The sequence below is a fragment of the Muscardinus avellanarius genome (genome assembly GCF_963383645.1).
Source record: "Muscardinus avellanarius genome assembly, chromosome: 3".
Lineage (NCBI taxonomy): Eukaryota > Metazoa > Chordata > Mammalia > Rodentia > Gliridae > Muscardinus > Muscardinus avellanarius.
In genome coordinates, this window is record NC_137788.1 from 117,457,734 (window position 1) to 117,599,395 (window position 141,662).

General features: G+C 48.1%; 7 protein-coding genes across 14 annotated transcripts in view; 3 read left to right on the top strand and 4 right to left on the bottom strand.

The window, feature by feature from the left end:
- Positions 1–13,261: 13,261 nt before the first annotated feature.
- On the bottom strand, positions 13,262–22,943 carry PSMD4 (proteasome 26S subunit ubiquitin receptor, non-ATPase 4; the record flags this gene model as incomplete). Of its 8 annotated transcripts, none has more annotated exons than XM_080693420.1 (10): positions 13,262–13,432; positions 15,269–15,336; positions 15,413–15,544; positions 15,648–15,756; positions 16,807–17,022; positions 17,101–17,169; positions 17,271–17,357; positions 18,313–18,418; positions 19,922–20,062; positions 22,918–22,943. In XM_080693420.1, 10 exons carry the CDS (start codon positions 22,941–22,943, stop codon positions 13,262–13,264), a joined length of 1,125 nt encoding a protein of 374 aa, XP_080549546.1. The 8 variants fall into 8 exon arrangements, with proteins under 8 accessions (XP_080549546.1, XP_080549545.1, XP_080549544.1 ...); XM_080693419.1 differs by having other exon boundaries at positions 18,304–18,418; XM_080693418.1 differs by having other exon boundaries at positions 15,639–15,756; positions 18,304–18,418.
- Positions 22,944–27,159: 4,216 nt separating this feature from the next.
- Positions 27,160–59,430, bottom strand: PIP5K1A (phosphatidylinositol-4-phosphate 5-kinase type 1 alpha; the record flags this gene model as incomplete). The annotated part of the gene is made up of 12 exons (XM_080692057.1): positions 59,359–59,430; positions 52,133–52,263; positions 51,662–51,779; positions 51,321–51,473; positions 50,324–50,623; positions 43,047–43,252; positions 42,299–42,382; positions 40,699–40,747; positions 40,432–40,516; positions 37,784–37,930; positions 37,458–37,587; positions 27,160–27,247 (listed from the first exon to the last, which is right to left on the bottom strand). The coding sequence occupies exons 2-12, from the start codon at positions 52,171–52,173 to the stop codon at positions 27,160–27,162; spliced, it is 1,401 nt and encodes a 466-aa protein (XP_080548183.1). The 5' UTR covers positions 52,174–52,263; positions 59,359–59,430.
- Positions 59,431–97,980: 38,550 nt separating this feature from the next.
- VPS72 (vacuolar protein sorting 72 homolog) lies at positions 97,981–113,142 on the top strand (the record flags this gene model as incomplete). Its single annotated transcript, XM_080690487.1, has 6 exons — positions 97,981–98,097; positions 106,538–106,690; positions 106,869–106,983; positions 108,215–108,391; positions 110,865–111,009; positions 112,755–113,142. The coding sequence occupies 6 exons, from the start codon at positions 97,981–97,983 to the stop codon at positions 113,140–113,142; spliced, it is 1,095 nt and encodes a 364-aa protein (XP_080546613.1).
- Positions 113,143–117,671: 4,529 nt separating this feature from the next.
- On the top strand, positions 117,672–125,037 carry TMOD4 (tropomodulin 4; the record flags this gene model as incomplete). Its single annotated transcript, XM_080691605.1, has 8 exons — positions 117,672–117,822; positions 118,016–118,172; positions 118,471–118,587; positions 121,748–121,837; positions 121,923–122,053; positions 122,139–122,246; positions 123,056–123,199; positions 124,885–125,037. The coding sequence occupies exons 1-8, from the start codon at positions 117,700–117,702 to the stop codon at positions 125,035–125,037; spliced, it is 1,023 nt and encodes a 340-aa protein (XP_080547731.1). The 5' UTR covers positions 117,672–117,699.
- A 1,975-nt stretch (positions 125,038–127,012) lies between these two features.
- Positions 127,013–132,338, bottom strand: LOC308259464 (sodium channel modifier 1; the record flags this gene model as incomplete). Its single annotated transcript, XM_080690485.1, has 7 exons — positions 127,013–127,112; positions 130,103–130,297; positions 131,064–131,152; positions 131,258–131,355; positions 131,459–131,547; positions 131,966–132,036; positions 132,288–132,338. 7 exons carry the CDS (start codon positions 132,336–132,338, stop codon positions 127,013–127,015), a joined length of 693 nt encoding a protein of 230 aa, XP_080546611.1.
- An 858-nt stretch (positions 132,339–133,196) lies between these two features.
- LYSMD1 (LysM domain containing 1) lies at positions 133,197–140,048 on the top strand (the record flags this gene model as incomplete). Its single annotated transcript, XM_080693008.1, has 3 exons — positions 133,197–133,376; positions 139,161–139,525; positions 139,848–140,048. The coding sequence occupies 3 exons, from the start codon at positions 133,197–133,199 to the stop codon at positions 139,984–139,986; spliced, it is 684 nt and encodes a 227-aa protein (XP_080549134.1). The 3' UTR covers positions 139,987–140,048.
- A 1,289-nt stretch (positions 140,049–141,337) lies between these two features.
- The window catches only part of TNFAIP8L2 (TNF alpha induced protein 8 like 2), a gene marked incomplete at both ends in the record, with an annotated part of 555 nt that continues 230 nt past the window's right edge, over positions 141,338–141,662 (bottom strand). The window contains one exon of the mRNA XM_080691194.1: positions 141,338–141,662. This exon is cut by the window's right edge and continues 230 nt beyond it. Within this exon, the coding sequence (XP_080547320.1) occupies positions 141,338–141,662 (325 nt within the window).

The window sequence follows — 141,662 nt, forward strand, 5'->3', positions numbered from 1 at the left end:
GACGAGGGGCCGACGCCCGGCTGGGGGCGATTAGGTTGCGGCCAAGCTGGGCAGCGGGCGGAATTAAGTCTGTGCCATCTGCCGAAAGCTGGCGCGGGGAGCAAGTTGAGGATGCGGCATGAGGGCAGGGTGTACAGAAGAGGGGCTAGAGGGGAAACTGAGCGAGCGGCTCTTCCTTCGCTCGCACAGGCCCGGCCTCGGCCAGGCCAGGCCCTTTGGGAGCTGCGGCGCCGCACCTCGGGGCCCGAACTCCGCGGGAGGAAGGGGGGCGCCAGGCAGCGCGGGGAGGGGGCGGTCCCCCAGGACTCTGGGCTCCAAGCGGGGTCGGTCCCAGCTCATCCCCGTCCTCTCCCCTGCGCGAGCGGCGCAGCCTCCCCCCGCCAGGGCGCCCGGGCTCGCGGGGCCGGGGGCGGCGCGGAGGCGCGCGGCGGGTGCTGCGGGGCCCCGGGCGCTGACCGGCGCCCAGGCGGAATGCGGGCTCCGCTCGGCCCGGCCCAGCTCCCCCGCCCCCACCCCGGGCACGGACACCATTTTAGGTCGCGACATCCTGCAGCCTCCAGTCCCCGGGCCGCACTTGGGTCGCCTCTCGGGCTGGGGGCGCCAAGACTTGGGGGTCCCCGACCCTCCTTCCACCTTTACCCGGCTAGGGGCTGTGCTTTCAACAGGCTGGGAGTTTCGCCCATCCGCCCCTGGAGATGGAGGCGGTGTCCGGGCCTCGCTAGAAGCCGCCCCAGGGGGCGGCGCGGAGAAGGGGGTAGTTGACCAAGTGGGGGAGGGGCGGGGGCATCTACCCGCCCCCCCGGGGGGCGGAGCCAAGGGCGGGTATTTACCCCCGGGCACGCTTACTTGTTCCGTTCTCAGCGCGGGTCGAGACCCGACGGTCTCCAACCTGCTCCAGGCGCCGCCGCCGCCGCCCTCCCCGCGGCCGCCGCTACTTCCTGCTTCTCCCCGGTTTGGCCTCCCCCTCCCTCTGCTCCCTCCGCGCTCCTGGGCTAGGCTGCCCGCTTTCACACTCGCCATTGGCCCGGCCCCCCGTCGATCATGCCAGCGCTCCTCCCAACTCCGCACGGGGTTGGCCTTAAGTACTGCCGCTCGCGTCTAGCCCCGCACAGGCCCCTTATTTTCATTGGACGAGGAGCCTAGGCCCGGCGAAGGAGCCTCTCCCCATTGGCTGCCTTCGAGTCCACCTGCCCCATCAGCGCATCTCAAACACGATTGGCCGCCGCTACCGTCGCTTAGGAGGAGCCCAGCTCCATTCCCGGCTCTCGGGTCGGAGCGGCGAACGTCCCAGGTGCGTCCGCGCCCTCTCACTCCCTATTGGCCGTGGAAGCTGGGAACTGCGGCTCCCTCTGCACACTGAAGGCGCTCGGGCCTCGCGGGCCGCCGGCTCGCAGCGGGCCGGGCGGCTGGGTCCGAGCGCGCGGTCCCCCGGCTCAGCCGGCCGCACGAGCCGGGCGCGCGCCCGCTGACGTCAGCGGCCGGCCCCGCCCGCGCGCCTCGGGGTCGGCGGGAGGGGCCCGCGCGGCCACCCGGGGCGCGGCGTCACCCGCCGCCCCGCCCTCTGCGGGGGGCCTGGGCTGGACCCGGGACCCGAAACGGGGAAGGGGCCTGGGGCAGGCCCGGGCCGCGGACCGGAAGTGCGGGAGAGGTGACGTCGGGTGCCGGCGTGGCCGGGCCTTCCCCGAGGAGCCGGAGGGAGCGCCCCGTAGGGCCCCTGCGCGCGGAGGGAGGAGCCCGGAGCCATTTCCCACCGAGCGCTTCCCCGCCCCCGGCTCCGGCCCGGGTGGGAGCCAGGTTGAGTTTTCCCGCGCTTTTTCACCCCGCCCCGAGGAGGCGGGGAAGAGGGAGGAGTTGCTCCGAAAATGAACGCTCCGGCCCCCTCTAATAAACACTTGCCTGCAGGTCCGCCAGCCTCGTGCTCACCCTCGTGCCCGCCCGCATCCGCCGCCCACAGCGCGCCCCGCTGCTTCCGAGCGACGAGGTTTATGAGCGAGATTCGTTTGCCTACCCAGGGTAGCTAGACTATCGACCCCGGGCATGGAGGCGCACCCGGAGACAGGAGGATCGCATGGGTTCGAAGCCAGCCTCAGCTACATAGTGAGGCTCAGCAACTTAGTGAGACCCTGTTTCCAAATAAAATAGAAAATAGCTCTGGGAGTATAGCCCGGAGGTAGAAAGTCCCTGGGTTTCATTCCCAGTACCACAAAAAAGACTATATCGAAGTGTGAATCAGAGCTGGGTAGGAATTTGGGGGCCGCCACTTAGCGAGTGGTGGCCTCAGGCAAGTTGCTGAATCTCCCGGAGCCTGTGTTCTCATGGGTAAAATGGAGATTATAATAGTCACTTGACAAGATTATTTGTAAAATGATGGCCAGTGGGATTGGTGCTAACACACACAACACATCCCTCCCTGCTCTCTTCTTTCTCGGGCTGCCTGCGGTTGCTCCAGTTTACAGACCTTTTTGCTGATCTAATCCAGGCGTGGCAGCCTACACCGATTTGGAAGACTGAGAAGGAAGATCCCAGGTTCCAGGCTAGCTGCAGCAATTAGCAAGACTCAGCAACTTAGACGACCTTCCTTCCTTTCTTCCTTTCTATTATTATGCCCATTTTACTGAGGAGGAAACAGAGGCACAGACAGGATAGATGACTTATCCAAAGTCAAATAGAGTTAAAATTATAAGAATTTAGGCGTGGTGGCGCACTCTTGTAATTCCAGCATTTTGGAGGCTGAGACTATAGGATCATGGTTCACAGACAGCCTCAGCTACTTAGTGAGGCCCTTTGCAACTCAGTGAAACTCTGTTTCAAAATAAAGAAAAAAAGGGCTGGGTGTGGTGGCGTATGCTTGTAATCCTAGCATTTGAGAGGCTGAGACAGGAAGATCAGGGTTCAAGGACAGCCTCAGCTACTTAGGCCATTTACAACTCATTGAGACTGTTTCAAAGTAAGAATGAAAAAATAGAGCTAGAGGGTATATCTTGGAGGTAGAATGCCTCTGGGTTCAACCCCTAGTACCACAAAGTAAATAACTGCTAAGAATAAAACTGTTATAATCCCAGCATTCTGGAGGCTGAAACAGGAAGATCGTAGTTCGTGGCCAGCCTCAGCTACTTAAGGCCCTTTACAACTCAGACCCCGTTTCAAAATAAAGAATAAAAAAATAGGGATGGGGGTGTAGCTCAGAGGTAAAATGCCCCTGAGTTCCATCTGCAATACCGCACCAAAAAAAAAAAAAAAAAAAATAGCATAGGGCTATCAAGCCATAAAAAGTGACCCTAAGGCTAGGTGTGGTAGAGCAAGTTTATAATCCCAGTGCACTTGGGAGGCTGAGACAGGAGGATCACGCTGGTTAGAAGCCAGCCTTCCCTACCTAGTGAGGCTCTCAGCACCTTAGTGAGACCCTGTTTCCAAATAAAAATATAAAAAATAGATCTGGGAGTGTAGCCTGGAGGTGGTAGAAATCTCCTGGGGTTCCATCCCCAATTCAAAATAAAGAATAAAAAAATAGGGATGGGGGTTTAAGTAGGAGGTAAAATGCCCCTGGTTTCAATCCCTAGTACCGTTAAAAAAAAAAAAAAAAAAATTAAAAAAATAGGTCTGAAGTATAGCCAGGAGGTAGAAAAGCCTCTGGGTTCCACCTTAGTAACACACACACACACACACACACACACACACACAAAGCTGGGCGTGGTGGCCACACTTGAGCATTCAGGAGGCTGAGGATCGAGGTTCATGGTTCACGGACAGCCTCAGCTACTTAGTGAGGCCCTCTGCAACTCAGTGAGACCCTGTTTCAAAATAAAGAATAAAAATAGAGCAGGGGGTGTAGCTCAGAGGGTTCCATCCCCAGACACACACACACACACACACACACACACACACAAAGGGCAGGGTGTGTAGCCCAGAGGTAGAAGGCCCCTGGGTTCCATCCCCAGTACCACCAAAAAAAAAAAAATTTGCAGAAAGTAAAGATAATTCCAGTACATCCCCTTCCCTTAACATCTCTCCCAAATTTAATATACTTAATCAGTGTGGGATAATTGTTCCAACTTATAAACCAGGATGGGTATATTATTATTATTAAATAAAGCTCACAATTTATATTTGTCTCACTCTGTGTGGTGTGTGTGTCATTCTGTCTGAGCTACACCCCCAGCCCTAGTTTACTTTTATTTGGCAACAGTCTTGCTCAGTGATGAAAGTCTTATTACTTGCTGAGACTATCTTCCACCCTTCAAACCTCCTGTCTCAACCTCCCAAGTACTGGCTTCAAAAGTAAAATGTATTCATTAAAAAAATGTTTTAAAGGACTGAAGGAAGACAGGAAGTGTGGGAGAGTTGTAATTTTAGATAGGGTGGACAAGTGAAGGCCTTGCTGATAAAGTCTCATTAAGGCAAGGCCCCAAAGCGATGGGAGAGCCAGCCATGCAGCATTCTAGGTCAAGAACATTTCAGGGCACACGCTTGGAACCCTAGTACTTGGGAGGCTGAGACACAAGGATTGCAGGTTCGAGACTAGCTTCAATTTAGGCCCTCTAGAATTTAGTTGAGACCCTGTTTCTTCTTTTTTCTTTCTTTTTTTCCTCCTTTTTGTGAGTCGGAATTGAACCCAGGAGCATTCTACCTCCAAGCCACACCTCCAACTTAGACCCTGTTTTCAAATAAAAATATAAGTCAGGTGTGGTGGCGCACGCTTGTAATCCCCGTGCTTGGGAGGCGGAAACAGAATGATCGCGCAGGTTCAAAGTCAGCATCTCTAGTTTAAGAGACCCTGTTTCAGCCGGGCATGGTGGCGCACACTTGTAATCCCTGCTCTTGGGAGGCTGAGACAGGAGGATCGCACAGGTTCGAAGCCAGCCTCAGGTACTTAGTGAGGCTCTCAGCTACTTGGGAGACCATGTTTCCAAATAAAATAAAAAGAAAAGGTCTGGGAGTATAGCGCGGAGGTAGAAAAAGAGAGACCCTGTTTCTAAATAAAAATATAAAATAGGTTTGGGAGTGTTGCTCGGAAGTAGAAGGCCCCTGGGTTCCACCCCCAATACCACCAAAAAAAAAAAAAATAGGTCTGGGGTATAGCCCAGAGGTAGAAGGTCCCTGGGTTCCATCTTTAGTACTAAAGGAAACAAAAGAGCGGCTCATGTCTGTAGTCCCAGAAACTCTAGACACTGAGGTAGGAGGATTGCAGGTTCAAAGCAAGAACCTGTCTCAAAGTATGAGTCAGGCATAATCCCAGTATTTGGAAGGCTGAGACAATAGGAGGTTCGAGGATAGCCCCAACAATTCAGGGAGACCTGTTTCAAAATTAAAAAAATAAAGTAGGCCAGGCGTGGTGGCACATGCTTGTAATCCCCACACTTGGGAGGCTGAGACAGGAGGATCGCACGGGTTCAAAGCCAGCCTCAGCTACTTAGGCTCTCAGCAACGTAGTGAGACCCTGTTTCCAAATAAAAATATAAAATGGGTCTGGGAGTATAGTCTGGAGGTAGAAAGCCTCTGGATTCCACCCCTAGTACCACAAAAATAAATAAATAATAAAGTAGGGCTGAAGGTGTAGCTTAAAGGTAGAATGCCCGTGGGTTCAATCCCTGGCACCAAAAAATAAATAAACCGGGCATGGTTGTGCACACTTGTAATCCCAGCATTTGGGAGGCTGAGACAGGAGGATCCCAGTTCGCAGACAGCCTCAACTAAACTACCTAGTCAGGCCCTTTGCAACTTAGACCCTTTTTCAAATAAAGAACAAAAAAATAGGGCTAAGCTGGGCGTGGTGGCGCACGCTTGTAATCCTCATGTTTGGGAGGCTGAGACAGGAGGATCACACAAGTTCAAAGCCGGCCTCAGCTACTTAGGCTTTCGGCAACTTAGGAGACCCTGTTTCCAAATAAAGTATAAAATAGGTCTGGGAGTATAGCCCGGAGGTAGAAAGCCCCTGGGTTCCACCCTCAGTACCACCAAAAAAATTAAATAAATAAATAGGGCTAGGGTATAGCTCAAAGGTAGAATGGACCTGGGTTCCATCCCCAGTATTGGGGGGGGGGGAGCCATTCATGGTGGAGGCATGCTTATAATCCCAGTACTTGGGAGACTGAGACCTGAGGATCTCAGGTTGTGAAAAGCCTCAGCTATTCAGGCCCTTGCAACTTAGTGAGATACTGTTTCAAAAAAAAGAATAAAAAGTATACCTTTTATTAAAAATATGTTAAAATATTTATTAGGCGGGACTCTGGGCCCCGGGCCAGACTGCGAGTAGCACACAAGACCCCTGGAGAAACCAGGCGCAGTAAGACCCTGGGTCCCGGGCAGGGGTCGTGCAGGCCACTCCGGAACCCTGGAACAGCCCGGGCCCGGGTCGCGGGACTCTGGGCCCCGGGCCGGACCGCACATAGCATGCCAGAGCCCTGGAGAAACCGGGCCCAGTAAGACCCTGGGTCCTGGGCAGGGGTTGTGCGGGGCACGCCAGTCGGGGCCCAGGACTCTGGGCCCCGGGCGGAGTAATGCGGAGCACGCTGGACCCATGGGGAAACCGGGCCGGGTCACAGTGCTACTGAGTGCCTGATCCCACTACCTCCTCAAACCACACATACTGTCTTCTGTTATTGAAAAAAAAAAAAAGGAAAAGAAAACGAAAAAAAAAATATCAGAGAGGGGTTAAGAAGGCCGTGGCGGATACCAGAATACTGGAGATGCAGACAAAACTTATCCAAATGCACTGGAACTTATGGAAAAATTCCCCATGAAGGAGGACTGCTGTTTCTCTATATTGTTAAGAATCTTGGACATCACCTGTAAGGAGAGAGTTTAATGGAGACCAAGGAGAAAGGCGGTGTTGAAAGCAGTCTCCGCGATGGCGGTGGAGACTTGTATTCAGGAAAAGCAGAAATCATATCCTACCAACCTTATTTTTTTTGGAGAAATTACACCAAATGTCGAATGCTACCGTCACGCATGCTTAGGAACACTGGACAACATTCAGAATGGAAAAAGCTTGGGAAAGATTTGAAATGGTGGAGGCAGTGGCCAGTACTCAGGGGAGGCAGAGAACTGATGCATTATACCTGGAACCTTTGAAATAATAACCCCAGAGGCAGAATGCTACCACCACGCACCCTCTAGAACGTGGGACAACTGATTGGGCAAAGAGGGTGCTCGGATTGGAGCCTGATGAGGGGGTGAGGCCGGCAACGGACACAGCAAAGCTGGGATTGGAGCCTGCCTTGAGGCAAGGCCGGTGCTGGAGCCTCCGAGGCCAGGATCAGAGCCTGCCAAGGGGTTAGGCCGGTGCCGGGGCCAGCAAGGCCGGGATTGGAGCTCACCATGAGGCAAGGCCGGTGTTGGGGCCTCCGAGGCCGGGATAAGAGCCTGCTGAGGGGTTAGGCTGGTGCCGGAGCCAGCGGTCGGCATCGGAGCCTTCCGTGAGGCAAGGCCGCTACTGGGGCCTCTGAGGCCGAGATTGGAGCCTGCCGAGGGGTTAGGCTGGTGCCGGGGCCAGCCAGGCCGGGATCGGAGCTCACTGTGAGGCAAGGCCGGGGTTGGGGCCTCCAAGGCCAGGATAAAAGCCTGCTGAGGGGTTAGGCCGGTGCCGGGGCCAGCGGCCAGCATCGGAGCCTTCCGTGAGGCAAGGCCGCTACTGAGGCCTCCGAGGCCGGAATCGGAGCCTGCCGAAGGGTTAGGCCGATGCCAGGGCCAGCGAGGCCGGCATCAGAGCCTGCCATGAGGCAAGGCCGGTGCTGGGGCCTCCGAGGCCGGGATAAGAGCCTGCCGAGGGGTTAGGCTGGTGCCAGGGCCAATGGCCAGCATCAGAGCCTGCCGTGAGGCAAGGCCGCTACTGGGGCCCCCGAGGCTGGGATCAGAGCCTGCCAAGGGGTTAGACTGATGCTGGGGCCAGCGGCCGGCATCGGAGCCTGCCATGAGGCAAGGCCAGTGCATGGGCCTCCAAGGCCGGGATAAGAGCCTGCCGAGGGGTTAGGCCGGTGCCGGGGCCAATGGCCAGTGCCAGAGTTTGCCATGAGGCAAGGCTGCTACTGAGGCCTCCGAGGCCGGGACCGGAGCCTGCCGAGGGGTTTGACCGGTGCTGGGGCCAGCGAGGCCGGCATCGGAGCCTGCTGTGAGGCAAGGCCGGTGCTGGGGCCTCTGAGGCCGGGATCGGAGCCTGCCGAGGGGTTAGGCTGATGCCAGGGCCAGCGTGGCCGGGATCGGAGCTCACCATGAGGCAAGGCCAGTGCTGGGGCCTCCGAGGCCGGAATCAGAGACTTCCGTGAGGCAAGGCCGCTACTGAGGCCTCCGAGGCCGGGATTGGAGCCTGCCGAGGGGTTAGGCCGGTGCTGGGGCCAGCGAGGCCGGCATCGGAGCCTGCCGTGAGGCTAGGCCGGTGTTGGGGCCTCCGATGCTGGGATCGGAGCCTGCCGAGGGGTTAGGCCGGTGATGGGGCCAATGGCTGGCATCAGAGCCTGCCGTGAGGCAAGGCCACTACTGGGGCCTCCGAGGCCGGGATCAAAGCCAGCTGAGGGGTTAGGCTGGTGTCGGGGCCAGAGAGATCAGAATCGGGGCCTCCCATGAGGCAAGGCCGCTGCTTGAGCCAACGAGGTCTGGATCAGTCCACCAGGTAGCCAGGCCACTACTGGGGTCGTCAAGAGTGGGATCGGTACTTGCAACGTGGCATGCACAGAGAAATATCGCAGAAAATAAAAATCGGTTGCTTCCCCTAATCAGCAAAAACTAGGAGGAAAGGGGCAACAGGAAATGGTCAAGCTATAGAAAGGGTCCTATAGTGAAGCAACTAAGGTGATTAATCAGAGGGTATGGAATAGGGGAGGACGGAGCCTCTTTAAAACGCAGGAGGTACATAAACAAATGTGCCAAAGTTAATCACCAAACAAGCATGGGATCGAGGGAGGGGGAAGGAATGGGATGGGGCTGGATGAGGGCTGATTGGATGATGTGTTTTGTATATCCCCTGAAGTCTTGTATTCCAATGTGATACATGATTACAATGCACCAATAAAAAATATATATTTATTAAACGGTATAATAGCTCAGGGATAGAATTCCTTTGGGTTCTATCCCCAGTGCCATTAAATAAATAAATAAAATTGAGTTGTGGGTATAACTTGGAGGTAGAATGCCTCTGGGTTCCATCCCCAGTACCAAATATATATACATATAATTAAATAAATTAAAAATGAGCTGGGGTATAGCTTGGAGGTAAAATGCCGCCAAGTTCAATTCCCAGTGATAGAAAGGAAAAAAGCTGAGCGTGGCAGCGCATGCTTGTAATCCCACCATTCGGGAGGCTGAGGCAGGAGGATCTGGGTTCACGGACAGCCTCAGCTACTTAGGCCCTTTGCAACTCAGTGAGACCCTGTTTCAAAGTAAAGAAAAATAGAGCTGGGGGTGTAGCCGGGAGGTAGAATGCCCCTGGATTCCACCCCTAGTACCACAAAATAGAAAAATTGAGGTAGAAAACAGGGAACTGGTGTGGTGTGTTTACCTGTAATCCCAGTATTTGGGAGGCTGAGACAGGACAAGCGTGTACCACCCTGCCCGGCTTTTTTTTTTTTTTTTTTAAATGGGCCTGGGGATGGAACCCAGGGGCATTCTATCTCCTAGCTATACCACCTGTCCTATCTTCTGTCTCAGTCTCCCAAATGCTGGGATTACAAGCGTGTGCTATCACACCTGGCTGGTAATTATTATATGGAAGTATATTCTTTTGTTGTTGTCAATACTGGGGATTGAATTCAGGGGCATTCTACCTCTGAGTTATACCCCTAGCCTTATTAGTATTTTTTTATTCTTTACTTTTTTTGTGTGGTACTGGGGATGGAACCCAGGGACATTCTACAAATAAGCTACACTCTCAGGCCTATTTTTTATTCTTTATTTTGAAACATGGTCTCACTAAGTTTCAGAGGGTCTCACTAAACAGCTGAGGCTGGCCGCAAACCTGCGATCCTCCTGTCTCAGCCTCCTGAATACTAGGATTACAGGTATGCACCACCTCACCTGGTTGAGACCTTAATAATATCTGATACTCATCTGTTCCCTTTACCAGCTGGTGCCAAGAGCGGAGTCAGTGCCTCTCTGAAAACTGGTGCCCCAGCGCTGCAGCAGACTCTGGGTCACCTCCAACATGGCCAGTCCCATCCTGTCCCCTTCCACCCCAACTCCCTAGGTCTGGCCCTAACATTAACAGTACCTGGACAAACCATGACAGTGACTGCCACCACCTACCATGGAGCTGTCCCCTTAATATTTACTTTCAAACAGTCTTCCTGAAATTGTTGAGATTCTGGTTATATTGTTAAGGCTGAGCTGGGTGTGGTGGCACATGCTTGTAATCCCAGTACTTGGGAGGCTGAGACAGGAGGATCTTCAAGGACAGCCTTGACAATGTAGCTGAGATTCTCAGCAACCTAGTGAAACTGTTTCAAACTAAAAAATAAAATAGGTTCGCAGACAGCCTCAACTACTTAGTGAGGCCCTTTGCAATTCAGTGCGACCATTTCAAATAAAGAATAAAAACTAGGGCTGGAGGTTTAGCTCAGAAGTGGAACACCACTGGGTTCCATCCCCAGTACCTTAAAAAAATAATAATAAGCCAGGCGTGGTGGTGCACGCTTGTAATCCCAGCATTCGGGAGGCTAAGACGGGAGGATTGGGGTTCACGGACCACCTCAGCTACTTAGTGAGGCCTTCTGCAACTCAGTGAGACCCGGTTTCAAAATAAAGAATAAGAATAGGCCTGGAGGTCAGAAGTAGAATGCCCTTGGGTTCAATCTCCAATACCCTCCCCCCAAAAAACGTAAACTATGCCAGAAGTAGTGGCAAACACTTGTAATCCTAGTAGTTCAGAGGCTCAGATAGGAGGATTGCAGGTTTGAGGAGTCTCAGCAATGTAGTAAAGTTCTCATCAACCTAAAAAAAGTTTTCTTTTTTTTTGTACTGGGGATTCAGCCCAGGGGCATTCTCTGCCCTAAATTATACCCCCAGCCCTATTTTAGTTTTGAAACAGGGTCTTGCTAAGTTGATTGAAGTCTCACTACTTACTGAGACTGCCCTGGAACCTGAGATCCTCCTGGCTCAGCCTCCCAAATACTGGCTTTGCAAGTGTGCGCCACTATGCTACTCGGTTTACTTACTTTGAAACAAGGTTTCCCTAATTTTTCTTTTTCTGGTGGTAGTGGGGATTGGAGAGGAAGAAGGCTGAGGTTGAATAATGAAGGAGCTACATCCGAATTTGTGTAAAAATATAAATATAGCATGCTTAACCTGGACACTCAGTGTTGGCAGGGGGGAAGGGGAAAGGGGAAGGGTACTAAGCATAGTCCGAATGTATACCATTTTCAATATGTTCCACATAAAAAATAAATAAATAAAATAAAATAAAAAGCTGAGTGTGATGGTTCATGCCTATAATCCCAGTATTTGGGATGCTGAGACAAGGATTGCAGGTTCCAGGACAGCCCTCAGCAACATAGACTTGTGTCAACCTACCAAGACCCTGTTTCAAAATAAAAGAGCTGGGTATAGTGACACAGGCTTGTAATCCCAATACTTGAGAGGCTGATACAGGAGGATTATAGGTTCCAGGACAGTCTCAGCTAGCAGCGAGAGTCTCATCAACCTAGAGAGACCGTTTAAAAGTAAAAATAGAGCCAGGCATGGTGGCGCACGCTTGTAATCCCAGCATTTGGGAGGCTGAGACAGGAGGAGCACAGTCTGCAGACAGCCTCAGCTACTTAGGCCCTTTGCAAATTAGTGAGACCTGTTTAAAAATAATTAGGCGGGTGTGGTGGCGCACACTTGTAATCCCCGTGTTTGGGAGGCTGAGACAGAGCATCACACAGGTTTGAAGCCAGCCTCAGCTACTTAGTGAGGCTCTTAGCAACTTAGTGAGACCCTGTTTCCAAATAAAATACATAAAATAGGTCTGGGGGTGTAGACTAGAAGTATAAAGTCCCTGAGTTCCACCCCCAGTACCACCAAAAAAAAAAAAAAAGAGACTAAAGATTTAAAGCAACAGGGCTGGGGGTATCGTTGGGGTATCGTTGGGGTATAGCTGGGGTATAGTTGGGGTATCGTTGGGGATAGCTTGAAGGTAGCTTGAGTACAATTAACTACAGTTGACTGAGCAGGGCATTCTGTGAGTTAGGATTTTACCCCCAAGGTACAAACTGCTCTTTTTTTTGGGTACTGAGGATCAAACCCAAGGGCATTCTGCCACTGAGCTCTACCCCAGACCTGTTTTTTTGTTTTTGTTTTTTTTTTTTTGCATTCTGGGGATGGAACCCAGGGCATTCTACTTCTGAGCCACACTCCTAGCCCTATTTTTTATTCTTTATTTTGAAATAGGGTCTCGTTATCCAGAGAACCATGATCCCGATTCTGCTGTCTCAGCCTCCAAATACTGGGACAGGCCACACACCCAGCTCCTGTTTTCTTACTTTGATACAGGTGTGCTAATTTGCTGAGGCTGTCCTCGCAGGTGTAGGCCTCATCTCCACCACTCAAGGACTTGCAGATCTCACTGCTAGGCAGGGTTGGCCTGGCCTGCTTCTATTCATTATGTGGGCTCTCCGCAAGCTTTTTTTTGTTTTTTGGGGTAGGGGCATTATACCTTCGAGCTACACACCCAGTGCTACTTTTTATTTTTTTTTGGGGTGGTACTGGGGGTGGAACCCAGAGCCTTTTCTACCTCCGGGATATACTCCCAGACCTATTTTTTATATTTTATTTGGAAACAGGGTCTAAGTTGCTGAGAGCCTAAGTAGCTGAGGCTGGCTTTGAACCTGTGTGATCCTCTTGTCTCGGCCTCCCAAGTGTGGGGATTACAAATGTGTGCACCACGCCCGGCTCTTTATTTTGACACAGGGTTTCACTAAGTTGCAGAGGGCCTAAGTAGCTGAGGCTAGCCAAGAACCTGCGATCCTCCCACCTCGGCCCCCCAGGTGCTGGGATTACAAGCGTGCGCCACCACGCCCGGCTTCTCGATGAAGTGGAACTGCCCAGGGCAGCAGACCAGGCCACTGCAGGACGACGGAGGTGAAGACAGAGAGCAGGAAGTGGAGACAGAGACCTGACAGGGCAGGAGCCTCAGGCCCCTGAGCCTCCGCCTCAGCTCTTCTCCTCACATGCAAAGGCCTCCACCATTTGATGCAAAAAAGCAAAAAACTTTGCCAAGCTTTATTTAGGTGTGATGGTCACAGGCGACACATCCGCCCGCCCGCCCGCCCTGCGGTGCCCGGGCAGCCCTGCCCTCTCACTTCTTGTCCTCCTCCTTCTTGTCCTTCTTGCCGTCCTTGGTGGCCTGGGAGGCCAGCGAGCCCATGGCGTTTCTAATGGCTTCGTTGTTAGGATCGACTCCCGGAAGGTTCTCTAGGACGCTCTGAAGGAACTCGGGGTCCTGCATCACGTCGTAATCCTCCTCCTCCTGAAAGAGGCAGCGTGTGTCAGCTCGGGCAGGCGTGCAGCAGAGCCAAGCGTGGTGCTGCCTCCGCTCGCTCCAGCCCACTGTGTGGGGCCCAGTGTGCTGGGAGGGGAAGCAGGGCCAGTCAGCAACCGTGGCCACGGACAGACTGGACCGGACCACGCCCGTGCCCGGCGCCCCTGCAGTTAAGGCAGCGCCACAGCCCTCCCCGTGTGTGGACAGGACCACAGCCCACACTCGCCACCAACCAGAGGCCGGAAAACGGCCAGCTGTGCTCGGAAGGCAAAAACCATGCCATCGCAATTGGGTTTCCTGTCACCAGATGTGTGTGTGTGTGTGTGTGTGCGCACACACACACACACACACACACACACCAGGGGTACTGTACCTCCAAGCTACACCCCCCAGCTCTATTTTTTACTCCTTTTTTTATTTTTTATTTTTGGTGGTACTGGGGGTGGAACCCAGAGGCATTCTACCTCCAGGTTATATACTCAGACCTATATTATATTTTATTTGGAAACAGGGTCTCACCAAGTAACTGAGGCTGGCTTCAAACCTGTGTTATCCTCCTGTCTCAGCCTCCCAAGCGCAGGGATTACAAGCGTGCGCCATCACGCCAGGCTTTTTATTCCTTATTTTAAAACAGGATCTCAAAGCCGGGCGTGGTGGCACACGCTTGTAATCCCCCCGCTTGGGAGGCAGAGACAGGAGGATCGCACAGGTTCAAAGCCAGCCACGCGCGCTGGCTTAGGAGACCCTGTTTCCAAACAAAAATGTAAAAATAGGTCTGGGAATGTAGCCCGGAGGCAGAAGGGCTTCCAGGAACCCCAGTACCACCAAAAATAAATAAATAAATAAACAAATAAATAAAAAATAAATAAATGAATAAATAAATTAAAAAAACAGGGTCTCATAAGTTGCGGAGGGCCTTGATAAGTAGCTGAGGCTGTTTGGGAATGAGATACTCCTGTCTCTGCCTCCCAAATGCTGTGATTACAAGAGTGTGCCACCACGCCCAGTGACCTATATTTTATTTATTTTTCTTTGTGGTACTGGGGAGGGAATCCAGGGGGTTTCTACCTCCAGGCTACACCCCTAGACATATTTTATATATGGAAACAGAGTCTAAGTTGCCGGAGCCTCACCAATTAGCTGAGGCTGGCTTTGAACCTGTGCGATCCTCCTGTCTCAAACTCCGAAGTAGTGGGACTACAAGTGTGCACCACACCAGGCTATTTTTTTTTTTTTTTTTTTTGCACTGGGGATGGAACCAGGGGCATTCTATCCCCGAGCTACACCCCAGCCCTGTGTGTGTGGGGGGGGTACTGGGGATGGAACCCAGGGGCTTTTCTACCTCTGGGCTATACTCCCAGACCTATTTTATTTATATTTTTATTTGGAAACAGGGTCTCACTAAGTTGCTGAGAGCCTCACTGAGTAGCTGAGGCTGGCTTTGAATCTGTGCAATCCTCCTGTCTCAGCCTCCCAAGTGCTGGGATTACAAGCATGTGCCACCATGCCAGGCTTGCTGAATTATTCTTTATTTCTGAAATGGTCTAAGTCAAGAAGGGCCTCAATAGGTAGTTGAGGCTGGCTGCAAGACCTGATCCTCCTATCTCAGCCTCCCAAGTACTGGGATTACTAAGTGTGTGCTACCATGCCTGGCTTTCCTAATTTATTTTTATTTTGAAACAGGGTCTGGCTAGGTGGATAAGCATCTCACTACTTGCTGAGGCTGTCCTGGAACCTGCAATCCTCCTGTCTCAGCCTCTCAAGTAACTGGGACGGCTACGAGGGGACTCAACCCGATGGGGGAGGGGGCATCTCTGCCCTAACCTTGGCAGGCTCGGATGTGTCCATGGCTGAGCTGGCATCGATGTCCGCTGATTCCGCCTGGCCAAACTCTGAGGAAAGGAGGGAGTCTGCTCAGTTACGCTTCCGCAGCCACCTGCCCAGCCGGCCACCGTGGCCCTCGCTCACCTGCTCCCTGCAGGGACATCTGCATGGCATAAGCAATCTGCTCCTCCTCGGTCATGCTACTGAGGTCAGGGAGACCCGTGCGGCCAAACTCCTGCTGGCTGATGGTCATCTTCAGCAGAGCGTCGTCCGAGTCTGGGAACAGGAAGAGAGGGCAGGGTAGGACAGGTGCCTGTCTGCACGAAGCCCCGGGGTTTAGCACCCGCGGTCCCAGGACTTGAGATTCCACCTCTTTCACCTTCGGTCCCAGCTGCAGCGATTCCAGCCTCAGCTGCAGAGGCCGCCGCCGCCCGCCGCGCCTCCTCCTCCTGCCGCTGTCGCTGCTCCTCCATAGACACGCGAAGGGCCTGCAGAGGGCAGGGCGGGGTGAGGCGCTGGCCCAAAGAAGCTGAGGGGCAGGCGCTGCTCATCGCATGGAGGAGCCAGGGGAACGGGTGGCACAGGAGAAAAGGAAGGACTCGGGCAAAGCTGGGGATGTGTTGACAGAGGAGAGAGAAGAGGGAGAGAGAAAAAGAGGAGGAGGGAGAGAGCGCGAGAGCATGTGTGCACGCACATGAGCTTGTTCCGGAGATTAAACCCAGGCCTATCCTACCTCTGAGCTGCACCTGTGGCCCTTTCTTTTCTTGGTACTGGGGATGGAACCCAGGGGCATTCTACTTTCAAGCTACACCCCCAGCCCTATTTTTAATATTTTATTTTGAAGCAGGGTCTCACCGAGTTGCAAAGGGCCTCACTAAGTAGTAGCTGAGGCTGTCCGTGAACCACGATTCTCCTGTCTCAGCCTCCCAAAAGCCGGGGCTACAAGCGTGCGCCATCACGCCTGGCACTTTGGTCCCTTATTTATTTATTTATTTATTTATTTATTTATTTATTTATTTATTTATTTGGTGGTGCTGGGGTTCCTGGAAACCCTTCTACCTCCGGGCTACACTCCCAGACCTATTTTTACATTTTTATTTGGAAACAGGGTCTCCTAAGCCAGCGTGTGTAGCTGGCTTCGAACCTGCGCGATCCTGTCTCTGCCTCCCAAGCGCGGGGATTACAAGCGTGTGCCACCACGCCCGGCTCCCTTTTTTATTTCGAAACAAGATCTCACTGGATTGATGAGAGCCTCACTGCCTGCTGAAGCTGCCCTCCAAACTCCAATCCTGCCTCAGCCTCCCAAGCACTGGGACTACGGGTGTGTGCGACATTCCTGGTTTAAAACCTGGGCTTTTTCATTGGGAAAAGTGAAATGAACAGTGCCCCACAGCGCTGCCCGAGATCAGACAGAGCCCCAAGGAACAGGTAGTGAACACGGGGGCTCAGTGAACAAGCACGGGCCAGGGCAGAGCTCGGGACTGGCCCGCCTGCCGGGAGCACGGGCAGAGGAGAAAGGACCCCGCGCTATCACTCACCAGGGCCAGCTCAGGGTCCGCACTGGGATCCACTCCAAACTCGAAGTCGCTGGCACCGAGCCCCAGCATGGCGCCCCCTTCGCCAGCCAGGACGGGGGAGCTGATGAGGGCGTCGGCCAGGCTGGGCCCGGGGGGGACCGTCACCAGGTGGGAGCCCGTCCCGTCCTTGCCGTTGAGCGTGTTCACAAAGGCTGTCAGCTTCTCCGTGTTCACCTCCTGCAGGAGCGCAGTGCAGGCGTCACGCCTCCCGCAGCCCGGCCCCAGCGGGCAGGCCAGCTCCCTGTGCCCACCTACCTCCTCTCCGAAGTTGATGATGTCCACGTTCACCTTCTCCTTTTTGAGCCGTTTAGCCAGTTTCACCAGCTGGGGAGAGAGAAGTGGAGACGCGTGCTCGCTGGAGGGGAAGGCCGGCCTCTGCAGCCGCCGGCCCCTGCCAGCTGCGCCCCGCGCGGCCCGGGACTCACATCCTTCTCGTTGTCCTCCACCGGGCTCCCTACGAAGGCGACGATGCGCATCTTGTGATTCTTGCCCTGTCGGTGCTTCAGGGCCAGCTGGGGGAGGGAGGGAGGGAGGGAGGCTCCCGTCAGCCTCGTCGCCCGCACCTCCTGAACCTCGGCGACTAGCCCACGCCACCCTACCCGCCCTTCTCTTCTCCTTCCTTCATTCCTTTCTTTGCACCGAGGATTGAACTCAATGGAAGTCTATCTTGGAGTACAGCGCCAGCCCTATTTTTTTTATTTATTTATTTTTGGTGCTGAAGGTTGAACCCAGGGGCATTCTAACTCCGAGCTACACCCCCGGGCCTATTTTATTTTTATTTCGAACAGGGTCTAAGTTACAGAGGGGCTAAGTTGATGGGGCTGGCCTCAAACCTGCAATCCTTCTATCTCAGCCTCCCAAGTACTGGGATTGAACTGAGGGACATTCCACCTGAGCTTCATCTCCAGCCCTACTTTTATTTTTTTAATTTTAAAACAAGCCGGTGTGGTGGCGCACACTTGTAATCCCAGCATTTGGGAGGCTAAGACTGGAGGATCTCGGTTCACGGACAGCCTCACTTAGTGAGGATCCCGGTTCACGGACAGCCTCACTTAGTGAGGCCCTCTGCAACTCAGTGAGACCCTGTTTCAAAATAAAGAATAAAAAACTGGGCAGGGTGTGTAGCTTGGAGGTCAAATGCCTCTGGGTTCCATCCCCAAACCTGCAAAATAAATAAATAAATAAATAAATAGTTTTAAAACAAAGTCTTGCTAAGTTGCTGAGGCTGGCCTCCAACCTCCAATCCTCTTGCCTCAGCCTCCCCAGTCCTTCCAACTCTTCCCTTCGGGCTGTACCTCTGTAATCCTCATCCTCCCGGGATGCGCTGCACCACACCCCTCCTCCAGCTCCCCCTCCCTGTTGCTCTGGCTCTCCCTCAGGACCCCAGAGGAGGAACAAGCCATGCCGAGGCAGCGCCTCAGAGCAGGAGGCACAGCTGGGGAACCCAGCACAACTCACATGGGCGACGCGGATGCCAGTGCAAAAGGTGATCTTGCCCTTGGGCTGGACTGTGTGGAGCTTAGAGAGGATGCGGCCGGTGTCAGGGGTGAGTGTGGTCAGCACTTCACAGTCACTGGACATGGGAAAGCATTTTTTAGTGAGATCAGCTCAGCATAGGACCTCCTAAGCCAGGCATGGTGGCGCACGTTTGTAATCCCAGCATTCGGGAGGCTGATACAAGAGGATCCTGGGTTCACCGCCAGCCTCAGCTACTTATGAGGCCCTCTGCAACTTAATGAGACCCTGTTTCAAAATACAGAATAAAACATCAGGCTGGGGTATAGCTTGGAGGTTGAATGTTCTTGGGTACCATCCTCAGCACCACAAAAAAACTAAAAAGAAAAGAAAGAAAAAAAAAAAAAGAGGGCCTCCTACTAAGCATGTCAGACTCATGTTTCCTTAAAGACCTTGATAAATCAGCATGGTGGCATACACTTGTAATACTAGTACTTGTGAGGCCAAGACAGTAGGATTGCTGGTTCGAAGACAGCCTACCTATGCAAGTAGTAAGACTCTCAACCTAATAAGAAAGAACCTGTTTCAAAAAAAGAATAAAGGCCGGGTATGATGGTGCACACTTGTAATCCCTGTACTTGGAAGACTTAGACAGGATGACTGTGGCTCAAGGACAGCCTCGGCTACATAGTGAAGCCCTTTGCAACTCAATGAGACCCTGTTTCAAAATAAAGAATCAAGAGCTGAGTGTGGTGGCGTACAACACGCTTGTAATCCCCGCGCTTGGGAGGCGGAGACAGGAGGATCGCGCTGGCTTAGGAGACCCTGTTTCCAAAAATAAAAAAGTATAAAATAGGTCTGGGAGTGTAACCCAGAGGTAGAAGGGCTTCGAGGAACCCCAGTACCACCAAAACAAAACAAAACAAAAAACAAAAAGAATCAAATATAGGACTAGGGTGTAGCTCCGAGGTAGAATGCCTCGGGTTTCCATCCCAACAACAAAGAGCCAGGCATGGTGGTGCACACATGTAATCCCAGTACTTGGAAGGCTGAGGCAGGAGGATCACAGGTTCACAGTCAGCCTCAGTCACTTAGTGAGATCCCGTTTTTGCGGTACTAGGGATGGAACCCAGGGTCATTCTACCTCCGAGCTAAACCCCCAGCCTATTTTTATTCTTTATTTTGAAACAGGGTCTCACTGAATTCCAAAGGGCCTCACTAAGTAGTAGCTAAGGCTGTCCTCGAACCATGACCCTTCCGTCTCAGCCTCCCAAATGCTTGACTTTTTTTTTTTAAACTTTTTTTTGCAGTGTAAAAGATGGAACCCAGGGTTTCACACTGCTAGGTAATTGGTAGATCTCAGTGGTAGAGCACTTTTCTGCTGTGTGAGAACCCTGAGTTCAATCCATGGCAATGCAAAAAATTACAAGACAATAATAGTAATAAAATAAAATAAACCTTGAATTTCACCACAGGAGATTTAGCTTGAGAACTGTATCAAATAAGTTTACAGTAACAGGTTACTAATGGCACAGTGAAGAACACAGCCTCCTGGAACCCACTGGCCTCAGCTACCTACAGGTGTGCGGAGGACCATGAGCAGCACCCCCCACCCCCGTACTTAGCCAGTGTGATGAGGCCCACGTTGTTCTCCGGGTTGCTGCGAGTCTTGGAGTGACAGACTATGTTGACGGCATCCTGCTGGGCCTGTAGCCGGGTGGGTAAGAAGTCCCCGTTCCGCATGTACTCACTGTTGTCCACACTGTCAGATTGGGGTGAGGTAGAGATAAGTACTGTCAGGGCTCTCGGAAACATTTTCTCACGTTCTTCCTCGTTTCTTTTTGAGGATACTGGGGATGGAACTCAGGGGCATTCTACCTCTGAGCTACACGCCTAGCACTATTTTGAAACAGGGTCTCACTGAGTTGCAAAGGGCCTAAGTAGCTGAGGCTGTCCACAAACCACGATCCTCCTGTCTCAGCCTCCCGAATGCTGGGATTACAAGCGTGCGTCGCCACACCTGGCTACTCTTTTTATTAAATTCTAAAATAAGGTCTGGATAAACTGCAGGGGTCAGCCATGAACCTGTGATCTTCCTGCCTCAGTCTCCAAGTCCTGGGATTACAGGCGTGTGCTACTGCACCCGGATCCTTCAGCACCTTTCACGTGAGGTGCACCGTGGTACAGCAGTGGCTCAGCCTTTGTGAGAATTTCAGGTTCGAGGCCAGCCCCAATAAGTAGCAAGATTCCCAGCAACCTAGCAAAACCCTTTTTTCAAAAGCAAGAAATAAAATAGGACTGGGGATAGAGCTCAGAGGTAGAAGGCCCCTGGATTCAATGCCTAATAACACACACATGCACATACACAAAAAACACACACACAGAAGCTTGTTTTTGTGTGGTACTGGGGAATCTAGGGGCCTTCTACCACTGGGCCATGCCCCAGACCTATTTCATTTTTGAAACAGGGTCTCACTGGTGATGAGAATCACACTACTTGCTACGGCTATCCTTGAACCTGCGATCCTCCTGTTTTTCTTTAGATGTAGAGACAAGAAATTAAGGAGTTACTGGAAAACCAGCAGAAAAGAGAAGAGAGGGTCATTCCAGGCACAGGATCCAAGTCTTACTCTGCTACTTAGTAACTGTATGATCCTAAGGATGCTATTGTTCTCTAAGGCCCAGTTATCTTACCTGTAAAGTGAGTTTTATTGTACCCAGCACTGTGAGATTTCCATGAGGGTCAAACACATGGAAAATGCGTAGCAAGCCTGAAACACAGACCAGTTCATCCAGTGGCAACTCCACCACAGCCCTCACCATGCTATGGGAAGGAGGGCCGGACTGCTGAACATTCCTTAGATTCTTTCTTCCCTGATAGTTTGCAACTCTCGTCTCATCAGGGAGTCACCACCTGTCCAGCTCTAACAAAGGTAAAAATGGAGGCTTTGAGCACAGTCCAGGTGGAGCACAGCAACTGAGATGAAGAATATTTTGGGCAAGATAAAAAAAAAAAAAAAAAAAGACAGGGGTATAGCTCAGAGGAAGAGTGCCCTGGGTTTACTCCTCAGTACCACACGTGCAAAAGAACATGCAACTGGCTAGGCATGGTGATGTACGCTCCCAGCACTTGGGAGGCTGAGACAGGAGGATTGCACAGGTTCGAAGCCAGCCTCAGCTACTGAGTAAGGCTCTCAGCAACTTAGTGAGACCCTGTTTCCAAATAAAGTATAAAATAGGTCTGGGAGTATAGCCCAGAGGTAGAAAAGCCCCTGGGTTCCATCCCCAGTACTACAAAAAAAAAAAAAAAACCATATATATATATATATATATATATATATATATATACACACACACACACACACACATACATACATACATACATACATACATACATACATACATGGCAGGGGGTATAGCTAGGAGGTCGAATGCCCCTGGGTTCCATCCCCAGACTTGCAAAAAAAAAAAAGACGACGCCACTCCACTACTTAGCCAGCCGTGTGACTCTGGACAAGTAACTTAAAACACCTGAAACCCATCTGTAACTGGAGGGATCTTTAGTGTTGCTGAGAGACTTGAAATAAAGTAAAATGCCCGACACAATCTGCTAGAAGTTTAAACCTGATACAAGCCAGAAAGTGGCACTACTTGGGAGGCTGAGACAGGAGGATCGCAGATTCACCACCAGCCTTATCAATTTAGCGAGACCCTGATTCAAAATAAAAAATAAACCAGGCATTGTGGCCCACGCCTGTAATTCCAGTACTTGGGAGGCCAAGACAGAAGGATCCCAGGTCCGAGATCAGCCTTATCAACTCAGCGAGGTCGTTGCAAAATAAGAAATAAAGGAGCCGGGCGTGGTCGCCCATGCTTGTAATCCCCGCGCTTGGGAGGGGGAAGACAGGAGGATCGCGCAGGTTCGAAGCCAGCCGTGCTGGCCTAAGAGACCCTGTTTCCAAATAAAAATATAAAATAGGTCTGGGAGTGTAGCCCAGAGGTATAAGGGCTTCCAGGAACCCCAGTACCACCAAAATAAATAAATATATAACTTGGAAGCCGGGCGTGGTGGCTCACGCTTGTAATCCCCGCGCTTGGGAGCCGGAGACAGGAGGATCGCGCAGGTTCGAAGCCAGCCTCAGCTACTGAGTGGGGCTCTCAGCCACTCCACTACTTAGTGAGAATGTTTCAAAATAAAGTGTAAAAAAAGGTCTGGGAGTATAGCCCGGTGGTAGAAAGCCCCTGGGTCCCACCCTCAGCACGACAATAAATAAATAAATAAAATAAAATGGGGCTATAGCTCGGAGAACGCCCGTAGATTCAACCCGCAAGACCACAGAAAATAAAACGAGCTGAGGGTCTAACGCAGACGCAGAATGTCCTTGGGTGAAGACCCCAGCGCCGTCCCCGACAGCGCAGCGGGAAGCGCCCGCAGGGCCGCTGGGGGGGCGGCCTGGCCTGGGGGGGCGGCCTGGAGCCGGCCGGGATGACTCAGGAGTCCGCGGCCGACCCCGCCCGCCTGCCCGCGCCCCGCGCGCCCGGAGCCCCGCCCGGCCCCCAGCCCCCTTCCCGGGCTCCGGCCCCGGCCCCGGCCCCCGGCCCCCGGCGGCCCCTCACCAAACCATAGTGCTCTCCAACACCATCTTGCCACCTTCCTCCCTCCGGGCCGGTTCTCCGGGAAATACCCAACAACAGCACCTCCGATTGGCCCTCCGAGCTCACCAATCATGGGCCGCGGCGCCGCACGCGTCCCGCCTCCCGTCCCGCGGTGCCTTCTGGGAGTTGTAGGCGCAAGCAAAAGCAAAGGGACGCCGAGCGGAGGAGAGGCGAGCCAGGAGCGGAGCAGAGGGTTGCCACGGGTAACGCACAGGGCCGCGGGTCCACCTTCCCGCCTCCCCGCCCGCCGGGTCTCAGATGCTACCGAGGAACTTTTGTTTATGGTACTGGGGAGGGAACTCAGCCGCGTTCTACGTCGGAGCTACACTCCCAGGCCTATTTTTTATTCTTTATTTTGAAACAGGGTCTCACTGAGGGGCTCCCTGAGTTGCGGAGGGCCTAATTAGCGGAGGCTGGCGGCGAACCGCGATCCTCCTGTCTCAGCCTCCCGAATGCTGGGATGACAGGCGTGCGCCACCACGCCTAGCTTGATTGGCACTATTTATGTTGATTTTGTGTGTATGGTACTGGGGATGGAACCCAGGGGCATAGTATCTCTAAGCTACACCCTCAGCCCTACTTTTCAGGCCTTTTATATTTGAAACAGAGTCTCACTGAGTTGCAGAGTGCCTCGTTAAGTAGCTGAGGCTGTCACGAATGCTGGGATTACAAGCGTTAGCCACCACGCCCGGTACACACACACACATTTGCGGGATGAAACCCGGGGGCATTCGACCTCCGAGCTACACCCCCTACCCTAGTTTTTATTCTTTAATTTGAAACAGGGTCTCACTAAAATGGCTGAGGCTGTCCGCGAACCGCAATCCTCCGGACTCAGCCTCCCGAATGCTGGGATTACAAGCGTGGGCCACCATGCCCGGCTTATTTTTTTATTCTCAATTTTGAAACAGGGTCTCACTAAATTGTGAAGGGTCTCACTAAATAGTTGAGACTGGCCACGAACCTGTGATCCTCCTGTCCCAGCCTCCCAAGTACTGAGATTACAAGCGTGCACCACCATGCCTGGATTGAATTTCAGTTTTGATTTTGAATTTAACCCTCTTAGGCTGGATAGAGAAATAATTTTCCATAATGAGAATTGTATCTGAATAATCTTTAGGTACAAATGATCATTCTGCTACCCGGACCTGTCATTCCCTCCAGCGTTCGCCAGTGCTGAGTGGGGCAGATACACTTTACTAGCCAGAGGGTCCCTCTAGTGGCGAGTGGCAGCTAGTACTCATTTTATGGCTGTACAGTAAATTATATTCAGATGAAGATCTATTATGCCGTAGTGTTGGCTCATGCCTGTAATTCCAGGATGTAGGAGGCTGAGGCAGCATTGCAGGTTCGAGGCTAGTCTCAGCAACTCAATGAAACCCTGCTTCGATATAAAAAATAAGAGCTGGGTGTGGTGGCACACACTTGTAATCTCAGTACTTTGGAGGCTGAGACAGGAGGATCAGAGGTTCCCACCCAGCCTCAGCAATTTAGTGAGGCGGTCCATGCTTAGTGAGAATGTTTCAAAATAAAAGCTCTGCCGCCGGGCGTGGTGGCGCATGCTTGTAATCCCCGTGCTTGGGAGGCAGAGACAGGAGGATCGCGCAGGTTCGAAGCCAGCTGCGCTGGCTTTAAGAGACCCTGTTTCCAAATAAAAGTATAAAATAGGCCTGGGAGTGTAGCCCTAAGGTAGAAGGGCTTCCAGGAACCTCAGTACCACCTAAAAGAATAAAAAATAAAAGCTCTGCCCCAGGCCGGGCATGGTGGCTCACGCTTGTAATCCCCGCGGTTGGGAGGCTGAGATAGGAGGATCGCACGGGTTCGAAGCCAGCCTCAGCTACTTAGTGAGGCTCTCAGCAACTTAGTGAGACCATTTCCAAATAAAATATAAAATAGGTCTGGGAGTATAGCCTGGAGGTAGAAACCCCCTGGGTTCCACACCTAGTACCACCAAAAAAAAGCTCTGCCCACCCCGTGTTTGCTAGTTTTCTTTGTTGACTGTATCTTAGTGATTTATGACACCTTCCCTATCCCTAATATCCCCCAGGGTATTTCCGTGTTTGCGTTTTCCCATGAGGACATGATACTTAGCTGAAAAAAGGGTATAAAAACATAGTTTTAGAGAATAAAATTGTCAGTTGCTCGAGAGGCAATTGTTTGTGTCCATCATTTCAGGTCTCTCCCTCCCAAGTCCCGGACCTCCGACACACCACCACGCCCGGCTTATTCTTTACTTTAAAACAGGGCCTCACTGAGTTGTGGAGGCCTAAATAGCTGAGACTGGCTACAAACCCAGAACTGGGTTCAAAAGATTACAAGTGTGTGCTACCATGCCTGGCTAAACTCAACCTCTTGAAGTATAGGTGACTGAAGCCATGGCCTCACGTGCGCTAGCAAGGGCACTACCACTGAGCTGCATGCCCAGCCCTTTTTACTTGGGGAGAGGGTCTTTAAGTTGCCCAGCCTGGCCTTGATCCTCCTGCTTTAACCCCCTGAGGAGCTGGGATGAAGGCCTGTACCACAACACCCAGTTTGTTCAAAGCTTTTTCTCAAGTTTGAAGTGGTGATGTTCCTGAAAAATAGTAGATAAAGCCAGGAAGCTGGACTGGGGGACTGGGCAGGTGCCACTTCTGTTCCCGCCGAGGCCTGGCGGCGGGGAGCGTTGAGCAGATGGGATGCTGAGGAGATCAGGAAGGGGGGGCGCGGAGCATGGCGGGAGAACTGCTCGTTAGCACCCAAGTCCTGGAGTTCAATCCGCAGCACCGACACGCAACAGAGAGGTCCAAGTAACCGGCAAAATGCTAATACATTAAAACCAGGTATTTATTACTTTTATACTGCATTTGCCAATTCTGAACAATACAAAGTAGAGGCAAAGAGTAACACTTCATAAAAATGTCCAGTCCCCATTCCGCCCTCAAGTCTTCCCTCCCACCCCTTACAGAACTCTGTCCTGAATAAAACACTTAAATACATCATAAATAGTAAATTATGAAAAAAAATAGCAAGAATTGTTTCTTTCCTTCTTGTAAAAAAGAACATGGCAGCAAAGACAGGCAGCCAAAACCTGGCTGGGGGCGTCTAATATAGACAGTTACTTGGGGGTGGGCTAAGCTGCCCTCGGCGGGCGGGTGACAGGCCCTCCTCCCGACAGGAGCCTGAGGGCCAGGCGGACAACCCTGACACTCAGAGATGGGGAGGAAAGGCCCATGCAGCCCCTTCCCAACTTCCCTGCATGGAGAGGGGCCGGGCACCGAGCACAGCAACGACCCCCAAGGCAGCCTGTTGGCTCCCGCGAGCCTCCAGGAGAGGGGCTGCCGGCTACACAGACACGGGGTCTCCCTCCACGTTAGCTCCACGAACAGCAGGACACTGCTGAGAGAGACAGGAAGAACGAAGAAGGAGTCTCCCTTGGAGAATGGGCTGAAATTCTTTTGATGTCTTCATTTTTAGAAAAACAACCAGAGTACAAATTGCAAAACAGTCATCGTACGGCCTGGCAGTGAGTAGGGTCCTCCCAGGAAGGGTCTGGCCTTCTTGTCCCAGGGCTGCCCCTCTGTTTTAACGAAAGGAGCAAAGACGACCCCACGCCCCGCTCTCCATTCCTTCAGCTGAGAGGAGGGGAGGCGGCCGCAGGCAGGCGGGGCCGCACAGGCTCTCCTGCGGGAACCCTACGGGAAGGCAGCTCTGACACTTCTAGAGTTCTGATCTGAAACTGGCTTGACATTGTGCTGTGCGCTGTTTGTTCTTTTCCTTCTTTAAGGAAAAAAAGGAGGCTGGGAGGTGGGGCTAAACATCCTAAGAACCCAAAAAAACTTTACAAAAAAGGACACGGGCTCTTATTTCAGGGGTCAGAGGGGAAAGCTAAGGCGGGGATAACGTGCCAGCCAGTCTGTCCTGAGGAAACGAATGAGTCCAGCTCCTGTGAAAGGTGGATGAGGAGGAAGAAACCCACCAAGTCCAGCAACCCCACTTCTGGCACGAAGACTGTGGGTTTGGAAGAATTCAACTGCGGAAGCCAGTGCTGGCTGGCTGGCAACTCATGCCACCCAACTCCGGCGAGGGCGCTGCTGCCGTCCTCAGTCGCCCAAGGCACTGATGCCCACTCAGGAAGGGAAGGACAAGAAGTTCTTCAGGAAGGGGAAGGAGAGCTCCCGAGTCTCCGGAGTATTATCCTGTTTTGATGACCAAGACGACGACAATTCAGCATTCCTGGGGCAAAGGAGTATGCCTTGGGATGATCACAGACACAGCAGAATCTCGTTTCAGGTCTGCCGAGGTCTGCTGCTCACTGTGGAGGGAAAGTTAAGGGTGTGGAGTAGGAGGTGAGGAGGGAGGGCGGAATCAAGTTCATTTCAACCCAGCTGGCCAAGAGAAAACTTCATCTACTTCAGCCGCAGCTCTAAGTGTGAGGTACCAAAACCTCCACATTTTGAAAAGTACCGGGCATGCTGGTCCATGCTTGCAATCCCAGTACTTGGGGGCTGAGACAGGAGGAGCCCAGGTTTGCGGCCAGTCTCAGCCAGGAGACTCTTGGCAACCCAGTGAGACCCTATTAAAAAAACAAAACTAAAAAGGCTGGGGGTGTAGCGCAGAGGTAGAATGCCGTGGCTACACACACACACGCACGCAAAATCAAGGAAGAGATTTTCTTTTGAAAAAGCAAGCCAGAGCTGGGCGTGGTGGTGCACGCTTGTAATCCCAGCGCTTGGGAGGCTGAGACAGGAGAATCGCACGGGTTTGAAGCCAGCCTAAGCTACTTAGTGAGGCTCTCAGCAACTTAGTGAGACCCTGTTTCCAAATAAAATATAAAAAAAGGTCTGGGAGTATAGCCTGGAGGTAGAAAAGCCTCTGGGTTCCACCCCCAGTACCACCAAAAAAAAAGAAAAAAGAAAAAAAAAAGAAAAAGCAAGCCAGGTGTGGTGGAGCACACTTGTAATCCCAGCATTCAGGAGGCAGAGACTGGAGGATCACGGTTCGTGAACAGCCTCAAGCCTCAGCTACTTAGTGAGACCCTGTTTCAAACTAAAGAATAAAAAATAGGGCAGGGGGGTGTAGCTCGGAGATCGAATGCCCTTGGGTTCCATCCCCAGACCCTCAAAAAAAAAAAAAAAAAAAAAAAAAAAAGCAAGACTTGGGGGGCCCTCCTCTAACCTCGCCAGTCACCTGCTCACTCCGTTCAATCGAAGGCCCATTCTCTTCCCTCCAACTGCTCACCTCCCCCACACCAGACACTCACGTGGGTCAACTCTGACTCAGCGACTCCAAGCTTTTCCAAGGTTGAACTAACAGAAGGAAAAACAGAGAAAAAGGATTAGAAGATAAAAAAGCAGCGCTGTCCTCTAGGTCACGTCTCACACTGCTTGACCGTATTTCACTTTAGAATGTATCAGGCCGGGCATGGTGGGTGCTGCACACATACAACCCCAGTACTTGGGAGGCCGAGACAGGAGGATCACAGGTTTGCGGCCAGCCTCGGCTACTTGGTGAGATCCTGATTCAAAATGAATAAAATAGGGCTGGGGCATAGCTTGGAAGTAGAATGCCCCTGGGTTCTATCCCTAGTACAAAAAAAAGCCACAGCAGGATTCAAAATGAGGCTAAGAAGCTACCACATTTAGAAGTGCTTCTTTCTTTTCTCGGTACCAAGGCATTCTACCTCCCAGCTGCACCCCTTCACCCCGTTACCCCCCTAGCATTTTTTAATTTTACTATTTCTCGTGGTGGTGGGGATTGAACTCAGGGGCATTCCACCTCCGAGCTACATCCCCAGCTTTTTTTTATTTGGTGTTACTGGGAGTAGAACCCAGAGGCTTTCTACCTCCAGGCTATACTCCCAGACCTATTTTATATTTTATTTGGAAACAGGGTCTCACTAAGTTGCTGAGAGCCTCACTAAGTAGCTGAGGCTGGCTTCGAACCTGTGCGATCCTCCTGTCTCAGCCTCCCAAGTGCTGGGGTTACAAGCGTGCGCCACCACGCCCAGGTCTTTTTAAAATCTTTTTTGTTTTGAAACAGAGTCTCACTAGGTGACTGAGAGCCTCCCTAAGTTGCTGAGGCTGGCCTGGAACCACTGAGTGTCCTGTCTCAGCCTGCCAAGTACTGGGATTACAGGCCACTATGCCTGGCAGTGAATCTCTTTTAATAAAATGTAGCATTTTATTAGTTATTTCTTTTTAATTTTTGTGGTACTGGGGATTAAAATCAGGGGCATTCTACTTCTGAGATATACCTACAACCCTATTTTTTATTCTTTATTTTTAAATAGGGTCTCACTAAGTTGTGGAGGGCCTCACAAGTAGCTGAGGCTAGCCATGAGTCGTGATCCTCTGGTCTTAGCCTCCCAGAACTGGGATTACAAGAGTGTACCACCATACCTGGCTGGCATGTAAATTTTAACATTAGGTTATAAGAAGTTTGTAGCTAGCTGGGTGTGGTGGCACATGACTGTAATACTAGCATTTGAGAGGCTGAGACAGGAGGATCACAGTGGCCTTTGCAACTCAGTGAGACCTTGTTTCAAAATAAAGAATAAAATATAGGGCTGGGGGTATAGCTTGGAGGTAGAATGCCCCTGGGTTCCACCCCCAGTACCGCCAAAAGTTTGTAGGGTGTGTGTGTGTGTGTGTGTGTGTGTGTGTGTGTGTGTGTGTGTTTATTCTTTATTTTGAAACAGGGTCTGAGTTGCAAATGGCCTCATTAAGTAACTGAGCTGTTCTTGAACCATGATCCTACTGTCTTCGGCCTCCTGAATGCTGGGATTACAAGCATATGCCACCATTCCCAGCCCAGGAGCATTTTACCTCCAAGCTACAGTCCCAGTCCTATTTTACCTTTTATTTGGAAACAGGGTCTTGCTATATGTGGAAGGCCTGAGTAAGTTGCTGAGGCTGGCTTCGAACCTGCCATCTTCCTGCCTCAGCCTCCCACCTACTGGGATTACAAATTTGTAGCCACACGCCCTGCTGTAGCTTCCTCTAGGATGAGAGCCCTTCGCTTGCCTCTTGGGAGGGAAGCTGGCTGCTATGCTGTGAGCTGCCCTCTAGATGGAGCAGTGTGCCAAGGAATTGGGGTATGGCCAGCCAAGAGCCTGTGAGAAACTAAGCCCTCAGTCCAAAGCCTTGAAAACCCGTCCAACACCATAAAAATGAGCTTCGAAGCAGATCTTCCCAGGTAAACTTTCAGATAATACCACTGCCTTGTCTAACATCTTGACCATAATATCTTATTACCTAAGGCAAAAAGGCCTTCAACTAAGACACAGCTAGATTCTTAAACTTCAGAAATTTGAGACAATGTTTGCTGTTTTCTTTCTTTTTGGCAGGGATTAAACATGCTAGGCAAGCCATGTTTTTTTTGTTGTTGTTGTTTTTGTGGTACTGGGGGTGTAATCCAGGGGCATTCTATCCCCGAGTTACCCCTGCCCCCCAGCCCTATTTTTTCTTTATTTTGAAACAGGTTCTCACCAAGTTGCAAGGGGCCTTACTAAGTAGTTGAGGCTGGCCACGAACCGTGATCCTCCTGTCTCAAGCCTCCCAAACACGGGAATTACAAGAGTGTGCCACCACACCCATCTCAAGATACTGTTTTCTTTTTTTCTTTTTTCTTTTGTTAGTACTGGGGGTGGAACCCAAGGGCTTTCTACCTCCGGGCTATACTCCCAGACCTATTTTATACTTTTTATTTGGAAACAGGGTCTCACTAACTTGCCGAGAGCCTAAGTAGCTGAGGCTGGCTTCGAACATGTGTGACCCTCCAATATACTGTTTTCAATTGCTAAACCTGGGGGTAACTTGTTACATAATAGATAAAACAGATATTTTTACTTGAAAGTGAGGTGACGCTATAACAAAAATTTAAAATATAGAGAAACAGGGGCCTGCAGCTCAGTGGTATAGCACGTGGCTGGCGTGCTCTGGGTTCCTGGAGGCCCTGGGTTCCATCCCCAGTATTATCAACAAATTAGGGATGGCTCTGGAAGACAGGAGTGGCTTTGAGGTTCATAGTGGAGTTTAAAGTATCTTGAGGGTTCGGCATGGTGGTACACACTTGTAATCCTAGTACTTGGTGTTGGCTCAGAGATTCTCTGTTGCCTGTAGCCTGATGATGAACCAAATACAGATAAGATCAACAGAAAGGACAAAACACAGACACCTGCAGACACAGAAAGATAAGCTGCAGCTGCAACTTTTAGTACCCGGTGACTGCATACTGGATACAGTAAACTCCACAAAAATATCCCCACCTCTCCCTGCTACTCTTAAAATTCCGCTGACAGCCCTGAGCCACTGCTGGCTCTAAGTTTGGTTTTATTCTGTACACCAGGTCCTGGCGATCCACCAACACAGGCTAATCTCAGAGTCCTTTGGTGCCTCCCTCGTCCTTTTCTGATTCGTAATCCTAACATTTGGTGCCGTGACTCGGATGGCCGCCTGGGGGTTCATGGGGCTCTGGTTGGACAGGCTGCCAGCAATGGGCATCTCCACACACCACCGATTCAGACCTAGAGGCATTTTCCTTTGCTTTTTTTTTTTTTTTTTTTTGGTACTGGGGATGGAACCCAGGGGCATTCTACCTCTGAGCTACACCCCCAGCCATATATTTTATTCTTTATTTTGAAACAGGGTGTCACTGAGTTGCAGAGGGCCTCACTAAGTAGCTGAGGATGGCCACGAACCATGATCCTCTTGTCTCAGCCTCCCGAATCCTGGGATTACAAGCCTGCGCCACCATGCTCGGCTCTCCTTAAAATCCTTTTACCCATTATCTTGTCTATCATCTTACTCTCTGGGTTACAACTACTCCATTCTGACTTCCTTGAGGAACACAGTCACCCTCCCAGCTTACCAAAGGCTTTCCATCCACCTTCGAGATCAGAGGTTCCTGACACCTTTATGACCTATGCAGAGATTGCATATCCTGCTCAACAGAATATTCCTGGTTGACTGTGTATACCTCCAGGTTCTTGTCAAGGGGTGACGAAAACCCATCTTCTACTTTTTCGCTTTCTCTCTTTCTCCCTCCCACTGCCCCTATTCCCTACAACCTGGCCTCCTCGTGCCCTTTTGGCCCCTGATCTCTCTCTGACCCCAGTCCATCAGGGGTCCCACCATATTCTCCTCTCTTGAAGGATCTGGATGTCCTCTCCCTGTAAGGGACACCCTTTAGAGAGATTGCCTCCCATGTCCTAAGGGGGCGTCTGGTCATCTCTGTTTTCAGTCCTCCTTCTTACAACCATTCTTCTTTCCCATCTGATAGCTATTTGTCTCTGTGTTCTTCTTAGTCTCTCCCCATACCTCTTCCTGTAAATACTTCCTCCTCTTTTTTTTTTCAGTAATGGGGATGGAACACAAGGGCATTCTACCTCGAGCGACACCCCTAGCCCTATTTTTTGTTCTTTATTTTGAAACAAGGTTTCACTGAGTTGCAAAGATCTCCCTAAGCAGCTGAGGCTGGCTACCATCCATGTTCCTCCTGTCTCAGCCTCCCCCAGGACGCTGAGATTATCAGCCTGCGCCCCCTCGCCTGGCTCTTCCTTATTTTTCTTTACCTGCTCTGTCAGTTAGTTCCTTCTCATTACTGCCCTTGTTCTTGAACACTTACCTCCTTCTGATTAATCATGGGAACTTTTCTAAACCCATTGCCCTCACGCCTCTTCAGAGCCTCCTCCAGTCCCTAAAACAAATGGGCCTCTTGGGGATGGTTACACCAAGCATCTCCATTTTTTTTTTTTTTTTTTTTTGTACTGGGGATGGAACCCAGGGGCATTCTATCTCTGAGCCACACCCTCAGCCCTATTCTTTTATTATTATTATTTTTTCTTTTTTTTGGGTGGTACTGGGGGTGGAACCCAGGGGGTTTCTACCTCTGGGTCTCGCTAAGTTGCTGAGAGCCTCACTAAGTAGCTGAGGCTGGCTTTGAACCTGTGCAATCCCCCTGTCTCAGCCTCCCAACCGTGTGGATTACAAGCGTGCGCCACCCAACCGTGTGGATTACAAGCATGCGCCACCACGCCCAGCCTTTTTTTTTTTTTTTTAATTTTGAAACAGGGTCTCACTGAGTTGCAAAGGACCTAAGTAGCTGAGGCTGTCCTCTAACCACAATCCTCCTCTCAGACTCCCAAATGCTGGAATTACAAGCGTGCATCACCACGCCCGGCTGCATCTCTCTTTTAACTGTACCACAGTGTGGCCATAGTATAAACTAGATAATGGCTGTGTCTGGCCTGAGACTGGTAGCCTCAATGGTCCAAGATCCCTTATGTATAGGCCTTTTTTGCCCTCCGCGTACGTCCCTCCCTTTGCGCCTCTTATGACACTCATCAGGTTCTCCTGGCCAAAACTGTGCCCCAACTCCATCTGCTCTCCCACCTGATTCCTCATCTTCTACCAACTCTGATTTTATCACAGACGACATGGTTGATGAAGCCCTCCATAGGGCAGACCCCTTTTTCTGTCCCGCCCCATCCCCCACCAGCCTAGCTCCCCCCAGACCCCCATTCACCCTCTCCTATTTCCCACTGGACTCGTTCACATCCTTCTACATCTGGGATATGCCCTCTTAGAGAAGTGGCAGGGGCTGAAGTAATAGTGAAGGTCCGTGTCCCATTCTCTCTCTCTGACCTACTGAAATTGAAAAAAATGCCTAGGATCCTTCTCAACTTGGTCCAATTAAATTTATAAAGGAATTTAGTTACCCGACTTGAAGCTATGACTTGACCTGGCATGATATTATTGCCATCTTCTCCTCTACACTGACTCCCGATGAAAAAGAAAGGATGTGGGTATTGGCACAGATGTACGGGGACGAGATCTATATGACTGACTCCACGCATCCTGTGGGGGCGGTCACAATTCCCTGCCAAGACCCTGGCTGGGACTACCAGGTGCCAATGGGATGAAAGGGCCTTCAGTGGGTAGACCTGCGTTATTGCAGGTCTCCAAAACACATCCCATAAGGTTGTAACTTTGACAAACTCTGCTTCCTATCTCAGGAAAGGGATAAAAATCCAGCTCAGTTTCTTTCTCGCCTGACAGCTAATTCAATTTACCCAGTTTGACCCCAATTCTACAAAAGAAACTTTTATGTTTAGTCACCCATTTATCAGCCGGGCGTGGTGGTGCACACTTGTAATCCCAGGGTTTGGGAGGCTGAGACAGGAGGATCACAGTTCGTGGACAACCTCAGCTATTTAGTGAGGCCCTGCACAACTCAGTGAGACCCTGTCTCAAAAATAAATAAATAAATAATCACCCATTTATCTCACAATCAGCTCCAGATATCTGAAAAAAGCTAAAGCACTTGGAAAGGGGCCTCAGGATCCCCCAGGAAGAGCTGTTAGAAATGGCATTTAAAATTTTTAATAACTAAAAGGATCAGGAACGGGCAAACACATCCACCTGGGACAACAAAGTACCAGCTACTGGCAGCTGCCCTAAAGAGTTTCTCCAAAAGACAGACCCTCTCAAGGGAATATCCATCCCAGCGACAGCCACCAGGACCCTGTCTCAGGTTTGGAAAAACTAGATACTGGTGGCAGGGCTTGCACTACCCCGGCACCTTCCTAGACCCTGCCCTCAGTGCAGCCAGAGAGGCCACTGGAGGGTAGACTCTTTGCTGAGTCAAGGAGGGCCAGTCCCTTCCTCAGCCCCAGCTGCTGGGCAGCGGGTGAACACTGACCTTCTGGGCCTAGCAGCTGAAGACTGCGGGGCCCTGGCCCCTCGGCCCCCACCTCTCCACTGACCATCATGATGGAGGAGTCCAGGGTACCGGCTGTAGCAGCAAGTAAAGCCTCGATGTTTCATAGATCCAGGGGGCCGCCTGGGCTGCCCTTCCTTCCTACTCAGGTAAATGTTTCCCTCACAGATCTTTGCTCAAAGATTTGGGGGTAGACCCTAATCTCCGAGGTTAGGGTTTGGCTCCATAACCCAAAGACTGTGGGGCCTCTTTCATGTCCTTTGTGGGAAACACCCTTACACACTCCTTCCTAGTTACGCCCTCATGCCAGCTCCTTTGCTGGGGAGAGATCTTATGCAAAGGCTTCTTTTACCATTTCCTTTGTTCCCTCAGGCCAAAAACGGCCCCTCAACTTTACAGGTTAATTCTAAGGCACGGGAACCATCTGCCCCAGGGTGGCTACCCATCACCCTCGAAGCCCTACGACTCTTTAACCCAAAGGGCTCAGTATCCTAGTTCCCTCCCTCATCACAGAGGACTCAAACCTATCACTACCAGACTTCTCAAGGCCAACCTCCTTAAACCAGCTCACGCCCCCATAACACACCCATTCTACCCGTGGTTAAGTCAACAGGTTATACTGCTTGGTCCAAGACCTATGTCTTGTCAGTGCGGCAGTGGTTCCCATCCACCCTGTAGTGCCCAACCCATATACACTGCTACCCCAAATGTCACCCTCTACTACACACTTTACTGGTCCAGACCTAAAGGACGCCCTTTTCTCCATCCCCCTCCACCTGGATTCTCATCATCTCTTCGCCTTTACATGGGAAGATCCCGATACCGGGATGGCCTCCCAGTTTACACGGACGGTTTTCCCTCAGGGATCAGGGACAGCCCCATTGGTTTGGGCAGGTACTACCCCGTGACCTGGCTCTCTGGATCTCTTGCTCTCACTGGTTTTCCAGTAGGTAGACAACCTTCTACTCTGCTCCCCTTCCCTTTCTGATTCTCTGGCCCATACAAAACACCTCCTTAATTTCTTGGGAGATAAGGGATAGAGTTTCTCCTGCCAACTTTCATTATCCAAGGTCAAATAAGTGGGCTTTCTCATCACACCCACTTCCTGCTGCCTCACTATAGACCACAAGAATCACCTTAGATCACTAAAGTCCCTAACTACCAAACAGGAGATTCTCTCTTTTCTAGGTATTGCTGGATATTTAAACACCCGGATCCCCAATTTTGCTTTGACTGCAAAACTCACATGAGGTATCCCAGAGAGGTCTTTTTGAACCGGTGGATCCCTGGAACCTGAGATCAGGGCGTTCACGTACACCTGGGAAGCCCTCCCGCGGGCTGCAGTGCTGGTTTTCCCCACTGTGAAGGAGACTTTTCTTCTATACACCACTGAAAGCAAGAGACTGGCCCTCGGGTCATGGCACAGACGAAGGGGCCAACATCTGCACCAGTGGCCTCTGTCCAAACAACTGCAGCCCACTGTTAAGGGACGGCAGCCATTGGAGCCCTGGCGGCAGCAGCCTTACTAGCCCAGGAAGGGCTGAAGTTACCTTGGGACAATCTACACTGTCTTCTCACCACATCACCTTAAAGATCTATTCAGCCATTTCTCCCTGGCCACATTAGCACCATCTAAAATGCAACTCTTCACACCACAATCATGGAAACCCCTATCTTACTTTGGAAATCTGTCCCTCTATCAACCTGGCTACTCTCCCCTCTTCAAAGACGACCCTCACCCATGCTGCTCCCTTAGTCTCCGTGACCCACTGCCCATGCTCGTTGATGGCAGCTCTTCTGCTGCTCCTAGTGGGGCTCAAAAAGCAGGATGTGTAGTGGTCTCCCTAGATAAGACCATTAAGTCAGGAACCCCTCTCAAAAGGCAGAGCTTATAGCCCCTATCAGGACTCTCACGCTAGCGAAGGCAAAACAGTTAGTATTTCTAGCTGAGGGTGGGTTCGAACCCGTGCGATCCTCCTGTCTCAGCCTCCCAAGCGTGGAGATTACAAGGGTGCGCCACCATGCCCGGCTTAGCCTTAAATCTTAAACTGAGAATTCTCACTTTAAAGCCAGGTGTGGTGGCGCACGCTTGTAATCCCAGCATTTGGGAGGCTGAGACAGGAGGATTGCAGTTCGAGGACAGGCTCAGCTACTTAGTGAGCCCCTTTTCAATTTAGTGAGACCCTGTTTCAAAATAAAGAATTAAAAAAGGGCTGGGAGCTGGGTGTGTAACTCGAAGGTAGAATGCCCCTGGGTTCCATCACTATTACCACACACACAAAAAAAACTCTCACTTTACTCAGTAGAAAGTGAAAGGATACTTTTAGAATATATATATATTTTTTGGGGTGGTACTGGGGATGGAACCCAGGGGCCTTCTACCTCTGGGCTACACTCCCAGACCTATTTTATATTTTATTTGGAGACAGGGTCTCACTAAGTTGCTGAGAGCCTCACTAAGTAGCTGAGGCTGGCTTCGAACCTGCATGATCCTCCTGTCTCGGCCTCCCAAGCGCGGGGATTACAAGCGTGCACCACCACGCCCGGCTAGAATATTTTGACTAATTACCAGAAAGCCTGCACCCACAGACTTCCCTCACCCCCATAAGATGCAGAGATGTGAACACACTTTTCCAATGGCTTAAGATAGAAATAAAATAGGGCTGAAAGTGTAGCTTGGAGTTAGAATGCCCCTGGGTTCAGTCCCCAGTACCACAAACATAATAAAAAAAAAAGAGAATTATGGAAGTACTCAAGGACCCCAAAGAGAGGAAAGAGAAGAGTCCTTGGAGAAAGGGGCCCACCTTATATTTAACATCTGCAGAGTGTCTCTATCTACAGGTGAGCAGCTGGGGCCGGGAGCAGGCGAGCCCTCGCTGCTCTCCTCCAGAGGTGGAGTCTGAGGTAAAACATCAGGGCGACCGAGATGAGCGTCTGGAAAAGAGAAAGGAAGAAAAGCAGTAAGGGCGAGGAGGAGCCACTGGGGTGAGGGGAGAGCATGCAGCAGCTTGCTTTTCCTGGATGGGAGCGGGGAGCAGAGGTCGCGGCCAGAGAAGATACGGGCTCAGAGGGAGGGAGAGAGGGAGGGAGGGAGGGAGGCCCAGGCACGCGGGCCCAGCCTGGCGCTGACCTGGCTCCACTTCCGCCTTTGTGGTCACTTGTGCTCTGTGTTCCCCAGAGGCCGATGGCTGGGAAGCAACGCAGGAGTTGCCGCTGGGGCCTGATCGCCGAGAGAAAGATGAGCCAGACCGAAACTTTTTGGAAGGAGAGGGCTTCACTTCAAAAGGGAAAGAGAGAGCCTACTTAGCACCCACAACAAAAGCCATCACCAAGACACAGATACAAACAGCTAGTGCCCCAAACATACACCCAAAGTTGTTTTTTCTGAAGCAAAGTTAGAAGAAAGTTTAATGTCAAGATAAGCTCTAGCCCACACACGACTGTAATCCCAGTCCTTGGGAGGCTGAGACAGGAGGATTTTGAGTTTGAGATCAGCCTCAGCTATTTGATGAGACTCTTGGCAACTTAGCAAGTCCTGTTTCTTTTTCTCTCCTTCCTTCCTTCCTTCCTTCCTTCCTTCCTTCCTTCCTTCCCTTCCCTTCCCTTCCCTTCCCTTCCCTTCTCTTCTTTTTTTCTTTCTTTTGCAGTACTAGGGGTTGAGCTCAGGGGAATTCTACCTTCCAAGCGACACCCCCAGCCCTATTTTTTATTCTTTATTTTGAAACAAGGTCTCACTAGCTGAGGGCCTCACTAGCTGAGACAGGCTGCAAACCTGCGATCCTCCTAGGAGTCTCAGCCTCCCAAGTACCGGAATTACAAGACTGTCCCTGGCTGAAATTCTGCTTCAAAACAAAAAAATAAAAAGGGCCGGGGGGTGTATCTCAGATGTAAAATGCCCTTGAATTTGATCCCCAGTACCACAAAAAATAAAAAATAAAAAAATAAAAAAGGTGAGCTCTTAAGTTGGGAGTGGCACACGCTTATAATTCCAGCATGTGGAAGGCTGAGAGAAGATGATCCCGGTGTGAGGATCTTAGTGAGACCCTTTGCAACTCAAAGAGACCCTGTTTCAGGCATGAAGAATAAAAAATAGGTTGGGCGTGGTGGTGCACGCTTGTAATCCCAGCATTTGGGAGGCTGAGACAGGAGGATAGTGCTTCGTAGAAAGCCTCAGCTACTTAGGCCCTTTACAACTTAGTGAGACCCCGTTTCAAAATAAAGAATAAAAAAAAAAAATAGGGCTGGGAGTGTAGCTTGGAGGTAGAATGCCCCTGGGTTCCATCCCCAGTACCGCAAAAAAAAAAAAAAAAAAAAAAAAAAAAAAAAGCTCTGTGCAGCAATACTCAGAAGAGGGGTTTCCCACTTCACTTGGCTTTGGAAAGAAACAGAAAACCTAGAGGGAAAGGCGACACACACGAGCCCAGCCCCACGTCCAGCCACTTGGATGGCCGTGCTTCCGCCGAACGAGATGGCCACCTCCCATAGCCTAATCTATAAGCCCCTGGTTCTTCTCTAGTACCCCCAGCAAAACCTAACGGAGGTGACCATGCTCAGGCTCTGTCTACACAGATACACAGCACTGTGATAACAGACACTGATCCATGCCTCATTCTGAAAAGGCAAGATTTTCCCACGCCTATTCTGACTGCCTGGCAGGAGGCACAGCTCAGTGGTAGAGCACTTGCATACCCTGCGTGAGGCCCTCGCCTCAAACCCCAGTACAGCAAAAATGAAGCCCTCAAACAAACAAGACTCCTGGGAGCCGGGTGTGGTCGCGCAGCTTGTAACCCCAGCATTTGGGAGGCTGAGACAGGAGGATCGCAGGTTCACAGCCAGCTTCAGCTACTTAGTGAGCCCCCCACCTTTGCAACTCGGTGAGACCCTGTTTCAAAATAAAGAAAAATTGGTTTGGGAGTCGGGCGTGGTGGCACACGCTTGTAATCCCTGCGCTTGGGAGGCTGAGACAGGAGGATCACACAGGTTCGAAGCCAGCCTCAGCTACTTAGCAAGGCTCTCAGCAACTTGGTGAGAACCTGTTTCCAAATAAAGTATAAAATAGGTCTGGGAGTATAGCCCAGAGGTAGAAAAGCCCCTGGGTTCTACTCCGAGTACCACCAAAAAAAAAATTGGTTTGGGGGTGTAGCTAGGAGGTAGAGTGCCCCTGGGTTCCATCCCCAGTACTGAAAACAAAAAAAGAAAGAAAGAAAAGATTGCTGGGCACGTCTAGATTCTCTCTACCTCACAAAGCAATACTGATCCCTGTGAGGAGGAGAGGGAAGGAAGAGCAGATCTGCCAGTGGCAACCGCATGGGAGGCTTGGAAAAGGACAATGACATTTCCAACCCAGAAAAGTAAGGGAAGAGACTAAGAAAAGCTGCTAGACAGAAGTCAGGAATGTTGGAGCCTGCAGACTAGACTGCGAACTCCTTGGTGCCTGGGATCCGGATGGAAAACAGAGCGTCGGTGCCACCCTCGCCATCTCTCCGCAGGAGCCTGGCTCTACCTGAGCCTGCGGCACGAGTCTACATCTACAACCACACTTCCGTTTTCAGTCCCACCAACATCCCAGAAGAGGCCTCACCTCAGGACACCTGGAGGCAGAGCAACTCGGAAACGACTGGGACAGACAGAATGACTGACAGAAAGACGAGAAGCGGCTCTCACAGGATGGAGGCAGAGCAGGAGAGGCCGCTGGCCTGTGCAGCTCCCTGACAGAGGTGTCCTGCCCCCATCTCTGGGGTAAGGGAGCCACGGGGGTCATCTGGCAAAGCCACTTACAGGGGATCTTCTTGAACACTGTGTTGCACATGAAGCGCTGGAACCGCTCGGCGTAGAAGCCTGGACGGTGCACCGACACGGTGTCCTGCAGAGCAGAAGAGAGGGCTGCGGAGTCAGGGAGAGGCCCGTCTAAGGACCACTGTCCCTTTACACTGAGCCCCTTACAGAAGGGTAAGGCCCAGAAATGAAATAAAAAACACATGCAAGAGAGTGAGGGCCCAACCAGAAGAGGAAGAAGTGGGGAGATCTTAGCTGACTGCGACTCACCCCGTCGTGTACCAGTGCTTTCCAAGAGTGCTCCAATTTCTTAACAAACCTGCCAAGAAAACACTCTGTATCACATACACTGTTTTTCTGAAAAAGCCTTAAGAGGTTTTTAAATTTTTTTTTTTTTTATTTTAGGGAGCTTAAAGAGGCCATAAGCCAGCCATGGTAGTACACGCCTATAATCCCAGTAGTTGGGAGGCTGAGACAGGAGGATTGGAGGTTTGAGACCAGCCTTAGTGATGTAGCGAAACTCTCCGCAACCTATCAAGACCCTGTTTCAAAACAGAAAGAATGTCTGAAGCAGCTGTAGCCTGGGGGGAGAAGGCCCCTGGGCTGGATTCCCAGCACACGGCCCCACCCCCAACACACAGCAATGGTAACAGGCAACCTTGAAGAGACAAAAGCTCAGGAGCACATTCAGCGCAGTGCGTATGGAAGTGCGTATGCAGAAGAGAGACCAAGGCTCTTTTGGAAAGTCAACTCTTCTGCCAGAGAAAAAGGACAGTTGGTATGTCTTTGGTTAATCAGTCAAGGATGTTTAGTTGTAGACGGGCTGGGGATATAGCTCAGTGGCAGAGCACTTGTCTAGCATGCATGAAGCCCGGGATTTGATTTTTTTTAATTTTTTATTTTTTGTGGTACTCAGGGGCTTTTCTACCTCCGGGCTATACTCCCAGACCTATTTTTTATACTTTATTTGGAAACAGGGTCTCACTAAGTTGCTGAGAGCCTCACTAAGTAGCTGAGGCTGGCTTCGAACCTGTGGATCCTCCTGTCTCAGCCTCCCAAGCGCAGGGATTACAAGCGTGCGCCACCACGCCCGGCTCAAAGCACTGGATTTGATACCAAGCTCCACAAAACAAAAGGTAGTTAGAGCTGGATAATAATCTGAATCTGTCAATCAAGCATGGGCCAGTCCTCGTAGTAACAGAAAGATGAGGGGAATAAAACTGGGGTGTAAGGCTTCAGATCATCCCTCATCACCTTCCAGGTCTCTTGCTTCCAAACGGCAGGACTTATTTTTTGCAGTACTGGGGATGGAACCCAGGGGCATTCTACCTCTGAGCTCCACCCCTAGTCCTATTTTTTATTCCTTATTTTGAAACAGGGTCTCACTGAGTTGCAGAGGGCCTCAAGTAGTAGCCGAGGCTGTCCACAAACCTTGATCCTCCTGTCTCAGCCTCCCAAATGCTGGGATTACAAGCGTGTGTGCCACCACGCCCGGCTTAGGGCAGGGCTTTTCAGAACACAGAGATCCTCCTGTGTTGCCTCCAGCTGTCCCCCAATGTGGATCATGACTCATCTCACGGGTGTTCGGCAGCGCCAGGCGGATGGCGTGTTCTACCCTAGTTGCTTCTGACAACTGACTCAGCTTTCCACAGAAGGCATCTATCATGTCTGGGGAGGTGGTGGGTTAGGGAAGCCAGGGAGAAGTGCAGAGTTGAGGAATTAAACCATCGGAAATGCAGTTTTAGGCAGCCAGCCTGCAACTCACCGCCCCTGCTTCAGGAGGAACTCCGTGACAAACCTACCCCAACAGCGGCGAGAGTGGCGGTGGTCACCTGCACCATCTCCTACCTGAGCTGCACGTGCTCCTCACCTGTAAGACTGCAGAATATCAATGATGCCGATGTAAAGCAGAAGCCTTTCCCCTTTATTATTCCGGGCAGGGATGCCGCCCATACTGAAAAAAAAAAAAGGGAAGAACTGGAATATCTGTTGGCTAGAGGGCAGAGGCTTCCACTAAGCCCTAGTAAAATCAGGACACGGACCTGAGACCTAAACACACCCGACTCATTCCCCAAGAAATGAGAGAATGAGATCCTTCTGCAACTCTAAGAACCCTCTTAGGGTATGTATTCTCATCTCCCCTCTCCAATCTCCTTGCCTACCTCTCTTACCACGGCTCCAAAGAGACTCTAAAATTCCTACTACTCAGTGATTTGAGGAATTAACTCTAAACTCCCTAGAACTTTCACAAATCTTAATTAAGGCCACTAAGACACTACTGAAAGTCACATTACCATATACCATAAAAAATAAGAAAACATGAAACCACCTAAAGACATTTAGGGCATTCCAGTAACTACACCTATTAGATAAATACATTCCACAAAGAAGTAGATAATACAATGTGATACAATTCCAACATCATTTCAGACCTGCCTAAGATTCTGAATGTAGGATTTTAAGTCTTCATCTTGGCTAGTTCTCCTTCCTAGGTGTATGCATCTTCCTCTGCTATTACTATGCTTAAGTAAGGGCATCCTACGGTTCTCTAGGCAATAATGTCTATGGCCCAAAGGTTTAAGTGCACTACTCCCTTCACGTGGCCCGAGACCACTCACTGATCGTCGGTCTCCATGGTGCCGCCCCGCCGAGCCTCGCCCTGAATGGACTCCATGGCTGTGGAATAGAGCGCCTTCTGGGGAGCCGGCTTGCGAGTGTCAGTTAAGTACTGTGTCTCGCTGCTCAGGGGCTCTCGTTGTGCATGGTCTATGTTGTGGATTGACATCAAGAGACTATAGTCCATTATCTTGAAACTCTGCAGCACCTAATGGAAAGCAAAGACATGATTTGAGCCTTGGGAAGAGTCTTACAGCTTTCATGGTCTGATCGTACTCAGTACTAACCATGGGACTATTTGCTCTTCCTACTCCTTGAGGAAGAGCATATGTTAATCTCTGCTGAGTCTTAATGTACACTGCCTCACCTTTCTCTCATTTGAGTAACAGAAATTAGTTTTTCAAGACCCACTGCCTTTCCCACAGCCCCTCAACACTCTCTATTTTTTCTTTCTTTTTTTTTTTTTTTTCAGTATTCGGGGCATTCTACCTCTGAGCTACACTCTCAGTCCTATATTTTATTTTATTTATTTATTTATTTATTTTTGGTGGCACTGGGCATGGAACTCAGGGGCATTCTACCTTTGAGCAACACCCCCAGTCCTATTTTATTCCTTATTTTGAAACAGGGTCTCACTGAGTTGCGGAGGGCCTCGCTAAGTAGCTGAGGCTGTCTGCGAACTACAATTCTCCTATCTCAGCATCCCAAATGCTGGGATTACAAACGCGCGCCACCATGCCCGGCTTATTCTTTGAAACAGGGTCTCACTAAGTTGGGGAGGGTCTCACTAAGTAGCTGAGGCTGGCCGCAAACCTGTGATCCTCCTGTCTCAGCCCTCTACATTCTTTCTGTGTATCTCTTCATAAAAAGAACCCTATAGCCGGGTATGGTGGCGCATGCTTGTAATCCCAGCATTCGGGAGGCCGTGACCAGAGGACTGCGGTTTAAGGACAGCATCAGCTACTTAGTGAGGTCCTCCACAACTCAGTGAGACCCGGTTTCAAAAGAAAGAATAAAAAACAGGGCAGAGGTGTAACTCAGAGGTCAAATGCCCCTAGGTTCCAACCCCAGACCCACAAAAAGAAAAATAAAAGAAAAAAAAAAAAGAAAAAAGAACCTTATAACCGGGAGTGGTAGAGGACCACACTTGTAATTCCAGTACAGGGGAGGCCAAAATGGGAGGATGGCAGGTTCACTGACAACCTCAGCTACTTAGTGAAGCCCTCTGCAACTTAGTGAGACACTGTTTCAAAATAAAGATTAAAAAAATAGGGCTGGCAGTATAGCTTAGAGGTAGAATGCCCCTGGGTTCAATCCTTAGTAACACCAAAAATGAAAAGAACACTATATTCTCAGGTAAACAGGAATATGTGTTTGTGCTATGAAGAATCCACAACGAGGGCCTGGTAAAAGCAAACTTTTTTTTTGGTACTGGGGATTTAACTCATGGTACTTCTACCTCTATGCCACACCCCAGCCCTGTTTTTTTATTTTTGTCTTCAAACAGGGGTCTCCCTAAGTTGCTGAGGCTGAACACAAACCTGCGATCCTCCTGTCTCAGCCTCTTAAACAACTGGAATTAAAGGTGTGGAACACCATACTTGGCATAAAAGTATACTTGATTGATTGATTAACTGATTGATTTTTGCGGGTCTGGGGATGGAACCCAGGGGCATTTGACCTCTGAACCACACCCCTGCCCTATTTTTATTCTTTATTTTGAAACCAGGTCTCACTGAGTTGCAGAGGGCCTCACTAAGTAGCTGAGGATGTCCGCGAACCGCGATCCTCCAGGTCTCAGCCTCCAGAATGCTGGGATTACAAGCGTGTGCCACCACGCCGGGCTTAAAAGTATACTTTATAACACAGATTTGTGGCAGGACCTTATATGATCAGCCTCAATTCTCAGTTTAGTTCAATATACTGAATTCTTACCACGTGGAGACATTCTACCTGTTTATACACATATAAAGATACTAAGGAGAATTTCTGGGCTTGAGTGCAGCTCATTGGTAGAGCACTTAGCTTGTACATGTAAGACCCTGGTTTAGAACCCTCGCACCACACACACACGCACGCACACACACACACACGTGCACACACAAAGGCAAGAATGATTTGGTTCTCAAGGATACTACAAATTTAGGAAGGGAAACAAATGTAAAGTAAATGCAATCCATGAGCAACAATAAAAGTGTTTTACATGATTAGGGAAAAAAAGTACAGAGAAGGTCAAGGAATGATATCTAAAAAGGCTCAAGGACAAGTTAAAGATAAAATAAGACCAAGTAAATATTGTCAAAACCTGAGCATGAGACAGGATGTAATGTGCAGGGAGGTGTAATCTAGTATTACTGAAACATAAAATGCAAAAGAGCAGGCATGGCAGAACTGAGAGGCTGGTAGGGGCGAGACAATGATGTGCTGAATGTCGCATATTAAAGACCATGAAGCCAGGCGCACTGGTCCACACCTGGAATACCAGTAGCATGTTTTTTGTTTTGTTTTTTTGGAACTAGAAATTGAACCCAGGGGCATTCTGCCTCTGAGCTACACCGCTGGGCTTTTTTTTTCCTCTTCATTTTAAAAGAGTCTCACTAAGTTACTGAGGGTCTCACCAAATTGCTGAGGCTGTCCTCGAACCTGTGAGCGATCTTCCCAAGTACTGAGAACAAAGATGTGTAGCACCACACCTGGCTTGCAAGACCCTGCTTCAAAAACATAAAAAAACCATAAAAAAAAAAAAAAGAAGAAGAAAAAGGCTGGGAAGCCAGGCGTGGTGGCACGCTTATAATCCCAGCATTTGGGAGGCTGACACAGGAAGATCACAGTTCACGGAAAGCCGCATCTACTTAGTGAGGCCCTTTCCTACTCAGTAAGACCCTGTTTCAAAAAATAAAGAATTAAAAAATAGGGCTGGGCTGTACCTCAAAGATAGAATGCCCTTGGGTTCCATTCTCAACACCACCCAAAAAAAAAAAAAAAAAAAAAAGGCTGAGGGCTGTAAAGCCTGGTGGAGCAGGCTTTTAACCCCAGTACTTAGGAGGCTGAGACAGGAGAGTCACACGTTCACAGCTAGCCTCAGCGACTTAGTGAGACCTTGTTTCCAAATAAAAAATAATAGGGCTGGGAGTTTAGCTGAGAAGTAGAATGCTCCATCCCCAGTACCTCATTCACACAAAAGCACAGATGCATCTTTGTTTTCAACTTTTTTTTTTTTTTTTTTTTTTTGCGGGTCTGGGGATGGAACCCAGGGGCATGTGACCTCCAAGCTACACCTCTGCCCTATTTTTTATTCTTTTATTTTGAAACAAGGTCTCACTGAGTTGCACTGAAACTGTCCATGAACTGTGATCCTCCTGTCTCTGCCTCCCAAGCACAGGGATTACAAGCGTGCACCACCACGCCTGGCCCCAAGTCCTATTTTATCTTTTATATTTTTTGCGGTACTTGGGATGGAACCCAGGGGCAGGCATTCTACCTCCTAGCTACACCCCAGCCCTGTATTTTTATCCTTTATTTTGAAACAGGGTCTCACTGAGTTACAAAGGGCCTCAACTAAGCAGCTGAGGCTGTCTGCGAGCTGCGGTCCTCCTGTCTCAGCTTCCCAAATGCTGGGATGACAAGCGTGAGCCACCACGCCCGGCTCTATTTTATCCTTTTATTTTCGTTTATTTTTCTTGTGTGTGTGGTTCTGGGGGTTGGACCCAGGAGCATTCTACCTCTGCACTACAGCCCCAGCCCTATTTTCTTTTCTATATTTTGAAACAGGGTCTCACTAGGTTGTGGAGGGATTCATTAAGTAACTGAGGCTGGCTGCAAATCTGCAATCTTCCTGTCTCAGCCTCTCAAGTACTGGGATAACAAGCATGCACCACCACATCCAGTTTATTTTTTTTAATTTTGAAACAGGGTCTCACTAAATTGTGAAGAGCCTTGCTAAATTGCTGAGAATCTCCTGTCTCAGCTTCCTAAGTACTAGAATTACAGGCCTGTGCCACCATGTCCAGCTCAAAGATTTTATTTGTTTGTTTTGTGGTATTGGGGATGGAACCCAGGGGCATTTTAACTCTGAGCTACACCCTCAGCCCTATTTTTTATTATTCTTTTTTTTGTGTGTGTGGTACTGGGGACGGAACCCAGGGACTTTTCTACCTTCGGGCTATACTCTCAGACCTATTTTAATCTTTATTTGGAAACAGGGTCTCAGTAAGTTGCTGAGAGCCTCACTAAGTAGCTGAGGCTGGCTTTGAACCCGTGCGACCCCCGTCTCAGCCTCCCAAGCGCTGGGATTACAAGCATGCACCACCACGCCCGGCCTATTTTTTATTCTTTTTCTCTATTCTGAAATAGTGTCTCACTGAGTTGCAAAGGGTCTCACTAAGTAGCTGAGGCTGTCCTCAAACTGAAATTCTCCTGTCTCAGCCTCCCAAATGCTGTGATTACAAGCATGCACCACACGCCCAGCTTTCAAAGATGTTTTGATAGATACATAGAGTAATGGGAAGAAATGAGCCCAGGACTGATTCTTATGAGTAGTGGGGGAAAAAAAAACAGCAACATTGATTGAATAAGTCTTTAACATTTGCAACTAAAGGAAGGAAACCAATATGGGCATTATCCCAGAAATAAATGTAGAATGAGCAAACATGGGCAAAGATGGACAGTATTCTAGACTAAATAGAAGCTGACATGCAAGCCAGGCCTGATGGTACACGCTTGTAACCCCAGTATTCGAGAAGCTGAGACAGGAGGGTCGCAGGTTTGCAGTCTACCTCTCCTACTTAGTGAGGCCCTCTGCCAATTCAGTGAAACCCTGTTTCAAAATAAAGAATAAAAAGAGGACTAGGTGTGTAGCTTGGAGGTAGGATGCCCCTAGGTTCAATCCTCAGTTCTGCCAAATAAATAAATAAATAAATAACAAAAATAAAGATGATCTTGCAAGCCAGGTGTGATGGCGCACGCTTGTAATCCCCACGCTTGGGAGGCTGAGACAGGAGGATCGCACAGGTTCGAAGCCAGCCTCAGCTAATTAGTGAGGCTCTCAGCAACTTAGTGAGACCCTGTTTCCAAATAAAATATAAAATGAGTCTGGGAGTATAGCCTGGAGGTAGAAAGCCCCTGGGTTCCACCCCCAGTACCACCAAAAAAAAAAAAAAAAAAAAAGATGATCTTGCTAAACAGTTTGAGAAAAAACAACCACATGTAGAAAAAACAGTAGGAAAAGATGACAAGACTAGAAGAAGGTATGTGAGGAAAACGGGCATAGTTTACTGTGAGATACTGCAGGAGGACCGAGAATGCTCCATTCAGCCTCTGGCTGGTCCCTGGGCAGAGCGGTCTATTGACGTGAAGGCGAAAGGAAAGACTGGTGGGCTAACGGACGAGTATGGGCTGAGAAAGGAAAGGAAGGAGAGGGGAAACGGAAGCACCACTAGTTCAAAGCACAGGAAAAAATGACTCTAAACTTTAGAAGAAATATGCTTGCAAACAGAAAGAAAACAGTCAGTAGGGACTGAAGCTACAGGAAGAAGAGAAGGCAAATGATGAAGCCAGTCCTGAAGAAACACAAAGAAATAGCAGCCCGAGAGCACACAAGAGGACTGGCTAGGCCTAAGGCATCAAACTGGGGAAAAGAGCCGGGCGTGGTGGCGCACGCTTGTAATCCCCGCGCTTGGGAGGCAGAGACAGGAGGATCGTGCAGGTTCGAAGCCAGCCACGCGCGTTGGCTTAGGAGACCCTGTTTCCAAAAAAAAAAAAAAAAAAAAGTAAAAATAGGTCTGGGAGTGTAGCCCGGAGATAGAAGGGCTTCCAGGAACCCCAGTACCACCAAAAAAAAAAAAAAAAAAGAGAGAGATTTAGGATTTTTTTTTTTTGGTAGTACTGGGGATGGAACCCAGTACCAAACTACACCACCAGCCCTATTTTTTATTCTTTATTTTGAAACAGGGTCTCACTGAGCTGCAAAGGGTCTCACTCCCTAAGTAGCTGAGGCTGTCCTCAAACTGTGATCCTCTTGTCTCAGCCTCCCAAATGCTGGGATTACAAGCATGCGCCACCATGCCCAGCTAGGATTTTTTTGGGGGAGGGGGTAGTACTGGGGATGGAACCCAGGGTCTTTCTATCCCCAGGCTATACTCCCAGACCTATTTTATATTTTATTTGAAAACAGGGTCTCACTAAGTTGCCTAGAGCGTCACTAAGTAGCTGAGGCTGGCTTCGAACCTGCACGATCCTCCTGTCTCAGCCTCCCAAGCGCGGGAATTACAAGTGTGCGCCACCACGCCCGGCCGGACTTTTTTTTAAATTATGGTAATAGGGATTGAACCCAGAGCCTCATACATGCCAGGTGAGTACTCTACTATTGAGCTATATCCCCAATCCTTATTTTATTTTGAGACAAGGTCTTACTAAATTATCCTAGCTGGGCTTGAACTTCTGATCCTTCTGCCTCAGCCTCCTGAGTAGCTGGGATTCAAGAGGGTCCCACAGTGAGATTAAGGATTTTTTTTAATGGCACTGGGAATTGAAACTAGAGGCATTCTACCTCCGAGCTACACCTCAAGCCCTATTTGATTTTTATTTTGAAACAGGGTCCCCCTAGGTTGACGAGAGTCTCACTACTTGCTGAGGCTAGCCTTGAACCTGCAATCCTCCTGGTCTCAGCCTCCCAAGTACTAGGATTACAGGTGTGTGCCACCACGCCCAGCGAGATTAAAGATTTTTAAATACAGCAATATTTAGAAATTTGTCATGAGAAGAACATAAAGGAATAAAACACAGATGGAAAGTTAAGGTAATTTGCTGAGGAACAAAGGTGGGGAGAGGGGAGTCAGAAAAGGTTTAGAACAGAATGTCAAACATCTGGAATCCCCGCGGCGAGGAAGTGGGATGGTGAGCAATGGCGAAGGTTACGCCAGGATGCGGAGCTGTGCGGTTCTCTTCAGCAGCACTCATCTTCCAAGATACAAATTTGGATTTGACAGATAAGACCAAAGCCAAGGGATGATGGGGTTGGTGTGAAAATAAGCAGAAGCTCTGACCACAAGGCCCAGGCTAGCTAGAGGAGGAGTAAAGCCCAGTGGGAGGACAAGCAAGGAGACAGTAACACTGTAGAGGGTGGCAATGAGCTGATAGAAAAGTCATTTTAAATGCAACCATGGACATAGGAAGCCAAGGAACAATCCGTCTCCCACAGACTCAGTCCCCAGGAACAATCAAGCTGTCACAGTGGCTGAGATATCTGGTGTCTGAGAAAAGATAAATATGGCAGACTCACCAAACAGTCACGCTGCAGGGTCTTACACAGAGCGTTGTACATGTCGGCATCCAAAAAGAGCCCATCGGGGATGTCCTGGAGGAAGTCCAGGTCTTTGAAGGTGGGCAGGCCCTTCTCCCGTTCTTTCTGAGAAGCGCGCCGTTTGTAGGTTGAGCCCTTGAGGTCGTACTTCATATGCATCTTGACGGACCGTGGCAAGAGATTGTTCATCACCACAATCCGTATGTTCTTGCCACCTGCCTGCACACAGTACAGTCCGTAGAATTTAGGTAGCAAAGTTCGAGGGTTCTGGTTGAGGTTCTAAGGGCACAAAAGTAAAAAGTAGTAGAGCAAGTCAGCTGATTTCCAAGGAACCTCCAGAAAGAGCTGTCATCCACCCGCCCATGGCTCTTACAGGGGATTCAAGCACAGTGTCTGCCCATAAATCCCTTCATTTTGGGTCAAAATGTCCAAATGCATCTATCTCAATGATGAGTTCCCCACCAAACTGAGCCACAGCCCCTCCACTATAGTATCAATCAGGATCCCAAACATGATAGATAGAGCCCTTCAGAGAGATTTAAAAGAAGACAGGATTAAAAGTCTTAACCCACACCCTTGGTTCCAGTATCTATTCCCAGGAGTATTAAATGAAGCAAAAAGAGTTTCCAAACTTCTCCACAAGCTACGAGGTCAATCTGTCAGTAAGAGACCGAATAAAGCACACACAGAGTAAACCACCTCATTCCACAAACTGGGAGGTAGACTAAGAACATAAAACATGCCCCGGCTCTTGAATCTTACTTCGGGGTAAAACAGAGTCTAAGCCAACTAACGCTTAAAATAGGACAGAAAAACAAAGCCCCTCTTAGCCCTAGAGAGGCAGAAGAGGTGGAAGAAGCACAACAGTGAGCGACGTGGTTAAGACAGAAGCGCGGGCAGTCTGGCCCTGCTTAACGCTGTCTGTCTGGCCCTGCTGGGAAAGGCAGCGTGGCGGGTGCTGCTCCTCTCCCCTTACCATGTAGTATCCTGGGAGCAGCTTCTGCAGAAACTCTGCCTCTTTATGCTGGACTGTCTTGATGATGAACTCATCGTCACTGGATACGTAGAAGAGGGAGCCACTCGCTCCGGAGTTGCAGAGTTCAATCAGTGGCTCACTGCACAGGGAGTACTGAGGTCAAGAGGAAAGAGATTCAGACATCCCGGGGCCTGGCCCACACAAAACCGACTACAGAGGCACTTCTGCTCTAAGGCAGACGAACATCAGGGGATGTTCTCAGAGCAAGGCTGTGGAGAGAGGGAGCCTTGCTCTGAGAACATCCCCTAATCCTTAAGTCACAGGGTTCTGAGACAGCTTACCAAGTAATCATCAGGCCGGATGCCAAATAACTCCCGGAAGTAGCGGAAAGCAACAGGTGCATAGGTCTTAAATCGAAAGTCATTGTAGTGATGAGCAGGGGTCAGGTTGCTCCCTTCGCTGTGGGGTGAAACAGAAGAAACCTTAACTTCCCAGTCCCTGCCATCCAAGGGGTCCACCTGGAAGGACACTCAGAGGAAGTCCAACACGCCATCCTGGGAGAACCAGAGGGACTGGACCCGTGAATCAGTGAGACACAGGAACCGCACTGCCTCCCGGCCAGTGCGTTAGGATAGAATTGACGCGGCTCGCTCCACCGGCTCTTCAGCTCTCCAGGCTCACATCACCCTGTGACGACCAGGCTGAGGCCTGTGCTTTGTCAGACCTGAACCCTTCAAACTGCCCTTGGGGGGATTTGAAAAAGCCACGTTTTCCAGGCCATTCTCCTAAACGTTATTAAGCTCTGTATATACCTGGGGAAGAAGATGCTCTCCACCACGTAGAAGTCTTGCATGAGGACATCCCGCTCGGGCTTGGTACTCAGGCTCCCCACCGTGTGAGTAATGCCTAGCTGGATGGCACCTTTCAAGGCTGATGAGGTTGTCTAAGAAACAGAAAAAACAACAAATAAGTTTCTAGGTCTTTTTTTGTTTTGTTTTATGCAGTACTGGGGTCTGAACCCAGAGGCATTCCTCCCAGCCCTATTTTTTATTATTTATTTTGAAACAGGGTCTCACTGAGTTACAAAGGGCCTAAGTAGCTGAGGCTGTCCCTGAACTATAATTCTCCTGTTTTAGCCTCCCAAATGCTGGGGTTACAAGCGTGCACCACCACTCCTGGCTTACATTAACTTTTATTTTATTTTATTTTTTTTTGGTGGTACTAGGGGTGGAACCCAGAGGCTTTCTACCTCCAGGCTATACTCCCAGACCTATTTTATACTTTATTTGGAGACAGGTTCTCACCAAGTTGCTGAGAGCCTCACTAAGTAGCTGAGGCTGGCTTCGAACCTGTGCAATCCTCCTATCTCACCCTCCCAAGCGCGGGGATTACAAGCGTGCACCACCACGCCCGGCCTTCACATTAACTTTTAAAACAAGTTTCTAGAACTACGTCTGACTGTAGCATTAAGTACTCAGGAGGGGCCTGGGTGTGGTGGCATACACCTGTAACCCCAATACTTTGGAGGCTGAGACAGGAGGATCACAGGTTCCCGGCCAGCCCTCTGTGATTTAGTGAGATCCAATTTCAAAATAAAGAACTAAAAATATAGCTGAGAAGCCAGGTATGGTAGCGCAAGCTTGTAATCCCAGTACATGGGAGGCTAAGACAGGAGGATCATGATTCCCAGACAGCCTCAGCTTCTTAGTGAGGCTTCCTGCAACTTAGTGAGACCCTGTCTCAAAGAATAAAAAATAGGACTAGGGGTGTAGCTCAAAGGTAGAATGTCCTTGGTTCAATCACAGTACGGCAACAAATTAAAAAAAACAAAACAAAAAAACCCTCAGGAGAAGGGGCTCAGAAAGGAATACTTGAAAACAAATACCCTTACAGTAGTTGGTTATAAACTGGGCAATTCTGATTATTTCTTTTGCAGTTAAGCCTGGAAAAGATAAGAAGGACGTGAGGATACAGGGTAGCAAAGGCGTGACCCTGAGCCAGCTCAGCTACAAAGTGTTGTCTATCTATCAGCCTGCTAAACAATAGTTCCATGTGGGGACTTGGAAGGTACACGGTATTGGAAGAACAATCTTAGGACTCATTTGTAAAGTTCCAGCCCCCAGAGTATCTGGGGCCCTCTAAATATATAATTCCTCTGATATAGATAGAATGTAACTAAACAATAATCTGATCTGACTAGTTAAACACAGAAGCTTCAGTCCTCTAAAGAAGGGCTTGACATCGAGGACAATAGTATGGCAAATGACTCATACTTGAAGAAAAAATGAAAGATTAAAATTATTTCTGAGAAGCCGGGTGTGGTGGCGCATGCTTGTAATCCCATACTTGGGAGGCTGAGACAGGAGGTTCCCAGGTTTGTGGCCAGCTACTTAGTGAGGCCCTCTACGACTTAGTGAGACTTAGTGAGTGAGTTTATTCTTTCAAAATAAAGAATAAAATAGATCTGAGGGTACAGCTTAGAGACAAATGCCCCTGGGTTCAATCCCTAGTAACAGAAAAGAAAGAAATTATTTCTGAGAGTACTTAGGTTCATACAGTAGTCAAAACACAAAGCTGAGTACATAATACCAGTACTTGCGAGACTGAGAGAAGAGGATCTCAGGTTCGAAGTGAGTACATAACTTAGTAAGAACCTGTTTTAAAGTTAAAAAAAAGACTAATGGTATAGCTAGGCATGATGGAGCATGATTATAATTCCAGTGCCTAGGGGGCTGAGACAGGAGAACTGAATGTTTGTGGTTAGCCTAGGCAACTTAGTGAGACTCTGTTTCAAAATACAAGAATAAAATAGGGCTGGGAGTATGGCCCAGAGGTAGATTGCCCCTGGGTTCCCCCCACTAAGACAGACAGACAGACAGACAGACACACACACACACACACACACACACACACACACACACAACCACAAATACAAGAACTCTACTCTTACAATCTAGGGTTTCAATCCCATGGGGAAATATTACATTATCAAGATCCATGCTTAAAAAAAAAAAAAAAGAAGATCCATGCTGCCAGACACAATATCCACTGTTAAACACACATGGCTATTCAAATTTAAGTTAATTAAAATCAAAGAAAAACTTTACTTGTGCATCCTTAGTGGCACAGACATAGCTCTCCCCTCCCAAACCCAAGGCTTAGTATCTAAGCACATGCTCTATCACTAAGCTATATCCCCAGGGGTTTTTTTTTTTTTAATTCTGAAACAGGGTCCCACTAAGTTGCCCAGGCTGGTTTCAAACCTGCAATCCTCCTGCCTCAGCCTGCCTTTCTTTCTTTCTTTCTTTCTTTCTTTCTTTCTTTCTTTCTTTCTTTTCCTGCAGGTCTGGAGATGGAACCCAGGGGCATTTGACCTCCGAGCTATACCCCCTGCCCTATTTTTTATTCTTTATTTTGAAACAGGGTCTCACTAAACTGCAAAGGGCCTCACGAAGTAGCAGAGGCTGTCCGCGAACCGCAATCCTCCAGTCTCAGCCTCCCGAATGCTGGGATTACAACGTGCGCCACCACGCCCAGATCCAGCCTCTGCCTTTCAAGAAGAAAGGATTACAGGTATGTGCCACCACACCTAACAATACAGCACATTTCAATCATTGTCGAAACTTCTACTTGGCAGCTTTGCTCTCTAAATTATTTTCCTTATTCCTACCCCATCAGACATTACTAATAATTCTATTTAGTCTTCAGTGAGCATTAAAATTATAAATAGAGTGTGGGGTGGGGTTTTTGGATACTGGGGATTGAACCCAAAGGTGTTTCTAGCACTAAGATATTTCCCCAGCCCATTTGTTTGTTTGTTTGTTTGTTTATTATTTATTGTGCTTGAGGTTGAATCCAGAGGTGTTCTACCACTGAGCTAGACCCCCGGCTCCATTTTATTTTTTATTTTGAAACGGGGTCTAAATTGCTGAAGGCCTTGCTAAATTACTGAAGCCAGCTTCAAACCTTTTATCCTCCTGTCTCAGCCTCCCAAGAACTAGGATTACAGGTATATGCCACTGTGCCCTGCTCATTTCTAGCCCCTTTTAATTTTTTTTAATTTTTATTTTATTTTTATTTTTTTGGTGGTACTGGGGTTCCTGGAAGCCCTTCTACCTTAGGGCTACACTCCCAGACCTATTTTATATTTTTATTTGGAAACAGGGTCTCTTAAAGCCAGCGCGGCTGGCTTCGAACCTGCGCGATCCTCCTGTCTCCGCCTCCCAAGCGCGGGGATTACAAGCGTGTGCTACCACACCCGGCAATTTTTTTTTAATTTTTAAATTTTAATTGAGCCCAGGATTATACCTGGGTTCAATCTAAGCTACACCCCCCAGCCTTATTTTTTTTTTTTGTAATTTTCAAACAGAGTCTTGCTATGTTGCTGAGGGCGTAAGTTTTTTAGGCTGGCCTCAAACCTGCTATCCTCCTGTCTCAGTCTCCCAAGAACTGGAATAACAGGAATGAAATCTCCATGCCCAGCTTTTTTTTTTTTTTTTTTTTTTTTTGGTATTAGTATTGAACCCAAGGTCACTCTACCTCCAAGCTACACCCCCAGACCTCTTTTTTTTTTTTTTTTTTTGCAGGTCTGAGGATGGAACCCAGGGGCATTCGATCTCTGAGCAACACCCCTGCCCTATTTTTTATTCTTTATTTTGGAATAGGGTCTCACTAAGTTGTGGAGAGCCCTAGGTAGCTGAGGCTGTCTACGAACTGCAGTCTCAGCCTCCCGAATGCTGAGATTACAAACATGTGCCATCACACCTGGCACCCCCAGCCCTATTTTTAACTCTTTATTTTGAAACAGGGTCTCACTAAGTTGCAGAGGGCCTCATTAAGTAGCTGATCTTCCTGCTGCGTGATCCTCCTGTCTCTGCCTCCCAAGTGCGGGGATGACAAGCATGTGCCACCACACCCAGCTTTTTTTTTTTTTTTTTTTTTTTTTTGGTGGTACTGGGGGTGGAACCCAGAGGCTTTCTACCTCCGGGCTACACTCCCAGACCTTTTTTATATTTTATTTGGAAACAGGGCCTCACTAGGTTGCTGTGCGCCTCACTAAGTAGCTGAGGCTGCTTCGACTGAAACAGGATCTTGCTAGGTTGATGAGGGTCTTGCTAAGTTGCTAAGCCCTCAAACCTTTAATCCTTCTGGCTCAGCCTCTCAAGTACTGGTATTGTAGGCATGTAAAACTTCCCTTTTTATCTCAATATACAATACACATCTGTTGAATTGGCATGCGTCTCCAAGCCTAGCCCAGAGATAGAAAGGTTCCTGACTGAGAATATAAGTCAATCTACTTGTTACTTATGACAATGAAATAAAAGCAGAGGATGGAAACAAAACTGATATGGGAAGCCGGCTGTGATAGCACACACTTGTAATCCCAGCGTTCCGGAGGCTGATTCGGTTCATGGACAGCCTCAGCTACTTAGCAAGGCCCTTTGCAACTAAGTGAGAACCTGTTTCAAAAATGAAAACACTAGCTGGGCGTGGTGGCGCACGCTTGTAATTCCCGCACTTGGGAGGCGGAGACAGGAGGATCACGCAGGTTCGGGGCCAACCGCACTGGCTTAAGAGACCCTGTTTCCAAATAAGAAAGTATAAAAAAAAAAGTATAAAAATAGGTCTGGGAGTGTAGCCCGGAGATAGAAGGGTTTCTAGGAACCCCAGTACCACTAAAAAATAAAAATAAAAATAAAAAATAAAAACACTAAAAAAATAGGGCTGGGAGTATAGCCTGGAGATACAATACCCCTGGGTTCCAACCCAGTACCGCAAAAAAAAAAAAAAAACCTGATACAGGTCTGAATCTGGAACCCAAGAAATCTTCACACCCTGTATCAGACCCAGACACAAGCTGGGAGAGATGGTACACGCTGTAATCTAAAGGACTTGGGAGGCTGAGACAGAAGGATCACAGATTCAAAGCAAGCCTTGGCAACTTAGTGAGGCCTTCTGCAACTTAATAAAACCCTGTTTCAAAAAAAAAAAATTTTTCAGAACACAAAGAAAAAAGCAAACAAAAAAACAAACAAAAATAGATAAATAAAAAGGAGGAGAGAAAGAAAGAAATCCAATCTGCTGCCTACCAATGAATTAACAGGCGAGGTTCTAGCTCTTTGGTGAAATAAGCCAGGCATGACAACACATGCTTGTAAGCTCAGTACTTGTGAGGTTGAGACAGGAAGATCAACCACCTCAGCAATGTAGGAAGACCCTCAACCAACCTAGCAAGACCATGTTTCAAAATAAAAAACAAGCCAGGCGTGGTGGCGCACGCTTGTAATCCTCGCGCTTGGGAGGCGGAGACAGGAGACTCGTGCAGGTTCGAAGCCAGCTGCACTGGCTTAAGAGACCCTGTTTCCAAATAAAAATATAAAATAGGTCTGGGAGTGTAGCCCAGAGGTAGAAGGAGTCCATCCCCAGTACCATCAAAAAATAAAAAATTTTAAAAATTTAAAAATTAAAAACAAAATAGGACTGGGGAATAGCTCAGAGGTAGATGTGCCCAGGTTCAATCTCCAGTACAAAAAATAAACAAAGTTTGGTGAAAGAGCAACCAATACTAGGTATAATAACAATTTCAGCTAAGAATGTACCTCAGTAGTAGAGTATATGCCTAGCATGTATAAGATCCTAGGTTTGATCCCAGCACTGCAAAAATGGGGGGAGATTTATTTATCTATTTATTTATTTATTTATTTATTGGTGGTACTGGGGGTGGAACCCAAAGGCTTTCTACCTCTGGGGTATACTCTCAGACCTATTTCATATTTTAGTTGGAAGCAGGTTCTCACTAAATTGCTCAGAGACTCACTAAATAGCTGAGGCTGGCTTTGAACTTCTGCGATCCTCCGTCTGGGCCTCCCAAGCGCAGGGATTACAAGTGTGCGCCACCATGCCTGGCTACTTATTTATTTTTGGTACTGAAGATTGTACCCAGTAGCACTCTACCTCTGAAATGTATCCTCAGCCCTATTTTTAATTTGGAAACAGGGTTTTGCAAGGTTGCTGAGAGCCTCACTAAATTGTTGGGGCTGTTCCTTGAACCTGTGATCCTCCTGTTTGAGCATCCCAAATTCTAGGATTACAAGCGTGTACCACTACACCAACCAAAAAAAAAGGATTTAAACATACAAATGTGGGTAGAAAAAAATTCACACTAAAATTGTATGAAGGCAATTGTACAAAGGCTTAGGATATTAAGAAATGGGATAATTGGGCTTGGTGGTGCACACCTGTAATCCCAGTACTTATATGGCTTAGATCAAAGACTCCTATGTTCACAACCAGCCCCAGCAACTTAGCGAGACTCTCAGCAACTTACAAAAACCCTGTTTCTAAATGAAAAATAAAAATAGGCCGGGCGTGGTGGCGCACGCTTGTAATCCTCGCACTTGGGAGGCTGAGACAGGAGGATCACACGGGTTCGAAGCCAGCCTCAGCTACTTAGTGAGGCTCTCAGCAACTTAGTGAGACCCTGTTTCCAAATAAAGTATAAAATAGGTCTGGGAGTATAGCCCAGAGGTAGAAAGCCCCTGGGTTCTACCCCCAGTACCACCAAAAATAAAAAATAAAAAAATAAAGAAAAATAAAAATAGGGCTGGGGGTGTATCTTGGAGATAGACTGTCCTTGGGTTCATCCCCAGCACCAAAAAAAAAAAAAAAAGAAAGAAAGAAAGAAAGAAGGAAAGAGAGAAAGGGGATAGAACCAGGCACAGTGACATGTGCTTGTAATCCCAGTACTAAGGAGGCTGAGACAGGAAGATGGCAGGTTTGAGGACAATCTCAGCAAGTAGTGAGACTCTCACCAACCTAACAAGACTCTGCTTTCCAAATCAAAACTCAAATAGGGCTAGGGCTAGGGGTATAGTTTAGAGGTAGAATGCCCCCCATACCACAAAATCCCCAGTAATACACACACACACACACACACACACACACACACACACACACGAAGGGAACAGTATCAAAAGGTCAGTGGTGTCCTGCTGGGCTGGCTCTCAAGGGCAAACGGGAGGGTTTCAGCCAGACCCACCTTTTTGTATGTGGTCTCTCCTGAGGAGTCAACACTTCGGTGGCCTATTTTCTTGACGGGCAGGCCAGAGGCACAAGGCATCTAGAAAAAAAGAGTCAAGATTAATATATGATTTCCGGGGATATAACAGACAGCTATACAGTCTATCCAAAAAAAAAAAAAAAAAACACAGCCCTTACAGATTAAGAACATTTTAAAAACTCTTCAGAAGACACATTCCATGTACACACACAGCTGTTGTGTGGCTCCTAGTGAATTAACTGGCTAAAAGATGACAGAAGAAAACTCCAAACGGCACACATTTCACCTTTGGGTCTGAGACAGAGAACAAACAAAATAAAAACAATCTGGGCGTGATGGTGCGTGTGGTGGATCGCAGTTCAGGGACAGCCTCAGCTACTTGGTGAGGCCCTCCACAACTCAGTGAGATCCTGTTTCAAAATAAAGAATAAAAATAAGGCTGGGGGTGTAGCTTGGAGGTAGAATGCCCCTGGGTTCCATCCCCAGTAACGAAAAAAAAAAAAAAAGAAGATTGCCATTAAAGAAAAATAAAAATAGAAGAAACACAGAATAGCAGAGCAGCCCCAGGAAAAAAAAAAGTAAACTTCAGCCACAAAAAAAGACAAGTTTAAGGCCGGGCGTGGTGGCGCACGCTTGTAATCCCAGCATTTGGGAGGCTGAGACCTGAGGATCGTGGTTCGCGGACAGCCTCAGCTACTTAGTGAGGCCCTCCATAACTTAGTGAGACCCTGTTTCAAAAAATAAAGAATAAAGCCGGGCGTGGTGGCGCACGCTTGTAATCCCCGCGCTTGGGAGGCAGAGACGGGAGGATCGCGCAGGTTCGAAGCCAGCCACGCGTGCTGGCTTAGGAGACCCTGTTTCCAAATATAAAATGTAAAAATAGGTCTGGGAGTGTAGCCGGAGGTAGAAGGGCTTCCAGGAACCCTAGTACCACAAAAAAAAAAAAAAAAAAAAGAATAAAAAGAATAAAAATAGGCCAGGGGCTGTATCTTGGAGTTCAAATGCCCCTGGGTTCCATCCCCAGACCCCCCCACACACACACACACAAAAAGACAAGTTTTAGCCAGGTGTGGTGGTACATGCTTGTAATCCCAGAGCTTGGGAGGCTGAGACAAGAGGATTGCACAGATTCAAAGTCAGCCTCAGCTACTTAGTGAGGCTCTCAGCAACTTTGTGAGACCCTGTTTCCAAATAAAATAGAAAATAGGTCTGGGAGTATAGCCTGGAGGTAGAAAAGCCCCTGGGCTCCACCCCCAGTAACACCAAAAAAAAAAAAAAAGACAAGTTTAAGGCGGGCGTGATGGCACACGCTTGTAATCCCAGCATTCGGGAGACTGAAAATAGAGGATTGTGGTTTGAAGACAGCCTCAGCTACTTAATGAGGCCCTCTGCAACTTAGTGAGATCCTGTTTCAAAATAAAGAATAAAAAAATAGGGCTTGGGGTATAGCTTGGAGGTTGAAAGACCCTGGGTTCCATCCCCAGAACAGGGGGGGGGGGGGGTGTCAGAAAAAGAAAATGACAAGTTAGAAGTAGTTTCAGATTTTTTTTGTTTTTTGAGATGGGGAGAGGGGTCTCATTGTCTTGCCCAGTTTGACCCTAAATTCATTCCTGGGCTCAAATGATCCTCTTCCTACTTTAGCCTCCCCAGTAACTAAGTATCTGAAACTAAAGGTAACCACCATCACACTTGGCTTCCCTTCTTTTGTTCACCAGCTTCCTTTTAGAAATTAGTATTTCTCGCCAGGAGGATCGCACAGGTTCTAAGCCAGCCTCAGCAACTTATTGAGATCCTGTTTCCAAATTAAGTATAAAATAGGTCTGGGGGTATAGCCTGGAGGTAAGAAACCTCCATGGGTTCCACCTACAGTAACACACACACACACACACACACACACACACACACAATTAACATTTCTCTAATTCTCAATCCAATGTCAATGCTATTTGCTCAAACTGAATTCACCAGAAAAAACGATCTAGTCCCCTAAAATGAGTAATTCTACAGACCAGGAATTAAGAGGCTGAGCAATAAGATGGCTTCTGAGATGGGGTCCACGGTGCTTGATAAGTTTCCTGAGAACATGATGTGACTTTGCCTTCCACCCACATCACACTCCCTGACAGAAGGGAGAAGCAGACAGGCACAGCGCTATCTAGGCCATTCCCGAGAGCCGGGATCCCAGCGCAACAGACACGAAGCACTCGTAATGACACTAGCTCATCAAGCTAATGAGTCAGAAGGAAAGACTAGTGGAACAGGATGTCATAACCATAGGACCTGACAGTCAAGTCCTGCTCTTCGTGCCGAGACGCCGTGCCACAAAATATGCAGCACATGACCTCACAGATCGTGAAAGAGTCTCAAAAGCCGGGCGTGATGGGACACCTGTTATCCCAGTACATGGGAGGCGCAGAGGTTTGCAGCCAGCCTCAGCAATTCAGTGAGGCCCTGTCCAAAACTTAAAACAGGGCTGCAGTTACAGCTCAGAGGTAGGTAGAACGCCCCTGGGTTCAATCACTCATACTGTACACACATACACAAAAGAAAACAAAATGGAGAACAACAGTACTTTATCTCCTTGGGAGTTGTTTGAGGATTAGATAAGAATACCCTCTAAGTGCACTTCATTTTATTGGGGGGGGGGGGGGGCTGAGAATACAACCCAAAGGCATTTGGCCTCTGAGCTACTTGGAAGGCTGAGACTGGAGGATCAAAGGTTCAAATCCAGCCTCAGCTACTTAGTGAGGCCCTGTGCAACTCAGAGAGACTCTGTTTCAAAATAAAAAATAGGGCTGGTATACCTCAGAGGTAGAATGCCTTTGGGTTCAATCCCCAGTACCACCGAGAGAGGGGGAGGGGGTTGACTGATAGAGGGAGAGCGGGAGGGAGAGAAAAGGCAGGCAGGCAGGCATGGTGGTACACATTTGTAATCCCAGTACTTGGGAGGCTGAGACAGGAGGATGCAGGTTCAAGTAAAGCCTCTGTAAGGCCCTCTGTGACTTAATGAGACCCTGTTTCAAAATAAAGAATAAAAATAGAGCTGGGGCCAGGCATGGTGGCGCACACCTGTAATCCCAGATTTTGGGAGGCGGAGACCGGATGATCGTGATTTGTGGACAGCCTCAGCTACTTAGCACGGCTCTTTGCAACTCAGTGAGACCCTGTTTCAAAATAAAGAATAAAAAATAGGGCTGGGGATGTAGCTAAGAGGTAGAATGCCCCTGAGTTCCATCCCCAGTACCACATAAAAAAAGAAAAAGAAAAAATTAGGACTGTGGTGTATCTTATAGAGGGAATGCCTCTAGGTTCAATTCTCAGTATCATTAAAAAAAAAATGCTAAGAAATGTGAGATACTGTTAATATTCATAATAAACAACAAAAGTAGGGCTATACATTTCTAGCCCATCAAACATAGACATGCTGGGCACTATGGTGCATCTCTGTAATCCCAGATACTCAGGAGTGGGGGGGGGGGTTGTTTTGCAAGTTCAAGGCCAGTCTTAGAATTTCAGTGAAACTCTGTGTCAAAATAAATTATTTTTTGGTGGTAGTGGGGACTGAACCCAGGTGCACTGTACCTTCAAGCTACACTCTCAGCATTTTTTTTTTTTTTTTTTTTGGGTACTGGGGATTGAACCCGGGGCATTCTACCTCTGAGCTACACCCCCAGACCTATCTTTTTATTCTTGATTTTGAAACAGGACCTCACTGAAGTAGCTGAGGCTGGCTGTAAACCCAGGTCCTCTTGTCTCAGCCTCCCAAGTATTGAAATTGCAAGCATGCACCCTCATGCTCGGCTCACTCCCAGTCTTTATTATTTTTTGTTTTGGAAGAGGATCTCAGCCAGGCGTGGTGGCGCACGCTTGTAATCCCCACGCTTAGGAGGCTGAGACAGAAGAATCGCGCAGGTTCTAAGCCAGCCTCAGCTACTTAGTGAGGCTCTTAGCAACTTAGTGAGACCCTGTTTCCAAATAAATTATAAAAAATGGGTCTGGGAGTATAGCCCAGAGGTAGAAAGCCTCTGGGTTCCACCTCCAGTAACACACACACACACACACACACACACACACACACACACACACACACACACAAAAGAGGATCTCACTAGGTTGAGCTCACTAGGTTGCTAAAAATTTCACTATGTTGCTAAGGCTGTCCTCAAACCTGAGATCCTCCTATGTCAGCCTCCCAAGGACTTGGATTACAGTCGTGTAACACCAGGCCCATCTAAAATAAATTTTAAAAGGGCTGAGAGTAGCCAGGTGTGATGGTGTATGCATGTGATCTCAGTACTCCAGAGGCTTTAGCAAAGCCTTCAGCAGCTTCGTGAGACCCTTTTTCAAAATAATAATAAAGAAAAAAAAGAACCTGCAGTGACGCTCTGTGGTAGAGTGCTTACCTAGCACGTACAAGGCCCTGGATAGGTATGCCAGGCTAAGAGGCTAAGGCTTCAACCTTTATTTTATTTTATTTTTTTGGCAGTACTTGGAGTGGAATTAAGGGGCATTCTATTTCTGAGCTATACCCTCAGCCCCATTTTTTATTCCTCATTTTGAAACAGGGTCTCACTGAGTTGCAAAGGGCCTAAGTAGTAGCTGAGGCTGTCCATGAACCATGATCCTCTTGTCTCAGCCTCCCAAATGCTGGGATTACAAGTGTACGCCACAACGCCCGGCTAGCTTCAACCTTTCAAAGGCTGTAGATACAGCTTAGTTGTAAAGCACTTGCCTAGGATGGGCAGGACCCTGGATTCCAAAAAAAGGATGAAGAAGAAGAAGAAGGAAGACCTCTGTCTAGCCCCCAACCCCCTTTTCTGGTACTGGGATTGAACCCAGAGGCATTCTACCTCTGAGATATACCCCTCATTTTATTTCTCACTTGGAAACAGGGTCTTGCTACATTGTTGAGAATCTCACTGAGCTGCTAAGGCTAGTTTTGAACCTGCAATCCTCCTGTCTCAGACTCCCAAGTACTGGGATTATGGGTGTGAGCCACCACATCTAACTCTGTCTAAATTTTTTTTTTTTTTTTTTTTTTTGGCGGTACTGGGGATTGAACCCAAGTGCATTCTACCCCCAAGCTACATTGCCAGCCCTATATTTTTATTCTTTATTTTGAAACAGGGTCTCATTGAGTTTCAAAGGGCCTAAGGAGCTGATACTATCCATGAACCAAATCCTCCTGTCTCAGCCTCTCAAATGCTGAGATTACAAACCACCACACCCAGATGAGTTTACCTTCTAAAATCTAATCAGAGAGAAAATAAAGATGTCATAAACAGATATTTTTCTATCTCAGAATTAAAGTTGGTTTGTTTGTTTGTTTCAGTACTAGGGACTGAACTCAGGAGCATTCCACCTCTGAGATATACCACCAGCCATATTTTTATTCTTTATTTTGAAAGAGTCTCACTAAATTACAAAGAGCCTCACTAAGTAGCCCAGGCTGGCCACGAACCTGTGATTCTCCTGTCTCGGCCTCCCAAGTAGTAGGATTACAAGCATGCACCCAGCAGAATTAAAGTTTTATTAATCACTGTATCAACATGAAACTCACCTCAGATGTTGTAGGTCTCTTGTTTCCAGTTGCTGCTGTTGTGTAAAAAAGAAAAAAAAAGAAAAGGAGTCATAAGTGTGTACATAATCTTTATCACACTGAAAGATTCAAGGTTTGAAGCCAAATACACATGACCATCAGTTCCTGAGCCTTGCTCCATGACACACCAGATTCTTTTGCACAGTGCTTTTAAATGTCATTTCCTCCTCCATACTCATAGAAGCTTATGCATATTTCATTCTTGTTTTAGCCCCCTTTCTTAATCAGGTATTCATATTTTCTCTGGGAGCCATAATTGTGTGTGTGTGTGTGTGTGTGTGTGTGTGTGTGTGTGTGTGTGTGTGTGTGTTACTGGGAAGAAAGATTTAACTCAGGAACATTCTACCCCTGAGCTATACCGCCAACACCCTTTTTTACATTTAAAAAAATATATATTTTTCTTGGGCGGTACTGAGGATAGAACCCAGGAGCACTCTACCTCCAAGCTACACCCCCTGTCCTATTTTTTATTCTTTATTTTTGAAACAGGGATCTCGCTAAGTTGCGGAGGGCCTCACGAAGCAGCTGAGGCTGTCCGTGAACCGTGATCCTCCAGTCTCAGCCTCCCGAATGGTGGGATTACAAGCGTGCGCCACCACGCCTGGTGTTTTTTTTTTTTTTTTTAATTTGAAGCAGCATCTCATTTAGTTACTATGCACTGGTCTTGAACCTGTAACCTCTTGACTCAGCCTCCTCAATACAGGTATGACAGGCTCGTGCCGCCACACCCAGCAATATAACTATTCTTAATATATTTACGCATCAGAGAGAGGATCTTATTTAAAAAAAAAAAGTACAAGAGATAACCAAGACTAACTGGAGACCCTGAGGCTTGGCTGCTCATTTATTCATTTATTTATCTTGTAATGCTGGGGACTGAACTCAGGGGCGTTCTACCTACAAACACCCTAGACCTATATTATTTTTTTATTTTGAAACAAGGTCTCACTAAGTTGCCAAGGCTGGCTTCAAACCTGTGACCCAAAGGAAGGAAGGAAGGATGGACAGGTTTAATTAGACATCTGCTCAGTATACATGTGGTAAGGCTGTAGTTACATATCACAAGTATTATTCATGCCTTTGATCCAATTATATTTGAGAAAGACTTCATGAATACGTGTGTTTAAACTGGGCACGGTGGCACGCGCCTGTAATCCCAGTACTTGAGAGGCTGAGACAGGAGGATCGCAGGTCCTTGGCCAGCCTCAGCAACTTAGTGAGGCCTTGCAACTTAGTGAACCCAACTTCAAAGAAGAGAAAAATCAAATAGGGCTAAGCATGTAGCTCAGTGGTAGAATGGCCCTTGGGTTCAATGCCTAGTACCGCACACACGCCAAAAAAAGGAGTGTGTTTAGAAAGTGACTAAAGCCGGGCCCAGTGATGAATGCCCGTGATATCACTACTCAGGAGGCTGAGACAGGAGGATCCCAGGCTTGAGGCCAGCCTTAGCAAGTAGTGAGACTCTCATCAACCCAACAAGAACCTGTTTCAAAGTCAAAATAAACAAGACTGGGAGTGTAGCTTAGAGGTAGAATGTCCCTGGGTTTAATCCTCAGTACTGGAAGATAAAACACAATAATAAAAAATTAATTAATAGGATTGTGGGGTGTAGCTTGGAAGTAGAATGCCCCTGAGTTCAATCATCAATCCAAAAAAAAACAAAAAAAAAACCCAAAAGTGACTAAAAGACTGTATCTATAGAAAATCTGCTCTGGAAGGTTAACTCCATTCTTAAAGATTTTTATCCCATAAGCTTCATTCGTGATCATACTGGAGACACATGGGTCAACTCAGGAAGACAGACCTTCCTCTCTATGCTAAAAAATGTGGGCCTTCATCTTCAAATACTGAGAAACCACTTGGAACTAGTTATAAAGAATTCAGTAAGACGGGCACGCTTGTAATTCCAGCATTTGGGAGGGTGAGACAGAAGGATCGTGGTTCGCAAACAGCCTCAGCTACTTAGTGAGGCCCTCCACAACTCAGTGAAATCCTGTTTCAAAATAATGAATAAAAAATAGGGCTGGGGTGTAGCTCGGAGGTCAAATGCCCCTGGGTTCCATCCCCAGACCTGCTAAATAAATAAACAAATAAATAAATTCAATGGACTAACATGTGCAAGGCCCTGGATTTCATATACAGTACCACAAAGAAACAAGAATCTGAAGGTGATAAAGATTAGCCACAATCAGCCAAGTGGTATACTTCTGCAATTCCAGGGATTCAGGAGGCTGAGGCAGTAGGATCGAAAAAGTTTAAAGCCAAGTGTGGTGGTACAACCGTAATCCGAGCATTTGGGAGGCTGAAACAGGAGAATCATGGTTCAAGGACAGCCTCAGCTACTTGTAAGGCCCTTTGCAACTCAGTGAGACCCTGTTTCAAAATAAAGAGTAAAGCCAAGCATGGTGGTGCATGCTTGTAATCCCAGCATTCGGGAGGCTGAGACCAGAGGATCAAGGTTCTTGGACAGCCTCAGCTACTTAGTGAGATCCTCTGAAACTTAGTGAGACCATATTTCAAAATAAAGAATAAAAAGCCGGGCGTGGTGGCGCATGCTTATAATCCCTGCACTTGGGAGGTGGAGACAGGAGGATCGCACAGGTTCGAAGCCAGCCGCGCTGGCTTAGGAGACCCTGTTTCCAAAAATAAAAAAGTATAAAATAGGTCTGGGAGTGTAGCCCAGAGGTAGAAGGGCTTCCAGGAACCCCAGTACCACCAAAAAAGGAAGGAAAGGAAGGAAGGAATTAAATGGCTTGGATTATTTTAAATATCCCAAAAAATAATGGTGGCACATGCTTGTAATCCCAGTACTTGGGTGGCTGAGACAGGAGGATGGATCACACAGATTTGAAATCAGCCTCAGCTACTTAGTGAGACCCTGTTTCCAAATAAAATATAAAATAGGTCTGGGAGTGTAGCCCAGAGGTAGAAGGCCCCTGGATTTCATTCCCAGCATCACAAAAAAACAGAATTTAAAAAATTGGGCTGGGGGTGTAGCTCATAGATAGATGCCCCTGGGTTTCATCCCCAGTACTGAAGGGAAAAAAAAAAAAAAAAAAAAAAACCCAAAGGGGCCAGACATGGCACCACATGCTTATAATCCCATTGACTCGGAAAGCTAGGAGGACTGCAAATTCAAGTCCAGACTGGACAATTTAGTGAGATCTGTCTCAAAATAAAATCAAAAAGGGCTGGGCCAGGCAGAGTGGTACACACATGTTATCTCAATGCCTTGGGAGGCTAAGACAGAAAGATCACAGATTCAAGGACAGCCTTAGCAGGCAATGAGACTCACCAACCTAGGAAGACTGTTTCCAAATAAAAACTAAAAAATAGGGCTGGCAGTGTAGCTTAGAGAATGTCCCTCTACCTCCAGGCTCAATCCCCAGTAACCACACACACACATAAGAAGAAGAAAAATAATTTCCACTTTTTAGTAAAATGTTCTTTTTTTGGCATCACTACTCCATTTGCAAGGGACAAAAAATTTTCTTTTGTTTAGGCATCTTGGAATTGACCACAGAATTAGTTAACAACCCTTGGCAAAACACAAACACACACACACACACACACACACACACACACACACACACACACACTTTTTTTGTGTGAGGTACTGAGGATTAAACCCAGACACATTCTAACTCCAAGCTATACCCCTCGCCCTATTTTTATCTTGAAACAGAGTCTCACTGGGTTGATGAGAGTCTCACAACTTGCTGAAGCTGTCCTCAAACCTATGATCCTTCTGACTCAGCCTCCCAATTACTGGGATTATATATAGGCAGGCACCACCATGCCTGGCTCACATTAACTGTGTGTGTGTGTGTGTGTGTGTGTGTGTGTGTGTGTGTGTGCACACGCATGTGAGAGAGAGAGATAGATACTGGGGATTGAACTCAGGGGCATTCCACACCTCTGAGCTACACACCTGTACCTATATTTTTATACTTTATTTTGAAACAGGGTCTCACTCAATAGTAGAGGGCCTCACTAAGTAGCTGTATTTGGCCAAGAACCTGTGATCCTCTTGTCTCGCCTCCCACTTACTGGGATTGCAAGCATGCACCCAGCTCTGAGGCTATTCACATTATATTTTAAAAGTTTCTGGAAGAATGATCAACAGTTCCACATACTAGCTGAGCATGGTGACGCACGCTTATAATCCCAGTATTTCAGAGGCTGAGACAGAAGAGTCACAGGTTTGCAGCCAGCCCCAGCAATTTAGCAAGACCCTCTGCAACCTAGTGAGACCCCATTTGAAAATAAAGAAAGAAGCCGGGCGTGGTGGCGCACGCTTGTAATCCCCGTGCTTGGGAGGCGGAGACAGGAGGATCGCGCAGGTTCGAAGCCAGCCGCGCTGGCGTAAGAGACCCTGTTTCAAAAATATAAAATAGGTCTGGCAGCGTAGCCCGGAGGTAGGAACCCCAGTACCACCAAAAAAAAAAAAAAAAAAAAAAAAAAAAAAAAGAAAATAAAGAAAGAAAAGAAAAGAAAACTGGAATTTTAACTTAGAGGCAGATGCTCCTGGGTTCCATCCCCAATATTAAACACACACACACACACACACAAATAACAATAACAATAACAATAATAATAGTTCCATATACAAAGAAGCTAAGAATATTGTTGCTCTTTTCCTTTCTTTGTTTTCTTTTTGTTTGTTTGTTTGTTGCTGTTGTTTTGGCATTGTGGATTGATCCCAGGACATTTTATCTCTGAGCTATATCCCCAGGCTTTATTTCTTGTTTTGAAACAGGGTCTCTTTAGGTTGCTAAGAGTCTTGCTAAGTTGCTGAGGCTGGTCTCCAACTTGTGACCCTCCTGTCTCTGCCTCCCAAGTACAAGAAATACAGGTGTGTGCCACCATGCCTGGATCATTTTGTTGCTTTATTTTACTATGGCTGAAGTCAGAAAGAAAAGTTCCCTCTGTACTATTGACTTCTTCAGCAAAGACTTCTGGTTCAGACAACACCATATCCCTCCCCTCCCCCCTGTATTGGGGATGGAACCAAGGGCATTCTACCTCTGAGCTACACCCCCAGCCCTATTTTTTATTCTTTATTTTGAAACAGGGTCTCACCGAGTTGCAAAGGGCCTCATTTAGTAGCGGAGGCTGCCCTCGAACTGTGATCCTTCTGGTCTCAGCCTCCCAAATGCTGGGATTACAAGTGTGCACCACCACACTTGGCTCAGAACACCATTAAGTAACAAATATTTAATTTTTTGTTTGAAGTCAAATAAGAGCCAGGCATATGAGCACATGCCTAGTAATTCCAGTACTTGAGAGGGTAAGACAGAGGATTTCCTTATCAAGACCCAGTTTCAAAATAAAGAGGGCTGGGGTGTAGCTCAGAGGTGGAGCACTCCTGAATCCAACTCTCAGCACCACAGTAATAAATAAGTAAAGGATGCCAAGTTAAGTTTCCACACAGGCTTTCAGATTAGTAAGGGGAAGGCTGGGGGCACAGCTCAGTAGGTAGGGCACCGGCCTAGCAATGTGAGAGGCCCTGGGTTGGACACCCAGCACCACAAAAACAAGAGTTAGAAGGGGACAGTAGAGGCACAGCAAATACAAATATGAGCTCTGCAATCAGAACACATGCGTTTCCTAGGTTTAAATACTGGATTAAATATTTACTAACCTTGGTTAGGTTAGTTAAAACGTCTCTAGGCCTTGGTTACTATATCTATAAAATGCAAAAACAGGAACAGCAGTGTAGCTCAGTGTGAGGGCCCTTCGAGGCCCTAGTCTGATCCTCTGTGCCTCAAAACAATAATTAGCCGGGCATAGTGGCCATGTTTGTAATCTCGGTACTTGGGAGGCTGAGACAGGAGGATCCCAGGTCAGCACACAGCCTCAGCTACTTAGTGAGGCCCTCTGCAATTTAGTGAGACCCTGTTTCAAAATAAAAATTAAAAAATAGGGCTGGGGGTGTAGCAAGGAGGTAGAATGCCCCTGGGTTCCATCCCCAGTACCGCAAAAAATAAACGAATAAATTAATCAATCAATTAATTAAATCAGTCATGTGTAGACAACACAGTAAATGCCCTATAAATATTAGTAATTATTATTATCATTAGGAATTAAGAAATCCCATCAACAGGATAGGAAAGGCAAGGGAAAACAATAAATATAACACCAAGGGCAAAAGATGCTGTGAATAGATTACTGAAACAAAAGGAACTGTGAAAAAAGATACTTCTATGTTAAGACAGCATCTTTTCTGGAGCAGACTGAGGACATGGGAGCTACAGTCGAATAATGCTTCCAGGACATCCACAGCCTTCTCAGAGGAAGCCCAGGTACGGCCACAAGGCGTAATGGTTACGGGCAAGGGAACTGGCTGCTAGTTACTGCGAGGAGCTCATGCTTCTTCAGCACAGATACACATCACATCTACCTCTCTTACGGTTGACCCCACAGCACAGATAGTTGAAACCTAATGAGGAAAAACAGAAAGTTATCACTTACTTCTAGGGTTCCAGTTGCTTATAGCAGATTAAAAGAAATAAAACCTATAAAGCTTAAAATTATGACTAAAGCCTGGCTCAATCTCCAGCACCATTCTGTGAAGTGTCAAATCATTTTCTGCAGTTCTAGGTAAATGTCAAAAAAAAAAAAATCAAATTCCAGGAGCAGTCACAAAACTTGTACTCCAGATATCCTCTGCACTCAGGCTTCTATTCAAGGAGCTGGGCATGGTAGCGCACACTTGTAACCCCAGTACTTAGGCGGCTGAGACAGGAGGATTGCATGTTTGAGAACAGTCTCAGCAACTTAATGAGACTCTCATTAACCTAAAAAGATCCTGTTTCAAAAAATAAAAATAAAGCCGGGCATGGCGGCGCACGCTTGTAAGCCCAATACTTGAGAGGCTGAGACAGAAGGATTGCAGGTTTGTGGCTACTCTCAGCTACTTAGTGAGGCCCTCTGCAACTTACTGAGAACCTGTTTCAAAATAAAGAATACAAAACAGATTGGAATTGTAGCTCAGAGGCAGAATTCCCCTGGGTTTAAACCCAAGTAATGCAAAAAATAAAAATAAGATAGGGCTGGGGTTGTAGCTTGAAGGTAGAATGCCCCTAGGCTCATCCCCAGTACCAGAAAAATAAAATAATGTATACACAAGAATGTTTACTGCAGCACTATATATAGTAAGTACAAATGCATAGGTACTATAACTGTTAAGAACCTAAATGGACAAGAGGTGACTTGTGATTCAAATAATAAGGTTGTTTAAAATAGAATACTATAAAACCATTATTATTATTTATACTGGAGATTAAATCCAGGGGCATTCTACCTCTGAGCTATACCCCCAGCCGATTTTAGTTTGTTTTATTTTGCAGTAGTGGGGATTGACACCAGGGGAATTCTAGCTCTGAGCTACACCGCCAGCTCTATTATTATTATTATTTTTTTTTTTTTGGTGGGTCTGGGTATGGAACCTATTGGCATTCAACCTCCAAGCTACACCCCTGCCCTATTTCCTATTTTTTATTCTTTCTTTTGAAACAGGGTCTCATCAAGTTGTGGAGGGCCTCACTAAGTAGCTGACGCTGTCCATGAACTGTGATCCTCTGTTCTCAGTCTTCCAAATGCTGGGATTACAAGCGCACACCACCATACCAGCTCTATTTTTTATTGTTTATTTTGAAACAGGATCTCACTAAGTTGCAGAGGGCCTCACTAAGTAGCTGAGGCTAGCCTTAAACCTGTAATCCTCCTGCCTCAGTCTCCCAAGTACTAGGACTATGGGCGTGCGCCACCACGTCTGGCTCCTATTTTATTTCTTATTTTCAAAATACGTTGCTAAGGTCCACTATGTTGCTGAGGCTGGCGTCAAACCTGTAATCCTCCTATCTCAGCCTCCCCAAGTACTGGGATTATAGGTGTAAGCCACTACACCCGACAAAACCATTAGTTTTAGTATATATTCACAGATAAAATATCACAATAAATTGTTGAGTAAAAAAGGTAAAAAAAAAAAAAAAAAGCCAGGTGTGGTGGTGCACAATTGTAATTCCAGTACTTGAGAGGCTGAGATAGGAGGATCACAGATTCATGGTGGGCCTCAGTTATTTAATGTGGCCCTCGCAACTTAGTGAGACCCTGGGGATAAAATCAGGATCTTGTGCATGCTCGGCAAGCACTCTACCACTAAGATACATCCCCAACCCAATAATATTTTTTTCTAAAACATCTGTCTATAAGCTTAAATGTACTTATTGAAAAGGCCTAAAAATTATATACCAAAATGTTGTAATATAAACATTTCTAGATGGTGGCATAGGTTGGTTTCCTAATCTTAAGTTTCTATCTTTCCTGAAATACATAAACTTTATATTGACAAATATTTTAATGTGAATATTACATGTTAATAATTAAAGAGAAGCTGGGCGTGGTGGCGCACGCTTGTAATCCCAGCACTTGAGAGGCTGAGGCAGGAGGATCGTGCAGGTTCGAAGCCAGCCTCAGCTACTTAGTGAGGCTCTCAGCAACTTAGTGAGACCCTGTTTCCAATAAAGTATAAAATAGGTCTGGAAGTATAGCCCGGAGGTAGAAAGCCTCTGGGTTCCACCCCCAGTACTTGAGAGGCTGAGATAGGAGGATCACAGATTCATGGCCAGTACAAAAAAAAAAAAAATTAAAGAGATGTATTGGAATGGCTTTAGTATCATTTTCTTTGCTTTTAACCCATAATTCCCAGTACACCACTACACACACACACACACACACACACACACACACGCACGCACGCACACACACACACACACATACGCACATAATGATCATGTTATACTGCTGGCCAATACAAGCTAGAAGGAAAAATGTGGTCAAATAAATGTCTAGAATGTTGCTACCAATCCCAAACTACAAATAATCAAGATTCCTACATCTCATATCCTCTTTCTTAACTACACATTACTTTGGGATGCCTATCCAATCTGAAATAAACTTCTAGCAGCAAAGAGAAGAGGTTCTCTTTGAAAATGGGAACCATACCCCTCAGAATATAAAGTAACTCCTATAAACAGAAATATCAAATTTCAGCATAGCTCATGGATGCCAAGACACGAAAAAAAAAAATTTTTTTTTTTTTTTGGTGGTACTGGGGGTGGAACCCAGAGGCTCTCTACCTCCAGGCTATACTTCCAGACCTATTTTATATTTTTATTTTGAAACAGGGTCTCACTAAATTGCTGAGAGCCTCACTAAGTAGCTGAGGCTGGCTTCGAACCTGTGCGATCCTCCTGTCTCAGCCTCCCAAGCGCGGGGATTACAAGCGTGCGCCACCACGCCCAGCTCGACATGAAAAAATTTTAAAACCAGGCTCTAGCCAGGTGTGGTAACACATGTTTATAATCTCAGTACTTAGGAGGCAGAGACAGGAGGATTGCTAGTCTCAGCAACTTGGTGAGACCCTGTTTCAAAATAAAAGAATAAAGGGCGAGCATGGTGGAGCACACTTGTAATCTCAGTACTTGGGAGGCTGAGAAAGGAGGAGTGCAGGTTTGAGGACAGTCTCAACAAGTAGTGACACTCTCATCAACCACCGAGGACCCTGGGGGTGTAGCTCAGAGGTAGAAGACCCCTGGGTTCAATCTCCAGTTGCGCGCGCGCGTGCGCGCGCGCACACACACACACACACACACACACACACACACACACACACACACAGCCTCTAGTAGGGCTCAATGGTGCATGCTTATAATCCAAGCACTTGGAAGGCTGAGACAGGAGGGTTGAAAGTTTGAAGCCAGCCTCAGCAACCCTGCAAGACTCCCAGCAACCAAGCAAGTCCCTGTTTCAAAACAAAAAATAAAAAGCACTGGGGTATAGCTCCAAGGTACAATGCCCCTTGGTTCTAGCCCCAGAATAAAAACAAAACACAAACACTAGCCCTAAATTGTGAAAACAAAGCCTGAAGCCGGAAAATTGCATGTTTGAGGCTAGCCTTGGCAACTCAGCCAAGACTCTGTAAACAAAATAAGGGCTGAGCAGCCTCAGTACTTAGTGAGGCTCTCTGCAGCTCAGTGAGACCCCGTCTCAAAAATAAAACATTACGCCAGGCGCGGTGCACGCTTGGAATCCCCGCGCTTGGGAGGCGGAGACAGGAGGATCGCGCAGGTTCGAAGCCAGCTGCGGTGGCTTAGGAGACCCTGTTTCCAAATAAAAATATAAAAAATGTGTCTGGGAGTGTAGCCCAGAGGTAGAAGGGCTTCCAGGAACCCCAGTACCACCAATAAATAAATAATAAACGATTAAAAAAATAGGGCTGGGGATGTAGCTGGAAGGTAGAATGCCCATGGGTTCCATCCCCAGTACCGCAAAAGAAAAAGAAAAAAATAATGATAATAAGGGCTGAGGATGTCGTTCAGTGGTAGACCACCCCAGGGCTCAATCCCTAGCACCACAATAAATTAATTTAAAAGGCTGAGGACAAGCTGGGCAGGTGGCACATGCCTATAATCCCAGTACTTGGAAGGGTGAGACAGGAAGATCACAGTTCAAGGACAGCTTCAGCTACTTGGTGAGCTCATGGGTTCACAGACAGCCTCAGCAACTGAGTGAGGCCCTCTGCAACTTAGTGAGAAAGACTGTTTCAAAATAAAGAAATAAAAATAGGGCTTGGGGTGTAGCTCGGAGGTAGAATGCCCCTGGGTACTATCCTCAGTACTGCAAAAACAAAACAAAAAAGGCTGAGGGTGTAGCTAAGGTAGTGTCCCTGGGTTCAATTCTCAGCATGACCAAAATCACTATAAAAGAAAGATGAGAAATCATTACTATTTCTAAAAAATAAATTCAGGACAACTGAATCAGTCAAGTCCATCGCCAACGTGGAAACTGCCCAGTCAACTCTTGCTAAAATACAAAGCTGAGTCATTACACAGTGTCAAAGAAATTTTTCTGAGCAACTCTGTACCAACCTCAGGGAAGGATTCCATTTAGGTCCTGGCCCCACCCTACCGTGTGTTTGTGGTTAAAACACCACTTGATTCTCCATAAACTGGCTTGCTACCACTAAGCCAATAAAGACTAAAATTTACTATTGAGGAAAATGAAGGAAAACCATTGATATAATCCAAAGAAGTGTAGAAAAGGCCAATTTCAGAGGAGGAAATGAACTCATCTTAAAGGAGGAGATCATTTAAACAAAGACATTTTCAGACTGAATAGATCCAAAATGAGTTTTTTTTTTTTTCCCCCCTCAGTGTATGGGACAAAACAGAGTTGGCCTTAATAGCAGGGCCTCTCCCTGCACTTTCAGAGCAGAAGCATTTCCTCCCACCCGAGAAGAGATGACATCACCACCAGATGAGAAGCTGAGAAGCAGTGTGTGACTGACTTCAATGTTTGAACTGCACATATAATTTGAGGATGCTAGAGGATAGCCGGATATGCATTCCTCACACAACTGGAGCTTTGCCTGAACAGGTCATAGAGAAGCAATCCCAGAAGGCCAAGTCAGTGATCAACACCACTACATAAATATATCAATAATTCCTACACAGAGCAGGAAGAAATAAGCAGGCCAGGCGCGGTGGCGCACGCTTGTAATCCCCACACTTGGGGAGACAGGAGGATCGCTCAGGTTCAAAGCCAGCCTCAGCTACCTAGTGAGGATCTGAGCAACTCAGTGAGACCTTGTTTCTTTCTTTCTTTCTTTTTTTTTTTTTTTTTTGGTGGTACTGGGGTTCCTGGAAGCCCTTCTACCTCTGGGCTACATTCCCAGACCTATTTTATATTTTGGAAACAGGGTCTCTTATGCCAGCGCGGCTGGCTTCGAACCTGCGGGATCCTCCTGTCTCCGCCTCCCAAGCACGGGGATTACAAGCGTGCACCACCACGCCCAGCTGTGAGACCTTGTTTCTAAAACAGGTCTGGGAGGTAGCCCGGAGGTAGAGGCCCCTGGGTTCCACCCCCAGTACCAGCAAAAGAAAAAAGAAGCAGGCTTGGGCCAGAGATACGGCTCAGTGGTTAGAGTACTTGCCTAGTATGCCCAAGGCCTTGGGTTCAATACCCAATATTATTAAAAAAAGAAAGAAAAGAAAGAAAAGGGAATAAGCAGGCTTTTGGGATCGAAAATTTTTTAAAAAAAGCAAAAATCAAAAGGAAAACTTCCCATAACAAAATAATACAAAAAATTAACCCAGTTGTTTGCTTAACTACCGGAGGCAATCTTTCTGGTTCTAGTTAATGTGCAAAACTGAGAACCATTCTAACTATAACCTGCAAGTGGGAGGCACAATATGTTCTCCAAATGAAAATACTCAGAAATGCATCAAAAATGTCAGCCTGCCTCCTGAGAAGGATTACCAAGCACACGGCTTTAAGTGACAATGTTAAAAATAAAAACTGTACCATCACTACACCAAAACTGTACCTTCACTACACCTTCAACAGTACCTGAACCAAGCCACTTAAAACCAAAGCACACCTTAGAAAAGAGCTAACTTTTGTTTCTTAGCAGGTGTCAATATTTCCTAGGGATCTTCTGAAGAAAAAGTCAGAAAGGCAAGGATACATGTAGAAACAAAAATTCAAAAGCAGGATGGACCTGGATGCAGTCAGCATCCTGTATCCCAGTAGTTGGAAGTTTGAGAAGGAGGATTACAGTTTCACAGTCAGCCTCAGCGACCCTGTAGGTCCTCCGAAACTTAGCAAGACCCTGTTTCCAGATAAAAAATAAAGTAGGTGCGGGGTATAGTAGCGCATGCTTGTAATCCCAGTACTTGAGAGGCTGAGATGGGAGGATCACAGGTTCACGGGAGGATCACAGGTTAACGGCCAGCCTCAGCTACTTAGTGAGGCCCTCCACAACTTAGTGAGACCCTATTTCAAAATAAAGAATAAAAAATAGGGCTAGAAGACAGGCGTGGTGGCACATGCTTGTAATCCCAGTACTTGGGAGGCTGAGCCAGGAGGATCGTGGTTGACAGACAGCTTCAGCTACTTAGTGAGGCCCTCTGCAACTTAGTGAGACCCTTTTCAAAATAAAGAATAAAAAATAGGGCAGGGGGTGTAGCTCGGAGGTCAAATGCCAATGGATTCCACCCCCAGACCCGAAAAAGAAAAAGAAAAAAAAAGAACCCACATCTTAAACCAGCCATGGTGGCGCACGTGTGTAATCCTAGCATTTGGGAGGCTGAGACAGGAGGATCTGGGTTCCCAACCAGACTCAGCTACTTAGTGAAGCCTTCTGCAACTCAGTGAGACCCTATTTCAAAATAAAGAGTAAAAAATAGGGCTAGGGGTGTAGCTAAGAGGTAGAATGCCCCTTGGTTCTAGCCCCAGTGCCGCAAAAAAAAAAAAAAAAAAAGAAAAAGAAAGAAAGAAAAACACACATCCTAGGCTGGTCATGGTGGTACACCCTTGTAATCCCAGTACTTAGGAGGCTGAGACAGGAGGATCACAGGTCAAAGGCCAGCCTCAGCTACAGAATGAGGCACTCTGCAACTAGTGAGACCCTATTTCAAAGTAAAGAATAAAAAGGCTGGGCATGGTGGCGCAGGCTTATAATCCCAGCATTCAGGAGGGCCAGGAGTGTAGCTTAGAGGTAGAATACCCCCGGGTTCAATCCATAATACAAAAAAAAAAAAAAAAAAAATGTACATTTTAGCCAGGCATGGTGGTGCACCCTTGTAATCCCAGTAGTTGGGAGAATGAGACAGGAGGATCTAAGGTTAGAGGGCAGCCTCAGCAAACTGTAAGACTCTCATCAACCTAGTGGGACACTGTTTCAAAATAAAAAATAAAAGCCGGGCATGGTGGCGCACGCTTGTAATCCCCGCACTTGGGAGGCTGAGACAGGAGGATCGCACGGGTTCGAAGCCAGCCTCAGCTACTTAGTGAGGCTCTCAGCAACTTAGTGAGACCCTGTTTCCAAATAAAATATAAAATGGGTCTGGGAGTGTAGCCCGGAGGTAGAAAGCCGCTGGGTTCCACCCCTAGTACCACCAAAATAAAGATAAAAAATAAAAATAAAGACTGAGGTGTAGCCTAGAGGTTCAATCCCCAGTACCCCCCACACACACACCAAAAAAAAAGCACATCTTCAGCAGAGAAAGCTGGACATAATGAGCGTTCACTGTCCAAACAATGTACTTCAAGGCATTCATTCCTCTCCACCAGAGAAAACAGAAATACAGCCACGTTACTTCTTTGCCATCAAGCCCCCTTTTTTCATGTGCTTGTCTATAAGAACTTGAAGTCTATCAGATTTGTTTACTTACCCATGTGCAGATGTGCACAGAAAAGCTAACAGAGTGTACTCTCATCACATACCCTAAAAACCCTCTTCCCATCACCTCCCTGCAGCCTCCCTGCTCAGCTCTCCATGGCCTGCCCTTCAACAGCATCACTCGTCCCTTGGAACGGGACGGGGCGTGTTCTGGGTCACTTACACACTGCTCAGAATACGTGTAGGATGTATTGAACTCCCTACGAAAACTTGCCCTCAGAGCTCCTTCTGCCAAAGTCTTCCTCAGATCTCAACAACAGGGAGACTTCCCAGGAATCAAATACTTGTAAGTTAAAACACGTCAGATGCAGCCATTACAAATAAGCAGAATGGAAGCCGGGCGTAGTGGTGCATGCTTGTTACCCGGGGTGTGGAGGTGCACGCTTGTAACCTCAGTACTTGGGAGGCTGAGACAGGATGACTGCAGGTTCCTGGCCAGTGTCAACTACTTAGTGATGCCCTCTGCAACTTAGTGAGACCCTGTTTCAAAAATAAAGAATAAAGGGGGCGTGGTGGCGCACGCTTGTAATCCCAGCATTTGGGAGGCTGAGACAGGAGGATAGCGGGTTCACAGACAACCTCAGCTACTACTTAATGAGGCCCTCTGCAACTCAGTAGGACCCTGTTTCAAAATAAAGAAAAAATAGGGATGGGGGTGTCTCTCAGAGGTAGAAGGCCCCTGGGTTCCATCCCCAGTACCAAAGAAAGAAAGAAAGAAAGAAAGAAAGAAAGAAAGAAAGAAAGAAAGAAAGAAAGAGTAAAATATAGGGCTGGGGGTGTAGCTCAGAGGTAGAAAGCCCCTGGGTTCAATCCCCAATATCACAAAAAAAGAAGACATAAAAATATTAATATCCAGCAGGGCGTGGTGGCCCACATTTGTAATCCCTGTACTTGGGAGGCTGAGACAGGAGGATTACAGGTTCGTTGCCAGCCTCAGCTACTTAGTGAGGACTTAGTGAGGCCTTCCACAACTAGTGAGACCTTGTTTCAAAAATAAAGAATAAAAAATAGAGCTAGGGGTGTATCTCAGAGATAGAATGTCTCTGGGTTCAACCCCCAGTACCACAAATAAATAAACAATCAAACAGACTGGAATTTCATGGAAAGAGAAAGAAAAATGACTGGAGAGTTAAAAAAAAAAAAAAAAAGGTGGAAGGAGCCAGATGTGACACACACTTGTAACACCAGTACTTGGGAGGCTGAGACAGGAGGATTACAAGTTCAAGGACAGCCTCAGCTACTTAGCAAGACCCTTAACAACTTAGTGAGACCCTGTTTTGAAACAAAAAAATAAAATTGACTTGGGGGTATAACTCGGAGGTAGAATGCCCTGGGTTCTATCCCTAGTACCAGGCACACACAAAAAAAGATGAAGAGAGCCGGGCGTGGTGGCGCACACTTGTAATCCCGCTCTTGGGAGGCGGAGACAAGAGGATCGCGCAGGTTCGAAGCCAGCCTCAGCTACTTACTGAGGCTCTCAGCAACTTAGTGAGACCCTGTTTCCAAATAAAAATATTTTTTAAAAAAAGGTGTCTGGATGCCGGGCGTGGTGGCGCATGCTTGTAATCCCCGCGCTTGGGAAGCGGAGACAGGAGGATCGCGCAGGTTCGAAGCCAGCCACGCGTGCTGGCTTAGGAGACCCTGTTTCTAAATAAAAATATAAAAATAGGTCTGGGAGTGTAGCCCAGAGGTAGAAGGGCTTCCAGGAACCCCAGTACCACCAAAAAAAAAAAAAAAAAAAGGTGTCTGGGAGTGTAACCCAGAGGTAGAAGGGTTTCTACGAACCCAGACAGGAGGGTCACGCAGGTTCGAAGCCAGCCTCGGCTACTTAGTGAGGCTCTCAGCAACTTAGTGAGACCCTGTTTCCAAATAAAATAGAAAATAGGTCTGGGAGCTGGGCATGGTGGTGCACGCTTGTAATCCCAGCATTTGGGAGGCTGAGACCTGGAGGATCACAGTCCGCGGACAGCCTCAGATACTTAGTGAGGCCCTCTGCAACTCAGTGAGACCCGGTTTCAAAATAAAGAATAAAAAATAAGGCAGGGGGTATAGCTCAGAGGTCAAATGCCCCTGAGTTCCATCCCCAGATCTGCAAAAAAAAAAGAAAATAGGTCTGGGAGTATAGCCTGGAGGTAGAAAGCCTCTGGGTTCCAACCCCAATACCACCACCACCAAAAAAAAAAAAAACAAAAAAAACAGTATAAAGAAGAAAGAAACTGATAATTTTTGTCTTCTGGGTACATAACTTTTTTTTGGGGGGGGGGAGCTGGGGACTGATCCCAAGGGCATTCTACCACTGAACTACACTTCCAGTCTTTTTTTATTTTTTATTTTAAAACACTATCCTGAAAAAGCCCAGCTTGCTTTCTGCCTTCTTTATGTCAAGTTAAGAATACTCCAAAATTCTAGGAGAAAATATCCATCTTACAAGAATGAAACCACCACCTTCCCTCTCCCTAATTCTGTGTCTGATCTGCTGATAACTCTGTTGTTCATTTCACAAGCTATAGTTTCCATTAGATTACCTAAGAAAAACAGGCTAATAAAATATTTAATAGCTACTAGGTAGCATATACTTGAGCAAAGGTATTAATCAGAAGAGGTTCATATCAATCCAAGAAAGCCCACAGACATTAACAAGACATACTATTTTGATACTTAAAACTAGCTTGTAAGTACACATTACCAATTAATCTCAGATACTGGATACCTCCAAGAATAGTTAATTATACCTGACATGGGACTTAAGCAGCCATGGCAGAAATAGTTGATCAAAAACAATGACACACTGAAAAGCCAGGCGTGGTTGTGCACCCTGTAATCCCAACCACTTGGAGGCTGAGGCTGGAGGCTGCCTTGAACCCAGGAATTCAAGGCCAATCTAGGCAGCAGAGATGTATCTCAAAAACAAAGCCACTTTGATGTCAGTTTTCTGGCAGAATCTATCAAAGAGACTAAAGAAAAAGGGGAGGCCAAAACCGCCCATGAAGAAAGCAAACAGAAAAGTTTCTCCCCCGTGTATAAAATATCAACCAAAATGGTATCTGATATCTGGCTAGATAATACTGTGTTCTGGCTTTTCATTTCCAAATTTTCCATTATGAACCCTAGTAAAATGGTCTAAGTTGTTTTATTTTCACTAAAGTATTGAAAAGAAACGATCAGCCTACAAATGCCTTACAGCAGTATACAAAGAACACACACACACACACACACACACACACACACACACACCCCAACAGGAGCCCCTTGAGCCGGGCATGGTGGCACATGCTTGTAATCCTGGCATTTGGTAGGCTAAGACAGGAGGCTCGCAGTTCAGGGACAGCCTCAGCTACTTAGTGAGGCCCTCTGCAACTCAGTGAGACCCTGCTTCAAAATAAAGAATAAAAAAATAGGGCTGGGGGTGTAGCTCGGCAGTAGAATGCCCTTGGGTTCCATCCCCAGTACTGCAAAAACAAAATTGTACAGGTGAGGGGTGACAACTTTAAAATGTTCTGGTCTAACAGGGCGTGGTGGTGCACGTTTGTAATCCCAGTACTTAGAAGGCTGAGACAAGAGGATCACCCAGGTTCGCAGCCAGCCTCAGCTACTTAGGCTCTCAGCAACTTAGTGAGACCATGTTTCCAAGTAAAAATATAAAACAGGTCAGCCTAACGTGGTGGCACACTTGTAATCACAGCATTTGGGAGAATGAGACAGGAGGATCCCAGATCGCAGCCAGCCTCAGCTACTACTTGGTGAGACCCTTCCCAATTCAGTGAGAACCTGTTTCAAAATAAAGAATGAAAAATAGAGCTGGAGGTGTAGCTTGGAGGTAGAATGTCCCTGGGTTTCATCCTTAGTAACACACACACACACACACACACACACACACACACACACACACAATTTCTGGTCTAAGCCAGGCATGGTGACACATGCTTGTAATCCCAGTACTTGGGAAGTTGAGACAGGTGGATAGCAGGTTCAAAACCAGCCTCAGTTACTTAGTGGGACTCTCAGCAACCTAGTGAGACTGTTTCAAAATAAATTAAAAAAAAAAAAAAACCTAGAAAGCCCCTGGGTTTAATTCCTAGTACTGCAAGGAAAAGAAAAAAGAAAAAAAAGAGTTCTGGTCTGAGGCAGAGGAAGCTAGAGTTCAGGATCATCTAAGGTTTCAAGTGTTTTCCTTGAGGGAGTCACGTGGGACTTGATCGCACAGCTCTCATTTCAGGAGAGCACTGTACATGTTAGCATCTTCGTTTCCTTTCCAATCCCTCCACTAACCCCAAATCCAGACTCCAAAACAGAAACTCTTTACTCTCTTTTCCAATAAAAAGGGGAATCAGTGACTTGAATTTCACGGGCTAATGGACCATAAGTTAGATGTAGGGAAACAGGCTCTCTGAACACTAATGTGACAGATGCGTCAGACACTATCCACAGCAACTCATCAGGGGTGATCTTATTATTAAGTGGGGCTATTGTCCAAATAATGAGGATGGAAGAGAAAGGAAGAGAAGAAATACATTTCCTTTGCACACCAAACAGCTGAACCCAAACTGCATCACCTTTTCTTAACAACTAAAGTGTAAAAACAAGCACATGATGAGTGCAGCTGTAAGATGATATTCACTCTGCCTTCCCCAAATCCAAACATGGTAACCACTCCAGGGGAAAAAGATGCTTAGGGTTTGCTGGGCCTTCCGTATTTCAATTATCAGCAGTGTAAAAAACCAGCTCTAGCTTAGTAAAACAATCAGGACAGGGGTTTATTATTGGCAGAGAACAACTCTTTAACCCCCTTTTTCCAATGAATGCCAGAAGATTTTGAGCTCTCCAAAGTCATGAATGGTCTATCTAAAACTATGTCAATCTGTCCCTGAAATGTGATTCTCTTATTTTATATCCATTTTCAACACTGCCAGAGAAGATGTGTTTAGGATTTCAGAGTTTCACCAAAGCTCAAGTGGAGTTCTGCTAAACATCTATGAGCAATAAACTTGCTTTTGAAACACAGTCTGGCATGGTGGTACACGCGTGTCATCCCAGTAACTGGGGAGACTGAAACAGGAGGACTGCAAGTTCAAGGGCAGCCCGAGCAACAAAGCACCCTTCTCAGCAACCTAGCAATACCCTGTTTCAAAACAAAAAGTAAAATGGAGCTGGGGGAGGCCAGGAGTGGTGGCTCATTTTGTAATCCCTGTATCCACTGGATTGCTTCTCGGCTTTTTGACTAAGATCAAGTGCAGGAATTCCAGTACTTGGGAGGCCGAGACAGAAAGATCATAGGTTCACTACCAGCCTCAGCAACTTAGTTAGTGAAGCCTTCCACAACTTAGGGAGAGCCTGTTTCAAAATAATAAAATCAGGCTGGAAATGTGGCTTGGAGGTAAAATGCCTCTGGGAGGCACACAGGTACAAGGACAACCACTTAAAACTTTTTTGTTGTTGTTCAGTACTGGGGATTGAACTTCAGGGGCATTTTAGCTCCGAGCTACACTCTTGGCCCTATTTTTTATTCTTTATTTTGAAACAGGGTCTAAGTTCCAGAGGGCCTCACTAAACTGAGACTGGCGGTGAATCCTGATCTTCCTGTCTCAGCCTCCCAAGTAAAATTTTATTTATTTATTTTGGCACTCAAGATTGAATTCAGGGGCATTCTACTTCTGAGCTACACTCCCAGCCCTACTTTATTTTGAAACATTTATTTTGAAGCAGGGTCTTGCTAGGTTATTGATAGTCTCACTACTTGCTGAGGCTATCCTTGAACCTGCTATCCTCCTGTCTCAGCCTCCCAAGTACTGGGATTACAAGTGTGCCCCATCACGCCTAGCTATGGCTTAAACATTTTTATACTTCACTTCATGGATGAACATGATAAAGTTAAAGAGCCGTAAAGTACACTGAAACCTAATATCTGATGTCCTGGTGAAAACACAACACTATATAATCTGCATTATGAATTGCTGCCAGAAAACACAAAAACCTACAAAAATATCAAACAGTATTATCTACAGTAGACATTATGATTATCAGAAACAAAAGTAGAAATGGAAGAGAAAGACAATATAGCAATAAATGACAAAGAAATATTTTCCTGGTACTCCTGAACCTGTCTACCTGGCAGGTAGTTCCATGACCTAGAGAATGAATCAAATTCTGGGATGTAAGCCGGGCATGGTGGCAGTATTTGGGAGGCTGAGACAGGAGGATCGCAGGTTTAAAGACAGCCTCAGCAACATAGACCCTGTTTCAAAATAAAAACTAAAAGCCGGGCGTGGTGGTACACGCTTGTAATCCCAGCATTCGGGAGGCTGAGACTGGAAGATTGTGGTTCGCAGACAACCTCAGCTACTCAGTGAGGACCTCTGGAATTTAGTGAGACCCTGTTTCAAAATAAAGAATAAAAATATATATAGGGCAGAGGGTGTAGTTAGGAGGTCGAATGCCCCTGGGTTCCATCCCCAGACCCGCAAAAAAATAAATAAAAGTAGGAGAGTACGTCAGAGGTAGAATGTTCTTGGATTCAAACTCTAGTACCCAAATACAAAAATAAACAAATTCTGGGATATAAACACTCTGCTCTTAAGACTAACCTAGTTTCAAACAGAAAGACTACCTAACTAGATAGTTGATAAGCTTGCATAAGGACCACACACAACCATTCTTTCTGATTTAGAGGATGGAGAGAAGCTTTCAAATTAAGGAGTTGCCATAGAAAAAGCACCTGTCACTTTTACTTTATCCTTTTTTTCATGTTAGAATACAACATTACTTGTTTGGCCCTTTAATGCTGTCCTAAAGCAAAAAAATCACCTCTCAGAGAAACTAAAGATAGATGTACATAAATAAATCTGCAGTTTAGAAGAGGTATATGAGACTGTATTTCCTCATCTAATGTTTATGGTGGAACTCTCTACTTAGCAAATTCAAAATGGCAAGGATGGAGCCAGGCCTGGTGGCGCAGGCTTGTAATCCCAGAGCTTGGGAGGCTGAGACAGGAGGATCGCCCAGATTCCAAGCCAGTCTCAGCTACTTAGTGAGGCTCTCAGCAAGTTAGTGAGACCCTGTTTCCAAATAAAGTATAAAAATAGGTCTGGGAGTGTAGCCCGGAGGTAGAAAAGCCCCTGGGTTCCACCCTCAGTACCACCAAATGAATAAATAAATAAAATGGCAAAGATGCAATCCTAGGCCTGAGGAAATGTCAATATCTTAAAGCATCCAACATTCCGGCCTCTCCTGTTCAGTGTAGAGGTAACAGTCATCGTGGTACACAAGACATTTCTGACAGAAGCTCTAGAACAGTTTCTGACTCACCCCCCCAAAACACACATTTCCCCTCCTACACACAATCTGTTGCTTTCCTTGTGGGCCTTCTCAGCCCTCCCTTCATCTTCATTAGTTCCTAACTGCTCTGAGCCCTCTAACTTCCAATTTCCTCATACACCCTAAGCATTCCTCCAGTCTACTTCCTATTATGTAATATTCCCCCACACTTTGAGCCACCCCCCTCATCTTTCTTTCTCAGGCCTAACTCCCAACACATCTCCCCTTAAGCGCTCCTTCCATTTCATTTCCTCCGTCTGTTTTTAGGATCTTTTGACTCGAATTGCCCACCTCCCTTAGTCTCTCCTGAAAACTTCCCATTCCTTCCCAAAGTTGAGCAGTCGGGCGATGGCAGTCGCCAAAGGAGTTAGTTTGAGAAAGTATGTGTGCGCGTCTGCGCCCGCGCGGGGATGGAGCGCAGGGAGAAGAAATGACGCATTAGGTGTAGTCTCTCAGGAAAAGGGCCGCTCCGGTCAACTCCCACTCCCAACCCAACTCACGATTTTCTAACTCGCCAGCAATCGCAAGCCTCCCATAACGCTTCCATGCCTTTCAAGCCCCAAGAGCTTGACATTTAGTCCGATCGCAACTCACTCCACCATCAACTTGAACGCCACCTGCCTCTCCCACGACAGTAGTTCCTCTCTGCGTCTTAAGTCCCCATTTACTTTAGTTTCTCTACCTCCTTCGGTGTCCTCCCTGTCCCCACCGTCGGCATCCATCCCTCCTCCTCAAAGTTCTCATCCCGGTCCCTAACACCGCCTTTCAACAGCTTCCCGGTTCTAAGTCAGAAAGCCCTACACCTGAAAGGTCAGCTCCGCGCCCTCCCGCCACCCCTCGGGCATCCCCAGCCACAGGTGTCGCCGCAGATCCCGCTCTCCCTCCTCCCGCGCGGTCCTCGCAGCCTCACCTGATACCGAGGCGCCGGAAACGACCCCGGCTTCAAAGGATGAGAAGCTGACCGTGGACTGCCCGGAGGCGGCCGACGCCATCTTGGCAGCCCCCTCCCCCTCCACGGCCCGGGTCCCTTTCTATCGGGCTCTTCCTCTCTTCGGAATCGAACCTTCCCCACGTCTCTTCACAGAACCCGCGTTCTGCGGGCACTTCCCCGCCCCCTCCGGGGCCTCTCTCAGACACGTCGGGCTGGCTCCGGGACCAGTTCAGGGCCGCACCATTCGCCGGCCATGGGGGAGGACGCCGACCGCAGCCGCCCGCCGCCCCATGAGCCGCCCTCCGCAAGGCGCTACTTTCGCCTTTCAAACAGGACACGGCTCCAGCTGGCGGCCTAAACACCGCGACCCGGCCGAGCCACACCCAAGAGGAAAATGAAGCAAGAGAAGTCCCGGAGGAGCGACCGCCTCCCCCTTCCTAGCCGCAGACTGTGGACGGCCCAACCCCACTGCTCCACTCCGGTGGCCAAAGAAAAACCTCGCACTGCGCATGCGCCCGACCTTCTCAGGGTTCCTGCCACTCAGTGGGGGCGGGGAAAAGATTGTAGCCAATCAGGAGGCCGCTTGTGGTCACGTGAGGCGGGTCCCTCACCGCTAACGAATCCGCGGGTGGAAGAGGTGCGCGCCGCGAGGGACAGGTGGCCCCTACGGAGGCCCCGTAGGTCAATTTAGATGCGGCTCTTTGAAATCGCTGGGTTTGGCGAGCTCTAAACTTGAAGGAGCATTTCCCTGGGGCCGCTCTTCTCATCTCCAGCCCTGGTGAGCTTTCTGGACGAGAGCTAGTGTTAAGCAGGCGAATAGCACAAAACGTCACATGCCACCAAGAACTCTTCCCAGCTCTTTTCCGGTTTGACTAACTTGTTTCCCGTGAAGGCACATTTTACCTTCTTCGGAACAGTCAAAAGCAGTTTTGTTTACGTCCAACACAACGCTGGAGTGCAGCGAATATTTGGTAAATGAATCAATGAAGACCAGCAAAGGCGATTGGACCTTATCACAATCTTCCGGCGATTCAGTCTTTAACCTCCAACTCTCATTTATTCTTCCAAGTTCAGGGGACAGGCCGGGCATGGTGGCGCACGTTTGTAATCCTAGCGCTTGGGAGGCTGAGACAGGAGGATCGCACAGGTTTGAAGCCAGCCTTAGCTACTTAGTGAGGCTCTCAGCAACTCGGTGAGACCCTGTTTCCAAATAAAGTATAAAATAGGTATGGGAGTAGAGCCCGGAGGTAGAAAAGCCCCTGGGTTCCACCTCCAGTACAACAACAATAAATAAGTAAAATAACAAAGATCCCAGTACTAGTTAAAAAAAAAAAAAAAACCACAGGGAAATACACAAATCACCCACCCCCCGGTCTAATCGTTTTATTAATTCTGCTCCATTTAAACAAAGAATGTTGACATTTGAAAGCCCTGTTGGAAACATGAAGACCTGTCTCTAAACAAACTAAGATGCTGGAGAGCAAGAAATGCTCACTCTTGTCTCCAACTCCTTTTCTAACTTTGTACGGAGTACGTGTTCAATAATTAATTGTAACTGGGCTCAATGGCCCGTACTTATAATCCCAGTACTAGGGAGGCTGAGTCAGTAGGGTCACAGGTTCACAGCCTACCTCAGCAGTTTAGTGAGGCCATCCACTACTTAGTATGAGACCCTGTTTCAAAATGAAAGAATAAAATAGGGTTGGGAGTGCAGCTCAGAGGTAGAATGACTCTGGGTTCCATCCCCAGACCTGCAAAACAAACAAACAAAAACCCAAACAAAATAAAGAATAAGCCAGGCATAGTGGCACACGCTTGTAATCCCAGCATTAAGAAGGCTGAGACCAGAGGATCCGGTTCGTGGCAGCCTCAGCTACTTCGTGAGGCCCTCCGAAACTCAGTGAGACCCTGTTTCAAAATAAGAAATAAAAAATAGGGCAGGAGTTGTAGCTCAAAGGTCAAATGCCCCTGAGTTCCATTCTTAGACCCGAAAAATAAAAATAAAAAAGACTAAAAAATAGAACTGGATGTGGAACTCAAAGGTAGAATGCTCCGGAATCCCATCCCCAATATTGCAAAAACAAAATAAATAAAAAATAAAAGACTAAAAAATAGGGCTCGGGTATAGCTCGGAGGTACAATGTCCATGGATTCCATCCCTGGTGCTGCAAAATAAACAAATAAATAAATAGATAAATAAATAAATGGACTGAAGGTATACCAGTGGTAGAATGCCCCTAGATTCAATAGCCAACACCATAAATATATAAATAAATAAATAAAATATATAATTACTTGTTTAGGAGGCTGAGACAATAAACAGTGGGTTTATGAACAGCCTCAGCTACTTAGTGAGGCTCTCTGCAGCTTAGTTAGACTTTGTTCCAAAAATAAAGAATAGCCAGGTGTGGTGGTGCATGCTTGTAATCCCAGCATTTGAGAGGCTGAGTCAGAAGTTCACGCACAGCCTCAGCTACTTGGTGAGGTCCTTTTGCTGTTTCAAAATAAAGAATAAAAAATAGGCCTGGGGGTGTAGCTTGGTGGTAGAACGCCCTTAGAGTCCATCCCCAGTACTACAAATAAATAAATATTTAAAAATAAAGAATAAGCCGGGCGTGGTGGCGCACGCTTGTAATCCCCGCGCTTGGGAGGCAGAGACAGGAGGATCGCGCAGGTTCGAAGCCAGCCGCGCGCGCTGGCTTAGGAGACCCTGTTTCCAAATTTTAAAAAAATGTAAAAATAGGTCTGGGAGTGTAGCCCGAAGGTAGAAGGGCTTCCGGGAACCCCAGTACCACAAAAAATAAATAATAAATAAATAAATAAATAAAAATAAAAATAAAGAATAAGCCAGGCATGGTGGTGCATGCTGTAATCCCAGTACGTGGGAGGCTGAGACAGGAGGATGGCAGGTTCACAGCCAGCCTCAGCAACTTAGTAAGAACCTCAGTAACTTAGTGAGACCCTGTTTCGAGATAAAGAATAAGCCAGATGTGGTGACGCACGCTTGTAATCCCCGCTCTTGGGAGGTGGAGCCAGGAGGATGGCGCAGGTTTGAAGCCAGCGAGCTGGCTTAAGAGACCCTGTTTCCAAATAAAAATATAAAATAGTTCTGGGCGTATAGCTCGGGGGTAGAGGGGTTTCCAGGAACCTCAGTACCACCAAAAATAAAAAATAAATAAGGAATAAAATATAGGGCTGGGGGTGTAGCTCGGAGGTAAAATGCCCCTGGGTCCCATTGCCAGTACCGCAAATAAATAAATAAATAAATAAAAATAGGGCTGGAGGCTCAGAGGTAGAATGCCCCTAGGTTCCATACCCAACACTGCAAATAATAATAATAATAATAATAATAACAACAACAACAACAACAATAACAAAAAAAACAACTTATGAAATGGAGAAATAAAAAGAATGGAAAAAATCCTTAGCTTTGTAACCCTCAGGGTGACCTGGTTACCCTTTACCCAAATGTCTTTTGGTTTCCTCTCAAAAGGGCTGGACACATAGTGCTAGAAAGTCAGTAGACTCTGCCCACTCATTACCTCACCTTAAAGCGCTTGCTTCCCACATCCTGATCTAGGAAACTGCTTCCTCACTGCCACCTGCTGGTTTATTCTGTCCTCCACTGGGTACTGAAAGTAGACAACTTCAGCTGATTATATTACTATTAAAAATTCCACAGCAGTCCAACTGCGTAGTATTGTTTTATGATTCCTACCCAACTAAACAGACAGTTTGGGAGTACACGATTGGGCTTACAAATATTCAATAAATAGTCATAAAGAATGCTTTTGGGTTCCATCTCCAGTACCAAAATAAATATAAGCCACGTGTGGTGGCACAAACTTGTAACCTAGTACTTGGAAGGCTAAAACAAGAAGATCACAGGTTCACAGCCAGCCTCGGCTACTTAGTGAGGCCCTCTTAAACTTACTGAAACCCTGTTTCAAAATAAAAAATAAAAAAAAAATAGGGCTGGGAGTGTAGCTCAGAGGTAGAATGCCCCTGGGTTCAGTCCACAGTACCAATAAACAAACAAACAAATAATAAATATCAGCCAGGCATGGTGGCACATGCTTGTAATTCCAACATTTGGGAGGCTGAGACAGGAGGATCTTGGTTCACAGACAGACTCAGCTACTTAGTGAGGTCCTTTGCAACTCAGTGAAACCCTGTTTCAAGATTTAAAAAAATAAATTAAATAAGGCTGGGGGTGTAGCTTGGAGGTTGAATGCCCCTGAGTTCCATCGTCAGACCTGCAAAAAAAAAAAAAAAAGGAAATTAAAATTAGGCTGGGGAGCCCAGCATGATGGCACATACTTGTAATCCCAGCATTTGGAAGGCTGATACAGAAGGATTGTGATTTGCAGACACCCTCAGCTCCTACTTACTGGAGCCCTTTGCAATTCAGTGAGACCTGTTTCAAAATAAAAAATAAAAGCAGGGCGTGGTGGCGCATGCTTGTAATCCCTGTGCTTGGGAGGCAGAGACAGGAGGATCGCACAGGTTCGAAGCCAGCCTTGCCTGGCTTAAGAGACCCTGTTTCCAAATTTTTTTTTTAAATTATATATATATTAGGTCTGGGAGTGTAGCCCGTAAGTAGAAGGGTTTCCAGGAACCCCAGTGCCACCAAAAATAAAAAATAAAATAATTAAGTAATTAAAAATAAAAACTAGGGCTGGGGTGTAGCTCAGAGGTAGAATGCTCTTGAGCTCAATCCCCACTACCAAAAATTAAAATAAAATAGGGTTGCCGGGCAGTAGGAAGTCAGAGACAGGAGGATCAAGCAGCCGCGCTGGCTTAAGAGACCCTGTTTCCAAATAAAAAAATATAAAATAGGTCTGGGAGTGTAGCCCAAAGGTAGAAGGCTTTCCAGGAACCCCAGTACCACCAAAATACAAAAAAAATAAAATAGGGTTGGCTCCTGTGTAAGTCGGATGTAGAACACTCTGAGGTTTAATCCCGGTACCAAAAGAGAAAGAAAGAAGATGGCGTCTCCCATCATTTTACCCCCAAAATCTTGCCTCCTCCCCAACTCCCACTCCTCGGGGCGGCCTATGAGTCACTGAAGCCTCTGTTCCCTAGTAACATTCCTGGCATAGCAGTAATGGGGTGGCAACCAGGGTGTGGAAACAGAGGCAGAACAGGACAAGTTGTCTTGGTGCCCCCGAGGAAATGAAAAGGGAGTTCACCAATACATATTTTGGGAAGGGAGGCAACCCGGTGACCTCAAAATAGGGCCACATATTCAGACATGAGCGCCTGCGAGCACACCCATGCCGCGTCCTTAATGCATCGGGCCACAGCTGAAGATGCGCCGCTCAGTCCCAGAGTGCTCACCATCATGTGCAAGGCCCTAGGTTCAACCCCCAGCACCGTGCACACACACACACACACACACACACACACACACACACACACACAAATGCATTCTTCAAGTGTGTTAACAGTTTCAAAGGTCAGGATAAAAGAGCGAAACACTGGCAAAAGAAAAAAAAAAACAGAGTCAAGAATTACAGGATGAGTACCAGTGGGGCTCGGTGGGTCATGCTTGACATGTCAGCTACTCAAGAGACTGAGGGAGCTGGGCATGGTGGCGCCCGCTTGTAATCCCAGCATTTGGGAGGCTGAGACCTGAGGACCAAAGTTCGCGGCCAGCCTCAGCTACTTAGTGAGGTTCTCTGCAACTCAGTGAGACAACAGTTTCAAAACAAAGAATAGCGGGGCGTGGTGGCCCATGTTTGTAATCCCCGCGCTTGGGAGGTGGAGATAGGAGGATTGCAAAGGTTTGAAGCCAGCCTCACTGACTTAAGAGATCCTGTTACCAAAATAAAAAATATAAAATAGGTCTGGGAGTGTAGCCTGGAAGTAGAAGGGCTTCCAGGAACCCCAGTACCACCAAAAACAAAAACAAAAACAAAAAAAGAATAAAAATTGGGCAGGGGCTGTAGCTCCTGTTTGTTTGTTTGTTTGTTTTGTTTTGCAGTACTGGGGATGGAACCCAGGGGCATTTTATCTCTGAGCTGCACCTCCAGAGCCCTATTTGTTATCATTTATTTTGAAACAGGGTCTCACTGAGTTGCAAAGGTCCTCATTTAAGTAGCTGAGGCTGTCCACGAACCCGGATCCTCCCATCTCAGCCACCCGAATGCTGGGGTTACAGCTGTATACCACCATACCGGCTTGGGGGTATAGTTTGGAGGGAGAATGCCCCTGGGTTCCATCCCCAGTACTGCAAAAAAAAAAAAAAAAAAAAAAAAGGCTAAGCCGGATGTGTGTGGTGGCATACACTTATAATCCCAGCATTTGGGAGGCTGAGTCAGGAGGATCTCAGTTCGTGGACAGCCTTAGCTACTTAGTGAGGCCTTCTGCAACTTAATAAGACCCTGTTTCAAAATAAAGAATACAGCCGGGAGTGGTGGCGCACACTTGTAATTCCAGCATTCCAGAGGCTGAGACCAGAGGATCACAGTTTGTGGACAGCCTCAACTACTTAGTGAGGCCCTTTGCAACTCAGTGAGACCCTGTTTCAAAATAAAGAATTAAAAATAGGGCAGGGGGTGTAGCTCAGAGGTTGAATGTCCCTGGGTTCCATCCCCAGACCCGCAAAAATAAATAAATATATAAATAAAATAAAGAATGCAAAATAGGGCAGGTTGAATGTCCCTGGGGCCCATCCCCACAAACACATAGACTAAAAAATACAAGTGGGGGTGTCACTCGGAGGTACAATGCCCCTGGGTTCCATCCTTAGTACTTAAAAAAAAGTAAAAATAGGAACAGAAGTAAATACAGTCTTCATAATACACCAAGGTAGCACTGATACTATTCCAGATAATCTAGGATTTCATGGCTATGGAAACTGGAAAGAGAGGAATGGATGTTTAGGAAAATTTTACTGTCCTATAAAACTAGAATCTTGCCAGATAGAAAGCAAAGGAGTTCCAAGAAGGAAACACTTGGAGACGTGACAGAGAATTGGTGATAGGTATGTAATACTGAAAGAGTGATGTGGCAGGAGGGGGGCCTGAAAGACAACGAGAGGCTCAGCTGTGAAGGGTCGTCAATGCCATGTTAATAGTACTTACTGTACCAGTATTGGGAAGAGGCTTCAAAATGGATTAATGTACCAGTATTGGGAAAGATTTTCAGGTTTTTTTTTTTTTTTTTGCGGGTCTGGGGATGGAATCCAGAGGCATTTGACCTCCGAGCTATATCCCCTGCCCAACTTTTTACTCTTTATTTTGAAACAGGGTCTCACTGAGTTGCAAAGGGCCTCACTAAGTAGCTGAGGCTGGCCGCGAATTGCGATCCTCTGGTCTCAGCCTCCCAAATGCTGGGATTACAACCATGTGCCACCACACCTGGCTTAAGATTTTCAATTTTAAAATATATCTTTGGTAGTGAAGAGAGCCAGGAACTTCAAGGAAAAGGGCTGCAGATCTCCAGACACCATGGGTAATTAGCAAGGGAATAGAAGCCCAAAAGCTCAGGGCCTTTTTTCTTTTAATATTTCTAAAGAGAGGCCAACTTCCTCAAGGATGTGGGAAACCCCAGACTCCAGACAAGCAACTTAACACATTTTGGAGTGTAACAAAAGGTGTGGGGGGGTCTATGCCAGAGACAGACAGAGCTGTCCCCACTGGCCCAGAGGGGGCAGATCTGGTTGGGTTAGAGATAAGGCAGGATATTTACATATCAAACGACCTGGCTATAAGAATACTCTGTGTCCAGGAATCTTCCATGAATTCATTCGAACCAAACCCCCCCATGCCACTCTGGCATGGGGCTGTAACTGTCTTCTGTATTTCTTTCTTTTTTTGCGGGTCTGAGTATGGAACCCAGGGACATTTGACCTCCAAGCTACACCCCCTGCCCTATTTTTAATTCTTTATTTTGAAACAGGGTCTCACTAAGTTGCAGAGAGCCTCACTAAGTAGCTGAAGCTGGCCGCAAACCACAATCCTCCTGTCTCAGCCTCCCGAATGCTGGGATTACAAGCGTGCGGCACCACACCGGGCTGTCTTCTGTATTTCTTTCTTTTTAATAAACTCCTTTAAATCTTCAGCAAGAGTCTGGACTATTGCATATCTATCCTTAGCTCAGGACAAGAACCCACGGTTTTATGGCATTGTACTGGGAGCCTAACAAAGGTCCCCTGGGGACAGTTCCCTCAAATCGTAACATCTTAAACCTACTAAACATTTACTAAACATTTACATCACCTACTAAACATTTACTACTCGCTTACCCCACACTGGGCTAATACCTTTACAAGAATTATATCTCAGTCTCATCAAGGACCTTAAAAGTTGTAGTCTCATTTTACAGATGAGAAAAGAAACTCAGAGAAGTAAAGCTACTCGTCCAAGGTCACACAGCTAGGAGACCTTCAAATTCAGACACAAACCCAGGTCTTGCTGGTTCTAAAGCTGTCTATACTGTAGATGATAGGAGCCAACAAAGATTTCTGAAGAGCCGGGCATAGTGGTGCACCCTTGTAATCCCAGCGCTTGGGAGGCTGAGACAGGAGGATTGCACAGATTCGAAGCCAGCCTCAGCTACTTAGTGAGGCTCTCAGCAATTTAGTGTGACCCTGTTTCCAAATAAAGTATAAAACAGGTCTGGGAGTATAGCCTGAAGGTAGAAAGCCCCTGGGTTCCACCCCCAGTACCACATACACACAAAAAAAGGTTTCCATTGGCAAAATGAAAAATGGATTGGAGCAGAGGGAGACTGACCTCTTTTTATTTTTATTTTTATGAGACCTTATTTCAAAAGAAAGAATAGAAGCCAGGCATGGTGTCGCATGCTTGTAATCCCCGCGCTTGGGAGGCGGAGACAGGAGGATTGCGCAGGTGAGAAGCCAGCCGCGCTGGCTTAAGAGACCCTGTTTCCAAATAAAAAAATATATAAAAATAGGTTTGGGAGTGTAGCCCGGAGCTAGAAGGGTTTCCAGGAACCCCAGAACCACCACCAAAATAATAATAATAATAATAATAATAATAATAATAATAATGATGATGATGATGATGATGATGATGATGATGAAGAAGAAGAAGAAGAAGAAGAAGAAGAAGAAGAAGAAGAAGAAGAAGAAGAAGACGACTGGGGCGTACCATGGGGGTAGAATGTCCCTGGTTTCAATTCTCAGTACTGAAAAAAAAAAAGAATTTGTTAAACAGGTCAGGTGGTGCACATCTGTAATACCAGTACCTAGGAGGCTAAGAAGAGGATTGCAGGTTCAAGGCCAGCCTCAGCAACTTAGTGAGACTTAATTTATTATCTTTTATTTTCTTTTTTTCTCTTTCTTTCTTTTTTTTTTTTCCTTCTTTTTTAGGTATCAGGAATTGAACCCAGGGCATTCTACCTCCTAGATACACCGAAAGCCCTATTTTATTCTGTGTTTTGAAACAAGGTCTCACTAAATTGCAGAGGGTCTCACAAGTTGCTGAGGCTGGCCAAAAGCTTGAGATCCTCCAGTCTCAGCCTCCCAAGTACTGGGATTACAAACATGCACCACCATGTCTGGCACCTGTTTCAAAATAAAAAATAAAATAGGGGTGAGGATGTAGCTCAGAGGTAGAATGCCATGGGTTCAATCCCCAGTGCTACACAGACACAGACACAGACACAGACACAGAGAAATGAATTTGCAGGGGATGGGGGAGCCCCATGTTTGCAAATCCCAGTATTTGGGAGGATGAGACAGGAACATCAAAAGTTAGAGGCCAACCTCAGTAACTTGACAAAACCCTCAGCAACTTATTTACTTAAGGCCCAGCGTGGTGGCGCACGCTTGTAATCCCCGCACTTGAGAGGCAGAGAGGAGATAGGATCCTGCAGGTTCGAAGCCAGCCTTGCTGGCTTAAGAGACCCTGTTTCCAAATAAAATATAAAATGGATCTGGGAGTGTAGCCCGGAGGTAGAAGGGTTCCATCCCCAGTACCACCAAAAAAATAAAAATTATTTTTATGGTACTGGGGATGGAACCCAAGGGCATTTTACCTCCGACCTACATCCCCGGCCCTGTTTTTTTATTCTTTATTTTGAAACAGAGTCTCACTGAGTTGCGAAGGGCTTCACCAAGTAGCTAAAGCCTCAGCAATTTAATGAATCCCTGTTTCAAATTTTTGAAAAGGACTAGAAATGTAGCTCAGAGGTAGAACGCCCCTAGATTCAAACCCGAGAACCCCCCAAAAATGTATTTGTTGATTTCCAAATTCTAGATTTAAGGGAGTGGGGATCCTTGGCGTCATCGAGCGGATTCTTCAGCAAACCAGGTCTGAGGATGCTGCACGGAGGGCGGCCTGACGTCTCTGCTCCGGAGTGGGCGGGGCTGAAGAGTGGAACTGGCTTGGAGGCGGGGCCAGGCGCCGCTCGGCGCTCTGCTGCTGCTGCCTGAGGACGCCGGGGTCGTCGCCGGCGGCCGCCCGCAGGTGGCGGAGTCGAGCGCCGAGCGCCGAGCCGCGCGAGGGTTCCGCGGGTGGCGGCGCCGTCTCCCTGGGCGCCATGAGCTTGGCTGGGGGTCGGGCCCCCCGGAAGACCGCCGGGAATCGGCTTTCTGGGCTCCTGGAGGCAGAGGAGGAAGATGAGTTCTACCAGACGACTTATGGGGGTTTCACCGAGGCAAGAGCCGGGCCCAGGAAGAGGGAAGGGAAGAAGTGGAGGAGAGCCGCGGGGAGAATCCCGGGACAAAGAGCGAGGGCCGGGGAGTAGGGAGGCGCGGGGCCGGGGCCGGAGGGGAGCCCTGGCCCGGTCGCAGGGTCCGAGGTGCACTGAAGCTCCCGAAGGAGGGTAGCAGCCTGCACGGGGCCGTGGCCGCGCCTCCCCGCGCTCCTGGCCTGCCCCCGGGCGCTCGCTGGGCTGCAGAGGTGTGCCCCATCGTGCCCGGCTTCACCCAGTATCTTAATTGGCTACCAGCCCAGCCATTTTCCAGTTTGGGGAGCTATTTTTGGAGGAACCGCACCAAAAAGTGGAACGAAGACTTGAAAGCTCCTTTTCCAGCTTTTAAGTCTCAGCGTAAATGTTTTCTTAGATGAACCTTCCGTGCCTGTCCTTAAAAAGAAAAAAAAGAGTCCCCATTTATTTTCTTCATAGACCATATTTCCATTTGTAATTAAATTTGGCTTGTTTGCCCGGCGTGGTGGCACACGATTATAATCCCAGTACTTGAAAGGCCGAGATAGGAGGATCGCACAGGTTCGTAGCCAGCCGCAGCAGCTTAGTGAGGCTCTCAGCAACTTAGTGAGACCCTGTTTCGAAATAAAATATAAATTAGGTATGGGGTGTAGCCTATATAAAATAGGTGTGGGAGTGTAGCCCGGAGGTAGAATGTACCTGACGTCCATCCCCAGGACTACACACACACCACACACACACACACACACACACACACACACACACACACACACATTTACTTGCTTTTACTTTCCCATTGAGTGTAGTCTCTGCAGAGTTCTGCGTTTTACATCCAGTACCTCCATCAGTGTCTACATGGGATTGGCACTCGTTTTATGTACACTTTTTTTTCAGTATTGGGAATTGAACCCAGGGGCATTCTATCTCCGAGCTACATCCCCAGAACTGTTTTTTATTCTTTATTTTGAAACAAGATCTCACTTAAGTTATGGAGGGCCTCACTAAGTAGCTGAGGCTGGTCTTAAACCTGTGATCCTCCTATCTCAGCCTCCCAAGAACTGGAATTCCAAAAGAGGGTGAACACACCGGGCTCACTAGATTTTTTGTTTATTTATTTATTTGTTTTTTGCGGATCTGGGGTGGAACCCAGGGGCATTTGACCTCCGAGCTGTACCCCCTGCCCTATTTTTTATTCTTTATTTTGAAACAGAGTCTCACTAAATTGCGGAGGGCCACACTAAGTAGCTGAGGTTGTCTGCGAACCGCAATCCTCCAGTCTCAGCCTCCCGAATATTGTGATTACAAGCATACGCTACCACACCTAGTTCCTCACTAGATTTTTTGACTATCCATTTGTCAGATATGTGGAGCACCCAGAGCATGCCATAGCTGATAGGTTCGGAAAGGTTGTAGGGAAAGAGCATTTAAAAATACTGTCTTGAGAGCCAGGTGTGGTGGCACAAATTTGTAACACCAGCCTTTGGAAGGTTGAGACAAGAGAATCTCAGTTCATGGCCAGCCAAAGCTACTTAGGCCCTGTTTCAAAATAAAGAATAAAAAATAGGGCTGGAGGTATAGCTCGGCAGTAGAATGCTCCTGTGTTCCATCCCCAATACTGCAAAAAAAAAATCTGTCCTAGGAATGCTGGTGTTTGAGTTATAACAGAATTTGCCTAGCATGCTTAGACCCTAGGTTTCATCCCCAGTGCCAGGAAAAAATATATATATAATAAATTGTCCTGACCTCACATATTTCACACCCCAATGGAGAAACTGGCTAGGTTCATAGTCAAATAAAATGCCATGTGATGCTCGGCATGGTGGGGCACACCTGTAATCCTAGTAAAAATAAAGTAAGAAGTCGGGTGTGGTGATACACACTTGTAATCACAGCATTTGGGAGGCTGAGACAGGAGGATCCGGGTTCACGGACAGCCTCAGGTACTTAGTGAGGCCCTCTGCAACTTAGTGAGACCCTGTTTCAAAATAAAGAATAGAAAATAGGGCTGGGGCTGTAGCTCGGAGGTAGAATGCCCCTGGGTTCCATCCCCAATACCACCAAAAAAAAAAAAAAAAAAAAAAGCCCGGCGTGGTGGTGCATACTTGTAATCCCAGCATTTGGGAGGCTGAGACAGGAGGATCGTGGTTTGTTGACAGCCTAAGCTACTTAAGCCCTTTGCAACTCAGTGAGACTGTTTCAAATTAAAGAATAAGAAATAAGGCTGGAGGTATAACAAGGAGGTAGAATGTCCCTGAGTTTAATCCCCAGTAAGTAATGACCAAAACAAGAGGTGAGCTGGGCTTGGTGGTACATGTCTGTAACCCCAGTAGTTGGGAGGCTGAGATAGGAGGATGGAAGGTTTATGGCCAACTTGTGAAGCCCTCTGCAATTTAGTAAGATTTTATTTCAAAATAAAGAATAAGCCAGGCATGGTGGTGCATGTTTGTTATACCAGTACTTAGGAGGCTGAGATAGACCTCAGCTTCTTGGCCAGTCTCTGCAACTTAGTAAGACACTGTTTAAAAATAAAGAAGCCGGGCGTGGTGGCGCACGCTTGTAATCCCCGCACTTGGGAGGCGGAGACAGGAGGATCGCGCAGGTTCGAAGCCAGCCGCGCGCGCTGGCTTAGGAGACCCTGTTTCCAAATAAAAATATAAAAATAGGTCTGGGAGTGTAGCCCAGAGGTAGAAGGGCTTCCAGGAACCCCAGTACCACCAAAAATAAAAAAGAAAAAAAAATAAAAATTAAAGAAAAAAAAATAGGTCTGGGGGTATAGCTCAGAGGTAGAACACCCCTGGGTTCAATACCCAGTACCACAAAAATATGTTATTAATAAATAATAAAGAATAAAATCGAACTGGGGGTGGAGCCTAGAAGTACAATGCCCCTGGCTTCAATCATCAGTACCACGAAAGAAAGAAAGAAAGAAAGAAAGAAAGAAAGCCAGCCAGCCATGGTGGCACACATTTGTAGTCCCTGTACTTTGGAGTCAAACAAAGATCTCAGGTTCACAGTTAGCCTCAGCAACCTAGTGAGGCCCTCTGCAACTTAGGAAGACCCTATTTTAAAAAAAAAAAAAAAGGGCTGGGGGTATAGCTCCAATGTAGAATGCCCCTGGGTTCTATCCCCAGTACCACAAAACAAATAAGAAAGAAAATAAAATAGCCGGACGTGGTGGCGCACGCTTGTAATCCTAGTATTCGAGAGGCTGAGACAGGAGCATCACGATTTGCAGACAGCCTCAGCTATTTAATGAGGCCCTCTACCACTTAGTGAGACCCCGTTTCAAAGAATAAAAAATAGGATTGGGAGTGTAGCTTGGAGGTGGAATGCCCCTGGGTTCCGTCTCCAGACCTGCAAAAATAAAAAGAAAAGAAAATAGGGTTGGGGTGTGCCTTGAATGTGGAATGCCCCTAGTACACTCCCACGCACACAGAGGCGAGCATAGAGTGCTGTGGCAACATGTAGAGAAGTTTTGATTATTTTGTTGTTGTTTTTACTGTACTGGGGATAGAACCCAGGGGCATTCTAACACTGAGCTACACTCCAGGCCTATTTTTTAAAATAAGGTTTCCCTAAGTTGCAAAGAGCCTCACTAAGTAGTAGCTGAGGCTGTCCTTGAACTGGGATCCTCCAGTCTTAGCCTCCCAAATGCTGGAATTACAAGTGTGCACCACCACACCTGGCTGTGGAAAGTTTTTTTTTTTTTTTTTTTTTCTCTCTCTCTCTCTCATTACTAGGGATTGAACCCAGGGGCAGTGGGCCTTCAAGCTATACCCCCTGCCCTATTTTCCAGTTTGTTTGTTTATTTATTTGTTTTGTGGTACTGGGGGTGGAACCCAGGGGCTTTTCTACCTCCAGGCTATACTCCCAGCCTTATTTTATACTTCATTTGGAAACAGGGTCTCATTAAGTTGCTGAGAGCCTCACTAAGTAGCTGAGGCTGGCTTTGAACCTGTGTGATCTTTCTGTCTCAGCCTCCCACGTGCAGGGATTACAAGTGTATACCACTATGCCTGGCTAGTCTTTATTTATTTTATTTATTTGTTTGTTTATTTTTGTGGGTCTGGGGATGGAATCCAGGGGCATTTGACCTCCAAGCTACACGCCCTGCCCTATTTTATATTCTTTGTTTTGAAACCGGGTCTCACTGAATTGCAGAGGGCCTCACTAAGTAGCTGAGGCTATCTGTGAACCGCGATCCTCCGGTCTCAGCCTCCCGAATGCTGTCTTTTTATTTTTGAAACAGGGTTTCACTGAGTCATGAAGGGTTTCGCTAAGTAGCAGAGGCTGTCCGCGAGCCATGATCCTCATGTCTCAGCCTCCTGAATCTGGGATTACAAGCGTGCGCCACCACACCCAGCTGGAACGTTATTGATGAGAATAGACATCCCTGAGGCTGAGAGAGGAGGATCGCAGTTCGAGAACAGCCTTAGCTATTTAGGCCCTTTGCAACTCAGTGAGACCCTGTTTCAAAATAATGGAAAATAGGGCTGGAAGGCAGAATGCCCTGGATGCCATCCCCCGTACTGGGGGGAAAAAGGAGGGAACTGGAGGTGTAGCTCATAGGTAGACTGCCCCAGTACCGCAAAAAAAAAAAAAAAAAAAAACGAAAGAAAAGAAAATAAGAGTCCATGGGATTCTTGGTGACTGACTGGGAGTCAGTCATCAGTTACACAGCCCTAATCAACTAGTTTAAAATAGAACTTTCTCCTCCCTCCTGCAAGGACCATTTTCCTATTCCTGTCATTTTACGAGTCGTTATTTAATATGTACCCTTTGTGCTTCCAAAAAGGATTTAAGGAGGCTTACTATATAAGCAAAAAGTAGGAACAGTAAAAATAGAGACAGACCTGAGGTAATTGTACCAGGATCCTATGCTAAAATGGTAATTGATATTAAATTTAGCTGTAAGTTTCCTGGCAGCCAAACTCTTAATTTCTTTTTTTAGTAAGAAAGAAGCATACAAGTACTTCAAGAAAGAACCTTACTCAGCATTAAATCCTAGGGAGAATTTATCATCATATGTGTGTGCGTGCGTGTGTGTGTGTGTGTGTGTGTGTGTGTGTGTTGTGTAACAGGTGCTTAGGAGATGATTTGAAAACATTAATTAGTCATGTCTATTAATGACTCGAGATAAATACCAAAGGAATGGTAGTAAATCCATAATCTAGTGACAGCGTTTCTAATGGGAAGTTGATCTACTGCCCTCTGGTGATACAGCTTAATACCAGGTTAGAGCCGAGGGGATTAATGTGTTCCCAGGCTTTCACAAACATCAGTGGGGAGGAAGTGATGGTCCCACTGCAGGACTGAACTCTGGCTGCCACAGAGGGCCGGCCATCTGTGCTGCTTGCTTTGGCAGCCTGTGTACCAAGATTAGACCCTTAGCCTGTATCATGGCTTAGAGAGAGTGCCACATGTTTGAGGTGCTAGCCAGCCCATTTGACTCCTCTTCCCCCAAGCGATTTTTCCCCCTTCCTTTCCAGAATGGCTGCCATTCCGGAAAATGTGTCACCCCAGGTCTTGATTGTACTTCGTGTCCTCCATCTACTCCAGCCCATTTACTGACCGTCAGAGCTTTCTGGAACACCCCTTGTACATACCCCCAAATGTTCAATGGCTTGCCATTTGCCATAGTAGTACTCAAATATCTTTGTGTACCAACACACCTTGGAGAGACACATACTTCTCTCGGTCATTTTAGTTTACCTCAACAATGATTGTCAATGCTGGTAAGGAGAAGGAGATTGAGAATTGCTGGACTGCAGGTTGCAATCATAAGCTTATTAGTTTGATACTTAGGTTTCTCTACAGACTGAACACAATGCTTATTTGAAATTGGACAATCCTTGAGCTGGTTTTAGTGGCGCACGCTTGTAATCCTGGCATTTGGGAGGCTGAGACAGGAGGATCGCAGTTTGCGTCCAGCCTCAGCTACCTAGTGAACCCCTTTGCAACTCAGTGAAACCCTGTTTCAAAATAAAGAATAAAAAATTGGGGTGGGGGTGTAGCTTGGAGCTAGAATGCCCCTGGGTTCCATCCCCAGTACCACACACACACACAAAAAAAGAGAAATTGTACAGCCTCCAGGGCAGTCAGTGTTGGAAGGAGGTTGTGCTGGAGCTGAGGCAGCCAGCTAAGAATGCTTCTTGCCAGAGATAAACCTGCTTTGCTTGGGTTTTTTTAACATGTTGTGTACGTTTCTGCTTCTGAATCTTTGTTCCTGCTTTTTCTGCTTGCGATTCTGTTTTCCCTCTTGGCTATCTAAACACTACCAGTATTAGCTGGGTATGGTGGCACACACCTGCAGTCCCAGTACTTGGGAGGATGTGACTGGAGGATCACAGGTTCGAGGCCAGTGTTGGCATTTTAGCAAGACTAATTCAAAGATAAGTGAAAAGGGCTGGGTGTAGCTCAGAGTTAGAATGGCACTAAATTCAACCCTCAGTATCAAGTAAGTGAATAAATACTACTAGTGTTTTAAACCATTGTGTAAGTCCTCTTCATCCTTTAGAGACTAAATCAGGATTCAGCACACTAACCTATGGCCTAAATCTGGCCCATTGCCTATTATAATCTGGCCCTTTACAGAAAAAGTGTCCAACCTCTGGTCTAAAGGATTAAAGTGTAAAGTTTAGACCTGGACCACAGGCTCTTCTGATCTCTAATTTTGTGTGTGTGTGTGTGTGGTACTGGGGTTCATGGAAGCCCTTCTGCCTATGGGCTACACTCTCAGACCTATTTTATACTTTTTTATTTTTGGAAACAGGGTCTCTTAAGCCAGCGTGTCTGGATTCGAACCTGCGCGATCCTCCTGTCTCCGCCTCCCAAGCGCGGGGATTATAAGCGTGCGCCATCACGCCCGGCTAATTCTTTTTTTTTTTAACAGGTCTGGGGATGGAATCCAGGGACATTCGACCTCTGAGCTACACCCCCTGCCCTATTTTTTATTCTTTTATTTTTTGGTGGGGGGTCTGGGGATGGAACCCAAGGGCATTCGACCTCCAAGCTATACCCCCTGCCCTATTTTGTGTTTTTTATTTTGAAACCGGGTCTCACTAAGTTGCAGAGGGCCTCACTAAGTAGCTGAAGCTGTTGGCGTACCACGATCCTCCAGTCTCAGCCTCCTGAATGCTGAGACTACAAGCATGCGCCCCCGCGCCTAGCTGAAAATGTTATTGTCTTTCAGTACTTTATATGATGCCTTGTATTAAAACATCTTTTTTTAGCTGGGGGTGGTGGCTCACGCTTGTAATCCCAGTATTTGGGAGGCTGAGACAGGAGGATCAGACGTTCACAGCCAGCCTCAGCAACTTGTGAGGCCCTCCGCAACTTAACGAGTCTGTTTCAAAATGAAGAATAAAGCCAGGCGTGGTGGCACACGCTTGTAATCCCTGCGCTTGGGAGGCTGAGACAGGAGGATCGCACGGGTTCAAAGCCAGCCTCAGCTACTTAGTGAGGCTCTCAGCAAATTAGTGAGACTCTGTTTCCAAATAAAATATAAAATAGGTCTGGAAGGATAGACCAGAGGTAGAAAGCCTCTGGGTTCACCTCCAGTACCACAAAAAAAAAAAAAAAAGCAAAGAAAACAAAGAAGAAAAATAGGGTTGGGATGTAGCTCAGATTTAATACCCTTGGGTTCAATCCCCAGCATAGCCAAAAAAATAAAATAAAAAATCTTTTTGCCAAACATGGTGGTACACACCTGTAATCCCACTACTTGGGAGGCTGAGATAGAAGAATCAGAGGTTTGAGGTCAGCCCTCAGCAATTTAGCAAGACCCAGTCTCATAACAACAAAAACTCCAGGCATGGTAGTGCTCGTTTGTAATCCCAGTACTTGGGAGGCTGATACAGGAGGATCACAGGTTCAAAGCCAGCCTCAGCTACTTAGGCTCTCAGCAACTTAGTGAGACCCTGTCTGGGAGTGTAGCTTGAAGGTAGAAAGGCTCTGGGTTCTATCCCCAGCACCACAAAGAACAAGTAAATAAAAATAAAAAGTAAATGAATAAGGTTGGCATATAGATTAAAGGATTCCATCTTCAGTACCGCATGAGTGGGGGGAAAAATAAAAAGGCTGGGTATAGCTCAGAGATGGAATGTCTGTGGGTTCAGTCCCATACCGAAAAGGAAGTCCTTTTACGGTGATGTGTCACTGTTCTGTGAGCCTCCTGAGGGCAGAGCCCAAAGCCTGTCATTTTGTTCCACAGTAGTTTACAAAGATGCTTCAGGTAATACTGTCCAGTGAGATTGAAAGAGGGTGCTGCTGGACCAAGGGCATCACTTAGGAACACTCTGCCTGGGGAGACTGAAGGGCTAAGTGGGGAAGACGAGCAGGCAGCCTCCTCAGGCGTGAGGCAGCACTGTTCCTCCCGAGGGAGTATTAATAACTCCGTTGCCAACCAGCTTTCCTTCTGTGGCCTCAGGAGTCTGGGGATGATGAGTACCAAGGAGACCAGTCCGACACAGAGGACGAGGTGGACTCTGACTTTGACATCGATGAAGGGGATGAGCCGTCCAGTGATGGCGAGGCGGAAGAGCCGCGAAGGAAGCGCCGGGTAGTCACCAAAGCCTACAAGGTAGAGGGGAAGCCTGGTGTCCTTGGCCTTTCTTAATGCCTGCTCTTCCCTTCCGTAGGTCCCAGTTCTCCCTTCACCAGTCCCATTTCCTACGATGCTAGGTTTCTCTTTTAAGATCCTCGTCTTTCTCCTTATCTCTTCTGTTCTCTGGTGTCTGATTATCCTAATCTGTTCCCAGGAGCCTCTAAAGAGCTTGAGGCCTCGCAAGGTCAGTGCGCCCACTGGCAGCTCTCAGAAGGCCCGAGAAGAGAAGGCAGCACTGCCTCTGGAGCTGCAGGATGACGGCGCTGACGGTGAGTGGGGAAGTGGGGCATCTGACAGCACTGCCAGGCGCTGCCACACTTCAGTGACAAGTTTACTGGAGTCGGTGATTGTACTGTTATGAAGGGAAATCCTCGTTCTGAGGAGAGACGCAGTGAACTATTTAAGAGCAAAGGCCGGCCTTGCCAGGCGTGGTTGCACACGCTTGTAATCCCAGCACTTGGGAGGCTGAGACAGGAGGATTGCAGATTCGAAGCCTGCCTCATCTACTTAGTGAGGCCCTCTGCAACTTAGTGAGACCCTGTTTCAAAATAAAGAATAAGCCGGGCATGGTGGCGCATGCTTGTAATCACCGCGCTTGGGAGGCTGAGACAGGAGTATTGTGCAGGTTCGAAGCCAGCCTCAGCTGGCTTAAGAGACCCTGTTTCCAAATAAAATATAAAATAGGTCTGAGAGTGTAGCCTGGAGGTAGAAGGCCCCTGGGTTCCATCCCCAGAACTACAATATATATATATATATATATATATATATACTACAATATATATATACATACACACACACACACACACACACACACATATATATGGTAATGATGTGTGCAACTTAATTCTCAGATCAGTCAGGAGAAAACAACACAGAATAAAATGAGGCCAATATTAATGGTAGATGATCTGAGTATAGGATACATGGTAGTGTTTGTACTGTTCTTACAACTGCTCTGTAAGCTTGAAATTATTTCCAAATGAAAAATAAAGTCAGCCAGGCGTGGTAGTGCACGTTTATAATCCCAGCATTTGGGAGGCTGAGACCGGAGGATCGTGGTTTGTGGACAGCCTCAGCTACTTAGTGAGGCCCTTTGCAACTTGGTGAGACCCTGTTTCAAAATAAAGAATAACAAAAAAAAAAAAAAATAGGGCAGGGGGTGTATCTCAGAGGTCAAATACCCCCTGAGTTCCATCCCCAAACCCGCAAAAAAAAAATAAAGTTAGCCGGGTGTGGTGGCGCACGTTTATAATCCCAGCATTTGGGAGGGTGAGACAGGAGGATCATGGTTCAAAGACAGCCTCAGCTACTTAGTGAGGCCATCCACAATTTAATGAGACCTTGTTTCAAAATAAAGAATAAAATATAGGGCAGGGGGTGTAGCTCGGAGGTCAAATGCCATTGGGTTCTATCCCCAGACCCACAAAAAAATAAATAAAGTCAATAAATGCAAGGTACACATGAATTGAAACATTTCTTCCCATCTGACTCTTCTTCCAGGTCGGAAGTCCATGCGGCAGTCTACAGCTGAGCACACGCGACAAACGTTTCTTCGGGTGCAGGAGAGGCAGGGCCAGTCCCGGCGGAGAAAGGGGCCCCACTGTGAGAGGCCGCTGACCCAGGAGGAGCTGCTCAGGGAGGCCAAGGTCACGGAGGAGCTCAACCTGCGCTCGCTGGGTCAGTCTAGGTGGGGGAAGAGTGGGTAGAGGTGCCGAGAGCCGTGAGAAAAGCCTTGAGACCCAGAGGACCAGAGAACTGGAGAGACGGAGTCATGAGCACGGAAGCGGAGAGAGGAGTGAGGAGAGTGGCAGTCAGGAGCAGGGGTAGGCAGGTCGGAGGGCTCTGAAGAGTGAGCTCTGTCTGGGTGCTTTGGTGTGAAGCTGGCATGGTACAGGACCGAATTCCAAGCCCAGTTCTAGGGGCCGGCGGCGGAGGTGAGCGGCAGAGCGCGCGCCTGTGGTGCTGGAGGCATGGGCCTTGCTCGCCAGCACCGTGACAAAAAGAAACAAGACTAGGTCTAGTTTTTTTGTTTGTTTTGTTTTTGTGGTCCTGGAGGTGGAACCCAGGGGCTTTCTACCTCTGGGCTATACTCCCAGACCTATTTTATGCTTTATTTGGAAACAGGGTCTCACTAAGTTGCTGAGAGCCTCACTAAGTAGCTGAGGCTGGCGTCAAACCTGTGCGATCCTCCTGTCTCAGCCTCCCAAGCGCGGGGATTACAAGCGTGCGCCATCATACCTGCCTATATTTTCAACTTGTATTTATTTGTTTATTTTATTTATTTATTTATTTTTTTTTTTTTTGGTGGTACTGGGGTTCCTGAAAGCCCTTCTCCGGGCTACACTCCCAGCCCTATTTTATATTTTTATTTGGAAACAGGGTCTCTTAAGCCAGCGAGGCTGGCTTTAAACCTGTGCGGTCCTCCTGTCTCCGCCTCCCAAGTGTGGGAATTACAAGCATGCACCACCACGCCCAGCTTATTATTTATTTATTTAGATACTGGGGATTAGAACAGTAGCATTCTACCTCTGAGCTAAACCCCTAGCCCTTTTTTTTTTTTTTTTTTTTTTTTTTTGGTGCTGATGATTGAACCCAGGGTCATTCTTCCTCTGAGGTATACCCTCAACCCTATTTTTTATTCTTTAGTTTGAAGCAGGGTTTCACTAAGCTGAGGAGGGCCTCACTAAGTAGCTGAGGCTGGCCATGAACCTTTGATCCTCCTGCTCTCAGCCTCCCAAGTACTGGAATTACAAGTGTGTACCACCATGCGTACCTCTTCTTCTTTAGTTTGAAACAGGGTCTCATCAGGTTACTGAGAGTCTAAGTTCTGAGGCTGGCTGTGAGCCTGTGATTCTCCTGTCTCAGCCTCCCAAATCTAGGGATTACAGGCATACGCCATTATGCCCAGCCCAACTTCATTAAATATTTCTTTTTTTTCTTTTTTTTTTTTCTTTTTTTGGTGGTGCTGGGGATGGAACCCTTCTACTCTGGGCTATACTCCCAGACCTATTTTATATTTTTTATTTGGAAACAGGGTCTCTTAAGCCAGCTGAGGCTGGCTTCAAACCTGCGCGATCCTCCTGTCTCCGTCTCCTGAGCCTGGGGATTACAAGCGTGCGCCACCACGCCCGGCTAAGGATGCGAATTTCTTTACCTTTTAAAGAGGGGCCAGAATCCGGGCACGCTTGTAATCCCCACGCTTGGGAGGTGGAGACAGGAGGACCACGCAGGTTCGAAGCCAGCCTCAGCTGGCTTAAGAGACCCTGTTTCCAAATAAAAATATAAAATAGGTCTGGTAGATTCCCAGCACTGGGCACATACATACATGAACAGCCGGGTGTTCTGGCACACACTTGTAATCCCAGTACTTGGGAGGCTGAAACAGGAGGATTGCAGATTTGAGGTCAGCCTGAGCAACTTGGTGAGGCCCTCTACAATTTAGAGAGACCCTCTTTAAAAATGTTTTAAAATCTGGGCATGGTAGCACACTCTTGTAATCCCAGTACTTGGGAGGCTGAGAGAGAAGGATCCTGGAGGGAGAAGGGTTTCCAGGAACCCCAGTACCACAAAAAAAAAAAATAAATAAAATAAGTTTGGGTATGTAGCCCAGAGGTAGAAAGCCCCTGGGTTCTATCCCCAGTACCAAAAAAAAAAAAAAAAAAAAAGGATAAAAAATAGGACTGGGGGTATAGCTCAAAGGTAAAATGGCCCTGAATTCAATGTCTAGTACCAAAGGAAAATAAATAAATAAGGCTGGGAGTGTAGCTCAGAGGTAGAATGCCCCTGGGTTTTACCCCCAGTACTGGAAAAAAAAGGCGGGGGAGCAGAGCCGGGCATGGTGGCACAGGCCTGTAATCCTAGTACTTGGGAGGCTTAGACAGAAGGGTCGCAGGTTCACAGCCAGCCCAGGGCTCCTTAGTGAGACCGTACTTGAAAATACAGTAAGGCTGGGTGTCGCTCGGAGGTAGAACATCCTTGGGTTCAGCCTCCAGTTACAGAAAAAAAGAAAGAAGAGGGGTGCGCAGAAGACTCATGCCATGGGAGGTGCCGGAGCAGCTGAGGGGCTTCCACAAGTGACATTCAGCCATCGTGGGAGAGAACAGCCATGGGGAGGGAGAAGCTGACCATCCTTTTCTCTCTTGGACTGAAGAGACGTATGAGCGGCTGGAGGCGGACAAGAAGAAGCAGGTCCACAAGAAGCGGAAGTGCCCCGGGCCCATCATCACCTACCACTCGCTGACCGTGCCCCTTGTTGGGGAGCTGGGCCCCAAGGAAGAGAACGTGGACGTGGAAGGGTGAGTGCTCGGCCCAGCTCTGCCATTCTCCTCGGCTGCCTGCCTTCAGGTCCTGCCTCCTGCAGCGCCTCACTTGCTTCTCTTTTATGTTTTTATTTTATTTATTTATTTATTTATTTATTTATTTATTTATTTATTTTTGCGGGTCTGGGGATGGAACCAAGGGGCATTCAACCTCTGAGCCACACCTTGCCCTGCTTTTTTTTATTCTTTATTTTGAAACAGGGTCTCACTGAGTTGCAGAGGGCGTCACTAAGTAGCTGAGGCTGTCTGCGAACCGCAATCCTCCTGTCTCAGCCTCCCAAATGCTGGGATTACAAATGTGCACCACCATGCCCAGCTTATGTTTTTATTTTATTTGTGTTAATGAAGATTGAGCCTGGAGGCCTTCTACTTCCAAAAGCAATACCTCCAGTCATATTTTACTTTTTTATACCCTTCATCATATTTAATTTAATTTATTTATTTAATTTATTTTTTTGTGGTACTGGGGATAAACTCCAGCGGCCTTCTATCTCCAGGCTACACCATACATATATATTTTTTTTTCTTTTTTTTTTTTCTTTTTTTTTTTTTTTTTCAGTACTGGGGATGGTACCCAGCGACATTCTACCTCCAAGTTATACCTCCAGCCCTATTTTTTTTTTGGTGGTACTGGGGGTGGAACCCAGAGGCTTTCTACCTCCAGGCTATACTCCCAGACCTTTTTTTTTTTTTGGAAACAGGGTCTCACTAAGTTGCCGAGAGCCTCACTAAGTAGCTACTTAGTGAGCTACTAAGGCTGGCTTCGAACCCATGCAATCCTCCTGTCTCAGCTTCCCAAGTGCGGGGATTACAAGCGTGAGCCACCATGCCCAGCTCAGCCCTATTTTTTTAATTCTTCTTTTTGAAACAGGGTTTCACTGAGTTGCAAAAGGCCTCACTAAGTAGCTGAGGCTATATGTGAACTGTGATCCTCCTGTCTCAGCCTCCCAAATGCTGGGATTATAAGCGTGCGCCACCACACCTGGCACCTGTATTTTATCTTTTTTTTTTTTTTTTTTTTTTTTTTTGGTGGTACTGGGGTTCCTGGAAGCCCTTCTACCTCTGGGCTACACTCCCAGACCTATTTTAACATTTTTATTTTGAAACGGTCTCCTAAGCCAGCGCGCGCGGCTGGCTTCGAACCTGCGCGATCCTCCTGTTTCTGCCTCCCAAGTGCGGGGATTACAAGTGTGCGCCACCACGCCCGGCTGTATTTTATCTTTTAATTAATTTATTTTTGTGGCACTGGGGATTGAACCCAGGGCCATTCTACTTTTGAGTTGTGCTCCCAGCCCTATTTTTTATTCTTTATTTTTTGAAACAAAGTCTCACCAAGTTGCCAAAGACCTCACTAAATAGCTAGGGCTGGCCATGAACCTGCAACCCTCCTGTCTCAGCCTCCCAAGTACTGGGATTACAAGCGTGTGCCACCATGCCCGATTTCTATTTATTTTTCAGTTTGAAACAGGACCTCACTAAGTAGCTGAGGCTGGCTTCAAGCCTGGGGTCCTCCTGTCTCAGCCTCCCAAGCACTGGGCTTGCAGGCCTGACCACCAGCCTGGCCTGGTTTTCCTGCTAGCTCCACCTTTCCATCCACCGAGACTGCTAGGTTCTGTCAGGAAGCTCTCAGCCTGCCTTCTTTTCCCCTTCCTCTCGGGTTTCGCTCCCTCTGTACCTGTGGTCGCCCCTCACGTGTGGTTTTCTCTGCCTCCGGCCCCCAGGCTCGATCCCGCGCCCTCGGCCTCGGCGCTGGCTCCCCACGCGGCGGCGGGGCCCGTCGTCTGCCCCGCGCGCTGCTCCCGCACCTTCATCACGTTCAGCGACGACGCCACGTTTGAGGAGTGGTTCCCCCAGGGGCGGCCCCCGAAGGTCCCGGTTCGGGAGGTCTGCCCAGTGACCCACCGCCCGGCCCTGTACCGCGACCCTGTGACAGACATCCCCTACGCCACGGCCCGGGCCTTCAAGATCATTCGCGAGGCCTACAAGAAGTACATCACTGCGCACGGACTGCCGCCCGCCGCCTCGGCGCTGGGCCCCGGGCCGCCGCCCCCCGAGCCCCTGGCCGGCCCCGGGCCCCGAGCGCTGCGCCAGAAGATCGTCATCAAGTGAGGGGGCCAGCCGGCGAGGCCCCTGCCCTCCCGCCCTGCTCCCCTGGGTTGCCTCCCATCTGTGCCCAGCCCTCCTCTGTATTTCTTTCTCCTCGGATTTCCCTCAGATTCCTACTGGTTTTGTTTTTTAATCTAATAAAATGGACGGATCCTTTTTGTCTGGTTTCTAATCTAGGATTGGGAGCAGGAGGCATTTGTTTGGTAGCATGTGTTATGACCTTGATCTTTGTTTATTTGGCGGCATTGGTGATGGAGCCCAAGGATGCTCTACGCTGAGCTGTATCTTCAGCCCTTTTTTTGTGTGTGGTGCTAGGGATGAAACTAAGGGCCATTCTACCTCCAAGATACACCCTCAGCCCTAGTTTTTACTTTTTAATTTGAAACAGGGACTCACTGAGTTGCAAAGGGCCTCACTAAGTAGTTGAGGCTGTCTGTGAACCATGATCTTCCTGTCTCAGCCTTCCAAGCGCAGGGATTACAAGCGTGCGCCACCACACCCGTCTTATTCTTTATTTTGAAACAGGGTCTCACTGAGTTGCAGAGGGCCTCACTAAGTAGTTGAGGCTGTCTACAAACCACGATCCTCCTGTCTCAGCCTCCTGAATGCTGGGATTACAAATATGTGCCACCACACCTGGCTAATTCTTTTTATTTTGAAACAGGGTCCCACTGAGTTGCAAAGGGCCTCATTAAGTAGCTAAGGCTGTCTGCAAACCCTCCCAAATGCTGGGATTACATGTCTGGCTCCAATTTTATTTTTATGTATTCATTTATGTTATTTATTTATTTATTTATTTATTTTTTTTGCGGTACTGAGGATGGAACCCAGGGGCATTCTACCTCTGAGCAACAACCCAGCATTCGGAAGGCTGAGACTCGTGGTTCGTGGACAGCCTCAGCTACTTAGGCTCTCCACAACTTAGTGAGACCCTGTTTAAAATTAAACAATAAAAAATAGGGTAGGGGGTGTAGCTCGGAGGTTGAATGCCCCTGGGTTCTATTCTCAGACCCAAAAAAGAAAAAAAAAAAAAGTTAGAAATCAAGCTGGGCTTGGTGGCACACATTTGTAATCCCAGCATATGGGAGGCAGGAGGATCGCGGTTCATGAACAGCCTCAGCTACTTATGCCCTTTGTAACCGAGTGAGACCCTGTTTCAAAATAAAGAATTAAAAAATTGGGCTGGACGCTGGGCGTGGTGGCGCACGCTTGTAATCCCTGCGCTTGGGAGGCAGAGACAGGAAGATCACGCAGGTTCAAAGCCAGCTTCTCTGGTTTAGGAGACCCTGTTTCCAAATAAAAATATATTTTAAAAAATAGGTGTCTGGGAGTGTAGCCCAGAGGTAGAAGGGTTTCCAGGAACCCCAGTACCACCAAAAAATAAAAATAAAAAATAGGGCTGGGGTGTAGCTTAAGGTAAAACACCCCCTGGATTCCATCCCCAGTACCCCCCCATAAAAAATCAGCCAGGCATAGTAGATTACACATATTTTGTTTTTTCCCAGTACTGGAGATTGAACCCAGGGGTATTTTACCTCCGACCTACACCCCTAGTCCTATTTTTTTATTCTTTTTTTTGAAACAGGGTCTTGCTAAATTGTGGAGGCCTCATTAAGTAGCTGAGGCTGTCTGCAAACCTGCAATCCTCCTCTCTCAGCCTTCCAAGTACTGGGATTACAAGCATGTACCCACCTTCCCCGGCTAGTTTTATATTTTGAAACAGACTCCCTAGGTTGGTAAGGCTGGACCTGGACCTGTGATCCTCTGGTCTTCGCCTGCTAAATCCTGAGATTACAAGTGCGCGCCGCCATGCCAGCAGCTTGTTCTTTTTTAATTGTATTCACTCCTCCAACTAGACTATCAACACCTTAGATGTCAAAGCAAAATCCTTGACTTTTTTTTTTTTTTTTTTTTTTTTTTTACAGTACTGGGGATGGACCCAGGGGTATTTGATCTCCGAGCTACACGCCCTGCCCTATTTTTTATTCTTTATTTTGAAACCGGATCTTACTGAGTTTTAAGGGGCCTCATTAAATAGCTGAGGCTGGCCTCAAACCGCGATCCTCCGGTCTCAGCTTCCCAAATGCTGGAAATACAAGCGTATGCCACCACGCCAGGCGCTTATTTTTTATTCTTTATTTGAAACAGGATCTCACTGAGTTGCAAAGGGTCTCGCTAAGTAGCTGAGGCTGGCTGCAAACCACGATCCTCCTGTCTCAGCCTCCCGAATGCTGGGATCACAAGCGTACGCCACCGCGCCCGGGTGTATTGCACCTTCTTTTCGCCCCTCTGAATAGAGCAGGCTCCCAGGAAGAGGGAACTGATGGTTGTCTTGAACTGGTTCCTTGTGTTGAGGAGCAGGTGTCATGACGGCTAGTGGCCACTAGAGGCTCCCAGGGCCGGGAGGGTATGGGGGCTGTGTATATGTGATCTCCCACTACCCCCCACCTGGCCAGAGCTAAAATAATAAAATGCTGAGCTCACTGTTCCCCCACCCTCTCCCCGGGCACTGGGCTCCTCCTGCCGCGGTCGGCGCCCCAGTGGCCCCAGTAGAAGAGACCTTTCGGCCGAGGGGAGGTGAGGAGGTGGCCCCAGGAATGGTGGGTAGGTGGGAAGCTGGGGGCTTATGGACCAGAGCCTGGCGGAGCCGGGCAGTGCCATAGACAGTACCTCCGCCTCCGTCACTGGTGTGTGCTTCTGCCGCTGCCCGTCCCGTGTACTGTTGTCAATGTGTCACCCTGTTCGTTTCTGGATCTTCGGTATCATGGGCTGTATAGGTGTAGCTTGTGTGTGTTTTCCACATTATAAAAGACTGCGCGAGTGTAACCTTCCCGCTGTGTGTTTTTAGGGAAACTTTATTCCATTTAGAAGGCCTTCCTGACCCACTGGTCCGTGTCACCTTCCTGGTGACAGTTTATGGGGACTCAGTCCCTTCTCCTGAAGCCACGCTGCCCTTCCCCCGAACTGCAAGTCCCCCAGCTTCTCCGTGCCCTTGCTTTCCCTAAGAATTCAGAATTATAGCAAAGAGAGAAAAGGGAAAAAAATGTGTGTGTGTGTGTGTGTGTGTGTGTGTGTGTGTGTGTGTTACTGGGGATGGAACCCAGGGGCATTGTACCTCCGAGCTACACCCCCAGCCCTATTTTTTTAGTCTTTTTATTTTGAAACAGGGTCTCACTGAGTTGCAAAGGGCCTCACTAAGTAGCTGAGGCTGTCGCAAACTGCAATCCTCCTGTCTCAGCCTCCCGAAAGCTGGGATCACAAGCGTGTGCCACCACACTCGGCTAAAAGAAGGAAATCTTGACCCTTGCCCCCATGATAAAAGAGAAAAGGAAAGTGCGGCAGGAGTCCCCTGCCCTACCAATCTTCCTCGCTTTTTAAAGACAGTTTAGAAAGACAGGCTGGATTATGGGGAAGAAAAGAAGAGTTTCCCTGAAGCTCTCTGCCACCCCCTCCCACCTTTCAATAGGAGCTGGGCATGGGGCCAGCCATGTTGGCCCAGCTTCCAGCAGCTGCGCCAGGGCCAGAGGCGCGGACGGGCGAGGTTAGCAGGGAGGGTGCTGCCAGGACTTCTCCGTCATACAGTGAGAGGACAAACCCAGTCTGGATCCTGGGATCCCCATCCAGAGTGGCTGGAAGCTGGGGGACCGGGAAGGAGACAGCAGCTCTAAACCACCTAACCTCCCTTCTCATCCCCTAGCAGTCCTAGGTTTCTAGCCTGCCAGGTATGTGGTTCAGCATCCGTCCCCTGGCTGGTCTCTGAATCCCTACTGTGTCTATGTCCTGAGACAGAGAACCTGAGATCCTCCTGATTCAGCCTCCCAACTATTACAAATGTGCGCTACCACACCCGGCTTTTTGTTTGTTTGTTTATTTACTTATTTATTTATTTATTTATTTATGTGTGTGGTGCTGGGGATGGAACCCAGGAGCTTTCTACCTCTGGGATACACTTCCAGACCTATTTTATACTTTATTTGGAAACAGGGTCTCTCACTAAGTTGCCGAGAGCCTCACTAAGTAGCTGAGGCTGTCTTCGAACCTGCGCGATCCTCCTGTCTCAGCCTCCCAAGCGCGGGGATTACAAGCAAGTGCCACCACGCCCATCTCCTTTAGTTTTATTTTAAAACAGGGTCTAAATTGATGAGAATCTCACTACTTGTTGAGCCTGTCCTTAAATCTGCGATCCTCCTGTCTCAGCCTCCCAAGTACTGCGATTACAAGTGTGTAACACCTTTTTTCATTGTATTTATTTATTTATTTATTTATTTATTTATTGGTGGTACTGGGGGTGGAACCCAGAGGCTTTCTACCTCCGGGCTATAAGCCCAGACCTATTTTTATACTTTATTTGGAAACAGGGTCTCACTAAGTTGCTGAGAGCCTCACTCAATAGCTGAGGCTGGCTTCGAACCTGTGCGATCCTCCTGTCTCGGCCTCCCAAGCGCGGGGATTACAAGCGTGCGCCACCACGCCCAGCTCATTTTATTATTTTATTAACCACTTTTCCTATGTCCTCCCAGGCTCTGAGTGCCACACAGTGGGGAGGGGGTGGGGGCCACCATGTCATCGTATCAGAAGGAACTGGAGAAATATAGAGACATAGATGAAGATGCGATCCTAAGGACCCTGAGCCCCGAGGAGCTAGAGCAGCTGGACTGTGAGCTCCAGGAGATGGACCCCGAGGTAAGCCATGAGCCCCGGGAGCCGTTCCCCGGGGAACTTGAGAAGGGCGCTGGGCTCAGGGTGGCTGAGAACAGAGCTATCGACAGGGCCTGGAGTCCCAAGAGGGCCGGGGGGAAAGGTGTCGAGATGTTTTAGGAAACTTTAGAGGTACCCAGATGGGTACCTGACTTGGTCCCCCACACCCATCCCTAAGAACATGCTCCTGCCAGCTGGCTTGAGACAACGCGACCAGACAAAGAAGAGCCCGACGGGGCCACTGGACCGAGACGCCCTCCTGCAGTACCTGGAGCAACAGGCGCTGGAAGCCAAAGAACGGGAAGACCTGGTGCCCTTCACGGGCGAGAAGAAGGGTATGGGGACCCTGACATCTCCCAGAAACTAAGTGTCACGGTTTCCCCTCCCGCTTCCCTCTCACCTTCCAGCTCCTCTGGCGCCCGGGGACTCAGGTGCCCAGACCTCAGCCTGCCAGCTCACAGGCTTCAGTTCTTAGCAGGGATCTGGGACCAGGAGTCCTGAGCTGTCCAGAACTCGGGCTCTCTGGTGTCCCCTAGTGACCCAGCATTGTACCCCCTGGAGCAGGAAAGGAAGCTGGAGGCCGGGCACAGGGAGACACGACCTCCACCTGAGCCGTCCTCCTCTCCCCATCAGGGAAACCCTATATTCAGCCTAAGAGAGAAATCCCAGCGCAGGAGCAGATCACCCTAGAGCCGGAGCTGGAAGAGGCGCTGGCCCACGCCACCGATGCGGAAATGTGTGACATTGCAGGTGGGCCGCCCTGGGGGCTGAGGATGGGAGGCTCGGGGCAGGGGCATCTGGCCTTGTTGTGCGACCAGAGGGAAAGGTCCACTTCCTGAACCTGGACATGGGTGGCTGGGAGAGCCTCAGCCATGTTGTTGGAACCAAGTTTTGAACCCAGGGGCATTCTACTTCTGAGCTATAACCCCCACCCTATTTTTTAGACTTTTTTTTGTTTGTTTGTTTTTGTATTACCGGGGATTGAACCCAGGGGCATTCTATCTCTGAGTTACACCCCAACCCTATTTTTTATTCTTTTTTTTTTTTTTTTTGCGGGTCTGGGGATGGAACCCAGGGGCATTCGACCTCCGAGATACAGCCCCTGCCCTATTTTTTTTTTATTAATTCTTTATTTTGAAACCGGGTCCCACTGAGTTGCAGAGGGCCTCACTAAGTAGCTGAGGCTGTCCGTGAACCGTGATCCTCTAGTCTCAGCCTCCCGAATGCTGGGATTACAAGCGTGCGCCACCACGCTTTATTCTATTTTTTATTCTTTATTTTGAAACAGGGTCTCACTAAGTTGCAGAGGGCCTCACTAAGTAGCTGAGGCTGGCCACAAGCCTGAGATCCTCCTATCTTAGTCTCCCAAGTATTGGGATTACTAATGTGTGTTACCACCCCTGGCTTTTAGTTTTATTTTGAAACAGGGTCTCACTACATTGATGAGAATCTCACTACTTGCAGAACTGTCCTCAAATCTGCAATCCTCCTGTCTCAGCCTCCCAAGTACTGGGATTACAAATGTGCACCACCATTATTTATTATTATTATTATTATTATTATTATTATTATTATTATTTATTTTGCAGTACTGGGGATTGAACCCAGGGGCATTCTACCTCCAAGATACACCCCCAGCCCTATTTTTTAGGTTTGTTTGTTTGTTTTGCAGTACTGGGGATTGAACCCAGGGGCATTCTGACTCTGAACTACACCCCCAACCCAATTTTTTATTCTTTATTTTGAAACAGGGTCTCACTAGGTTGATGAGAATCTCACTACTTGCTGAGGCTGTCCTCAAATCTGCAATCTTCCTATCTCAGCCTCCTAAGTACTGGGATTACAAGTGTGCACCACCATTTTTAATTAAATTAAATTAAATTAGCCGGGCGTGGTGGCGCACACTTGTAATCCCCACGCTTGGGAGGCAGAGACAGGAGGATCGCACAGGTTCGAAGCCAGCCACATGCGCTGGCTTAGGAGACCCTTTTTCCAAATAAAAATGTAAAAATAGGTCTGGGAGTGTAGCCTGGAGGTAGAAGGGCTTCCAGGAACCCCAGTACCACCATAAATAAATAAATAATTAATTAATTAATTTTTTTGAGTACTGGGGATGGAACCCAGGGGCATTCTAGTTCCAAGCTATACCCCCAGTCCTATTTTTTATTCTTTAATTTGAAACAGGGTCTCATTGAGTTGCAAAGGGCCTCACTAAGTAGTAAGTGAGGCTGTCCTCAAACTGTGATCCTCGTGTCTCAGTCTCCCAAATGCTGGGATTACAAGCATGTGCCACTATGCCAGGCTCTTATTTTTTATATTTTTTATTTTATTTATTTATTTTTGTGGTACTGGGGATTGAACCCAGGGGTATTCTACCTCTGAGCTACACCCCTAGCCCCATTTTTTATTCTTTTTATTTTGAAGCAAGATCTCACTGAGTTGTAGAGGGCCTCACTAAGTAGCTGAGGCTGGCCACAAACCTGCAATCCTCCTGTCTCAGTCTCCCAAGTACTGGGATTACAAGTGTGCACCACCATACCTGGCTTATTTTTTATTTTGAAACAGGGTCTTGCTAAGGTGTTGAGAGTCTCTTTAAGTTTCTGAGGTCAGCCTTGAACCTGCAATCCTCTTGTCTCAGCCTCCAAAGTACTGGGATTACAGGTTTGTGTCACAACACTGGGCTGGGTGGTGTCTTTTTTTGTTTTGTTTTTTGTTTGTTTGTTTGTTTGTTTGTTTTTTGCGGCTCTGGGGATGGGACCTAGGGGCATTCGACTTCCGAGCTATAACCTGTGCCCTATTTTTTATTCTTTATTTTGAAACAGGGTCTCACTGAGTTGTGGAGGGCCTCACTAAGTAGCTGAGGCTGTCTGTGAACCGTGATCCTCCTGTCTCAGCCTCCCAAATGCTGGGATTACAAGCGTGCGCCACCACGCCGGGCTGGGAGTGTTTTTTTAACTTGTTTGCTTGTAATACTCATTTTTTAATGTCACAAGGTAATATCTCAAGAGCAATTTTTCTGGGATTATAAAAGCAAATGAAAATGGTGATATGTCGGTTGGAATCAGCAGGGGCCTCCACAGACACAAGTGGCCCTCAACCTCTAGTGGCTTCTTAGGGACCTAAGCCCCATCTCAGTGTTTCAGAAACCACTGTCTTGGGCAGTTTATGGGAGGAATCCCTGGGTCCCTGAGAGGACCCTCTTTGGGAGAGTGAAAAGGGTCAAGCTATAAATATACTACTGCAACCGGGTGTAGTGGCACAATTTTGTAATACGTAAGGTCTTAGGAGGCTGAGACAGGAGGCTTGCAGGTTCACTCAGTGAGACCCTGCTTCAAAATAAAGCGTAGAGGCCGGGTGTGGTGGCGCAGGTTTGCAATCCCTATGCTTGGGAGACAGAGACAGGAGGATCGTGCAGGTTCGAAGCCAGCCTCGCTGGCTTAAGAGCCCTGTTTCAAAAATATAAAATAGGCGTGTAGCCCGGAGGTAGAAGGGCTTCCAGGAACCCCAGTACCACCAAAAAAAAAAAAAAAAAAAAAAAAAAAAAAGCCCGGCATGGTGGTGCACACTTGTTATCCCAGCATTTGGGAGGCTGCAACAAGAGGATCATGATTCGCAGACAGCCTCAGCTGCTTAGTGAGGCCCTTTGCAACTCAGTGAGACCCTCTTTCAAAAATAAAGAATAAAATATAGAATTGGGGGGTATAGCTTGGAGGTAGAATGTCCCTGGGTTCCATCCGCAGTGCTACAAATGAATGAATGAATGAATGAATATATAAATAGGGCTGGGGTTGGAGCTCAGGGATGGAATGCCCCTGGGTTCAATTTCCCAGTACCGCAAACAACAAAGAAAACCCGCTGCGCAGAGGGTGGGGCGGCCCTGCTCACCAGGCCCTGCGCCCGCCCTCTGCAGCCATCCTGGGAATGTACACGCTCATGAGCAACAAGCAATACTACGACGCCATCTGCAGCGGGGAGATCTGCAACACGGAAGGCATCAGCAGTGAGTGTGGGGAGCATGCCCGCGGGAGACTAGAGAGCAGGGCGAGGCGTGGCGCACACATGGCCCTTCCTGCCTCCCACATCAGGTGTGGTTCAGCCCGACAAGTACAAGCCAGTGCCGGATGAGCCCCCCAATCCCACCAACATCGAGGAAATGCTAAAGAGGGTTCGAAGCAACGACAAGGAGCTGGAGGAAGTGAATCTCAACAACATCCAGGTACCGGCTCCCACGTCCCAAAGGGAAAGGCTGGGAGGGCTCTGCGAGGTGCCGCCCTGCCCACCCCTACCCTCCCCCTCTGCAGGACATCCCCGGCCCCATGCTGAGTGAGCTGTGCGAGGCCCTGAAGACCAACACCTACGTGCGGAGCTTCAGTCTGGTGGCCACAAAGAGTGGTGACCCCATTGCCAATGTAAGGCTGGTGGACCTCAGCCCTGTCTCCACACTCTGACAGGCGCCCCTGCCCAGGCTCTCACAGCGTTGTTGCTCCCTTCACGCCGTGTGTGTGTGTGTGTGTGTGTGTGTGTGTGTGTGTGTGACTGGGGATTGCATTGTACCCAGGGTCCTTCTGCCTCTGAGCTACAACCCCGTGTCTTTTTTTTTATTTTGAAACAGGGGTCTCTAAATCGCTGAAACTAGTCTTTTTTATTTTTTATTTTTATTTTTATTTTACATACTGGGAATGGAACCCAGGGGCATTCAACCTCCAAGCTACACTCCCTGTCCCCTATTTTTTATTTTATTTTATTTTATTTATTTATTCTGCGGGTCTGGGGATGGAACCCAGGGGCATTTGACCTCCGAGCTACACCCCTGCCCTATTTTTTAATTCTTTATTTTGAAACCGGGTCTCACTGAGTTGCAGAGAGCCTCACTAAGTAGCTGAGGCTGTCCGCGAACCGCGATCCTCCAGGTCTCAGCCTCCCAAATGCTGGGATTACCTGCTTGCATCACCACCATGAGACCCAAGCTTTGTCCTGTGGCTCACGACTCTGAAACCCTGACATGGTTTCCCAAAGGGCCAGGCCTCGCTCCAGCACCCTGAGCCCACTGCGTGCTTGGTCTCCCGCTTTTATCTCCTACCTGCTCCTGTCTCCCTCTAGCCCCACTTGCAGCTCAAGAACTCTCCAAAGAGCAGTGTCCCTCTTGTTCCTGTTCTTTCTCTTCCTCAGTCATCTGTGAAACTCCCCCCTAACCCTAACGCGAGTCCCTGCTCCCCAGGCGGTGGCCGACATGCTGCGGGAGAACCGAAGCCTGCAGAGCCTCAACATCGAGTCCAATTTCATTAGCAGCACGGGGCTGATGGCCGTGCTGAAGGCGGTCCGGGAAAACGCCACGCTCACGGAACTCCGTGTCGACAACCAGGTGGGCGGCCTCTGCCCTGGTCTCAGCAACCGGACTCTACCCCTTGAGAGCCCTTCCTGAGCCAGCTGTGGGCGGCTGGCTCTCTCTCTCTCTCTCTCTCTCTCTCTCTTTCCCTCCCTCCCCCTCTTAATTTCCTTCCTTCCTTCCTTCCTTCCTTCCTTCCTTCCTTCCTTCCTTCCTTCCTTCCTTCCTTCCTTCCTTCCTTGTTGTATTTGTGGTACTGGAGATGGAACCCAGGGGCTTTCTACCTCCGGGCTATACTCCCAGACCTATTTTTATACTTTATTTGGAAACAGGGTCTCACTAGGTTGCTGAGAGCCTCACTAAGTAGCTGAGGCTGGCTTTGAACCTGTGCAATCCTCCTGTCTCAGCCTCCCAAGCGCGGGGATTACAAGCGTGCGCCACCACGCCCAGAGGAGCCTTCTCCTTTAATCTTTTTTTTTTTTTTTTTTTGGTAGTACTGGGGATTGAACTCAGGGGCTTTCTCCCTCTGAGCTATGCACCACCCTTATTTTATTTTTGTGGTGCTGGGGATGGAACCCAGGGCATTCTACCTCCGAACTACACCCCCAGCCCTATTTTTATTCTTTATTTTGAAACAGGGTTTCACTACATTACTGAGGGCCTAAGTAGCCAAGGCTAGCTGCAAACCCAGATCCTCCTGTCTCAGCCTCCCAAGTACTGGGATTACAAGCATGCACCACCATGCCCGGCTCTTATTTTATTATTATTATTATTATTTTTTGGTGGTACTAGGGGTGGAACCCAGGGGCTTTCTACCTCCAGGCTATACTCCCAGTCCTTTTTTATACTTTATTTGGAAACAGGGTCTCACTAAGTTGCTGAGAGCCTCACTAAGTAGCTGAGGCTGGCTTCGAAACTGCGCGATCCTCCTGTCTCAGCCTCCCAAATGCAGGGATTACAAGAGTGCGCCACCACGCCCGGCTTGTTTATTATTTTGAAACAGAGATTAAGTTACTGAGGGTCTCTCCCTAAATTGCCTAGGCTGGCCTGGAACCTGTGATCCTCCAATCTCAGCCTCCCAAGTACTGGCATTACAGGTGTGCACCATCACACCTGGCTCGCTGATCATTTGAATTTTCTCACTGTTTCTGTGAGGGGAGCCAAGTTGGCGCCTCTCTTCATCCAGCCTAAGGAACAAGCTCCTTGACTTTGTGTGTGTGCATGTGTTACTAGGGATTGAACTGAGAGGGGCTCTACCTCAGCTATACCCCAAGCCTTATTAATTAATTAATTAATTTATTTATTTATTTTTGCAGTACTGGGGATGAAACCCAGGGGCATTCTACCTCCGAGTTTTACTCCAACCCTATTTTTTATTCTTTATTTTGAATCAGGGCCTCACTAAGTAGTAGCTGAGACTGTCCTTGAACCGCGATCCTCCTGTCTCAAAATGCTGGGATTACAAGTGTGCGCCAGTATGCCTGGCTCCTACTTTTTTTTTAAAAAATTCTTTACTTGGAAACAAGTTCTTACGTTTCTGAGAACCCCCACTAAATTGCTGAGGCTGGCTTTGAACCTGGGATCCTCCTGTCTCAGTCTCCCAAGTACTGAGATTACAGGCGTGTGTCACCATGCCCGGCTTCCCCTTGACTTTCAAAGGGGCCTGGAATGGTGACTCACCGGGAGAGGGTGGCTGACGGCTTCCCCTCTCCCTCCTCCAGCGCCAGTGGCCTGGCGATGCAGTGGAGATGGAAATGGCCACTGTGTTAGAGCAGTGTCCCTCTATCGTCCGCTTTGGCTACCACTTTACACAGCAAGGGCCACGAGCTCGGGCAGCCCAGGCCATGACCCGGAACAACGAACTACGTAAGTAACTGCAGCCGTGGTATGGGGCGGGGAGAGGACGAGAAGTGTGGGAACTGAGAGGTAGATCCCCAAAAAGCAGAACTAGGAGCTGGGCGCCACGGCGCATGCCTGTAAGCCCAGGCTGAGACAGGATGATCGCAGGTTTGATTCGAGACTCCGCAATTTTATTTTTTTTTATTTATTTTTTTATTTTTTTATTTTTTTTTTTTGGTGGTACTGGGGGTGGAACCCAGAGGCTTTCTACCTCCGAGCTATACTCCCAGACCTATTTTTATATTTTATTTGGAAACAGGGTCTCACTAAGTTGCTGAGAGCCTCACTAAGTAGCTGAGGCTGGCTTCGAACCTGTGCGATCCTCCTGTCTCAGCCTCCCAAGCGCGGGGATTACAAGCGTGCGCCACCACGCCCGGCTCAAGACTCCGCAATTTTACAAGACTCTCAGCAACTTAGTGAGACCCTGTTCCAAAATAAAAAGTAAAATAGGGCTGGTGGTGTGGAAGCTAGACACAATTTATTTTTGGTACTGGGGTTTGAATCCAGGGGGCATTTTCCTACCTCTGAACTATACCCTTAACCCTTTATATTTTTTTATTTTATTGCGGGTCTGGGGATGGAACCCAGGGGCATTCGACCTCCAAGCTACACCCTCTGCCCTATTTTTTTATTCTTTATTTTGAAAGATGGTCTCACTAAGTTGCAGAGGGCCTCACAAAGTAGCTGAGGCTGTCTGTGAACCACAATCCTCTGGTCTCAGCCTCCCGAATGCTGGGATTAGAAGCATGTACCACCACGCTTGGCTCCCTTTTTATCTTTATTTTTTAATTTTTTTGCGGTACTGGGAATGAAACCCAGGGGCATTCTACCTCTGAGCTACACCCACAGCCCCTATTTTTTATTCTTTATTTTGAAACAGGGTCTCACTGAGTTGCACAGGGCCTCACTAGTAGCTGAGGCTGGCCACGAACCGCGATCCTCCTGTCTCAGCCTCCCGAATGCTAGGATTACAAGTATGTGCCACCACGCCCGGCTCCTTTTAATTTTGGAACAGGGTCTCACTGAGTTGCTGAGGCTGTCCTCAAACCTGCAATCCTCCTGTCTCAGCCTCCTAAGTACTAGGATTACAGATATGCCTGGCCGTAATTTTCTGTTAATGTGGGGTGAGCCTGTCAGGCGGTGGCTGAAGACACTTCTGAGTCTGGCTAAGGATCTGGAAAGGAGAAGCTTAGAAGGGAGGAGTACCTTTGCCGAAAACAAGAGATGAAACAAAGGCTTGTGTGTGTCCTTCCTGCTTCCCAGGCCGCCAGCAGAAGAAGCTCTGACAGCACCAGCCCCTTTGCCACCAAGAGCTGGGCGCCCTGGCCACAGGGATCCTCATCCCCCTTCCCTGTAAATAAAAGCCCCTTTGTCCACTCCGCCTGCTTCCTTCCCTGGGCTTTCGGGTGGGAATCTTGGCGCTAACTCCCAGGGGCTACTGCCAGTTCATCAGGGGATTATTTATACTCTGGGGATCAGCAGGCAGGGAGGTTCAGGTTACTGGGAGGAGGTGGGGAGCTCCCTCGAGTGTCCCCACAGATCTGCCAGTGCCTTTAGTTTCTCTCCTTCCACAGGCTCTGTGGCCTCAATCCTTTGTCCGGATGCGGCCAGGGTCCCCCAGTGCCTACCCACAGGTTTGATGTGATTTGATTTGCAGAGGGAAAGGCTGTGCGTGGAGGTGGGGAAGGAGGCAGCTGGCGTGAAGGGCAGAGACCTCTTTCTGACAGACTTATTAATAGGGCGCCCGGCTGCACGCAGCTGACGCTTGGCATGACGGGGGGAGGGGGAGGAGGGGCTACGAGTGTGGGGAGCTGTGTACATTGCAGGGAAGGAGCGCCGGGCGAGACCAAACGGCTCTCAAATCCCAGACCAGACAGAGCCCAGCCGGGCCAAGTTCAGGCTCCTAGCGCCCACTGTGGTTTATTTGTAAAATGAACGGGGAAGAGGGTGTCAGTCCAAGGGCAGGTCGGGAGGCTCCTCCTCGTCGGAGTCAAACTCGACGTTTTCATCCTTTACCCATCGGCCTTGTCCATCTGGGATCCATCCAGAGCTGAAAATATGAAAATATCACAGACAATAGAACTGCCCAGGAAAGGGGTTTATTTTAATTAATTAGTTAATTAACTTATTTATTTTGCAGTATTGGGGATTGAACCCAGGGGCATTCTACTCTGAGCTACACCTCCAGCCCTTTTTTTTTTTTTGTGGTACTGGGGATGGAACCCAGGGGCATTTTACCTCTGAGCTACACCTCCAGCCCTTCTTTTTTTTATTCTTTTATTTTGAAACAGAATCTCACTGAGTTGCAAAGGGCCTCACTAAGTAGTAGCTGAGGCTGTCCTCGAACCGTAATCCTCTCGTCTCAGCCTCCCAAATGCGGGGATTATAAACGTGCGCCACCACACCCAGCTCCCTGCCCTATTTTTTATTCTTTATTCTGAAACAGGGTCTCACTGAGTTGCGGAGGGCCTCGCTAAGTAGCTGAGGCTGTCTGCGAACCGCGATCCTCCGGTCTCTGCCTCCCGAATGCCGGGATGACAAGCGTGCGCCCCCATGCCCGGCTGCCCCTCAGCAATTTAATTAGATACTTTTCAAAATAAAAATAAAAAGGGCTGGAGTGAAGCTCAGAAGTAGAATGCCAATGGGTTCAACCCCTAGTACAGAAAAAAAACCCGTGAAAGATAGGCATGGTGGTGCGTGCCTGTAACCCTGAACTTGGGAAGACGGAGACAGGAAGACCACAGGCTGGAGGCCAGATCTGAAAATTTAGCAAGACTTTGTTTCAAAATAAAAAGTAAAAATGGAAGCCGGGCGCGGTGGCGCACACTCGTAATCCCAGCATTTGGGAGGCTGAGACCGGAGGATCGCGGTTCGCAGACAGCCTCGGCTACTTAGTGAGGCCCTCTGCAACTCAGTGAGACCCTGTTTCAAAATAAAGAATAAAAAATAGGGCTGGGGGTGCAGCTCGGAGCTCAAATTCCCCTATCCCCCAACCCTCCCCCCAAAAAAAGAAAAGTAAAAATGGGGCCAGGTGTGGTGACACATACTTGTAATCCCAGCATTTGGGAGGCTGAGATTAGAGGACTGCAGTTTGTGGACAGCCTCAGCTACTTATGCCCCGTGTGTGTGTGTGTGTGTGTGTGTGTGTGTGTGTGTGTGAGACGGTACTGGGGACAGAATCCAGGAGCACTATACTGTACCTCCGAGCTACACCCTAACCCTATTTTTGAGTCTTTTTATTATATATATATTTTAAATATATATATTTATTTTGCGGTACTGGGGATGGAACCAGGGGCATTTTACCTCCGAACTGCACCCCCAGCCCTATTTTTTATTCTTTATTTTGAAACAGGGTCTCATTGAGTTGCAAAGGGCCTCACTAAGTAGTAGCTGAGGCTGTCCTCTAACTGCGATCCTCCTGTCTCAGCCTCCCACATGCTGGAATTATAAGTGTGTATCACCACGCCCGGCGAGTCTGTTTGTTTGTTTGTTTGTTTGTTTGTTTACTTGGTAATGGGGTTCCTGGAAGCCCTTCTACCTCTGGGCTACACTCCCAGACCTATTTTTACATTTTTTTAAAAAATTTGGAAACAGGGTCTCCTAAGCCAGTGTGCGCGGCTGGCTTCGAACCTGCGTGATCCTCCTGTCTCTGCCTCCCAAGCACAGGGATTACAAGCGTGCGCCACCACGCCCAGCCAGAGTCTTTTAATTTTTTGAAACAGGGTCTCACTCAGTTGTGAAGGGCCTCACTAAGTAGCTAAGGCCGCCGAGAAAACTGCAATCCTCTGGGCTCCGCCTCCCGTGAGTGCTGGGATTACAAGCATGTGCCACCAAGTCCGGCCTTAGTGAGGCCCTCTGCAACTCAGTAAGACCCTGTTTCAAAATAAAGAATAAAAAATAGGGCAGAGGGTGTAGCTCGATGGTAGAATGTCTCTGAATTCCATCCCCAGTACTACCAAAAAAAAAAAAAAAATTATAAATGGGTTGGAGGTGTAGCTCAGTGGTAAAACATCCCCAGGTTCAATTTTCAGTACTCCACCCCCCAAAATAAAATAAAATAAAACCAGTGGCCATAAGGAAAAAAACAATTGGCCAGGTTTGAAGAAAGGAGGGTCAGGCCTGGTGTGGTGGTGCATAGCTATAATCCTAGCTACTCTGGAGGTTTAGGCAGGAGGATCAAAAGTTGGCAAGAGCCTCTCTCAAGAAATTTATAAAGAAAAGCTGGGTGTGATGGCGCACGCTTGTAATCCCAGCATTCGGGAGGCCGAGACCAGAGGATCGCAGTTCGCGGACAGCCTCAGCTACTTAGTGAGGCCTCTGCAACTCAGTGAGATGCTGTTTCAAAATAAAGAATAAAAAATAGGGCAGGGGGTGTAGCTCGAAGGTCAAATGCCTCTGGGTTCCATCCCCAGACCCACCAAAAAAAAAAAAAAAAAAGAGAGAGAAATTTATAAAAAAAAAGGAGAAAAAACATTTACAAAGGCTTGGTGTGGTGGCACATGCCTGTACTCCCATTACCTGGGAGGCTGAGACAGGAGGATCCCAGTTTGGAGGCCGGCTTGGGCAATACAGTGAGACTGTCTCAAAAACAAAAAGGGACCAGGGGTATTGCACAGCGTAAGCCTCACGCCCACCCCGATCAACCCAAGGAAGGAAGGAAGGGCCGGCTGGGGGAGTAGAGCTCAACAGTCAAGTATCTATCTAACAGGCAAGGCCCTGGGTTCACTCTCTAGTACTAGGGGGAGAAAGCAGAGTCAGAAAAAAAAAAAAAAGTAAGCCAGGTGTGGTGGCGCACGCTTGTAATCCCAGCGTTCGGGAGGCTGAGACCGGGGGATTGCGGTTCGCGGACAGCCTCAGCTACTTAGTGAGGCCCTCTGCAACTCAGTGAGACCCGGTTTCAAAATAAAGAATAAAAAATAGGGCAGGAGGTATAGCTCAGAGGTCAAATGTCCCCGGGTTCCATCCCCAGACCCACGGGGGAAAAAAAAAAAAAGAAAGAAAGAAAGAAAATCTGAGAGAAGCCATCGGCAGACTCACCTTCGAAGCGTGAGGTAATGGTCCAGGGCGCGCCTTCTCTGCGGGCTCATGGGTGCAGGGGCTGAGGCGGGGGCTGACTCTTCCGCCTGTGGGCCAGCCCCAGCCTCGGGGTCCCTACTGATCTTCCCACCTGGGGGCTCAACCTGTGGGGCGGGCGAAGGGGAACAGGAGGCAGAGGGAGCAGGAGCTTCTGGTCTGGGTGGAGAAGAAACGAAGCCTGTGAGAGTAGCAAAGGACAGGGCCAGCTCTCCCACCACTAAAACCCGCGGCGCGGGGTTTCCTAATCGTTCTTTAAGATGTAAGTGTTAAGTGGCCGTGGTGGTGTTGTTCCATCCCCCCAAAAAAAACAAAGTTCCATTTCCTAAAATTTAAGTGTGTGTGTGTGTGTGTGTGTGTGTGTGTTACTGGGGATTGAACCCAATGCCTCTGGCTTCAATCCGCAGTACCAAAAAATAAATAAAATAATATTTATTATTTATTTTTTGCTGTAAGCTTAAGCAAAAAATAATTTTTTATTATTACAAAGGCAGGAAAAAAAAAAAAAGGACAGGAGAGCACTACATCAGAGGGACATAGTGGAGTGACTTGAAAATAAGACACTCAAAATTTATTTAAAATGACCAAAATCGGCCGGGCGCGGTGGCGCATGCTTGTAATCCCGGCATTCAGGAGGCTGAGACAGGAGGATCATAGTTCGAGGACAGCCTCAGCTACTTAGTGAGGCCCTCTTCAACTCAGTGAGACCCTGTTTCAAACTAAAGAATAAAGAATAGGGATGGAAGTGTTGCTTTGAGGTAGAATGCTGGATTCACCCCCAGTACTGCAAAAAAGAAGAAAAAAAAATCTTTTTTTCTAGAAATGCCAGAATACCAGCGTTCCTCAGGATACTATTTAAAAACAACCATTTTGGAGCCATCCACCTTTCTGCTTCTCCTCGCTCTGGCTTTCCCATCCCACAGACCTGTGTTTCCTGCGGCAGCAGCTGTTATAGTGGGGCGCTCGATGCAGAGCATTCTGGGTGATGAGTCGCGTCTGGGTGAGCAGAGGAGCCTGGCAAGGAAAGGGGACGTGTGATGGGAGCCTTCAGGAGCCAAGTTCTTCAAGCCTGAGGCATGCAGCAGGGTCCTGCCTGGAAAACACCCTCACCCTGGTCACCTCGGCTTTGTCCTCCTCCCGCCTCGGCTCATTCCGCTGCCTTGGATTCTGCCCTACTCCCTTTCCCGGCTTCTTCTTGCCATAGAAGAGCTGCAGGCCTGAGGGGAGAGGACAGAACTTGAAGAGCAGAGCACCCAGAGCGCTCTCTCTGCAGAGATGTCAAGAGTTTATTCTCTATCCCCTGCCCTCCCCCAGACTTACTAGACAAATGCTTCTTGCCTGCACGGTGGGCAGTCAACATGGCCAGTGTGTCCAGTACAGGTCGATGGGGGCAGATGGCACAAGCAAAGCTGGGAAGAGAAGAGAAGAGGGTAACAGAGTGGCCCCACCCCTATCTCAGCCGTCCTCCCAAAGCCTAACACCCAGGGCTCTCCACCTCCACCTCCAACCATTCCTCACCTTCGCCAAGGAATCCTAGATACTCCAGATTTTTTTTTTTTTTTCAGTACTAGGGATGGAACCCAGGGGCCTTCTACCTCCGAGCTATACCTCCAACCCCATCTTATTCTTTCTTTTGAGACAGGGTCTTACTAAGTAGCTGAGGCTGTCCTCGAACCCGCGATCCTCCTGTCTCAGCCTCCCAAACCCTGGGATTACAAACGTGCGCCACCACGCCCGGCTTTCGAGATATTCTTAATTGCTAAAGTTTGTGGAGCTTCTGACCGCAGAATCCTCAGGGCTGGTCTACTCCTTACTCCTCGCCCTCACCGTCCATCCCGTAGCATCAGTGCCTCATCCTCTGGGATATAACTGGCCAACAGGTCTCCAACTCGTCGTTTCTGCGGGGGATAAGGGAAGAAGTCCGGACAGGATCAACGGAATAGGAGGGGTGAACGGAAGGGACAGGGATGAGGGGTCAAGTGGAGTAAGGGCCATGGCGGGAACAGCGATCCCAGGGCGAAGTGGTCACTTCCCAGTCCTGGTCGCGCAGCTCTCCTCCAAAGCTGTTGCCAGAGCAACAAAACAAAGCTCCTCCACAGCCTTCACGGGGCGGCCGAAGCTGCTCCGGACTCCCCTCCCTCGCGCTTACTTTGAGCACATTGAGCTGACTCCAATCATCCCCTTCCCTCTTGAAAGACATCTCGGCTGCGAGTCCCAGAAATGATAAATTCTCTTTTGCGCGCCTCGCCACTCCTCCCGGCCACCGTAGCAAGAGTGGGGCACCTCCTTCTGGTCTCTTTCCGGTTGGCCTCTGCACTTCCTGTGACGTAATGCCACGCATGCGCCTGGCGACCCCGAAAGCCCGCCCCCTGGGCGCGCTGCGTGGACTGCATTTCCCAAGCTGCTCTGCGACCCCGTGGACGCGAAGCCTTTTGGGAGATGAAGTCTTTTTTCCCCCAAGAGCTTGCCACTCGTCTGCGTTCGGGCCCTCGCACCTTGGCGGATTGGAGGCTTTGGTCGGAACGCGAACCCCGACGAGAAGTCCGAATTTGAGGGTGTGACCTGTCTGATGCGCAGCGATCCTGGGAGGATCTCAGAGTGTGGAAGCCGACTACAAACTCTCGCAGCCCGCTCGCGCTTCATCTTGGACACAGACCGCCGACCTGGGTGGGCCCGACTCGATCCTGACCCTAGCAGATGACCCCCGGCCGTGGCTCAGCCGGGATGTCGGCGAGCCCCGAAGCCTGGCTGCCGGACTTGAAGACAAACTGAGCACAGAGTGCTAAGGAGGGTGTCCAGAGTTCAAAGGTGAGAGGTCAGTGTAGCGAGGAGGTGGGGGCGAGAGGCGGAGGGTTCGAAGGGGGACGCGGGGTCCGGTCTGGGGGTCAGGGGCTTGGAGGGAGGAGAAACGGGGAGGGGAGAGAGGCGGGCGCGGCGCGGGGAAGTGGGGAGACCTAGGACAGAAGGGGAAAGGAATCGCCTGTATACACTAGGCACTGTCCGTCTTCAGCCAGGACTCCCTCCGTGGCAACCCCAGCTGTCGCAGGTGAAGAGATAGATGGCTTCTCCCTCTCGACAGCCCCCCGGCGGGGGGTCCGGGCTGCTTCGAGGGAGCCGGGCTCGTTCTTACGGAAGCCTGGTGCAATCCGCCTGCTCCCCGGTGAGGGAAAGACGCCTGGAGCATCATTTGGAACCTGGAGACACCCTGGCTGGACTAGCGCTCAAATACGGGGTGACGGTGAGTCCTCCAAGGCTGTGGGATAGAAAACCATTCAGCAGGGATTAGTCCCCGGGAGAGCATGGCGGCCCTTCCAGGCAGTCGCCTTGACATTTTCCTAATGGTCTTGTGGTCTGTTCTGCCTTTATCTCTCTGTTTACTCATCTCATTGTTGCCTGGTTGGGACAGATCCTGACCCACTTTGCCAACACAGAGGAGCAACTCCTGTTTATTATGCCAGACACCATGCTAAGGGCTTTACATGCATTAACCTGTTAACCTGTTTGAGCCTCTTTCCCTACTCCTACCAAGCGTACAACTTTTTTTTTTTTTTTTTTTTTTTTTTTTTTTTTTTGCGATACTGGGGATGGAACGGGGCATTCTACCTGTGAGCTACACCCCCAGCCCTATTTTTTGTTCTTTACTTTGAAAGAGGGTCTCACTGAGTTGCAAAGAGCCTCACTGAGTAGACAACTATTTTTGCTTTGTTTTTTGCAGATAAAGAAACTTGAGAAACGTTGATTGGCTAACAAATTTGGCCAAGGTCAAATAAGTTGAGTGTCAGAGTTGGAATTCAAACAGGTCTCTCTGACTCCAAAGCCTCTGCTCTTAACCACATAGAAAGATTTTCACTGAGAGTGAGTTAACACTACAGCCAATAATGAAGAGCTGGTTTTGTTCCAAGTACCTACAGTGTCTGTCTCTTGTCTTGTTTCCTCCTCAGTGCTGTTTTCTTTGCAGCACTGTGCAAAACAGGAACTCTCTAAACCAAAGATGCTCCTGGCGTGGTGGCGCACACTTGTGATCCCAGCACTTGGGAGGCTGAGACAGGAGGATCGCACAGGTTCGAAGCCAGCCTCAGCTACTTGATGAGGTTCTCAGCAACTTAGTGAGACCCTGTTTCCAAATAAAGTATAAAATAGGTCTGGGGGTATAGCCCGGAGGTAGAAAAGCCCCTGAGTTCCACCCCCAGGACCATAAAAATAAATAAATAAATCAAAGATGCAAGCTTATGTAGAGGGGAGATTCAGTCAGGTGTAAAAATACATTGCATTTAAACTGATGACATCGGCTTACATATCATATTCTACCGCATACAAAAAAATGTTTAATGTAGCCATTTTGGGGGAGAATTAAGGGTTGGAGTGTAGGGATGGGGGCGTAGCTTGGAGGCTCATCACCTGTGGGTTCGATCCATTGTAAAAAAAAATAAACAGGTTTTTTGTATGTATGAATGAATGATTGTAATTGTGGCTAAGATTTACATATGTGGGCCGGGGAGTGGTGGCGCACACTTGTCATTCCAGCATTGGGGAGGCTGAGACAGGAGGATCACCGTTCACAGACAGCCTCAGCTACTTAGTGAGGCCCTCTGCAACTCAGTGAGACCCTGTTTCAAAATAAAAAATAAAAAATAGGCCTGCGGGTGTACCTCAGAGGTAGAATGCCTCTGGGTTCCATTCCTAGTACCACAAGAAATATAGAAAAAAATTTAAAAGTATTGGGCAGCCTGTAATCCCAGTACTTGGGAGGCTGAGAGAGGAGGATCACCGTTCACGGATAGCCTCAGCTACTTAGTAAGACCCTTTGCAACTCAGCGAGACCCTGTTTCAAAATAAAAAATAAAAAATAGGCCTGCAGGTATACCTCAGAGGTAGAATGCCCCTGGGTTCCATCCCTAGTACCACAAGAAATATATAAAAAAATTAAAAAGTATTGGGCAGCCTGTAATCCCAGTACTTGGGAGGCTGAGACAGGAGGATTGCAGTCAAGGCCAGCTCAGCTACTTAGCAAGGTTCTCAGCAATTTAATGAGACCCTGTTTCAAAATAAAAATAATAAGCCATGCTGGGCGTGGTGGTGCACGCTTGTAATCCCAGCACTTGGGAGGCTGAGACAGGAGGATTGCACAGGTTCGAAGCCATCCTCAGCTACTTAGTGAGGCTCTCAGCAACTTAGTGAGACCTTGTTTCCAAAGAAAGTATAAAATGGGTCTGAGAGTTTCGCCCAGAGGTAGAAAAGACCCTGGGTTCCACTCCTAGAACCACAACACAATAATAATAAAAAATAATAATAATAAATAATAATAAGCCAGACGTGGTGGTCCATGCTTATAATCCCAGCAATTGGGAGGCTAAGACAGGACGATAGCAGTTCATGGAAAGCCTCAGCTACTTATTGAGGCCCTCTGCAACTTAATGAGACCCTGCTTCAAAATAAAGAATAAAATATAAGGCTGGGGTGTAGCTCGGAGGTAGAATGCCCCTGGGTTACATTCCCAGCACCACACACACACACACGCACACAAGTAATAATAATAAAATAGGGCTAGGGTGTGGCTCAGAGGTAGAACTGTCCTGGGTTCAATCCCCAGAACCACTAATAATAATAATAATAATAATAATAATAATAATAATAATAATAAAAGAGGATTGTGAGTATAGCTCAGAAATAGAATGTCCCTGGTTTCAATCCCCAGTACCAAAAAAATTTTTTTTTACTAGTTAAGTTTTGTTTGTTTATTTTATAGTACTGGAGAAGCCAGGCATGGTGGCTCATGCTTGTAATTCCAGTACTTGGAAGGCTGAGACTGGAGAATCACAGTTTGTAGACAGCTTCAGCTACCTACTGAGTGAGGCCTTCAGTAACTTAGGGAGACCTGGTTTCAAAATAAAGAATAAAATATAGGGCTGGGGGTGTAGCTTGGAGGTAGAATTCCCCTGGGTTCTATCCCTAGTACCCCACACACACACAAAATAAATAGACAGTGAGCGTAGTGGTATATGCTTGTAATCCCAGCATTCGGGAGGCTGAAATCAGAGGATCTTAGTTTATGGACTACTCAGTTACTTAGTGAGGCCCTTTGCAACTCAGTGAGACCCTATTTCAAAATAAAGAATGAAAAATAGGGCTGGGGGTGTAGCTCAGAGGTAAAATGTCCCTGGGTTCTATCCCCAGTACTGCAAAAATAAATAAATAAGGCATGGAATCTTACCCTTGAAATTCCAGTACTTGGGAGACTGAAACAGAAGGATTACAGGTGTGAGGACAGCCCCAGCTACTTAGTGAGGCCCTCTGCAACTTCATGAGACCCTGAGACCAGGTCTCACTAAGTTACAAAATAAAGAATAATTGTCGCTGGGCATGGTGGCGCACACTTATAATCCCAGTACTTGGGATGCTAAGGTAGGAGGATTGCAGGTTCTATCTCCAGTACTGGAAAAAAAAAAAAAGAATAAAAATAGATCTGGGGTATAGCTCAAAGGTAGAATGCCCCTGCGTTTAATCCCTAATACTGTAAAATAAATAAGTAAGTAAGTAAATAAATATATTTCAAAATAAAGAAGGAAAAATAGATCTGGGAGTGTAGTTCAGAGACAGAATTCCCCTGGGTTCCACCCCCAGTACTGCCAAAAAAAAAAAAAAAATTCAGGATAGCAAAATGTATGTGTGGCAGAAGGAGAAGACATTTCCTGGGGGAGGTATGTTGAGGAAGCGCTTGAATGCTAATGTGGATTTTATCTTTTAGTCAGTAAGAAGCCAAAAGGAGGTTGATAAGCAGGCCCATGGGTTAATCAGATTTTTCTAGCTAGATGTCAAAAGGAAGATGAGGAGAAGTGAAAGAGGAAGAGCAGCTAAACTGTTGGAAGAACCCCTAAGAAGGACGAAGGGTCTATTCAAAGGCAGTGGCTGGAGAACAGATGTGACCAGATGTGAGAGCCTCCTCCTTCCTCTCCCTCTCCCTCTCTCCCAGGGCTGGGGATTGGACCCAGGACCTTGCCCGTACGAGGCAAATCTAGCACTGAGCTATACCCCCAGCCCAGATTTTGTGTGTGTGTGTGACTTCTGGAATGGTTTATTTTTATTTATTTATTTGTGTGTGATACTGGGGATTGAGCCCAGGGGCTTTCTATCTCTGAGCTACACCACCAGCCCTATTGTATTTTTATTTTATTTTATTTTATTTTTATTTAGTTATTTTTGTGGTACTGGGGGTGGAGCCTAGGAGCTTCCTACCTCCGGGTTATACTCCCAGACCCATTTTTATATTTTATTTGGAAACAGGGTCCCACTAAGTTGCTGAGAGCCTCACTAAGTAGCTGAGGCTGGCTTTGAACCTGTGCGATCCTCCTGTCTCAGCCTCCCAAGCGCTGGGATTACAAGCGTGCGCCACCATGCCCGGCTTTGTATTTTTATTTTAAAATAGTCTTGCTAGGTTGATGAGAGTCTCACTGCTTCCTGAGGCTGGCTTCAAATCTGCAAACCTCCAATCTCAGCCTCCCAAGTACTGGGATTACAAACATGTGCCACCACACCTAGCTCCAAATTTTATTTTATTTATTTATTTTATTTTTGTAATTTTGGGGAATGAACTCAGGGGCATTCTACTTCCGAGCTACACCCCTGGCCCTATTCTTTTATTCTTTTATTTTGTAACACAGTCTCACAAGTTGCTAAGGGCCTTGCTCAGTTGCTGAGGCTGGCCTCCTCAGTAGCCAGAATTATACCCTGTGCCACAATGCCCACAGCCAAATTATTATTATTATTTTTCATTACTGGGGATGGAACCCAGGGGCATTCTATCTCCAAGTGACACCCCCAGCTCTATTTTTATTCTTTATTTTTTTTGAAACAGGGTCTCACTGAGTTGCAAAGGGCCTCACTAAGTAGCTGAGGCTGGCTTCGAACCTGCACAATCCTCCTGTCTCAGCCTCCCAAATGCTGGGATTATAAGCGTGCACCACCATGCCCAGCTTATTCTTTATTTTGAAACAGGGTCTCACTGAGTTGCAAAGGGCCTCACTAAGTAGCTGAGGCTGTCCATGAACCTAGATCTTCCTGTCTCAGCTTCCAGAATGCTGGGATTACAAGCGTGGCCACCACCCCCAGCTTTTTTTTTTTTTTTAACAGTCTTGCTAAGATTGATGAGAATCTCACTACTTGCTGAGAATGTCTGTGATCCTGTGATTCTCCTGCCTCAACCTCCTAAGTAGTAGGATTATAGGCGTGTGCCACCATGCCTGGCAGACAGCCCTGTTATTTTTTTCAGCTTTGAGTCGATGTGGTGGTGCACGCCTGTAATCTCAGTACTCTGGAGGTTGAGACAGGAGCAGAGCAGGTTCAAGCACAGCCTCAGGAAGTAGTGAGACTCTGATCACCCTAGTGAGACCCTGTTTCAAGATAAAAATAAAATAGTAGCTGGGCGTGGTGGCGCACGCTTGTAATCCCAGCATTCGGGAGGCTGAGACAGGAGGATCACGGTTCGCGGACAGCCTCAGCTACTAAGTGAGGCCCTCTGCAACTCCGTGAGACCCGGTTTCAAAATAAAGAATAAAAAGCTGGGCATGTTGGTGCACACTTGTAATCCCTGTGCTTGGGAGGCTGAGACAGGAGGATCGTGCAGGTTGGAAGTCGGCCTCAGCTACTTACTGAGGCTCTCAGCAACTTAGTGAGACCCCATTTCCAAATAAAATATAAAATAGGTCTGGGAGTATAGCCCGGAGGTAGAAAGCCTCTGGGTTCCACCCCCAGTACCACCAAAAAATAAAAAAATAGGGCAGGGGGTGTAGCTTGAAGGTCAAATGCCCCTGGGTTCCATCCCCAGACCTGCAAAATAAATAAAGAAAGAAAGAAAGAAAGAAAGAAATAAAGAAATAAAGAAATAAAGAAATAAGATAGGGTTGGGTATGTAACTCAGATGTAGAATGCCCCTGAATGCACTTCCTAGTACCACACAAAAAGCGCGAGATGCTATGTAAGTTTAATTCTTGTTCCTGTCATTAATTTTGGTGACTTTTTTTTAAAGATGGAACAGATTAAGCGTGCAAATCGCCTTTATACTAATGACTCCATCTTCCTGAAGAAAACCCTCTACATCCCCATCCTGACAGAGCCCGGAGACCTGTTCAATGGCCTGGATTCTGAGGACGAGAAGGATGGAGAGGAAGAGGCCCAGCCCCGGAAGGATGGCGTTCAGCCGCACTCGGCCGGGAGGAAGAAACGGGAGACAGGTCCAGGGCGCGCCAATGGCGCTGTCCTCCCCGCAGCCGGCCCGGAGCGCCCCACGCCCATCCACGACCTCTCCGCCTCTGATTTCCTTAAGAAGCTTGATTCACAGATCAGCCTGTCTAAGAAGGCAGCTGCCCAGAAGCTGAGCAAAGGGGAAGGCAGGTGAGATAGGAGCGCTTCCTGTGCCTCCTCGGCCAGCCTCCCTCTACCCCGCCACACCCCATGAAGCCGGGTGCCCTTTCCCCTGGCCCGGAGACAGGCAGTACAGCTGGGATGGCTTGAGGTGAGGCGGACTGGCTTCCACATCCCCAGCTGAGCACAGCAGCGGGATGTCATTCCTCCTCCAGTAATCCTGGAAGGAGCTTGAGGGGAAGCTGTGGAGACTGTCTTCTCACCATCAGCTCAGGAATCGGGAGGAAGCAGGTTTGACCTTGATCTGTCACATTTGACCTTGATCTGTCTCTCCCCCTCTCCTTGCCTGCAGTGTCCCTGGAGAGGACGCAGGGCTCCACCTGGGCTCCCCTCGCGTGCAGCAGCGAGCCGTCCTGGGGCCCGTGCCGCTGACCCGGACCTCTCGGACCCAGACGCTGCGCGACCAGGAAGATGAAATCTTCAAACTCTGATGTCCCAGCGAGGGCTGAGGAGGAGCAGCTGCAGGGCAGGAGGAGCAGAGCAGGCCCAAGGACACGGCCTCCCAGCCTGCCTCCTCGCCCCAGCCTCCTGGTCCACCAAGGATTTCTTGTCTCGGGACTTTGTTTGTTAAGAATAGGAGGTGGGGCCTAGCCCCCTTCCAGTCCTCAGCCTGGCTCGGGAGTGTCCTTGAGGCCGGGAAGCTACTCACACCCCACTGCCTTCCCGCCCTCTCACCCACCTTGCCCTGGCCTCAGCCGGCAGAGGCTCCCTTTCAACTTCTTCCCCACCTCCAACTACGTTTCCTAATTTATTTGGTGCTATATTGAAGTAGTATTTATTTGCTCTAACTCCTTCCCACTCTTGGCTGGAAGATGGGATTTCTTTGGCTCTGGAATAAGGGGAACCCAGCACAGCCAGCCAGTGCCTGCCGGTTCCCTGGCTTCGCCACCTCCTTGGCCAAGCTCGCCAACCAGGACAGGGTGATCAGGGGTGGAGCGTCGCTGCAGGGAGCAGGGACTGTGCCCAGTCCTCCCCATCTCGAGGTAGAGGGCCTGGGCTCAGGCTGGCTCACCAGCTCCCTCTAGCCCTTCACACCCGCTCTGAGAAGCAGGCCTGGACACTGCCCCTCCGGTTCTCTGACCTGTCTAATGCGCCTGCGATGGGTGGGGCTAAGGTTAGGCGGAGGCCTGCCTTGGGGCTGGCTGAGGACATGGGCGTCTCTCTGTCCCTCCCCTCCAGAGAATGACTGCGTCAGCCTCCTCCTCAAGCATATTTATTTGCAATTTGTAGCACTGATCTGTGGAACAGTTGGTTGGTTGTTTCTTACACAGAAGTAGGAAGGCCTCAGTAATGGTGGAACTCTGCCGCCTTCGCCTCCTGCTTGGAGATGGTGCGAGGCGGCCGGAGCCGTGTGTCTGTACCTTCCTTACCTCTGCAATGATGCCATGGTGTAAGAAGCTGGAGCGATTAAACCCTGAGCCCGTGCATGTTTTAATAGTTTTATTTCCCCTCTGAGATCCTCCCCTCCCCTGGCACCTCCTTCCTGCCCTGTGGAACAGAGCTTCTGGTGTGGGGACAAGCCCTGCCAGAGCCCAGGTCTAAGGTGTCTCCAAGGCCACCTAACTCCTGGCTTTAGTGTCCTGGAGGGGATGTGTGGCTGCGCCCCTTTCCTTTGGCTCATGGGCAGGCGGACAGGGCTTCCCTGTTTCAGACACCCCGGTGGGAGAAGGAGGGATCCAGGGTCCACTTGGCCTTGGCCGGCAGCAGAGCCGGCCGGCTTCTGGCCAGCGTCGGTGGGGAGGCTGCCAAGCGTTCGTGCGATGGCGCGGGCCGCCAGGGCCATCAGAGCCGGCCCTCGTCCAGCAGCCGCCGCAGCCCCCCGCAGAGCCTGGCCAGGTGCTGCGTGAAGTCGGGCCCGTAGAGCGCGGCGAGCAGCCCCGGGTCCGAGAAGTGGTCGAACACGCGGCGGATGCGGCCGTGCGACTTGGGCGTGAGGTGGCGGGCCACCAGCTCCAGCAGCACGTCCCGGCACTCGGCCAACAGGCCGGCCAGCACGGCCGCCTCGAAGGTGAAGTCCACCTCGCCGAAGCTCAGCGCCGTCAGGGCGCCCTGCCGCAGCTTCTGGCGGAAGCGGGCGGCCAGCGCCAGCTCGGCCGGGCTGAAGCAG